Source organism: Spermophilus citellus (assembly GCF_964194105.1).
Source record: "Spermophilus citellus genome assembly, contig: SCAFFOLD_91, whole genome shotgun sequence".
Classification (NCBI taxonomy): domain Eukaryota; kingdom Metazoa; phylum Chordata; class Mammalia; order Rodentia; family Sciuridae; genus Spermophilus; species Spermophilus citellus.
Window position 1 is genome coordinate 873,828 of NW_027673011.1, and position 121,896 is coordinate 995,723.

At 33.9% G+C, this 121,896-nt stretch overlaps 1 protein-coding gene and 1 pseudogene across 2 annotated transcripts; both read right to left on the minus strand.

The window, feature by feature from the left end:
* Positions 1–1,400: 1,400 nt before the first annotated feature.
* On the minus strand, positions 1,401–3,102 carry LOC308640246 (xaa-Arg dipeptidase-like; annotated as a pseudogene). The gene has a single exon. The product of its transcript is annotated as a xaa-Arg dipeptidase-like (transcript).
* A 50,081-nt stretch (positions 3,103–53,183) lies between these two features.
* LOC308640251 (A-kinase anchor protein 9-like) lies at positions 53,184–120,328 on the minus strand (the record flags this gene model as incomplete). The annotated part of the gene is made up of 23 exons (XM_081312222.1): positions 120,099–120,328; positions 114,588–114,833; positions 114,021–114,065; positions 107,644–107,697; positions 107,094–107,267; positions 105,984–106,139; positions 105,042–105,218; positions 94,008–96,362; positions 86,249–86,363; positions 73,812–73,894; positions 72,561–72,653; positions 71,447–71,803; positions 65,531–65,683; positions 65,018–65,197; positions 63,551–64,621; positions 61,699–61,839; positions 60,737–61,222; positions 60,266–60,329; positions 60,013–60,134; positions 58,992–59,183; positions 58,582–58,770; positions 54,994–55,138; positions 53,184–53,230 (listed from the first exon to the last, which is right to left on the minus strand). Exons 1-23 carry the CDS (start codon positions 120,144–120,146, stop codon positions 53,184–53,186), a joined length of 6,693 nt encoding a protein of 2,230 aa, XP_081168348.1. The 5' UTR covers positions 120,147–120,328.
* Positions 120,329–121,896: the final 1,568 nt, after the last annotated feature.

Below are 121,896 nucleotides of genomic sequence, written 5' to 3' on the forward strand. Positions count from 1 at the left end.
CCCGACATAAACTTCTAGAAGGCCTTAAAAAATGTTCTATTATTTTTCCTAAAATTATTAAAAGGGAACCTATCCCAGGAGCTCAGACTGTTTATACAGACGGAGCAAAAGGGGGGTTTGCTGTTGTTTTTGATGGATCTCAAGTAATTCGACACCCTGTTCCTAAACTGTCTGCCCAAAGATCAGAAGTTGAGGCTCTAATTATGGCTCTTAAACTTTACAATTCCACCCCACTTAATGTGTATACTGATAGTCTCTATGTTGACAATTTAGCCTTAGTTATTGAAACAGCCCCTTATATTGGCAGGCAATCTACTATCATGGAACAATTACAAACGGTTCAGCTTCTTGTTTGGGCTAGACGAGATCCTTTATTCACTGGACATATCCGAGGACATTCAGAGCTTCCTGGACCTCTGGCGGAAGGCAATGCTAAAGCAGATGCCGCCACTCACAATATGGGACCGCTTTTCGGTCTCCTCCTTATAGTTGCTGTAGGCCCCTGCCTTGTCAAGAGAATGACACAATTTATTAAAGATCAAATTAACATTCTGACTTCTAAGCCAATACAGGTCCATTATCAACGCCTACAAACCAAGGATGATCTTGCTGAAGTTTGTCTCCGACCAATTCGAAGATGATTTTTCTACAATGATCCCTGCTTCATGCCTTCCTCCTTTTACCCCCTTTTCCTTCTTTATTTTTGTTGTTCCTCTCCTCTGACTCTATGCCTTGTCGAACCGGAACCAATTAAAAACCCAATAATGACTGGCTGAATAGATACCACTGAACGCCTTGGCAACAACGAGCTGATCTTGTAGTACCCAGAGACGGGCAACTTTCACGCTTGCACTGCAACCTAAGACAGGGGAATGGGGCCTCCCCAGAGACGGGTAAGCACTGTAAGGGCAGTGAACGACCTAAGACAGGGGCTACTTGATTCCCTTTGACGTGCAACAAACAAAAGAGGGGGAACTGCTGGCTCGGATCCCCCCTGGCCCCCGGGGCTTGGTGCTGGCCCTGGTTTCTTGTTGTGCACGTCAAAGAGGCCAGCTCCCAAGGCCTTGAAAGATTTGTGGTGTCTGTTTTCATATTCAGCCTATAATGGTCATGTGGGAACGTCCCGACCTGCTTGGGTCTGATAAGGTTCCTGGTTGAAGGCTTAGTATGAGTCGACAAGGACCACCTGCCCCCCTCCGTCCTTGCTTCCGCCTACCAGTAACTTTCCATTCTGTCTGAAAGAAATATATAAGTATGAGCTGAGATAATAAAGACAGACTCTCCCTGGATGAAGAACCTTGGTGTCCTGTGAAATCTTTTAACCCTGACGTCTCCCGCCGGACTCGGTCCATTTCTGCCGGACGCGGCAATCATGTACCATCCATCTTAAGCAGCAGTATCACCTACCAACCCCTGAAATACCACAATTCCATCAAGTACAGATTCACCCAAAAATTTCATTTTAGATATGAGTGAATATGTTTTCACCATACCCTGTTCTTACATATCAGGTAAGAAGAATTTGATTTCTTTAAGATTCAAAACAAGCATGTTCTCTTCATTAAAAAAGATTAAAGAAAAAAATCATCACTTCTTAATGATTCATAAACCACTCCTAAGTCTCCTTTTTATTCTACTGTATTTAAAAATTGTTCTTCCTGAAGTTTCAATTTAAAGTCCTCTCTGATTCTTTCCAGCAATTCTGGTTTAAAAATAACATCCAATGCAGTCATTGCTAGAGCCTTGGCTATTCGCAAAATGTAGAACTGAGCTTCTTGTGATCCTGCAGCTTTAGTGTACTCTTCAGTATGATTCAAGGCGTTGGATCCAATGTAAAAATATGGATGAATTCCAGGGACCACAAAAGAAACATTTCCCAAATCGGTAGATCCTGAAGTTTCATTCAGCATTGTATCTTCTGAAATGAACTCCATTCCCAGCTTTTCTCCATTCTCCATGTAAGCTTTCCATAGGCTCTTGTTGGGTAGAACATTGTAATAATCATGTGCTCCACCTTTAATTTCTACTGTGCACCCTGTAGCCAAAGCTGCAGATCTGAAGCAATCTTCTGCCTTTTTGGTCAAAACTTGAAGTTCTTTCAATGAGGGTGCACGGAAGTAATAAATTAATTCAGAGTAAGAGGGAATGATATTTGGTTTTACACCACCATTTTTTATTATACCATGAACTCTTCAGGTTGGTTTCATTTGCTGTCTTAACACAGACAAATTGTTGTAGGCAAGAACAGCAGCATCTAAGGCATTGACTCCTTCCCAGGGGTAAGCAGCAGCATGAGATGCTTTTCCATAGTATTTCACAGTCACATCATGTTCGGCCACATCGGGTAGATAAGCAGCATTCTCTTGGGATGGATGGGCCATGAAAACAACATCGAGGTTTTTAAAAGCTCCTGCTTCAATTAGATCAATTTTGCCACCACCATCTTCTTCTGCAGGGGTTCCCAGGACACTTATCTTCACCGACGGAGGAGGCCCAGGGAGGCTCTCTAGGGCCCCCCTCAATCCCAGAGCGGCCGCCGCCCCAACCTCGGCTCTGAGGTTGTGAACGCAGGTGTGGCCGATGCCGGGCAGCGCGTCGTACTCGCAGAGGAAGCCCAAGTGCAGCGCGCACCGCGTGGCGCTCCGTGTCTCCCATTCCGCGCGAAAGGCGGTCGGCAGCTGATAGTGCGGCTGCACCACCCAGGAGGCGGCCGGCTGCTCCTGCTCGAAGAAGCCCGTCAGCACACGGTGGGCACGGTGTTCCTCGTAGGCCAGCTCAGGCTCGCTCCAGATGGCTTGGCTCAGGGCCCCCAGCCGCTCAGCCGCCTCGTCCATACGCTCCTCCGCGCACAGTTTCAGCAGCTCCAGCTCTGAGAAGCCCCGACCGTCGGCCGCTCCCCTTCGGGTTTCATCGTGCCCAGGTCCCGAAACCCTTCAGGACTCGGCCCGGACGCTCAACTGCACCGATCGCCCCGCCGCACTTGCTCCTCCTATTCATTTCTTACTGATTACATAAGCCATCACTATTTGTTTTTGAAAAAGACTATGGGAGGGCTGGAATGGGAGATGGTGACCAGGAGTGCCTTCTTGGAGGTTGACAATAAGGTAAGCTTACAAGATAAAATATTTTCCTTGCTATAGTCTTAGTCAAAATCACTTTGAAAAACAAAATGTAGTACTTTTATTCAAATCAGATGACTTAACTTGGATAAGTAAACTTTCCATGTTGAGTAAATAATCTTTAAGTCTAATTTTAATATGTGAAAAATAGGAATGAAAATACTTGCCTTTTTCTGAGTGGATAATAATACTGTCAACCAAGATTGGGAAGGTCTTGTCATAGAATAAATGTTTGTTCTCTTAAGCCCTATAGAACACTACTAGTGCAGTCAATGCTAAATAAAACTTTAAAGAAAGTTATCCTGGAGGACACGTGTTTGTTTCATAACTGCATTGAGTATTCAATACAAAACAAAATTTTTAATGTTAAGGAACAAAAACACATAAAAACATAACCGTTTTTCAATTTACTCCTCATCCTACTTCACTTCTCATATTTTTAGTATATCTCATAATATATTCCCCTCGAAATCTATTTACTGAATTTGCACTTAAGCTTTATATAAAATCTGATTAATATATTAGCATCCATATGTAAAAATGTTACTGACTTTTGCCTAGGCCAGCGGGAAAATTATATAATTATGTAACTTACTAAAACTCATTTATATTGTGACAAGAAAAATTACAGAAGTATAAAACTAGAGACAACAATAAAATATTTTATCGGGTAGATAATTATGCCTATTATTCCCATCAATGACTCTCCACCCAAGTTAGCATCTATTATGTGTAATTTAACTTAAAATATCTCACTGTAAACAGAATTAAAAGTTAACTTTAATTTGTATTCCAGGAAAAGGTATTTAACATTTAATATTCCTGAAGAAATTGGTCCACACTAAAGAAATAACAACAGCAAGCAGGAGCATCAACGGAAATATTATCACCAAATATTTTTTTTTTCTTTGTCAAAACTTTGTGGCATTCAAGAAAATGTGATTGGAAAGAATGTATAATAAGGACTATGAACAGATTATTTCCTTTACTTAGAATGATCACTATAACTAACTTACTCATCTCATTCAAATCTTGGTTCAAAACTTATTTTCTCAACATGGAGGCTCTGAGCACGCTATCTCAAGTTCTTCTATTTCTTCCCATCAATCTTAGTCTTCCTAACATAGTTCTAATTTCTCTCTTTTTCATATTATTTGCTGTCTTTTATCACACTTTCAAGCTCAATATACTTATTGTCTGATTTTTTTCCTGCTCCTTTCACAAAGGCATACATTTTTGCCACTCTTTTTAATGCTTGCTTCCACTTCTAGGAGTACCTCTCAAAGAATAGTTAATAAATATTTTCTTGGATAAATAAATAAATACATACTTAAGTGCTGCATTACTCTCTGAACTATTACATATTTTTATACCAAAATCCATGTGTGCTGGGTATCTGTGGTTTGTGGAATTTTTACCTTACACTTTAAAATTGTCTTTTTTTTTTCTTCCTGGTGTTGGGGATAAAACCCAGGGCCTTGTGCATGTGAGGCAAGCAGTCTACCAACTGAGCTATATCCCCAGCCCTAAAATTGTCTTTTATTATCACTTTTTGATGAATTTTCCTGGCTTACAAATATGCCTGAGGTAGTAGACAGTAATTAAGCATACAAGTCTTCTATTAAATAAGATATATCAAACTTCAGTGTATTTTTTTAAAGGCAGAGAAGTCTGCTTATATTGCAGAATGTCACATCAGTAAGCCTCAGAAGGAGCCCAGTAGTCAAAATAATAATCAAACATTACAGATCATTTCCATACAAGGGTCATATGTTACAGTTTGAGAAATATTCTGAGCTGATGGAACAGTGGTTACGATGAGCCCTGACTCAGAGATGAACATTTTCACAAATCTTTAACTAGTCAAAGTATAATAAATTTGTTTGTTTTACATGGATAGAGTAAAATAATAAAGACAAGTAATTATTTCTGGTACATTTACTTATCCCTCATACAGATTTGGTGGTAAATAGCTATATAATAACTAACCAAATTATTTGTTAGATAGAAATTTTTCTTGGTTTTGACTGCTTTTTGTCAATAAGTGAACTTCACATTCTACTTCAAGAGTAAACTTTGTAATTACCCATAAATGTGAAATTTAGACATAGTAATTAAAACCTAGTCATTCATTTTCCAGACCTAAACATAATGTAAACATAATTCTATCACACTGCTTCAGCTATATTATCAATTCAGACTTTCATCTCAATATATGTAACTATTTACAAAGTTGTTATGTTCTTTTTTTTTCAGTCTAAATTCCCTTTTATTTGCACCAGTGATTATTGTGACCAAACTCCACTGGAAGTTGTCAATTAATCTTTCTGTTGCAAAAGACAATTTGTAATTTTTGATATACACAAAATCTATATATCTGTCCTAAAGTAATTTACCTACATAGAAAATTTGAACTACCAAGAAAGTTAAAGTAAAATAAAACAAAACATAAAATAAAAATAAAGCCATTGGGTTTGACACAATTCAACTATGGGCCAGATTGTTTTCTGTTATCATATCAAACTACATATTTTTAATCTCTTGACCATTAATACAATCAATCTTCTTAAGACATGAACACGATTGAATTAAAGAAACATAAAAGTAAGAAGTGAAGGAGTTATTCTTGCAAAATATATTAAAAATAAGTATGAATTTACCTTCTTCTGGTTATAAACATGAAGATGTTTTTTGACAAAGAAAAAGGAATAACTGAAGTAATTCTCTCTAAAACTAAAGCCAGGGAAAAAAATTGGCTTCAACTTAGATGTTACAAATATATTTGAACTTACAAATTTATATCAATCATGTTCCATTTCTAGGAAAGCTTAAGGGGTAAATTTGAAAGCTGAGTGGTGCTTTCTTGGAATTTTGGTTCCTGCATTTCTTATAATACTTTGTAAGTATTTAAATTACTTTTCTTCACATATCCAGGAAGATTTTTGTTTTCCAAATCTTACCATCACACTGGTTCTTATAAACAATGTTTTGTTCCCAGAGTATAGACTTACTTATCCTATATTCAGACTCAGTCATACATACTTTCCACAACATCAGGGTTTTCTCTAACCCTGAGATAATTTAATAAATATATTCTTAAGTTTTGGAAGATTGATAAGAAATAATTAACATGAAGTGGCCATTTTCCACAGACAAAAGGTACCTCAAAAATTACATAAGTTGATATAAAGAATAATATTCAAATTGACATCTTCATATTTAGGCAGCCATATAGATATATTTGCTTTTATTTGAAATTTATTTAAATTTATATAAAATTCTAAGAAATGCTTGTAAGAAAATATTTCACTGATAATAAAAGAATGCTTTGATGATATTAGTTTAATTTATGCCTAAATAAAGATGCTACAAGTTAATCATAGAATGTTACAAAGGCATATATTCATAAACAGAATTTGTTATTTTTCTATAGAGATACAAGTTAAACTTCAATGTACCTACAATGTTCTGTGGATGTTTTTGTTTTTGTTTATTTTAACATAAGTGTATACAACAGGCAATTTCATTTATACCCTTGAGGATCTCAAAGATTATTTTCAAACTCCTCATTTCTTATTCTATGGCACGATTCACCAGCTCAAAAAAGCACATTATAGTACACATTGTAATGCTTGTGATACAAATTATTTGACATCTTGGTCATATCGCTGTAGCAATGTGGATATGCTTTGTTTTAGCACATATCCTGGATGTATGGTTCCATCAAACTAACAAATGGCAGTAATATAAGAACATGTGTTGTAAATGGGGCAGTTGAGCAAATCATTTGACAATAATTTTGCTGGAAATTGCAGTAAACGGAACAAGAAGTTCACACATGCTCTTTCTTGTAAACATTTACAATGAGGTGAATAAGGATCATTTAATTTTTATGTCTGCCATTTCATCATTTGAGGAATTGTACACTAACTTTTAGCAGCAAATGATTATGGTGCAGAAGGTAATTTTTCTAAGTTAAAATGATAGCTTATTTTGGGGGGGTTGAAAATTAGATTACAGCCACTAATCTGAGGTATGTATAACAAATCAAACTTTATGTGATTTTTGTGAAAGAGCTAAATGTGCTAGAAACTGTGTAGCTTTGTTTAATATACTACGAAACAACTTTGATTACTGAGTTAAAATATGGTTCTGATAATTTTTTCCCAAGCAGCAAAAACTTTAAATATGAAACACAGAAGTAAATATTAAAAAGTACATTTTTATAACTAGTAAATTATTCACTATTTATATAAACTGTTGGGATACAAATTACAAAAGGTTGCTAACTATCAGATTTTAAAGCTTAATACGATTTTTATGTGTAGTAAGTTCTTTCCTCTTTTTGGAAACAGCAAAACTCAAAGTTAAATCCCTATGTGTATATGCTCAAAGATTAGAATGTAAGTCCTTACTAAAGTTGAAGACCAAAGTGAGTTCTCTTAAAGATTATGCTCAGTTAGAATCAGAGGTGGAAGAAGAGATCACCCAGAACAGAAGAGATGGTCCAAATCAATCAGATGGGAATTCTCATGGAAAATTTATGATGGGTATATTTGGCAAAAGTCTCAGGTTTAGGCATTAGTAATAATACACACCATTTTTGCAGAGTAAAAATCATAGGTAAATCAGGTTCCAAATCATAGTACTCAACTACAGTCAGTGGGAGTCAGTTTTTAGACATAACCCACGTATTTTTTTTTTAAGACAGAGAGAGAGAATTTTTTAATATTTCTTTTTTTCAGATTTCGGTGACATAACATCTTTATTTTATTTTTATGTGGTGCTGAGGATCGAACCCAGCACCCCGAGCATGCCAGGTGAGTGGGCTACCGCTTGAGCCACATTCCCAGCCCCAACCCCACTATTTCACTAAGAACAGAGAAAAATTTTGCCAGGGGTAAAGCACATCATTGATGGTGGAAAAATAAGTGAAATGCCTTTACCTTAGAGCTACTTCTCTGACAAGATTTGATAAACACAACCTAGGACTGGCCTATGAAGAAGATCATATCTTTGTTTACTAATATTGGTATATATAATCCAGTTTGGCTGTTGATATCTCTCTTCCAAGAGTTCTCTCTGAAGTTAGCGAACTAATGAAGTAGCCATGGACTATTTTTCCAAATGACAATGGTTGTATGAAGTTTTAATTATTCTTTGAAACCTTTAATCCAGTTCTTGAAACTTGTACTAGCATATTTTAACTTCCACTGATATTTTCTGCTCTTTCTTCAGATTCAATTCTGGAATCTGATTCTCTAGAAGAGCTGTGACCTTCTGCAGGTAGTAGTGGCTTACTACTTGACTTGCATCATTGAATAGGTTACAGACTTGACCTATTCTGTCCTTGGGTTAGCATCAGGTAGGACCATTCTCTGAGTATTTTTGTTTGTTTGTTGTTTGGGGTACTAGGGATTGAAACCAGGGGTACATTACCACTGAGATACAGGCCCCAATTTTTTTTGAGATGAGGTGGTTTCATTAAATTGATTAGGGCCTCAATAAATTGCTGAGGGTGGCCTTCAACTTCTAATCCTCATGTTTTAGTCTCCCTGGACCTGGAGTTACAGGCAGACACCACCATGCCCATCCCTCCAAGTGTTTTAACAGTTTCATCTAGAGAACTTGTAATATTTCCTCTATAGTTTTGCTTTCAATTATTTTCATACTTTGTTCTCAAATTGAATTGAAAGTTTTATATTGTAAATTTTTGTCATGGCTCATTAGTATTTGCTTCTACCACTTCATACCCTCAATTTGAGTATTTTTGATGTGTTTCTCCAAAACCTGTCCTTACCCTTTGATTCCGTACATACAGTCAAGAATTATACAACAGAGTCCCTTCTTTTATTTTTTTAATTGTTATGCATGCTTTCAAGAAAAAAAATAACAAATGTAGGATGGTAGAAAATTGAAGAACATTTAGGCTTTTTGGTGCTAAATGTATTTTTGATAAAAGTAATTTATTTAGATATATTATGAAGATTTGATTTCACATGATCTCAAACACAATATTTCTACCAATATATTTATTTCCCTTTCAGATATTTTCATTCTAAAACTGTTACTCAATTCACATGAATTTTATAATTCATAAAATTATTACTCAATTCCCTCTACTGAGTACTAGTTTTAGGAATCAATATTAGCAAATAAAGTACTTCCTTCCAAGGAAATTCCACACTGACTTTTGAGACTTTACAGAAGCATGAAAATACTGCATTTTTCCAGTTCCCTGGTGGATTCCAACTCTGTATCCACAGGTGGATTTCTAGTCCTCATAGCCCCATATGAAATTAGATCCCCAGTTGTGAATAAAGTAGAAATATGATCAGGATGAAAATCAGTGTGTGGAGATACTTGACACCCCAGAAATCCCAGAATAGAAGCACAGAAACCAGTATGGCAATAGTCTGGCCTGAAGTCTGAGCCCTAATTTTCTTAAACTCATTGATTAGTGATCAAAGAGGAACAACTAAAGAAATAATAGGTAAATCAATATGGAGTGTTGGTGTTGCAATAATCCAAAAGAAATCTGGAAATGAAAGTAACAGACAAATTTTAAAAATGTAGGGGAACAAGCAGAAAACAAAGAATAATGTGGGGGACCTAAAGTTAGATGCATTAGTAATTACTTTAAGTGAAAATTGTCCAAACACAGTGGCATGATAGCAGACACTGTCAAATTAGATAAAAAGAAAGAACAAACAATAATATGGTATAGAAAAACTCACTTCATATATAATGCAACAAGTAGACTATAAGAAAGGGGGAAATGGGCTATTAATACAATAATCAAAAAGTTGGAGTGTTATTAATAACAGACAAATTAGATTCTAGAACAAAGAAAATGACTAGGAATAAAAATATCTACTACATAATAATGAAAGGATCAGTTTACCAAGAAGACATAGCCATCTGAAGTGAATATATGCATATACATATAGCCACAGAATGCATTAAAACATTGACAGAAATAAATGCAGCAATATTATCATCCATAATTTTAGTTTAATATTTACCCATTCCTGTCTTGGAGATAGAACATTAGCAAGACAAGAAGTACTCAAACTACCATCACCTATTTGGACCTGACATCTATATAAGACTATACATGCTAAGGCAGAAAATTCCCTTCAAGTGTACAGGGAATATTCACCAAAGTAGACAATATCCTATATTGGAAAATAATCTGTGACTAATTTATAATAATTAAAATCATAGAATGTTCTCTAACCTTTATGGAAATAAATAACAAAATATCTATAGTTATTTGACAATTTAACACCACACTTCTATCAATACATGGACAATAAATGAAATCTCAAGAACTGAGAATATAACTCAGTGATAAAGTGCTCTTCAGTACAAAAAAAAAAGTCTGCAGGTAAACTAAAAATATTTTGAACTGCACAGAAACTGGCAAGGTGGCATTTTTTTTTGTCAATTAAAAATTAAATTAAAAAATCCACAGAATAAACATATGCACACCTTTAAAAATATGCAATAATTAAGTACAGTCAATTGCACAAATTCCCAATGTGTCAATTTATACAAAGTATCAAATGAAATATGAAATAAAAAATATTATTGTGAAAAAACATTGTTCAGTGTTAAAAATATACCAAGGGTCCATACTTGTATAACCAGAGATAGAAAAATAAAACAGAGATAGAAGATAAATTGTGCACTAATATGGTGAGTCTCTGGTTTTGATCATATAAAACATTTTTTCATAATTTTTTTTTGGTTTGGTGAGGAGTCAAGGTTTCAATATAGAACTAAACATTGTGGACAAGAAGACTCATGGAGTTGTATAACTAAACTGCTACATCTCCTTCTATGCTTTTGCCCCAGGCAGAACTTGTCTTCTCTAAATATGTGCTGAATGTGTTTATTACTAACTGGTTTTACAAATTGCAGAGTTACTAACATACCAATGTTTTTCCTTTTAATAGATTACTAAATCTTTTGTCTTCCTTGACCATTCTGAAGCCTTGATAGATTAACAAAATAAAATGTGAAAGAGATGTGATTGTTTAAGATAAAGTGTGAATATCAAGAGAGATTTCTTCCACAGTCGTTTCAGGCTCTGTTCTTAGGGACCTAAGATACTTCTTCTCCCTTGCCCTTAGAAACAGTCTATAGATGTGTTGTTGAAACTAAATTCCCTTCTATCTGGATAGTTACTAAATCACTTTGTGAGTTTACAGAATCACAACATGCCAAATTTGTAGGATAAAACTTGAATGCTAAGTTTAAGGAAAAATATCACTTTATCATGGCAGTAAACATAGACTTCATTTCCCAAATGTAGGAATAAACATAACATAGACATATATCTCAACAATTTTAGTTTTGAATATCCAAATGAATGATGATTATTAAAAACCTATTAATAATTCATAAATTTGAAGTATTTGTTGTCATTATACTATCACCATGCAACATCATATTTCTCATAGTCAGAAGAAAAATTCTGAGAAACATAAAAGTGTGGTCTTCTAGGGAGTTTAGAAAAAAACACCTAAATATAGAACAACTTCTCTTGGCAGTGGCTTTAGTGTGTGTGAATCAGGGTATAAGACAGCTGCCAGTGTAGTGGTTTATCTGCTGCTGGATTTAGCTAGTGAATTATAATTGCAGTGAGCACACTTTTTCTAAGCATGCAGACCCAATTTTGACTTTACATTAAAATATTCTTTTAAATTTAGTACCAGCATTATTTTCATTATAGATTTTATAGTCAGGTGGTAAAAATATAACCTGCTTTGGAGTTTTACCCATGCTGTTTCCCATAGACTCATAGTATAGAGCTAAGGTATTCGGTTCTATGATTAAAGTTCAAAATTTCCACTGGTTGAAGAATGTTCTCATCTTTCCAAATAACAGTCTATGCTCATTGTAGGACACAAATTGAGGACACAAGTCCATTAATGCTCAGAAATTTTAAGCAAAATAGCATGAGAATGACCATATTTATAGAATCCAGAATTGTGAATAATTTTTAATAAATTAATAAAAAAACATGTTATAGTTCTCAACAGTCCAGTTTTTTTTAAAAAAGTATTTCTGATTTTGGGAAACCCTGACAAAGGTTTAGAAATATAAATTAAATTGCTTGAGCGTCTCTACATGAACAATAGCTCACCACAATATAGCAGTATCTTGTTGTAATGATGAAGCATTTCAGTGACAGGCTGTTCTGTTAAAGTCACCTATAGGTAATGTTAAAAACCTACTAGTTACTAATTCATACATTTTTAACTGTTTATTGAATGTGTTAGTTCATTAAATAATCAGATATTGTTTTACATTACTTCAATAGATTCTAATTATTTTATGGGATTAATAGTAACATTCCTAATAATTCTTTGGCGGATTCATTTTTTTAGGAAAACATTTGCTGAACAAGGCATAATTCTTGGCCCCAGGTATACAACATGGAACAAGGTAGACAATAGATTCCCTTCCCTTTCTTACCATATATGGTTAAAGAGAGAAGGAAATACTGGATCATGTAATTAGGAGATTTTCCTGAAATCAGCTAACTGTTTAGGAATGAAAAAGACTACATGAAGGAAAAATAATGTCATATAGATCCAAAAAGTGCTGGACCCATGGGTAGGGCCAGAAGAGGAAAAGTATGTTCTGGGAAACACGATAAGCTAAGTTTTCATAAAAAATTTCACTGACGATCCACCCATACCAGCCTGCCTGGGACCCAGGCTCACAGAAGGCCGAGGGCCATCCCTTCACCCACAGGCACCCTCAAGAGCACAGCCTCTGGCACAGGACTGCCCCTTCAGTGCAGCAGTCTACAGAGGGAGGTCAAGCTCAGCAGCTCAAGTCCACTCACACAAACCCGTCCAGGACTAAGGCTCACAGTAGGCCCAGGTCCATCCCCTCCACCAGCAGGGTAGACACGGAGCCCAGCCTCCAGCACAGGACCACCTCTTCCCACCAGCAAACTACAGCCAGAGCCCAGGCCTGGCCCAGATCTGCCCACACGGACTTGTGCAGGACCCAGGACCAGGGTAGGTCCAAGTTTACACCTCCTCCCCTACCTGGGAGCCTAAGCCTAACCCACTTCCATCTTGGGACACTGCAGTCATCGCCATAGCCTTCCCTACCCAGTAGCCCCTAACTTTTTGACAACAGACAGGGCCTAGAAGCAGCTGCATCTCAGAGCAGGCATCCCAAAGAGATTGTGAGGCCCACCCTTTCAGCCCCATAAGACATTGCTTCCATCTTAGGGCCCCTCTACTATCATCTCGAGTTACCTTGGCGATTGCTGCCACCAACTTTAGATGCAGTAGCATACATTGAGGGACTCCAGCAGGGTGTTTAAGCCCAACATCAGAGTGAGGTACAGGTACTACAAAAATATAGAGCGAAACTGTAATATCTTAAATCCATGCTGCAAGAAAGGAAGACACATCGACAACATGAAAAAACAAAGGAAGGAAACTGCCCCAAACAAACCAGGACACTACAATAACAGAACCAATAGACAGCAAGGTTGATGAAATGTCAGAGAAGGAGTGCAGAAGGTTCATAATTAAAGTGATCTAAAGGAGCAAATACAGGCAAAAATTGATCACTGCAACAAAGAGATAAGGCAGCTAATACAGGTAGCAAAAGATTACTTCAAGAAAGAGAGAGAGACTCGGGGGGGAAAAAGTCAGAAATTCTTGAAATGAAGGATAAAATAACTTTTCCCTGGACAAGTTTACACCACCACCCCCCAAAAAAGAAAAGTTTAATTGAAGAAGAATATTCTAGTTGAGTATGTCTTCCAGCAATTTCTGGAGCATGGGCTGTGAGAGAGGTGCTGAATAACTAGAAGTAGTGTATTAATGTGTATCAATACTATATGAGAGAGAGAAAGGGCAAGCATGTTGAGCCTTTAGGTATTTACTAATTTATCACCAGTGAACATAATTCTAACTTAAGGGTGAAAAGTGTCATGCTGGGAAGCATCAATTATGGAAGATACAATAGAAAACAACAAAGTAAAAGAAAAGAAATTAGATCTCTTAGGCATCAATTTGCATTAGGTGAATCAGAGCTTCTATAGATTTTGAGCTGGGAACTTTGAAAAATAAAAGACTTGGAAAAGAAGGAAAAAAAGACTGTTTTGTAAAAGACCATATAGGGTAGTTGTTGAGCTTTTTGATTAACTTATTATTATCTTCTTTCCTTAATAATTTAAACAAAGAACTAATGAGAACTAATAAAAAGACATATCAAAATAACACTTGAAATATGACAATGTTGTTCATGTAATTTATAATATAAAGTAACCACAGAGCATTGGAATGTATTTTGCATCTTGGTGTAGAATAGGAAATCAGAATATTACACTTTGCTTAAAGTTTTCCCATACTTTATTTATACAGTTTCTCTGATTCTTTTTCTTCTTTCTGATTAAGGAATAAAAGGCTAAATATTAAATATTTCTGTTCCTTTTTAAATATTTTAAACCAAATTTATCACTGATTTATTTAATGTGAAGTTTTTGCCAAAGATAGTATGAACAACTTTGTCTTTACTCTGCCATTTTTGGGTTGACTAGAAGAAACTGTTGAAATCAAAATGATTGGGATATATTTTTATTGTAGAAAACAAGACTGCTTAAATTTTCTTAACATATTCATTGCTTTAAAAAAAAACCCTCTGGAAACAACATTCAAAACATAGTGATCTCAAAGTAATTCACTTTTCAATCATTTTCTTCTCATGCCCAAGTCTTTTAGTCATATTTGTTATTTTCAGTATTATAACAGATTGGCACTCTTGAATAATTTCAAGAGTACAGCATATGTACAATGGCCTCGCCCATACATTTTCTTGAATCTCAGCTCTATAGTCTGAGTCATTTTTCATTCTGGATGACAAAATACAGAGAAACAGAAAGTAATTATGAAGTGTTGGTATGATTTGATAGTAAGGAGTCAAAGAATCCAAGCACAAAAAGAGCTCTTTGACTCTTCATAGGCTAGCTTCCTACCACTGCTCAGGCCAATTCCTAAACCACTACAGGAGACATAGTGTGGAGCTATAACAAGAGGTGCATGTTCTCACAACTTTTGGGAATGTGAAGTCATATTACATATTCTAAATTCTTTTAGAATTCTATCACTGAAGATTACTCCAATCTTGTGGCAGCATCCTTGCATAACATTAAATATATTTTGACAGCTAAACTTTATCTGTTAACTATTTGAACCCTTATTGCTTGACATATAATAAGTATATAATAATTATTTTATTTATGGTAACAGGATGCCTCCGTGTAAATAACAACTGATGATCTCAGATATGTGAGGACTATGAAGGAGTAACCCCTGCTTCTTTCTGTGGCTTAAAGATTAAATTAAATAGTTATCCAAGTAACAGATTTTTCTTTGAATTAAAAAGGAACAATAGATCCTCATGGCATTAATTGCTTCATGAATTACTTCAGATTCTTGTTTTGTTTTCACACTAATGACTATGTTTAAAGGATAAGAAACAAACTAAGAAAAACAAGGATGCTAGGAAACACAGGCTGGGGCTGCCTGCCTTTGGCCACTGATCATTTAAAATGACACCTTTTGTGACTTTTTCTCCTGCATCATTTGGTTGCTGAGCTACATTACAAAGGAAAGAGTCCAACAATGAGTTAGTGAAACAATAGGGCATGAAAATGGTAAAAGTTATGCAGTTTAGTCTTACCTTTTGGGGGACAGATTAGGACATAAAATACTAAAACCTAATTCCTGTGACAGTGCTTGTATAAATAAAAGAAAATATTGCATCATAAATCCAGACCACTGCCACTGACTAGAGCAGAAAGGATGGTTGACAATTTAAGTTGGTTTAGTTACAAGGTTAAGAATGTAATCTTGTGACAAACAGTTTTATAATCAGGATTAAGCTTCAGTGCCCTTCAAATAAGGAGATTTGTGATAGAAAATTATACAGGCACTTTCTCAAGTAACCTTAATGTCTACAGTATTTATTTCTTTTAACAATTTGGCTGGAGAGGGGTTTAAAAGAATCTCTGAGATACAATGGATACATTTGAAAACTTACAATTTCTCATTTGCCAGAGGCTAGCATTTAAAAATATAAAGACAAAAATAATTTTTCCTGATTAAGTTTATATTTTTAGTCTTGGAACTTAACATTTTGAGAAATTATGTATCAATTTCTGCAGACTTAAGTGGGTTTATCCTAATAGTTAAGTCAGGATCGCCTAAATTAATTTGCTGCCGTGTATTTTTATATATCACCATTTTTTTAACCTCACAACTGAAGAGATTCCAAGACAAAATATATCTTATTCTCATATAGATTATCAACATAGACTCTAATTAGTTCTCTTGTCTTATATGTTTTCATTTTTTCCTAGAATCAGAGAGTTAGGTAAAACAAACTATATTTAAAAAATAAACCAGTAACCCCAAAATACTAATGAAGGACATAGTTAGATTGTTGGATTCATTTTGTTTTCATTTTAATGAACATGTTTAAAGGATAAAAAAACAACTATGGAAACCAAGATATTGATTGCTAGATATTGCCAGTTGATGTGTTTGAAATTCCTTAACTAGTTTAGTAACGTAACACCAATAAGATTATATTATATGTATTTTCTTTTTCAGACTGTGTTTTTCAAAAATGATCACACCAATATTCTGCTTCCATTTCAAATGAAATATCAAAAGAATTCAGATTTCCAGGTATCCTCAATTTCAAAAAAATGTCTCTGACAATTTACTTCAGTCACATGTTCTATGGCCACCTGGTTGGACTTCTATCATCTAAAACAGACCCATTTATGAACTACTTTGTGCAAATATCCACAACAGTTTTATTTTTCCTGTTTTGTACTCATTTCCCACTCCTTTGTCTCTTTTTTAAAAATTTTAAAGTAACAGTTTTCTACCCACTTTCCTTTGTGTCAGTCTTCCATTTTTATTTACTTCATGACCTTTGAATTCTATGACCTATCAACTCAATGACTCTCTTATAAATATTCTCAGTTGTCTAGCTCCATTATCTTTCCAGTCTAGAAAACCTCCAACACCATTTCAACTTAACTGCCAACATTCTCCAAGCCTCTATTTAATTGTTGAGTGATGCACAAATATCCCACTTTTAAGTAACAACATACTCAAATATTGTGACTTTATTTGGCCCCTCAATAATGCCAAATAATCTCTTTTGTTATGATTATTATTCTTAATCTGCTGTCTCCTGGCCCATGGACAATTTCTTAAAATTTTTTCACTTGTGAAGTCTGTCTTATCAGTTTAACTTTATTATCAGGCGATGACTTGACTTTGTAGCTTTAGAGAGGAAAAATAAAAGTTAATTTATAAGAGAAGTCTCAAATTCCTGCCAAAGAGCCTTCAAATTTACCTGAATCCCCAAATATCTGCATTACTATATATACTGTTACAATGGGAGACAAGGCCCTTTCCTTTTTTCTAAAGCTTCTCCTTCAAACTTGTTCTGATTTATCCACATTTATCTCATCATTGCTAATTCTTCATTCCCCTTTACATAATACTCTTCTTATTTCTTTTAACTATCTTCAATTCACATTATGACATCTTCAAATCTCCCTGATTTCTATCATTCTCAGTCCCTATTTTTTCTCTTTTGCTTCACAGCTAAAAGTCTTCAAAAAACATTCATTTCTACATACTCATATTTGTCTAATAAACTACAATTGGCTTTCCTATGGTCACTAAGAACCCTAAAGATGTTTGCATCCTAACTCTTAGTCTTCCCAACCATAAAAAATATTACCTAAATGACAATATGGAATTTTCTTATGTAATTTTAGTAACAGATCTTGAAATGGAGGTATTATCCTATGTTATACAGGAGGCTTAATGAAATCACAAGGCTGAGTCAGATGAAGAAAAAGGAAGAGATCAGAGTGGTGTGGTCATGAGCCTCTAGAAGCTAAAAAAAAGGAAGAATTCTGGTTGCTTCCAGAAGGAGCACAGCAGTGCCCACATGTTAGGTTTAGCTCCATAAAGCCTTTTTCAGACATCTATAATGTAAGATTGAAAAATAATATTTTTTCATGGTTTAAGCCACTAAACCTGTGGTAATGTATAATAACAGCAATAGGAAACTAATACTACTTCCTGGCTGGTAAAGGCAATAGTTGAAAACTTTTAATTTCACTATATTTCACACTCCTTCCTTCCTGAAACACCATCTCCCATTACCTTTTAGTCCATTGTGTTAAGAATTTTTCTGTTTTGTTTAGGATGAGCTTTTTTAGTTTCCTTTGATTCCTCTTCTTCCTCTTCCTGTTTCGGACATTTCAGATTCTTTGGCTGTATCTTTTCAATTTTAGACCACTTGTTTTGTCTCTAAAGAAGATGTCATCATAATCAATTTCCATTACTTTATTTACCATTCTTTAATTTCAAGATGCATACCTTAAAATTGTACTTTTATTTATTCCCAGATTTACATAAAAAATTCAAAGTTGAAGTGAAATATATTTCATGTAATGGAATACAAAATGTTTCTTGATATGTTTTAGATATATATTCTAATATTTAAGGAACAACTATTTGTTGAATTTTGGTAAACTATAAAAGAAGCATATCCATAATAATTTTAAAACATTATGAAAATTATTCTGTATTTTCCAACTACACAGCTCCATGGGGTTAGATTCTTATTAGACATTCTTTATTTTTTAAGAGAGAGAGAGAATTTTAATATTTATTTTTTAGTTTTCGGTGGACACAACATCTTTGTTTGGGTGGTGCTGAGGATTGAACCAGGCCACACACATGCCAGGCGAATGCGCTGCTGCTTGAGCCACATCCCCACAGCCTTAGACATTCTTATTACACATTCCTCATGTACCTTTTAGGTTACGGCTATTCTTACTACTTAAAGTTACCAAAATATGCCAAGGTTTCCCCTGCCTTTGAGCTTTTTTATCCAGTTCATCCTTCTTCAACTCCCCTTCTTCGCTGTCTAGATTAAACTATTCAGTATTGAGTGAAGCAGCACATCCATCTGAAATGTTATCCAACCCTTTAATTTCATGTTGGCCTGAATTGATGCCTTTTTAAGAAATCCATTAAAATCTTCTAAATTTCTCTTTTATCACTGAATATTCCTTTTTTTTAGAGAGAAAGAGAGAGAGAGAGAATTTCAATATTTATTTTTCGGTTTTTCGGTGGACACACATCTTTGTATGTGGTGCTGAGGATCGAACCCGGGCCCCACGCATGCCAGGTGAGCACGCTACCGCTTGAGCCATATCCCTAGCCCCTCCCTTTTTTTTTTAATCTTAGGTCATATGTGATTCTAGCAGTAGAGTCTTGATTTTGAGAACAGAGGCTGAGTCTTCTTCATCTTTGTGGCTCATATTTTTTTAAACACATTCCTTCTGGCACACAATAGGTACCTAATTAATATTTATTTAACACATGATATTAAGAATTTTAAAAATAAATTTTATAAAGTAAAAACTACAAGTATTGACTGATTATAAAAATTGATTTATTGTTACTCAGTTAAAATTGATTCATATTTTATATACTACATTGTAATCAAGTATCTCACAATTTATTTTGCATAATGAAATATAGACTTTAATATAATGATTAAAAGAATATGTCATTTGCTAAGTACATGTAATTATATTAGATGAATTAATTGCTCTGTATTTGATTCAATAGTTGTGAAGTGCTTGTTGACCTTTCAAATAAAATTTGTGGTATCAATTACAGTTTTATAAGAAATCATATTTTTTCTTACATATTTATTTAATTAGCTACTTTATTCATTTAAAATGTTTTATAAAATTAAAGACACACATCTAACTAGATTGTACAAAGGTCTTTCAATAGCAGTTCACTGTGAAGTAGAAGCTAAAAGAAACTATAAATTTATAATAAAAAAATAAATTATAAATCTGTAAAATATACCATATAAAATCAAGTTCTTCCATAATTCCATATCTACAGTTCTCGTGATCTTGCTGTCATTGGAAGTGAATCGAATTAAAGTTATCTATTATAAGAATTTTTACAAACTGATAAAATATATCAAATGACTTGCAAAGAAAAGAATATTTTCATAATACTTTAAAATAAATAAAACTTATTTTCAGCTTTAACTACTTGAGAAAAAATCATAATTATCTGTGACTACCTGGGGAATTCAGTCACTTCAGTCTTATACTTTCATTATATTTAAGATTTCTATAGATCAAAAATACTTCTAAGGTTTTGGGGATATGTTTAACCACTCATTTCATATATAAAAATGGGAACTCTGATTATTTGCAAGAACTACTTGTCTTCAAACATAATCTTTCCCATGTCATGTCCTAATCTAGGATCCCATCTAACCATAAGCTTTTTTAAAATTAATAAAGTAATTAATTTGTTTATTCATTGTGGTACTGGGGATGGAACCCAGGGTCTTGTGGCATGCTAGACAAGTGCTCTATCCCTGAACAATATCTCCAGTCCTAGCCATGTTCTGTATGAAAAAAAAATTGTTTTGGAAAATTAATCTATTTTTTTCTTGCACATATTATATAAGTGTTAGACCCTTGGAACTACTTCAGTCCCTCTTCACCCACATTAGACCAAATGGCATCCCAATTATCCTAGTTTCTTCCAAGGGAAGAATGTGAAAACTAAATAAAGAGGGCAAAAATAAAAGAGTATATTCTCCAATCCTTTATATTTCCATAGTGAGGACCTTTACATTTCCAAAGTGAGGGAGCATATAAGGATTTAGAAGAAAGGCAATACTCTTAGAAGCAGGAAAGACATGCTGGAAGATGAACCATGTTTCTCATCCCTGAGGCTCGAAACCAGAAGATTCTCTGAGGTGCAGAGAAGTTGAGGGAGAATTATGCAATTGGAAATCCACATGATGACTTAAATTTTCTCACCTGAATTCCAGAGGAATGGCCAAATCAATTAAAGAAAGTTCCACACCAATTAAAAAAAATTAGAGAAAAGGGAAGCAAGACCCATATATTATGCTGCTGACAGCCAGGGAAAGCAAAAAGATGTAAGAGGACTTGGTCTTAAAAAGAACTGCCCAACTTATGTCCAATATAAAACCAGGATGACTCATGTGCTCCTAGGGTTAACAAGCAAGTAGGAAGCCACCCACAGATCTAAAAAGTAATGTAGATGGGAACTAGTTATCAATCTATGTGGACAAATGCTTGAGGCCTAGATTAGACAATGTGCATCAAGATGACACTGTGGACATATGTCTCTGCAGATCCTTCAGCAACTCTTAGTCCCTTATGGTATGATATTTGGAAGTTCCTTTCTTGAATCTTAGTCATACATAAGTGGCGACAAGTCAAAAAAGACTGAGTTTATTTGCTTTACTCTGATAAAATACAGCTGTTTCAAAAATGTAAAATACTTAATACAAGAAAAAAACTGAATGAAATGATAATATATAGAATGTTACTTTCTAAATGCATCAACCACTGGATGGAATTCTTACACATTACTTGGCAAGATGTTGTTCTTGACATTTTGGTATTATGCCATGTTCTGTTTCTTCTTTCTCCCTGTCCTCATATAGACTGCAGCCTGACTATCTTACTCCATGCTATAATTTCCTCCCTTTTAACTTTACTCTCCCTGTCTACAATGCTCTGTAACCAATTAATTGGCCATGTTCTTAATATTTTATATGGAGCACCAATGCAGAGAAATAAAACCTATGAATAAGTCAATGAAAAGATGTAAGAAAGTGAACTAAGTACATTCTTTTTCATTCATATATTTAAGTGGTTATGTCTAGAAGTACAAACATATAAATATCTTTAATTCATACATATCGAGCACATATCACAGGTACAGATTTTGGAGTTGAATATATTATGAAATCATAATCTAAAAGTGCACCTTTTATACATGACTTCCTCACCCAGACTTGCAAAACCTAGCACCATCTGACCTGTGCCTCCCTTTTAGACCTAAGTGTATAGGAGTCAGTATTTTCTAAGTTCCAGGTATGTTGAACTTTATTTTTCTATCATTTCAGACATGCAAGTTAGGTATGGGCTCTGCGCAAATATTCTTCACGCCTCCCTGTGTTCTTCAAATAGATGCTTTCACACTGTCATTCAAATGTGAGTTATTGCACCATTTATTAGTCATATCACTATGACTTATGAACCTCATAGTGATTCTCTGAATGGCATTTATAATATTTTCCCATTTGACACCTAATCTTTTTGTTTTTATCAATTGGCTTTCATAGCATTTAAGCACATAAAATTTACTTTTATGGTTATTAATAGAATACTAATTTTTGTCTGTTTTGTTCAATGTTTTATTCCCCTAAAAAGATATACTCAATTAATGTTTCTTAAATGTTCATAAATAATATTGGTTTTGGTTATTATTAAACAGTTAGTTTATTAGAAACATCCTAACATTAGAACTTAAAATCTGTAGGAAGAGCTATACCTTCCACCATTCATTTCTGGCCTAGAGGATTTCATTTGACTTCCTCATCATTTAGACCCAGAGTTTATTTTACACACAGCAAACATAAAAAATACTTAATGATAATTTGTTAAATAATATCATATGACAATTTGATTGCAGTAAACAGCCTTTTTAAAAAAAAAATCAGAATTGATGCTTTCCTTACCATACTCCAAAACAAAAATATATCATAAATAGCCTGGATATATATGAGACATATAAGGTTATTTTTCTAGGTGCTTTTAAAATGCATATATAAATAACTATCAAAGATAAAATAAATGATCACATTCAGAGTTGGAAAGACATGTGGAAATGGGTACTTATGTGTATCATTAAGAAAATATAACATCACAATTTTATTGAAGGAAAATTTAAATTGTGTATTGAATTAACAATGACATTTTCCATGGCATGGTGGATATTTCAGATACCAAAATAATTTTACATCTTTTGATAGTAGAGACAGTTTCAATCAATGGCTCCACAAAAAAAAAATTGATAAGTGCTTGAGAACATAAATGTGTTTAGCTTGATTTAAACATCATGTAATGAACATACATATCAAACATCACATTGTATTACATTAATGTATATAACATTTAGGTTTTTGTGTATCAGTTAAAAATAAAATTGGCTCTTAGAACTGTAAACTCACATCTCCCACTGGATATTCACTTATTTAAATTCATGAGGCAATGAAGAATTAGAAGTGATACAATTGTTCAGATTTGAATGGTAGTATGGAGACATCTATTTGAAAATTACAGAGAGACAATAAACAACATTTGTACAAAGTCTATAACTAACTAACTTGTACATCTGAAGTGATAGAAAAATGAAGTCCAAAGTACTTGGAACACAGAAAACACTCTTGTGTATAAAAACAATTCTCAGCATTGAAAATATTATCACATGAATTGCCCTTCCTTGAAACCTGTAAAATGCTTTCTGATGTTTAAAAATATTTCCTAATTTCCTACTTTTTTTGTCCACAAAATTAAACAGCAAACAACACACTTGATATCATATGTTTAGGGGTAGTAAGTAGTCTTAAGTATTTCAATAGAATATATTTCTTAATAAAACTCAGCTCTGGTAATGTAATCATATTGAATTAGCTAAATAAAAACTAAAATAGGATCTATGGATTTTAATTATATATTTCAAAACAACTTAGATTCTAGAATAAGGCTTGGCACTTAGATTATGAGACTCGGTTATCTATATAATTTAACCACGTGGAAAGACTAATTTACTGATGGACCCTACTTAATTATTATATAAGAGTAAATAATCACTCAATCACAATCACACTAAACTCTGTTTTTTTTTTTTGAAGGAATGGCAATAATCAACCTTTGCTTATAGTCTTGTGGCATTTTAAAAATTGACTTAAGTCACACATCACCTATTCTTTGAAGTAATATTGACAAAAAAGTAAACCTACTTCATATGGGCTATTAGTTTTCTTTTTGTAGTGCTTTAAGAAGTACATTTTTATAATGCATCATTAAAAATTATTCCTGTTGTGGCTTTAATCTATAGGTTGAGCCAGGAAATAGAAACTGAAACATGCTTCATGTTGAGAGAAGATGCTGTGCTCCCTAGGAAGAGTCAAGTAAACCCCATTCTGAAGGCAACAGCCATAAAGATTTAATCATACAGAATTAAGACTGATCTCTCTCTTGCCTCAAGGCAATCCGTCATCTATTTCTTTACATTCTAAACTCTCAAAGTCTTCTAAAACTGAGAAACTATGCAATTGAAGTAATTGTCATTTATACTCCTTGTGCATCTTTGATCCTAGTAATCATTATATTATAGCTACAATAAATAATTTGAGGAAAATTGTCTTATTAAAGAGATCAAACTTAGGTAAGCATTATCTTATGGGAGAATATGAGCAGTATATTTGGTTTTTCTAAATCTACTTCTAAAAGTAGATAAAGATTTCAGCTTTCATTCTTTCTTTCTGCCATGTGAACTTTATGTGTATCATACATGTATCAGCTAGACAAGTAGATAAGTACATAGGTGGATAGGTAGATGATAGATGGATAGATCCAGTTAAATATTACTACACTTAGTTAACGCCATTTTAACTCATGGTGTCTAAGCTCCAGTGAGAAAACAGCCCCTGCCAAACACACTTCTCCTCTAGGTTTTCTAAATGATATGTTTTCTAGGTAAAGGAAGGAGCAGGAGGCAGGAGCACAGATCAGGATTATGTCTCACATACAAGAAATGCTAATTTCTGTGGCTTTTCCAGGTCTCATTATGCCCTTAGGAGACTGCAAATATTGACATAAGTTATTGTCTTCACCTTCAGGTACTAGATGGAGTTCATTTCATAACAAAAGATCCTTTCTCAGAGAGGTCTTCCTGAAGTGGACTGTTCATTTCATCTCACAGTCTCTCTTTCCCTGAATATGTACAAAACAGCCTCAGAGGACAGTGAGTTCATGAAATCACTTCAAATAGGACTTAAAACAGTGAAGGCCTCTGGATATCTAGGTTCTTTGGCTGAGTTTGACTTAGTTTCGATTGCCACTGCTGGATTTGCTCCTCTAGTTTATTTGTTTGTTTGTTTTTGTTTTTCTCCCAGGCACACTGGAGCCCATACATAGGTGTGTTAGCTATAACCTGATGCTTAAAGTGTGTGTCCCAATGTAATATATACTAACATGGAAAAGTTGTATTATTTTTAAAAGTATCTAATATCCATGTTAGTTGTACTACAAATATTATTTTGTTCTAAGAAGACTTTATTGATTAATTATTCTACATTCAAAACCTCTTTTGTTGTGAATTTTAAGAGTGTCTTTCAAATTTGGAGGGATTATGTGTGAGAAACCAACTCTTTAAAGTTGTAATCTAGTATTGTGATTATTTTTATTGTCACTTTGTTCAGTTTTCACTCTTGATCTTAAACATCTAAATGTCTTCTGTTTTCATTGATTATCATAAATGAAATCTTGTCAGATTGGCACCATCTATCTTCAGAGAAAATACATCCAAATCTTTTCTCTGTGCTCTCATAACCAGAATAGCTTCCCCGATCATAGGAAACCTTCATTGGTGTCAAGATGAGTTTCCAGAGGTGTGCTGTTTCTCTAGACCACAGTTCCCAATAGAGACAAAAATTCAGACTTCTTAATATTTCAAGAAAACTAACACTTACAGAGAGCTGTTTGCCAGTGTATTAAAAGAACAGAGAGTATTAGCATATATAATGCCCACAATGTAACTATTCCTTCTAAAGTACACACAGGTGGACCAAATTCACAGTTTATGACTGAGCCTGGATTACATCCAGGCAGTCTTATCCTATAGAACCTTTGCCCACTCTACTATTCTGCATGGACTATTATGTACTTCCAATAGTAATACTTAATACACAGATGTATATAAAATGGATTTTATTTTTTAATCAGGTTTTAGGGAAATATAATAGCTTTAAAAGTGTAAACAAGGATTTTCAGCATAAAATTAGAGATTAGGATAAAACAAGAGATTAGGATACTCAAATTTTCCAGATAGGAAAACTACCTTTTTAAAGTTTTATTTTTAATTGACATATAACAATGGCACATGTTTATGAGGTACAGTGTGATAATCTGGTACATGCAAATGATATATAATGATCAAATCAGGGTAATTAGAATTACAGCTCTTCAAATATTTATTATTTTATTGTGTTTGAAGCCTATTAACTGCATTTTTCTAGTGCCTCATAAAACACATGATAGACTATTATGAACTATAATTGCCCTACTGTGCTATAGTATACCAGGACTTACTTCTCCTATCAAATTGTATCTGGGTACCTATTATCCAACTTCCCTATCATTACCTATCACCTGTCTCCTTCTTACAATTCTTAGTCTCTAATAATAACCGTTTACTCCCTTCTTCTTGCTAAATAATATATTATTATGTCTGTGTGTGTGTATTTATATATATATATATATGTGTGTGTGTGTGTGTGTGTGTGTGTGTGTACATTTGCAATTATGTAGTTGAGTATGTATAGTCATATATGTATATGTTATATACACATATACATGCATATAAATATATATACCACATATATATATAACATATTCTTTATATGTATTTAACATTTATTTATATATATAACACTTTTTTATTGATTCATATACTGATGAACACCTCAATTGATTCCAGATTTTAACCCCTATGAATAGTGATGCAATGAATACGGAAGTGCATGTAACTCTTTGATATGCTGATTTCTAAAAAACTTTCTTAATCTTTACACTGTAGAGTACTTTTTACCCAAACCTGTCAAGGGACATCATAATCAACATGGTCATTTTATGCATCATTTTAGTCAGCAAGCATTCAGGCAACTTAAGTTCATCCATGTTAATATTCTTTACCAAAAGTTTCTAACATGAAAACTATGTTTTTAATAAAGGTCAAGACAATTTTAATAAAGACCAAGACAATTACTTGTGTTAGAAAATACGTAGGTTTGCAGAAGCGGCTCCTCTACCCTGTGCCACCGTGGCCTGGAATTCCAGCCTTGAGCCACCCTGTGCTGGGTTCCTTGTTCACCAAAGCGTGGCTCCACAGCCCAACATTAGGAAACACAGAGGCTTGAGGCTGCCATCACCACAAAACTGGGATATCAACACTTGTATCAAGAAACAACAATAAGGACCTGGTAAGACGTCACCAAGGTCCTTCTGGCCTGACTGCAACAGAGGTTTTCCTACTAGGGGTTCCTAACTGTTTTCTTGTTTCTGAGGTAACAGGGAGTCTTGCATGGGGTTGCCTATCTCCTCCTACTAAAACCAACTTCCTATGATTACCTTCTCACTAGTCATATAATCTAATATGACCATATTCTCACCTCCTACCTCATAAACATCTGAGCCAACCCCCCAGACTACCTTCCACCATCAGAAACTGTAAACCATCACACAAACCTTTTGACTATATAGTTGAAGATAACCAAACTAATCATTTCTGTATATAGTGACAAAACTGTAAATGTAAACATAGAAGCTAATTGCCATATGGCTGCATTTTGGGTGCATTGTGCGCTATAATATTGATCTGTCCCTTAAAAGTGAGGTATTGGTAACCTGTAGGTACACCATAAGACAATAGGGCAGAAGCTGTAATACTTCAAGTCTACACTGCAAGATAGGAAGACACATAGACATCATGAAAAACCAAGAGAGGAAAGTACCCCAAACAAACCAAGACACTACAATAGAATCCATAGATAGTGAAGCACATGAAATGTCAAAGAAGGAGTTCAGAATATAATAACTAAAATGATTTGGGAATTAAAGAACAACCTAAGTGAGTAGATACTGGCAAAAATTAATGACTCCAACAAAGAGATAAGAGAACAAATTTAGGTGACCATCAATCACCCCAACAAAAAGATAAAAGAGCAAAGAAAGTTTGTAAGATATTACTTCAAGAAAGAGATAGAGACACTGAAAACAAACAAACAAACAGAAATCCTGGAAATCAAAGAAACAATAAGCTAATTAACAAACTCAATAGATAGCATCAACAACAGACTAGACCACTTGGAAGACAGAACTCAGACAATGAAGACAAAATATACAATCTTGAATATAAAGTTGACCTCATAGGGAAGGTGGTAAGAAACCATGAACAGAACATCCAAGAATTATAGGATATCATCAAAAGACCAAATTAAAATTTATTGGGATACAGGAAGGTTCAGAGATTCAAACAAAAAGATGCACAATCTCTTCAATGAAATAATATCAGAAAATTTCCCAAACATGAAAAATGAATTGAAAAAGCAAATACAAGATTTTTCAAATGTACAAAATTACAACAGATCAACATCAAGACACATTATAATAAAAATGCCTAGCATACAGAATAAGGATAGAATTGTAAAGGCCATAAGAGAGAAAAATCAAAATACCTATACGGGAAGACCAATGTCGATCTTGTCAGATTTTTCAATCCAGGCTCTCAAATCTTGGAGACCCTGGAACAACATTTACTAAGCTCTAAAAGATAATGGATGCCAACCAAGAATCTCATATCGAACAAAATTAAGCTTCAAATTTAAAGATGAAATAAAACCTTCCATGATGAACAGAAGCTAAAAGAATTTACAGCAAGAAAGCATGCACTACAGAACATTCTTGGCAAAATAGTCCATGAGGAGGAAATGAAAACTAACAATGAAAATCTGTATAGGGAAGAACTACAGTAAAAGAAAAGCCAACCAAAGGAGAAACCAAAACAAACTAAACACCAAAAATAAACAAAAATGACTGGTAATACAAATCATATTTCACTTTTAGCCCTAAATGTTAATGGCCTAAAGTCACCGGTCAAAAGACATAGGCTGGTAGATTGGATTTAAAAAAAGATCCAACAATATGCTGCTTTCAAGAGACTCATCTCATAGAAAAAAAACACCCACAGACTGAAGATAAAAGTTTGGGATAAAATATACCATTCACATGACCTACATAAGTAAAGAGAGGGTTTCCATTCTCAGATCAAATAAAGTAGACATCAAGCCAAAGTTAATCAAAAGGGATAAAGATGGACATTTCATACTGCTTAATGGAACCATATATCAATAAGACATAACAGTTATAAATATATATGCCCCAAACAATGGAGCATCTATGTTCATCAATCAGACTCTTCTCATTTCAAGAGTCAAACAGATTCCAACACAATAATTCTGGGTGAGTTTAACACATCTCTTTCACCACTAGATAGATCCACCAAACAAAAGCTAAAAAAAGAAACTATAGAACTCAATAATATAGTCAATAACTTAGACTTAATTGACATATATAGAGTATATTATCCATCAATGAGGGAATACACTTTCTTCTCAGAAGCACATGGATCTTTCTTTAAAATAGACCATATGATATGCCACAAAGCAAATCTTTGTAAATATGGAAAAGTAGAGATACTACCCTGCATTCTATCAGACCACAATGAAATGAAAGTAAAAATCAATGCTAAAATAAAAAATAAAAGCTACTCCAACACCTGGAGACTAAATAATACACTATTGAATGAACAATAGGTTGCAAAAGATATCAAGAAGGAGATTAAAACCTTCTTAGGTGTAAATGAGAACACTGATATAACATATTGAAATCTCTGGGCAACTAGGAAGGCAGTGCTGAGAGAAAAGTTCATTGCATGGAGTTAATTCCTTAAAAGAATTAACAAATCAACAAATCAATGACCTAAAATTACATCTAAAAGCCATAGAAAAAGAAGAACAAACAACACCAAAAGCATTAGAAGACAGGAAATAATTAATATCAGAGCTGAAATCAATGAATTTGAAACAAAAGAAACAATTGAAAAAATTCACAAAACAGAAAGTTGGTTTTCTGAAAAAATAAAAATTGACAAACCCTTAGTCATGCTAATGAAGGGAAGGAGAGACAAAACTCAAATTACTAACACCTGTGATAAAAAAGGAAATATCACAACAGACACTATAGAAATACAGAAGATAATTAGAAATTATTTTAAAAACTAGTCTTCAATAAAATAAAAATATTGAAGGCATTGACAAATTTCTAGAGGCATATGATATGCCTAAATGAAATCAGGATGATGTACACAATTTAAACAGACAAATTTCAATCAAGGAAATAGAGGACACCATCAGAAGCCTACTAACCATGAAAAGCCCAGGATTGGATGAATACAAAGCTGAGTTACACAAGACTGTTAAAGAAGAACTAACATTAATATTTCTCAAACTATTTTATGAAATAGAAAAACAGGGAACACTTCCAAACACATTCTATGAGGCCAATATCACCCTGAATCCAAAACCAGACAAAGACACATCAAAGAAAGAAAACTTCAGACAAATATCTCTAATGAATATAGATGCAAAATTTCTCAATAACATTCTGGCAAATCAAATACAAAGATAGTGCATAATGATCAAGTAGGGTTCATCCCAGGAATGAAAGGTTGGTTCAACAATACAAAATCAAAAATCAATAAATGTAATTAATCACATCAATACACTCAAAGATAAAAAATTCTATGATCATCTTAATAGAAGCCAAGCCTTTGATAAAATACAGAATCTCTTAGTGTTCAAAATGCTAGAAAAACTAGGGATAACAGGAACATACCTCAACATTTTAAGGGCTATCTATGCTAAGCCCCAGGCCAGAATCATTCTAAATGGAGAAAAATAAAAAGCATTCCCTTTAAAAACTGGACCAAGACAGGGATGCCCTCTGTCACAACTTCTATTTAACATAGCCAGAGCAATAAGACAGATGAAAGAAATTTAATAAATACAGATAGGAAAAGAAAAATTCAAATTATCATTATTTGCAGATGATTTGATTCTATACCTAGAAGACCCAAAACATTCCACCAGAAATCTCTTAGAACTAGTAAATGAATTCAGCAAATTAGCAGGATATAATATCAACATCCATAAATCAAAGGCATTTCTGTATATAAGTGACAAATCCACTGAATGTAAAACTAGGATAACCACCCCATTTATAATAGCATCAAAAAATCACATGGGAATAAATTAAATGAAAGACCTCTACAATGAAAAGTACAACACATTAAAGAAAGAAATTAAAGAAGACCTTAGAATATGAAAAGATCTACCTTGTTCTTGGATAGGAAGAATTAATATTATCAAAATAACCATAGTACCAAAAACAGTTTACAGATTCAATGCAATACCCAATCAATGTCTTGAAAAATTATGTTCTTTTTGTGTAATATGAAATGAATTGCATTCTGCCATCATGTATAACAAGTTAGAATAAATAAATTAATTAATTTAAAAAAAGAAAATATGTAGCTTTGAAGCACACATACCCTGTGACTCAATAGTACATTAATTATGCTATTTCAATGAAATTATTCTTTTTGACTTGAGGAAGCATTTTGGAAAATAAATGGGAAATTCAAAGATACATCTACCTCAGGGCTTCTCAATGTTGATACAAGACTTTTGGTGCTGAACAATTCATTGTTGCAGAGTGCTGTCCTGTCTGCTCATTGTAAAATATTTGGCAGAATTCTTGTCCTCCATTCTCCAGATGCCAGTAGGATTTCCCTCTAAATACAGTGATTGCCAAATATTTCCTGGGGCACAAAATTAAACCAGGTAAAGAACCTCTAATCTAAATATTTACATCACTGCAAACATTCAAGTAAACATTAACTAAAATTGTCCTGTGATCTAATGAAAAATAAAAGATTCAGGGAGAAAATTCCCTTACAAATATTAGCCCTGAAGGGATGGTTAATAATAGGTGGGCATTATATGTGGTAAAATATTAATAAAATATATATAAACATGCAAAATATTTAAAACATAAAAGCAATAAAAGGATACCCTTTATTTGTCTGTATTGGTGGAATTTTCTGTCAAACACATCAATGGCTTTATTTTTTCCCCCACATAACTCAGATTTCAATTTTGCTTTGATTTTCAAATCAAGATTATATTCAGTATTTAGGCCACATACTTATAGGTAAAAATGTACCTATTTTCAAATGAACTATTAATTTAATATCAGAAAGATAAATTGTCCTATGAATATTTACACCTAATTGCATGGATTTAAATGTAAACTACCACACATAAGATGACCTTCCATCTGAAATAAGTGACTTGATAAAGATTCACTGAAAATTTGGCCATGAATATTTCAATATCCTTTTTATCTAATAATTTTCTCTCCTTTGTGTTTGATATAAATGGTACATTAGCAGCTCCCTAGTCTCTTGGACTCTCTGGTGAAAGACATTTCATTTATCTTGGTTCTTTTTATAATTCAGTTGCCCTTGACAAGAGCTTGTCCTGACCCCCACTTCAAACAATTAAGTCAATTTTTCCAAGTCATTTCATGTACTTCCTTCACTATTTACCATCCTAGCCACGTAATCTTGTCCTTTATAAGGTTGGTATTTCAAATAATGAATATACTAAATTATATCTCAGTATTTTAAGCAGATTTAACAAAACATTTTTGGAATTTGCCAAAATGAAATTCCCTCTATTAACTGCTACAAGTCATCAATAACTATGTTGTTAATTCTTTAGTGATATTATTGTCTGCCCAAAGTTTGACAATAGATCCTTACTAAATAATTTCTAAGAAGACCAGTGGATAATGGCACAGCATTTATGTTTACATACATAAACAGTGGGCACATTCTTGTCATTTATCAACTATTCAACAGATTTTTGTCAACTTGTCTTTCTTCTACTACATCATTAACTGCTTAATGCATTCAGTGATCAATAACATTCCCAGAATAACCCATATAGTATATACTACAATGCTTAATGTAGTATGTGAAAAAATCAGCAACCGATAGACACTACTTGATTGAAACAGAGTTTGAAAGCAAATAGAAGCATTTAAGAAATGACACATTTGCTTGGCATGGTAGTACACACCTGTAATCCCAGTGAGTTTGGAGGCTGAGACAGGAGGATTGCAAATTCAAAGCCAGTCTCAGCAATTTAGTAAGGCCCTAAGCAACTTAATGAGACCCTTTCTCAAAGGAAAACAAATAAAAAGGCTGGGCATGCAGTTCAGTGGTAAACTGCCTTTGGCTTAAATCCCCAGTATTTGCCCTTCCTGCCAAAAAAAAAAAAAAAAAAAAAAAAAACAAGCAATGCATTTATACATACACAGATTTTTAAAGCTATACTAGTTTATCAATCCTAGAACAAATGCTTCTATATGAAAACATGAGGTCAGGTTTCCAGAGCTCACTGCTATCTATCTAAGTAATTCTCAGCATTTAAATTATTGCCACTTACACTGAACTATTTCTTGAAATCTGTAAAATGCTTTCTGCTGCTCGAAAATATGATCATAATTCTGTTTTGAATTATTGTTATATATAATTGATGAATTATTTCCAAATTTGGGTCCTCTGACATAAGATAGCATATATTTTGTTTCAATTTTGATGGAATGGTGCCTACAGATAAAGTGATCAAACTTATAGGTAATATTTTATATAGGTTATAGGGACTACTTTGTTAATTATATTTATTTTTCAACAGCAAACATATTTCTATGATGGTGCGTTTCATCATTCATCCAGGAAATCATCTAAAAACTTTAAATTATTTAATTAGTCTATTGGGTAATAAGCTGATCCTTGTTGATGAAAAAGTATGAAGGGCAACCAATATTTAAAGCTCTGGCAGACATTTATCAGCCTAAGTGTGTGAAGTGCCTCTGTATGCATATTATTATTAGAGTTGATAAGGAAATTAGGATAATTAAAAAGGAAAATGATACACTTTTAATGTAGGCTTCTGTGGAGCACAGGCAGCAGCAAAAACTAAATTCTTTGCAATGCTGCTGCCACATTAAATGAAAAGGTTGACATGTGCAGAGCATAAGTAAAAGTCGATTCATGCCTTGAGTACTCATTTCATCAGACTTTAGCAACAAGAAGCATAAAATTAAGCTGAATTACTTCATGTTAGAGAGAAAAGAGACAAAAGCATTTCTATCACTTTTTATATTTGAAGTTGATGAGTCTTAAAGAGAGGTTAAACACACAATGTCACATTGCATCCAGCAGCCCCTGAGATAGATTCCAATGCTTGCAACTCTTGGTCAACTGATCTCTTACATGACAACATGAAAATCCTGATTAATAATGCTGACCTTCTTTATATGAACCCTAGGATGTAAGACAAAGAGTTCAAATTTTAGTATATAAATCATCACTGCTTTCTAAAAAAAACTTTATTTTAAACAAATCTCTTATGTTTTCCATTATAAAGAGTTTATACTGGAATCACAGTGACATTTGGTTTTATAGCCTACTTGATGTAATATTATGGGAGCTGCAAAAAAAATTTCTCTAATATAAGAGGAAATTATTTCCCATTTGCTAATAAACTCAATTAGAAAAGTTTTTCTTAGTGTGATTTAGGTGTGTGATATACTGGTTACCCTTTCATGCTTTGAAAGAGAATATATTTTCCACTTTATAAGTCATTTTGCCATGATATCAATATGAAGTATTATGTTCAGAATATGGGAACGGGAGTCAGGCAGATACAGGTACACTCTTGGTAGTACTTGTATTTAATGTAACACTTTGAGGAAATTTCTTAATCCTTTTCAGCTTCAATTTCTTCATTATAATGTGAATCATTAGTAATTTTTCCTGACTTGTTATAACAATTAAATGTTTCTGAGAATATTAATTCAATTAATGGTAATGATCAATGGTAAATTATACTGCCATTATCATCATTAATGTAATTTCTAATTATTTTGGGGGAAATTATTTTTAAACACAAGGTAGAGGAATATAATCTTTAAAATCTGATAAAAGCTTTTGATTTTATTGTTTCTACCTCAAATACACGTTTTTTTTTAATCAACTTTAAGTAATATTTAGATACTTAGCAAGACATTTAGTATTTGAAACTGGGTCTTGGACATTAGGCTAGGAGTCTCAGTCCAAGAGTAAGTTCTGACTGGGATTAGAATAAGAAAAACATGGAAACTTCATATAGATATTGCTAGAAGATAGAGAATGGAGTTGAAAAGTTGCCTGTAACTCTGAGGATGGGGCATACATTCATGTGTGTATGAATGAACCTGAATTTAAGATCAGATAGGTGTGGGTTCTAATGTGAATTATGTAGCAGAATGCTAACATGAACATACATTAGAAGCAATTTAGTAGTCACATTCCTGGCAGCCAACCCAGAATAACCAAATCCTGTTCCTAACCCATCACTTCTTCTCATGCAGCCTCTGGGGAGGGGGTGTGCAGATGGAAACAGAGAAAGTCTGGCCTGTTTTATTATCCAAGACTTTGCCTCAAAAGCCAGCAGTGCAATCCAGTGGGCCAGATTGGATTGGATTCCTCATGCTCCTTTATTTGTGCATGCCTGCTGCCTAGTCTTATCTTCCTAACACACAGGAAGTGGTGAGTGTTTGTCTAAATATGCTGGGGCTGGCTCTCTTTTATGATGGAGACTCAGGACTTCTTAAGTCAGGAAAAGCAACTGGACAGCATTACTTTTGTATATGGGATAGTTTTTGATTTTCATTTTTGTTGAAGTTATTAAAATTTTTACTTGCTTTGAGGAGAGAAAATTTGAGATAGATTGATTTTTGGATTTGTGTGAAAGAGGGAAGAAGTGGGATAAATATTAAATTTTGCAACATTTTTATTGTCTGTAGAATGGGCTGTACTCATTAGTTACATGAGTATTATTGCTAAAAGAATATATATAATGCATGCTGATCTTTGTAATCTTGTTTATATTCTCAATTTAAGAAGCCTAAAAATATCACTATCTTCAAATTTTACAATGTATCTTGTCCTCAGAAGGACTGTACTTTGCTTTGTATTCTGGCTCATTTCTTTGAAGAAGCAGAAAATTTGGAGGAAGAGGAGAAAGGAGGTTTGAATTCCTATTAATAGGTAAGTCTGTCAACTACTTAGTAGCTGGTTGAGATTAAGAAAACATTTTAAATTCATGCATGAAATACTGAACACACTACCTCATACAAGACGAAATGTATTACAGCATAACTTTACTAAAGGTTAATTACAAATATTGAAAAATCAATTACAAGTTTTATGCACGATATTCAGCATAACTAGATCTAGCGTTTGATACGAACTAACATAAACTACATCTTATTTTACTTTACATTTCACTCTTATGTTGATTGACTTTTTCTACATTTTTCTCCCTCTCTCCTCTTTCTCCTCCTCCTCCTCCTCCCTCTCCTCCTCCTTCTCCCTCTCCTCCTCCTCCTCCCTCTCCTCCTCCTTCTCCCTCTCCTCCTCCTCCTCCTCCTCTCTCTCCTCCTCCTACTGTGGTGCTGGGGCTTAAATACATGGCCTATAACATGCTAGGCAAATGTACCACCACTGATATAAACTACCAGGCATACATTTTTATTTATATATTTATTAATCTATTTATTTTCATTGTGGGTGATACGGATTCAACCCAGGGCTTTTCACATGCTAAGCATGTACTCTACTACTAACTTATACCACCAGACCTTTTTTACATGTTTTAAGTATGTGAACCAATTGAGAAATGGTGATGCATATATAACACTGCATACATTTCCAAATATATATATATATATATATATATATATATATACACACACAAATACACACACACACACACATATATATATATATATATATATATATATATATATATATATATATGTATAAAGTCATGCTAAAAGTTTATAAAGAAGAACCCTATTTGGCAAGTGCCTCAAATTACTGACCAGAGGTTCCATTGCACAGTCCTTTAGCGACATTATTTGTGATGGTCTTTTTCTACATGAGAGTTGAACTGAATGTGTCAATTCATTTGAGTCAAATTTTTCAGATAGTAGGAATTATAAAACTTCACAGTGCCATTCATGCTTAACAGGCAAAAATATTATGTTTAGATAGTCTCAGCTGTTCTGGAGAGCCATTTTCCCCATTAAGTAAGGTTAATGTATAATACAATTTCATTCCCAGAAGTTAATTATTGAAAATCTGTCCATGAAACTATTATAAAAATGCTTAGACATGGGTCATATAAAGGTGCTCAAAGGCCAGAGCATGTTGTATTATTGATCTTGATTATAATGTCATCAAGGAGGTCATCTCAGATATTAGAAAAGAACATCATTTTTTAAAGAAAGTGTTAACCACATCAGATGTCTTTTTTCTTAAATTCTCTGCACCAAAAAAAGAGTTCATTTCTGCTTGTATAACACAAGATCTTAACAATAATGGCCTACATAAGATATGTTTTTCTCTATGTAGAAGTCTATTAGCCATTCATATAAACATATCAGTTCCACAATTTCACCAGAAGTTCTACCTGCAGTTTGTCAGTCTGTTATCCTCAGGATTACTAGAAATAAGTGGAAGGAGAAAGTTAAATGCAAAAGGATGTACAGCTGTGGTCCTGGGCACTGTCTCTTTAGCTTCCACACAAGCCCTGACCAACAGTTTACTGTAAAATCGTGTGTGGTGAGTTTTGCCAATCAATCACAACTAAGTAATGTGTAATCTTGGAAACGGTCTGGCAGTGGTGATGCATGCTTAGAAACCCAGTGGCTCAGGAGGCTGAGGCAGGAGGATTGTGAGTTTAATGCCAGCCTCAGCAACAATGACATGCTAAGCAACTCAGTGAGACCCTGTCTCTAAATAAAAAATACAAAAATAGGGCTGGGGATGTGGCTCAGAGGCCGGGTGCCCTTGAGTTTAATCCCTGGTACCCCTCCCCCCAAAATATTACTGAAGTATTATATATTCTTATGGGTTCACTTGTGCTCCCTAAAATTTACACATTGAAGCCCTGACTCCCAGGACCTTAGAAGAAGACTTTATTTGGAAAAATAATCCTTAGAGTAGTAATTTAATTAAAGTGAAGTAATTGGTGGGAGTTCTAAATTCAGTGACCCCAGGCACACATGGAGAAGCGACCACCTGAGAGGGAGAAAAATGGCCATCTACAAGCCAGGAAGAGAAGTATGGGGAGAAATCAGTTCTAGCAATACTTTGATCTCAAACTTCTAACCTCCAGATGAGAAAACACATATTTGTCGTTACTTTATTATGGGTCTAATCAAAGTAATATATGTACTAAAATAAAAATCCACATCTAATTATTGAAAAAGTTAAAAAATTACAGTATTCCTATCATCCTGTGCCCAGTACAAAATTCAGTAAGTGTGCTATATATGTTCCCATCGGGCTCCATTGCCAAAAAATGGACAGGGGCGCCCAATGCTCCAGGGCCCAAAACCACAAATATATCAGTAATTTCACCAGGAGATAGAATAGCACAGTTACTAATAATACCCAGCCTACATGATAAATTTTCCAGTCGTACTGTAGAAAGAGGTTCCAAGGGATTAGGCTCCACAGGTGTAGATTGGGCTATGCTGTCTTTAAATTCAGATTCTCACCCCATGCTAAAACTAAATATTCAAGGACATGAATTTAATGGGCTACTGGATACAGGTGCAGACCTTAGCATCATCTCTCATCAAGAATGGCCAAAACATTGGCCATTACAACAAGCCACTCAAACGCTTTGAGGCCTAGGAGTGGCGACTAATCCCCATAGAAGTGCAATGGTATTAGATTGGAAGGATCCTCAAGGATGTGAAGGAACTATACAGCCATATGTATTGGATCATCTTCCCATAAATTTATGGGGACGAGATGTCCTAGATCAATTAGGTTTGACATTAACAAATAACATCAACCAAAATGCACCCACTATTATGACTAGACAAGATTTTAGGAAAGGAAAAAGATTAGAAAAACAAGAACAAGGTATAGCAGCACCAATACAAATAGATCAAGTAATGGACAGACATGGGTTGGATTTTCAGAAAGGGCCACTGAGACAATCAAAATTACTTGGAAATCAGAAAGACCAGTATGGGTTCCTCAGTGGCCCCTGTCTAAAGAAAAGATACAAGCAGCACATGACCTGGTCAAACAACAATTAGTGGAAGGACATATACAACCTTCTGTATCTCCCCATAATACTCCCATTTTTGTCATCAAAAAGAAATCTGGTAAATGGAGATTATTGCAAGATTTAAGAGCCATTAATAATGAGATGGTTATTATGGGACCTGCTCAATCGGGGATTCCTCAATTGTCTGCTTTGCCAAAAACCTGATATGTTTTAGTTATAGATATTAAAGATTGTTTTTTTCAATTCCAATTCATCCTGAGGATAGTCCACGTTTTGCATTTACTATCCCTGCACTGAATCATGAAGGTCCTGATCAGAGATATGAATGGAAAGTACTCCCTCAAGGGATGGCTAACAGCCCAACTATGTGTCAAATTTATGTTAACAAAGTAATCCAGCCACTTAGAAATCAAAATCCTGAACTACAAATATTTCACTATGTGGATGATGTATCATTAGCACACAAAGATAAAAACACATTGCTATAATGTTATGCCACACTTACAAACGTATTAAAAAATTATAATCTAGAGATAGCAATAGATAAAGTACAATTAAATTTTCCAATTAATTATTTAGGAGTTCTATTATCCTCAACCATGGTCCATCCACCAAAACTTCAAATACGAGTAGATCAACTCAAATCACTTAATGACTTTCAAAAGTTATTAGGATTCATAAATTGGATAAGGCCTTATCTAGGTATACCAACAGGAGAGTTGGGACCTTTATTTGATATCCTAAAAGGTCCATTAGATCCAAATTCACCCCGAATGTTAACGCCTGAAGCAAGAAAGACATTAAAAATCATTGAAACATATATGGAAAATATGCATTTGGATAGAATTGATATAAGTTTGCCTTTATTATTTATTGTACTACCAACAAAAAGTATTCCTACAGGAGTATTTTGGCAAGAAGGTCCATTATTATGGATACATTTATCTTATTCTCCTAACACTATTCTTACTAGGTATCCTGAGGCTGTAGGACAATTAATACTCAAAGGAATAAAAGCAGCAAAGGGAGTGTTTGGAATTTCTCCCAATAAAATTATTACTCCATATACTATGAATCAAATTGATGAGTTAGCTAATGAGTTAAATACTTGGGCAATAATCATGTGCAAATCTAATGTTTCATTTGATAACCACTTACCATCTAATCCTTTATTGTCTTTTTGGTCATTGCATCCTATATTTTTTTCCAAAAATGACAAGAAAAACACCTATCATGAATGCTCCAAATATATTCACTGATGGATCAAATAATGGTACAGCAGCAATAGTTACACCTGACCAAACTTTTACACTTTTAGTACCCAAACAATCAGCTCAAAAGGTAGAGCTTAATGCAGTATTACAAGCTTTTGTGATGTTTAAAGATTCTGTATGTAATTTATTTTCCAATAGTCAGTATATAGTTAATGCTATAGTATCCCTTCAAGATGCTGGTAAGATTTCCTCTTCCTCTACTGTTTTCTCTTTGTTTTCCGCTATACAAAGTCTAATCTGGGACAGAAAAGATCCATTCTTTATAGGACATATCAGGGCACATACAGGATTGCCTGGAGCCCTTAGTTTGGGCAATGATTTAGCAGATAAAACTACACATGACATACATATTTTCTCTACACTAGAAGAAGCTACAAATTTTCATAAAATGTTCCATGTCAATGCTAATACTTTACAAAAGTGTTTTAAAATAACTAAAGAACAAGCTAGACAAATAAAACAGTGTCAAAATTGTGTGACCTTTTTACCACAAGTTAATCTTGGAGTCAATCCTAGAGGACTGATACCTAACCATATTTGGCAGATGGATGTCACACATTTTCCAGAATTTGGAAAATTAAAATATTTGCATGTTACAGTTGATACATCTTCCGGATTTTTGATGGGCTCCCTTCATGCAGGAGAAAAAACTAAAGATATTATAGCTCATTGCTTACAAAATTTTGCCACTGTGGGCGTTCCAAAACAGTTAAAAACAGATAATGCCCCTGGTTATACTTCTACCTCTTTTAAACAATTTTGGTCATCATTTGGCATTACTCATAACAGGAATCCCATACAATCCACAGGGACAAGGCATAGTTGAAAGAACTCATCAAACTATTAAAATGTACTTATTAAAGCAAAGAGAGGGAATTGGGAAGGGGTATATATTCCCCAAAGATAAACTTAAAATAACCCTTTTTACTCTAAACTTTTTAAATTTGGATTCATCAGGGCTTAGAGCTGCGGAAAGGCATGTGTCCAAAAAATGTACATAAGCCCAAGGTACTTTGGAAGGATATTCTAACAGGACAATGGAAAGGTCCTGACCCAGTAATTGTCTGGAGTTGGGGGTCTGTTTGTGTGTTTCCACAGGGAGAACAGCAGCCGATTTGGATTCCAGAGAGACTAACCAAAGCGATTTCTACAGACCAAAAAGAAGATGATTTGGCTCAAATCCTTAACAGCTGATATCCAAAACTCCAGTTTGGCTATCCTTACATCTGCGACAGAACCAGGATGCTTTTTTTCAATATCTCTTTTATTATTACCCTTTCCCACATCATGAAGTTCTATTTTGTTTTTTGAGCTCATACAGACCTAGGTTAATGTTTTGCTGAAAAGTTCTATTTTTTGACTATAGAGTTTTTTAAACATTGCAATGGAGATTTCAACTGTAAAAAGTTATAAGGCCTTTACTATTATGTGTTGTATGTATTATATTATGTGTGCACACTTGTGTTTTATGTTGTATGTTTGCATGTACAAATATCCATATATCATATATGATGAGCGCTCATGAAAAAATGGATCCAAATAATTTTTTTTATTCACATGATTTAAATGGTTTAATTTAAATTGGGTAAACAGCTGTTGAAGATTGTTTTAAAATGTGAACAAAAAAGGTTAACAGATGTGTTTGTTTACTTTCACCTTTCCTTTTCATTATATTTAATAATTCTGTTGAAGATATTGTAAATTGTTAAGAAAATTGTTCTCTTTTAGTGCCTTCTGGAATGTTACATAATTTTTTCTTTAGCCATTATTGCCAGAATTCCTATCTTCATCCCAGTGCCGGTGAAGACAAAGATAAAACCAATCTACAGCTTTTCCAATAGCCATCACTGAACTGCTTGCAGAACTTCCCTGGACTATGTATCACTTGTATGCATTGTGAACTCACCTGTATGCATTGTGAACTATCTGTTGGTGCAGCGACTTGTGGTAGTGTTGGGGTATTTTTGCTGATGGTGTCATCAGTGGTACAATTTTTCCAAAAGGAAAATTAGCTTGGTGTATCTTCCTCCCTTCTGCTTGTCATGGTCATTCAGCTAAAATTTGGGGGCCAACAGAGGTGAGGCAAAGAACCTCACCACCACCCACCCCCCGCTGGTACAAAGACCTATCCACAGGTGTGGCTGTATGCTGAACTAATAGTCAATAACGGGTAAGATCCAATTGCAATGGTACCAACCTAAGACAGGAGGCTGACGCCTTGAGGTCAGCTCATCCGATTATGGGTAAAGACCATTTGTACTATTGGACAACCTAAGGCAGGCACGGTCCCTAAGCCACATGCTTGTTGTTTAAACAGAGAGGGGGAGATGTTGAGAGCCACAGCTAAGGGGCCCAGCAAACTTCCAGCTGCCAGCAAACTTCCAGCTGCCAGCTGATGATTGGCTCACAGCGGCCCCAGCAACTTCTAGCTGATTGGCTCCTCTGCAGTGATGTTCATTGGGCTGTTTCCCCGCCCTTTCAGACTACGGAGCTGCTCATTGGGGGACTTTTTTGGCTCCGCCCACACGACCCAGCCAATCGGCCTCAAGAGCAGGAGGAGTGTGGGAGGGAGAGGCTTGTGGGAAGCCAGTGGTGGCAGTTGGGCTCTGAGGGTTTTTCCTGAGGAGCTGTGTGGTGTGGTGTGTGGTTCTAAAAATAAAGTTCATTTCTTTTGACAAGTGGCTCCTGAATTGTGCCCAGCCAGACTGCGGCAAGAGTTCTTCTATTCCTCCCATGCTCCCTCTCCCTATCCCACTATGAATCAGCCTCCTTATAATAAAGAAAACATTCGACATTTGGTTTTTGGGGATTAGCTAACTTCAATTAACATTATCTTCTCTAACTCTATCCATTTACCTGCAAATGCCATGATTTTATTCTCTTATTGCTGAGTAATATTCCATTGTGATATATGCCACACTTTTTTTTTTATCCATTCATCTATTGAAGGGCATCTAGGTTGGTTCCACAGTTTAGCTATTGTGAATTGTGCTGCTATAAATATTAATGTGGCTGTGCCTCTGTAGTATGCTGTTTTTAAGGCCTTTGGGTATAGACCAAAGGAGAGGGATAGCTAGGTCAAATGTTGGTTTCATTCCCAATTTCCCAAGAAATCTCCATACTGCTTTCCATTTTGGCTGCACCAATTTGCAGTCCCACTAGCAATATATGAGTGTGCCTTTTCCCCACATCCTTGCCAACACTTATTGTTATTTGTCTTAATAATACCTGCCATTCTGACTGTAGTGAGATGAAATCTTAGAGTAGTTTTGATTTGCATTTCTCTAATTGCTAGTGATGATGAACATTTTTTCATGTATTTGTTGATTGATTGTACATCATCTTCTGAGAAGTGAATCTTCAGGTCCTTGGCCCACTTATGGATTGGGTTATTATTATTATTATTATTTTGGTATTTAGTTTTTTTGAATTCTTTATATACCCTAGAGATTAGTGCTCTATCTGATGTGTGAGGGGTAAAGATTTGCTCCCAAGATGTAGGCTCTCTATTCACCTCACAGACTGTTTCTTTTGCTGAGAAGAAACTTTTGTTTGAGTCCATCCCATTTATTGATTCTTGGTTTTAATTCTTGCACCACAGGAGTCTTATTAAGGAAGTTGGGGCCTAATCCCACATGATGGAGATTAGGGCCTACTTTTTTTTTCTATTAGACACAGGGTTCTGGTTGCATTCCTAAGTCTTTGATACATTTTGAGTTGAGTTTTGTGCATGGTGAGAGATAGGATTTTAATTTCATTTTGTTGCATATGGATTTCCAGCACCATTTGTTGAAGAGGCTATCTTTTCTCTAATGCATCTTCTTAGCACTTTTGTGTAGCATAAGATAATTGTAGTTTTGTGGGTGAGTCTCTGTGTCCTCTATTCTTTACCATTGGTCTACCAGTCTGTTTTAGTGCCAATACTATGCTGTTTTTGTTACTATTGCTCTGTAGTATAGTTTAAGGTCTGGTATAGTGATGCCACCTGCTTCATTCTTCCTGCTAAGGATTGCTTTAGCTATTCTGGGTCTCTTAGTTTTCCAGGTGAATTTCATGATTGCTTTTTCTATTTCTATGAGGAATGTCTTTGGAATTTTGATCAGAATTGCATTAAATCTGTATAGTGCTTTTGGAAGTATGGTCATTTTGATAATATTAATTCTGCCTATCCAAGAGCAAGATAGATCTTTCAATTTTCTAAGGTCTTCTTTGATTTCTTTCTTTAGGGTTTTGTAATTTTCATTATATTTATTTCATTATAAAATACTTGGAAATCACCTCTTAAGTTGATTTCCAAGTATTTTATTTTGAGGCTATTGAAAATGGGGTAGTTTTCCTCGTTTCCCTTTCTGAGGATTTTCACTGATATACAGAAATGCTTTTGATTTATGGATGTTGATTTTATATCCTGCTACTTTGCTGAATTCATTTATTAGTTCTAGAAGTTTTCTGGTAGAACTTTTAGAGTCTCCCAGGTATAGAATCATATCATCAGCAAATAGTGCAAATTTGAGTTCTTTTTTTCCTATGTGTATTCCTGTAATTTCTTTCATCTAATTGCTCTGGCCAGTGTTTCAAGAACTATGTTAAATAGAAGTGGTGAAAGAGGGCATCCCTGTCTTGTCCCAGTTTTTAGAGGGAATGCCTTCAATTTTTCTCCATTCAAAATGATGTTGGCCTGAAGCTTAGCATAGATAACCTTTATGATGTTGAGATATGTTCCTGTTATCCCTGGTTTTTCTAGTGTTTTAAACATAAAGGGGTGCTGTATTTTGTCAAATGCTTTTTCTGCATCTATTGAGATGGTCATATGTTTCTTATCTTTAAGTGTATTGATGAGATGAATTACATTTATTTATTTCTGTATGTTGAACCAACCTCGTATCCCTGGGTGAATCCCACTTGAGTATGACGCAGGATCTTTTTGATAGGTTTTTGTATTAGAATTGCCAGAATTTTATTGAGAATTTTTGCATTTATGTTCATTAGAGATATTAGTCTGTAGTTTTCTTTCTTTGATGTGTCTTTGCCTGGTTTTGGAATCAGAGTGATATTGGCCTCATAGAATGAGTTTGGAAGTGCTGCTTCTTTTTCTATTTCTTGAAATAAATTGAAGAGTATTGGTATTAGTTCTTCTTTAAAGGTCTTGTAGAACTCGGTTTTGAATCCATCCGGTTCTGGGCTTTTCTTCGTTGGTAGACTTTTGATGGTGTCTGCTATTTCGTCACTTGAAGTTGATCTGTTTAAATTGTGTATATCATCCTGATTCAATTTGGGCAAATTTTATCACTCTAGAAATTTGTAGATGCCTCCGATGTTTTCTATTGTATGGGAGTACAACTTTTCAAAATAATTTCTAATTATCCTCTGTATGTTTGTAGTGTCTGTTGTGATATTTCCTTTTTCATCATGTATGTTAGTGATTTGAGTTTTCTCTCTCTTGGTTAGCATGTTGTTTTGTTCAATTGTTTTTTGTTTCAGTTTCATTGATTTCATCTCTGCTTTTAATTATTTCCTGTCTTCTGCTGCTTTTGGTGTTGATTTGTTCTTTTTCTAGGGCTTTGAGATGTAGTGTTAAGTAATTTATCTGTTGACTTTTTCTTCTTTTAATGAACTCCATGCAATGAACTTTCCCATTAGAACTGGTTTCTTAGTGTTGCAGAGATTTTGATATGTTGTATTTGTGTTCACATTAACCTCTAAAATTTGTTTAATGCCCTCCTTGATGTCTTCTGTAACCCATTGTTCATTCAGTAGCATATTATTTAGTCTCCAAGTGTTGGAGTGGATTTCATTTCTTATTTTATCATTGATTTCTAATTTCATTCCATTATGATCTGATATAATGCAGAGTAGTATCTCTATTTTTTATATTTGCTAAGAGTTGCTTTATGGCATAGTATATGGTCTATTTCAGAGAAGGAATCCATCTGCTGCTGAGAAGAAAGTATATTCTCTCATTGAAGGTTGGAATATTCTATATATGTGAGTTAAGTCTAAATTATTGATTGTATTATTGAGTTCTGTAGTTTCTTTGTTCAGCTTTTTTTTTCTATCTAGTGATGAAAGAGGTATGTTAAAGTCACCCAAAATTATCATTGTGGTCTATTTGACTCTTGAACTTGAGAAGAGTTTGTTTGATGAATGTAGAGTCTTCATTGTTTGAGGCATATATATTTATAATTGTTAAGTCTTGTTGGTGTATGGTTTTAACAGTATGTAGTGTCCTTCTTTATTCCTTTTGATTGACTTTAGCTTGAAGTCTACTTTATTTGATATAAGGGTGGAAACCCCTTCTTGTTTCTGCAGTCCATGTGAGTGGTATGATTTTCCCAACCCTTCACCTTTTTTCTGAGACAAGGCTCTTGGACACAAGCGTATATTGTTGGGTCTTTTTTTTTTAATCCAGTCTGCCAGTCTATGTCTTTTGATTGTTGAGTTTAGGCCAGTAACATTCAGGGTTATTACTGAGACATGATTTGTATTCTCAGCCATTTTTGTTTATTTTTAGTATTTAATGTGACTTGTGGTTTCTCCTCTGATTAGATTTTCCTTTACTGTAATCCCTCCCTCTGCTAATTTTCATCATTGTTTTTAATTTCCTGTTCTTGGAATATTTTGCTGAGGATGTTCTGTAGTGCAGGTTTTCTAGTTGTAAATTCTTTTAACTTTTGTGTATCAGGGAAGGTTTTTATTTTATCATCAAATCTAAAGCTTAGGTTTGCCTGGATATAAGATTCTTGGTTGGCATCCATTTTCTTTCAGAGCTTGGTGTATGTTGTACAATCTCCTGGCTTTGAGGTCTGGGTTGAAAAATCTGCTGATATGGGTTGGTCTCCCCCTATATGTGATCTGATTCCCCTCTCTTGCAGCTTTTAAGATTCTATCCTTATTCTGTATGCTAGGCATTTTTATTATAGTATGCCTTGGTGTAGAACTGTTGTAATTTTGTACATTTGGTGTCCTGTAACCTCTTGTATTTGGTTTTCCAATTTGTTTTTCATGATTGGGAAATTTTCTGATATTATCTCATTGTAGAGATTGTGCATTCCTTTGGCTTGAAACTCTGTCCCTTCCTTTATTCCAATGACTCTTAGATTTGATCTTTTGATGCTGTCCCATAATTCTTAGATATTCTATTCATGGTTTCTTTCTTCACTGTGTGATCAATTTTATTTTCTAGATTGTATACTTTGTCTTCATTATCTGATGTTTCTTCCAAGTGATCTAGTCTGTTGGTTATGCTTTCTATTGAGTTTTTTGATTTATTGTATCCTTCATTTGAAGGATTTCTGTTTTTTCCCCCCCAGAGTGTCTCTCTCTCGGAGTAATATTTTGCTACTTGTATTTGCTCTTATTGTTGGAAGGATCAATTTTTGCTTGTATTTGCTCATTTAGGTCATTCTTTAATTCAAAGATTCTTTAATTTATTTATTTATGTTTTTTAGAGAGAGAGAGAGAGAATATCTTAATATTTATTTTTTAGTTTTCGGCAGACACAACATCTTTGTATGTGGTGCTGAGGATCAAACCTGGGCCGCACGCATGCCAGGCGAGCGCCCTACTGCTTGAGCCACATCCCCAACCCAAGATTATTTTAATTATGAATCTCTGAACTGCTTCTCTGACATTTCATCAACTTCACTGATATTATGGGTTCTGATATTATAGCATCCTGGTTTGTTTGGGGGCACTTTCTTCCCTTGTTTTTTTATGTTGTCTATATGTGTCTGCCTTTCTTGCAGTGTGGATCTGAGATGTTACAGTTTCTTTTCTATATTTTTGTCATACCTGTGCAGAATGTCTTCACCTCACCTTGATGTTGGGCTTCCAGACCCTTCTGGTGTCCTCAATAAATGCTACTACATCCTGGATCTGGGTCCTGCTTAAGTTGGAATGGGTGGGTCTGGGCCGCTGGGCTTGACCTCCTGTGGTAGTCTGCTGGTTGGAAGGGGAAGTCCTGCACCAAAGGCTAGACTCTGGTGGTGTCTGCCCTGCTTGTGAAGGAGTAAATCAGGACCACTGAGAGCAGGGATTCTGGGTAGGTTGGTGTGGGTGGATCTGGGCAGCTGGGATTATAGGTGGCTTATAGTACACTTTAATGTTTTAATATGTACTATATCACAACTTGAAAAGTTTAGTAATTATTTGTGTATAATTGGTTTTCTTTGGAATCATATGTATGTATGTATGTATATATATATATATATATATATATATATATATATATATATATATAGTCTTTAAAAGCATTCTGAAAATCAGGATTGATAGCTTTGGCAGACGGCTAAAGAGATCCATGTCAGTGCTCCTGTCAGTGGTCAGGAGCTGGGATTAACTATGTAATAAGCATGAGTTGGTGGGTCAGGGTAGAGCTCAGTGGTAGAGCACTTTGCCTAGCATGTGCGAGGCACTGGGTTTGATTCTTAGCACCTCATATAAATATGTAAAATAAAGGTCCATTGACAACTTAAAAAAAGAAAAAAGTTAAGAACCCTAGGCAAAGCTGCTCTGTTAGTGAAGTTTGATTTCAGTTTTGCTTTATGGTGTTATGGCTTGAAACTAGGGCCTTGTGTATGTTAGGGGAGCACTGCAGATTTAGTTTTTAAACTACAGACTATTGAGAACTGCTGTTGCTAAGTACTTGTCCATCTGCTCTTTTTAAAATCTTTTAAAATTTATTCTGATTTGTTATACATGATGGCAGAATGCAATTCATTTTATATTACGCATGTAGAACACATTTTTTCAAGACACTGGTTATACACAAAGTATTTTCACACCATTCATGTCTTATACATGTACTTAGGGTAATGATGTCTAACTCATTCTACCATCATTCCTATCCCTCTTGCTCCCTCCTCTCTTTTCCCCTCCCTCCCCTTATGTCCATCTGCTTTTGTCATGTGTCTACAACAAAATAGTCCTGAATGGCAATCATTTTAGCTTCTGGTTCTTACCCACAACTCTCCTCCACTTCCACTAGCTGTTTTAGGATACTTTTGCTATGTTTAGAAATCCTCATACTGAAGCCCAGCTGCTAATATTGAAACTTCCAAGAATGTACAACTCGTTACTATGCTTGTTTGTGTTGATCTAAATCATAGGACATCAAAATCCTCCAGACATCAGCAACAAATACAATTCCTGTTTTAGTGAGTTGCCATGTTATTGGAACACTCTAGATAAAGAAACAACATCTGTGACAGCTTCCCACTCTGAATTGTGTTGGACAGCAGGAATTCTGTTTCATTCTGCTGAAATCTAATTAATAAATTTAGATTATTTGAGCTAAATGATTTTTGTGTCATAGTGGGCCACAGATTGTAAAGACATACCGTTAGATACATGTAAAACCAAATGTAATTGAATAAATATGGCTTTTAAGAAATATTATCCTTAGATATAAGTTGATGGAAAGGCAGAGGGAAAACCTTCATAGAAAACCCTAATATACAATTATATGAGGACAACTTTCTGTTTGAATCCTAAGGTCTTGCGTATTTAAGATAAGTAATTTATGAGGATATGCACCAGGAACTATATGGCTCAGTTAAAAATGAAGAAGTTTCAAATACAGTGTGGTGAAAATGGTGAAGTCATTTTTATTTTCAGTGCTTTGACAAAATACCCCATAAAATTCAAAACTTCTACCATTATACAAAAATAGGTGTCTACAAGTGATATCTTCTGTCTTCATCACCAGTAGCAAATATATTAGGCAGAAACATGTAATTTCAGTAGCCTTAAATGAAAAGTGCAGGACACCACAAGCTACACATTCAGCAGTATCATATCGGCAAAAGTTTAATCTTTTCACCCATTTGATAAATACACAAGGTTTATAATTTAATCATTTAAATTAACATTCTGCAAATATACATGTAATTTAGTGATTATTGTGCATGAATACATACACAATGCTTGTATGTACAAATTCCAGTTTGTTTTCATGTGCAAGAGATCTGATACAATCATAAGCTGTGTTTGTTTTGGTCCCATTAAATATTCACAATATAAAAGCACAAAAGAATCTTCGATTTACAAAAGAGAATTTGTTTAAAATCACTTCAACTTTTGATGTTTTTAAAGTATTATCTTCTCATACCACTATGAAATGTAGTAGTTGAACCTGTAAGAGAAAAACAAGACATTTTGCATGATTTTAAATTAGATTGTTCTATATAAATTAGCTGATATAGATAACAAAAAGATTACTCTTAACTCTCCATCAGAAAAAATGTCCTTTGTTCCTTAAACGTCTTATTTATAGTTCAACTGATTTTTAAAGAGATTTTGACTATACTTATAAGTCATCAAGAGTGGTTCTAAAGCAAGGAATCAAGACTCATGCTAATATAAAGTGTTCTAAAGGTTGAAGTTCTATATATTTTTAGTATATCCTAAAAAATATTTTGGTCTTCAGATTCTGGGTCTTGTGAAATTTGGACGCTTAAAACAAAACAAACCTTTAACCAACAAACAGACTTCAACAATAATAATGAGAGTTTCCTAGTACTACAAGTTACTTGTGTTAAACACATGAATTTTTTGAATGAATGAATGAAGAGATAACTACTAACTCAATCTGATATTAGTCCACAGTTTGTGGGACTAGTAGGAAAAGAGAATCATTAATAAAAGTTAAAAAAAACCTGTAAAAGTAGACTGAATACAATTCAAACTAAAATGATTCAAAATCTCTGGATCAGAAGTGAACTAAAGGAAGACAGGGTAAAGAAGTTTTCTCATAATGAATAGAAAATCCACTTCTGTTATCAAGTATGACACTTCAGGTATGTTTTTGAGGAAAGAAAAGTAAAAGATCATTGTTAGGATTTTTTTTTTTTGGATCACTCTTAAAAGCACCAGGCAGTAGTAGGGATAATGGTTGTACTAAGTGATCAATCCTCTTCCTCACCAGTATCTGTATGCCTCACCACTTTCTACCATGCATTACCTCAGAGCACCTTCCCACATTAGTCTTCAATCATGAAAGATATTGTGTCCACCTAAAACTAAAATATATAAAAAAATAAAAAAACAATTTCTTTATTTATTAATTTTAGTTGTAGATGGACACAATACTTTTATTTATTTATTTTTATGTGGTACTGGGGATTGAACCCAGTGCCTCACACAGTTAGCCACAACCCCAGCCCTCCAAGAACTTTTGAAAATCGCACATAGTACTTGTAGGAGTCATTCATGTATCTATGACTATAATGGTTGCTTCTTTTGTTCAGCCTCTCTTTGCAGACAGTCCTTAGGAACTTTACTTTTATAATTGTTCCAGAAATGGAAGTCCAAACTCCAGTTGAGATCTTGTTTGTTTCAATAAAAACGAACCAAAACCTCCATAATACACATTTGTTACAATGAAAACAAACTCAAGAATTTAAATCTCGGCCAGGTGTGTGGTGAAAGCCTGTAATCCTAGTGGCGCAGGAGGATCATGAGTTCAAAGCCAGCCTCAGGAATGGTGAGGTGATAAGCAACTCAGTGAGACTCTGTCTTTACATAAAATATAAAAGAGGGCTCAGTGGTTGAGTTCAATCCCCGAACTAAAATCTTATACATGTTAAATAAGAACAGGTTACAAAATATGCATCAGGATCCTGTTTTTATGACAAAAAATATACTTATGTACATATGGACATTGAAAAGGTCTGTAGACATATTTACTTGGGTGTTAAATAGTCATTATTTTAGGATTTATGTGACTCAAGATGTGATTTTTACTCTCTTGTTTTTCTATCCCACCATAAATATGTAACACTACATATTTAATAAGAAAAGTTTTTACTTAATATTCTAGCAAAGTTCATCAATAGACATTACAATTAGTAAGAATGATATTACAAGAAGGACATAACATTGACTTTAGATGATAATCATGTTAATTTAGCTTTTAAAACTATTTCTTAGGGGTAGAGGTTAATAATTTACACATATAAACATGAATCTACAGAGGTAAGACTTCAATAGCATTCTATATAAACAATATTAATTACCTTTAAAACTTTTCAATTAAGCCTTTGTCTACAGGGATATGTTTAATTTAACTTATTATACCTGTTTTCTCTGAAGAATTTTACCATGATTCAGCTTTTCAATGACAAATTTTGAGCTTGTGTTGTGATTTTAAAGTCTGCAAAAGCACAGGTGTTTCTATCATCACTACATGAAACAGTTACTAATGATGCATGTGTCCTCAATAGATATGATAAGAATTTAATAACGATTTCCATTTATAGTTAAATTAAATAGACTTTTATCAGAAAGTGGGGAAAAGATCCAAGCAAGTGTATCACAAAAACAATAATCCAAATAGTTGATAATCATATGAAAAAGCACTAAGCCACTTGAATAATTAAAATCAATTAAAACTACAATTATGTACTGCACACCAAACAGATTGGAAAGTTGGCAAAGTTGTATATAACATAACTCTCACATATTGCTAGTGCATGCACAAATTGACAAAACTACTTTTTAAAAAATATTTATTTTTTAGTTGTAGTTGGGCACAATATCTTTATTTTATTTATTTTTATGTGGTGCTGAGGATCAAACCCAGGGCCTCCAATGTGCTAGGTGAGCACTCTACCTGTGAGCCACAACTGCAGCCCCTAACAAAACTACTCTTTAAAATAGTTTGGTGTTCTCTAATAAATTTAAAGATATGAATCCTATGACCCAGCAATTTCACTCCTAGAAAGACATAAGCACAACTGCATTAGAAACACTTTGCAACAGTGTCCACAACAGCATTGACTCTAATAGCTAAAAAGCAGAAACAATCCAAATCTAATCAACCACAGAATAAAATATTATATAAGTTGTAGAATATCCAAACAAGAGAATTCTATATGGTAACAAAAATGAACTATAGATAAATGCAGTAAGTTGGGATAATTCAGGAAGGTGAAAGAAGCAAGACATAAAATATACAGATAAAGTTCAAAAATAGAAAAACTAACATATATGATTTTGGAATATATAAATTAGTAATAAAACTAAAGAAAAATCAGGATAACCTCTAAGTTACTAAAGAGGGGGCGGCTTTAGGACGTGGGCAATGTTCTACTTCTTAACACAAGCAATGTCTCCTCCACAGACATTCATATAATAATGTTATACTGGGGCTGGAGTTGTGGCTCAGCAGTAGAGTGCTCGCCTAGCATGTGCGAGGCCCTGGGTTCAATCCTCAGCACCACATAAAAATAAATAAATTTAAAAAAAGGTATTAAGTCCAACTACAACTAAAAAATAAATATTAAAAAAATTTTAAAAAATAATGTCATACTGAAGAGTTGAATTGTTCACTTTTCTGTATGTTGTTATAGTTAAATTTTTAAAAAGAGGGATTAAAAAAGAAATGGCTACTTTCATTATGGATTTCCTTTTCCTTTAGGTAGTTATCCTCTAGTATGTAAAACAGCTTTCTTAATGTACAGCTTTAAGAGAGTTCAACATCTCTAGCAATTAGAGAAATGCAAATCAAAACTACTCTAAGATTTCATCTCACTCCTGTCAGAATGGCAATCAATCATCAAGAATACAGGCAACAACAAATGTTGGCGAGGATGTGGTGGAAAAGGCATACACTCATACATTGCTGGAGGGACTGCAAATTGGTGCAACCACTATGGAAAGCAGTATGGAGATTCCTCAGAAAACTGGGAATGGAACCACCCTTTGACCCAGCTACCCCATTCCTTGGTTTATATACCCAAAGGACTTAAAATCAGCACACTATAGTGGTGCAGCTGTATCAATGTTTATAGCAGCTCAATTCACAATAGCTTATCTATGGAACCAACCTAGGTGTCAATCAACAGATGAATGGATAAAGAAAATGTGGTATATATACTCAATGGAATATTACTCAGAGCTTTAAAGAAGAGCGAAATTATGGCATTTGCCAGAAAATGGTTGGAGTAGGAGAATATCATGGTAAGCAAAATAAGCCAATCCCATAAAACTAAAGGCCAAATGTTTTCTCTAATTTGTGAATGCTAATTCACAATAAGGTGGGGGTTAGTAGGAAAGAATAGGGTTACCTTAGATTAGGTAGAGGGAAGTGATGGGAGAAGAGGGGAGGAAATTTGGGGATAGGAAAGATAGTAGAATGAAACAGATATTATTACTGTATGTATATATGTGACTACATGACCAATATGATTCTTCAACATGTATACTCAGAAAAATGAGAAATTATATCCCATCTATGCATGATATATCAAAGTGCATAAATGAATTCTACTGTCATGTATAACTAATTAAAACAAACAAACAAACAAAAAGAGACCATGAAATTAATTTGTTTAACTTGGTCAAGGTAAGGCTACTGTATTTAAAATTAGATACAGTTGTTCAAAACCAATTTGACAGTCCTCTAGCCACTACAGTAATCAATATAATTAATGTTATGAAAATGAGAAATCAATACCACTAAAAGGAAATGTTTTAACTGAGTAATAATAATGTAAAGTGAAATATTTTCACCCATTTGTGTAATTATATGAGTCTGTTTTGTAACATACCTAGGTTTGGTTTATCATTTTCTTGTTCTCTTTTCAAGGTCATTTTCTTGTCATTAATTTGAGCATGTAGTACTTCAATTTCAGATAATAAGCTTCTTCTGTCTATTTTTTGGAGATATTCCATAGCTGCTTGATATTCAATACCCTTTTTGTAACAAAGGAAAAGAAAAAATCAAGTGAAGAGAGTTGTAAAGATAATAAAATTAACAACCAGAAGTCTGAAGAATAAATGAACCACACATGCTAAAGTTTTTTTCTTTTAAAAATTTCATTATTTTTCTTGTCTAAAATGTGGGAAGATTTCTTGCAGATAGATGCTTCTTTACCTCTAAATACTGTAGTGTATTTCCTAAAAATAAGAGCATTCTTTTACATAACTGCAGTATAATGATCAAAAGAGTAATTAACTTATCATATATTATCTGGTATAGAGAGTTTATTCAAATTTTGCCAAAAGTTCTTTAAGAAAAAAAAAGTGATTCATTCCTTTGTCTTTTGTGATCTTAAATTTTTTAAAGAGTACAGACAGGTTATTTTGTTACATGTCCATTAATTTAAAAAAAAACTTTTTTGGACTAATGTAAGTCAAAGTACTTGAGGGGTTCAGCCAGCTTTCCCCAATAATAGCTTATATAATCAGAGCACATTATCAAAACTAAGAAACTGACATGGATAAAATTCTATTTAAACTATAGGTTTTAATAAAATTTCATTTGTTTACATGTACTCATTTTTTCTCTTGGCATACAGTACTATGAAATTTCATCACTTGAACAGGTTCATATATATGTACCACAATAAGGGTACAAATTATTTCAATCACCACGGAGACTACTCTGTAGTCCTACCCTCTCTCCCTAATCCTAACCTCTGGCAACTACTGATATGTTCTCTATCACTATAATTTTGTCATTTTTAGAAGTTACATAACACACAGGAAGTTTAGGGTATTGATTGTTCCTTTTTTAATTGGTGAATAGTATTTCATTGTATGAATATATCACAGTTTCTCCATCCATTCACTTACTGGAAGACATCTGGGTTGTTTCAAGTATTTGATTATTACAAAGAAAATTACTGTGAACATTCATAAATAGGTTCATAAATAGACACAAGTTTTCATTTCTGTTGATTAAATATCTACAAGTGTGACTGCTAGGCTGTGTAACAGATGTACGTTTACCTTTACAAGACACTGCCAGATTTAGTTTCCAGAGTAGCAGTCCTACTTTACACTGCTTACCAGCAATGTATGTGACATGCAGTTTCTCTCCCTCTTTACCAGCACTTGGTGGAGTCACTATTTTTTATTGTGCCCAGTCTAATAGATGCATGGTGGCCTCAGTTGGTTGTGGTCTCATATTTCCCCAAGTGGATTCTGATTATGCATTTCATAGAAGTACAACAAATTAATTCCTTCGTATTAGGAAGTACTCGATGTCTTTCTTTCCTCATTACTGGTAATATTTATTCTGATCATTTGGGTGGGGTTTGCAAGGTTTCTCCAGTGTAAAGTTACTGTTTTTCCTTTTGTAGTTAAAAATGCTCTTTTAGGAATTTTACTTTTCTTATCAACTTTTTCACATTAGTTTTAGCATCCACTGTTGATTATTGCTGAATTGATCGTTACTATATTGTTGAATAAAGTATGATCTTATAATTCCTTTGTTCCTTCTACATTTAATAGCTGGCATTCAACTGTGATAATATATATCCATCTATATGAGTTCATGAATTCTTATTTTACTCTTAACTTTAAAATCTGTCACTTTAATTTTGTTTGATCTTTTAATTTTCTAACTTTGGCCAGTGAGGGAACCTTCAACAGGCTTCTGTGACCTTCTGTCATATTCCCTTATTTCTTTGAATAATTCTTTACATGCTGGCAAAATGAGGGATTCCAGGTTTACCTTATTGTCTTCCTACTCTATTCTTGGAATCACCAGATTCAAAAGGATTCCTAATTCTTTTTAATGGATAATATATTTAAAAAAAACAAGTCCTGGGTACTAAGTATTGTGAGAAGATTTAAAAAATTTTTGTTTTAGTTGTAGATGGACACAAAACCTTTAACTTTTTTTTTTAAAGAGAGAGTGAGAGAGGGGAGAGAGAGAGAGAGAGAGAAAGAATTTTTAATATTTATTTTTTAGTTCTTGGTGGACACAACATCTTTGTTTGTATGTGGTGCTGAGGATCGAACCTGGGCCGCACACATGCCAGGCGAGCGCGCTACCGCTTGAGCCACATCCCATCCCAAAAACCTTTAATTAATTAATTTATTTATATGTGGTGCTAAGGATCTAATCCATCAATGTACACTGAGTTGCAACCCCAGCCCTGTGAGAAGATTTTTAACTACTGATTTGATTCTGTTGTAGGTCTTTTCAGGTATTTTATTTCTTCCTGCATGAATTTTGATAAGTGATTTTTTAAAAATTTCACCTCAATTTTTTTATTTTTATAAATAAAATAATTTATAATATTTTGTTATTTTATTTGTTGCATGTTTAATTATGATCTCATCTTCATTTATAACATTTAAAAATCATAATGAATTCTCCAGAAAAGATTTTCTTATTAGCATTTTCAAGGAACCAATTTTTAATGTTTTATCCTCTATATTGTACTGGTTATACTTTATTATAGTTAATCCTCATTATTAATGGATCCTGTGTTTTCAGATTTGTCTACTTGATAAAAAGTTTTTGTAACCCTCAAATCAATACTTGTATTGCTTTGTCAGACATAGTTAGAGTAGTAAAAAATTTAAATTTCCTCATGCACATGTTCCTGGCTGAGTTAAACAAGGGCATACTCTACCTTTGTATTTTAGCTCTCATATTGTACACAAATGTCCTGTTTAGTAACTTGTTTTTCCATATTGTGCTTTTTATTTGTGATTTCATGGTTTTAAATGGCCCACAAGTGAAGGGCTTGGTGTTCCTAAGTGCAAGAAATCTGTGACGTGCTTTAAGGAGAAAATTGTGTTAGATAAGCTTCTGTATGATTGCTCTTTGCCGTGTTAAACATTAATGAATAATATACAACACAGAAAGTATTTTTTTTTCTTTTTTTAATGGCACTGAGTACTGAGCCCAGGGCCAAGAGTATGCTAGGCAAGCATTCTACCACTGAGATACATCTCTTCTCCCCTCCCCATATAAGATTTCTTTAAACACAACCACACAGAAAATAAGATCATGTATTGACTGGTTGATGAAAATATTGTGATTGAGGCTTGCAGTAATCTATTCCTGTATTTCCCACAGGAGCAATGACTCCTTGTAGGTTTATAAAATATAACTACTGCAAATAATGAGAAGTGACTGTATCTTATTCCTTCTCTTTTCTTTAGGTTTTACTGCTCTTTTTAACTTTCCACGTTTGAGGACTATCTCATTAATTTTAAGTTTTTCTTACTTTCTAATATAAGACAAAAGGTAATGTTCTTCTCCTTAATACTCCTAGTGGCCCCTGTTAAAAATGCTAATCTTCATACTTAAATTAAGACTCTAAAACAAATCAGCAACTGATTTTCTTATTACTATTAAAAATAGTATTCTTTAAAATAAAATTTTGTTTTGCTACCTGTTCTTGTATTCGCTGTTCCAAACACTTTAATAATCCAACTGCATCTTTAGTACCTAGAGCTGTCAGTTCAGTCTGAAATGCAGCTAGCAAAACATTGCACTCCTTTAAGAAAACATGTTGGAGAGCAAGTAGAAATTCCCCTCGCCAGTCCGGGAGGCTCTCATGAGATTGAGAATTATCATAAACCTAGCAGAGTACAAATAACAAAAGTTAGGTTTCAAATAAGCATGTTTTTAAAACATTCCACTAACCAAAATAGGTATTTAAAAGAACGTATGTATTTTCAGACTCAAAAATACATACAATAATTTATGTGAAAATTCATATAAAAAAGAATTTAATTTACAAAGTTCATTATTGTCATTAAAAATAACAATGCTACATAGAATATAATATTCTTTGGGTACCTCAGATTCCCTTTGCACTTGTATTTTGGTAATTAAATCCTTAAGAGATGAGATGATCTTAAGGTAAGCTCTTCTCTCTTCTAGCCAAAATTCTGAAACCTGTTGAATAGAATGATCTTCTCCATCACCACATGGTGACTCAGTAAGAGAAAGCACCTGCATGCCCTCATTATGAACAGCTCTCAGTAATCCCTAGAAACCAAAATCCAAAAGCCAAAGTTATGACAACTCCTCCAAATACTGAAAAAATGAGAGCTACAAAGAAAAATAAATATTAAGCAATATAGCATTATGGAGCAAAATAGATTTAGAAAAGCAACTGCAGAAAAGAAACTCCAGGCACCTTTACTAAATGCCTTCTTCCTGTGGAGAGCTAAGTCAATTGCAATAGATGGTCTATGATTTCCATAGCTTTCATCTCTTAAGTTCCTTCAGTTTAGCTAATGTACTCTTCCCAGATTTAATGATTAGCCACTGATTTGACCAAAAGAAATACTGTGAGAAAAACTTCCATTCCTTGAGACTGCTTTTATAATTTTGGCAAACAAAAACACCAATAATAAAAATTATTTTTTAAATCTTCATAACATAATTATTTAATATATTATATTTTATTATCTGTGGAATATGGGAATAAAATGAAATAGATTCTCATGGATTTTTTTTTCTTTTAAGTCATTTATTTTAGCCTGTTTTCATTTGAAGCATGAGGTGAGTGCTACTCTTTGCTTCTATTTGATGGGTAGACTGTACTAGACTTTGTTTGAGCAACCAGGGATGCTACTTCCAACATCCTTTTTCCTCAAAATCTAGTTAACAGAGAATTGACAAAAAGATCTGGTCACTCACTAATCCTGGAAGAAAGGAGGGTGTGGAGGGCAGCATATTTTCTCCCTCTCTCTCTCCCTTCCTTTAATCTTTCTTGCTATACAAGTTTTTTCAGAGATCCAGTATATAACTTTAAATAAACTACAATGTTCAACATAGAAATTATACAGGCTAAGTTTATTAAAATATATACCTTTATTTTCTTTGGAAATGATCCTGTTAAATTTTCACCTTCTTCTCCTCGTCCTTCTGATGCTGTGTCAAATCCCTGATTTTGTGTAAGATAAACTCCCTGACTCCAGTCTGATCCAGAATCTAAAATAAAGAAAACAATCATTTGTTGTTAAACAAACAAACAAACAAAAATAAAAAAAATACCCTCTCCAAACAAAAATAACACGTTTTAATCAAATACTATAAACATTCCAGAATTTTATATAACTTACCACTGGAATATATTTCTCTAGTTTGGTAAGCATTAGAATATGTTAATTCAGGTATCAAGGATCCCTAATTAGAAAAAAGAAACAACATACATAAATATTTTTGTTTTAATAAAAACAGAACCCAAGGAACTATTTTGCTGTTATAATGCTGTAAAAAGAAAAAAAAAAGGAAAGAAAAAGAAAAAAACTCAATCTAAGCATACTTGAAATGAAACTATCTATGATTTATAACAAGTCTATAATTTTTTCCTTATGGATTTTACCATAGTAAGAAGAGATAGTTATTATTTAAGGAACCATAACAAGTTGCAAATTTACATAAGAACTCTATTATCTAATACAATGGGGAAATTTAAATTCTAATAGTATAAAGAAGAGATATTTCCCAAATTTCTTTTAAAATTTTTGCTTAAAAACAGATTGTTGACAACAGTGGAAACTCCCCCCACATGACAACAACAAAATAAATACCTCTTTAGGTCTCAGACACTGTATCACTGCCTTCAATGTACCACACTCCTCTGTCAGTAACTCAACAGCAACATAATGTTCCCTCTTTAAAGTTTCAGTTTCTGAAATATGTCTGGATTCCATATCCAAAATTTCAGCGGCATGAAGTTCTTGTATGTTTTCAATTCTTTCAGTAAATTGCCTAATTATTTCAGAGACTTTTTCTGAGGAACAGCTAGTCTGTATATCAATTTGAATTCCTGCATTTTTAACAAGAATTTGTGGAGTCTGGTTGCTCATGTTGACTTTGAGTATTTGGTCCGTTTGGGATGCAGTGTTTTTACCTACTTCAATAGGAAGTGGCTCTAAGCAGATGTTTCTGTTTGTTGGTACTTCAGACTTATCCTCTTTTATTAAGAAGTGGGATAATTTCTTTTTTTCCTCATCAAGTTGATTCTTAACTTGGCTTAAATCTCTCTGAAGAGATGCCATATTTGTCTCTTTTACCTGAAACACAGATAAATTAAGTTGAAAATCTTGCACATCAAATGAAGAACTTACAGTGGAGAGGGAAAGAGTATAATTTCATTTATATGTTCACTTGCCTCAGAATAATAGGAAAAACACTTTGGAAACTGTAATACATATATACTTTCACATGTATGTATGGTCACAGGTTACTACAAAATTGAAATAATTTTATTAGCCTTTACTTTTGTTTCTCAAGGGATTTAAGTTCTCTTTAACAGCAGTTTTTTGCTTCCTTTACTAAAAGACTAGAGATTAAAAGCATTCTTCTAATATAAAGATTCCTAGCAAAACAAGCAAGGAGATGGTGAATAGATTTATAACAATGGAATTTTTCAAAAAGACTTGTAAATTTAGTTTAAGTTATGGCTCTGGACTTGTTTCTATAGGACATTTTGAAAGGGAATTAAGATGGGTAGAAATGAATGAATTAGGAGTTATGTTACTTGTCTTACCAAAAGCTCTTTTTGAAGTTTTTCTGTCATTTCTTTGAAAGTGGCAAGTTCTTCTTTGGTAGCCACCAACTCGATTCTAAGAGCCTCAAGTTCTTCAAAAAATCCACTTTCTCCACTGGCATTTATTAACTCAGTAGTTGTCTGGATAACAGTAGAAAACATAAGAAATACACCATTTAAAAAAAAAAAAGCTAAGTTCAAAGCATTTACACATTCTAATGAAGCTTTTCCAAGACTGACTGCCTAGGGGTTTTAGTGATAAATGCTCTTTCAACAAATAGTGAAACATTTTAAGAAGTATCGTTTTGTATTCTTAAGAAAATAAGAAAGATTTTCTGGGAATGAAAGACAAATCATGCCATTAATATATATATATAACATTTATAAATTATTGATAAAAGTATTCTTTGTGCCACTCAAAAGTTTCATATTTATATTACTTTCCTCAAAAGATATGAGCTCAAAGATAATTATTATAAGTTATACCTAAAAAGTTATATTAATATTTTAATAATTATTACCTACAGTAATATGCAATTCCAATGAGCTAGGAAGAAGAAGTATAGTGAATGAAATTATTATCCTTTGCCAATATAAATTAAGTAGACATAAAATCCCAATGTATCAATTAATCTTCTGGGGCAGGTAAGACTGAACTTCTGGTACTTGAAATTGTAAGTTTATTAAGTGAGGGAACTTGAAGGAAAAAAGTCTTTGTCATGTCTGTCATACACTAAGAAATAACTGCAATTTCTGATCTTGTAAGTAGACTTAGGTCAGTTACAAATTTTTCCTAAGAAGAATAAAATCTATTATGAGGCATAAAATTTGCCAAGCTAATAACTTGTTACTCATATTAATTCAATATGAATATATTTTGATATTTTTATAATTGTATCTCACCTACGTAACTTTCACAGATTTTATGCCAAAATTGTTTTTGCAAAATTGTGGTATGACCATTTTATGAAGCTCTCCCCCAACCAAAAAAAAAAATTGTGCTGGTATTAATTAAAAATCATCTATTAATAAACTGTCTTCGGTGCAAGATTAGAATGTATAGAATACTCATGAATATACATTATTGTGGTGGTGATGATTATGGGGTGCACTATGGTACTTAAAAGAGATAATGATATAACATACTTAGTAGAGGTACATTAAGGGGGAAAATATCCACAGAAATTCTAGAGGACATTTGCTAAATTTAATGTTTCCATATTTATTTGAACTATTCTAATTAATGACAACCCTGATTGAATAAAGATGTTTGAAGATCACAAAATATAATTTGGGCCCATTATTCTAGTGATAATAAAATGACCCTATAGTGTTAAATTTAATCTGGTCTCTATACCTTGAGTTTCTGTGTAAGAAATGTTACTTGTCTGCAATGTAACTTGGTAGGAAATCAAATGAACAGAGTATAATCAACTACTAAGTCTCAGCCAATGATAGTAGGCAACTATATTTCAGCCAATCATAGGCAATCAACCAATCAAATCACATCCAAACAAGGTCTAGCCATGACCAATCAAGCAATTTCTGAATTTTATTTGTGAGTTCTGCCTCTAAATACCACCCACTGTTGCACAGTGAAACTGTTTGAATCTCTTCTGGTTCTGAGTGTTGCACAATGCATGTAGCACTTTTTGCTCAAACAAATTCTTTAGTTTGTCTAAAGTTCTTTAAGAACAGTATGATTTTTTAAAATAAAATCCCATTATGTATAAATTGGTAGGTGTCAGCAGAACTGTTTGACTTAGTAAATTACCAATCAGCTTAATAAGCAAAGGAAAAAAAAAGAGTTTCTTAGGGTATTTTATGTGAAAAACTCAAATATAAAACTAACCTTGAGAACAAAATCTCCGTGAGGGCTTCTTTTCCTTTCTTTTCCTTCAAGTTTTTTCTTACTGTCCTCCAATAACTTCTGCAGTTCTATCTGCTTCTTTTCTTTTTCCAAAGCATTTTTCTCTGCAGTTTCTACTTGTTCTTTTTTTGAAATCAAAGTAGTATGCATTTCAATCACTTGTCTTTCTAAGTCTGATATTCTCAAGGTTAATGCAGACATATCTGACTCCATCTTGTTTTCTGTTATTTGATTTAAATTCTGCATATTTTCCTTTTCAAATTCTGATGAAGCTACTCCTTTATCTTGATAGAATTTCACATATTCCTGAACTGCCTCAAGTTGGACTTGACTTACAAGAGCAGCAGCTACTTTCTCCTCAAGTACTTTCTGTAGGTTTACGATCTTCTTCTGAAGCATTTCTGTTTCAGATTGGCCTTGTTCTTTTATGTCTTCTATTTGTTTATAACACTGGATAAGTTCTAAGTCCTTTGCGCTAACAGAGCTCTCAAGCTGTAGCAGTTTCGTTTCCAAATTTCTGGAAACTTTGGTGCTTTCTTCAAAAGATCTGAGATACATCTTGTTCTCAGGGTGTTTAAGAACATCTTCAATATGGATTACTTCCAGTTCCAGTTGGTCTTTGCTGATATCATCTATAGTCATGCTAACACTTTCATCTGGTATACTTTGGATTTTTTCCTTAGGGTCATGTTCTCTCTTCAAGTTGACTAATTCTTGTGTTAGCGGATCCATTTTAAAATTGGTTTCTTTAAGTACATTTTTTGTGAAGGCCATTTCTTCATTAGTGATTTCTACTTGCTGTTCCAAAGCCAGCTTTTCAGCTATAACCTTTTCTAAGTGATGTTTCAAGCTGTCCTCTTGTTCTGAGGGGGTACTGGTATCCACCAACATATTCTGTTCAATATATGACAATTCCTCCTGAAGTTTTTCAATCACTTCATTGAGCTTGTCTGTTTCTTCTTCTCTATTTTTCTTCAAACGTTCTTGATCACTCTTCAGACATTCTATTTGGGCTTCAAGATCCCTTATCAGTTCATTTTTTTCTTCAAAATCCTATTAGTTAATGAAAAAGGGAAACACAGAAAAGTATGTATTCATATTTTAAAATTTTGTTTTATTTTAGGGTAAAAACTTAAAGATGATCAGGCACAAAAGCTGTATGCTTGTCAGACACATTATGTTACAATAATAGACCAACAATATAGACCAACACCTCCCTTATCACATCAAACAAAGACCTTATTTAGAACATCATTCTGGAAGTTCTATTAAACATAAGTGGCTTATGCTTTTAGTATTTGATTCTCTATTAGGAAAATGTCAACATTAGTACATTTTATTGGAAAGGATAAAATACTGAATTAAGTCTATAACAGATGGCATCCAAAGCTAATTACTCTATTTAACTATATTAGATTTCAGATAATAACCAATTTTAAATGAGTATACCTTGTTATCTGTTGTAAGTCTAATTTGTTGATGAAAGTCTCTAATTTGCTCATTTAATCGATCAATTTCTACCTCTTTTTCCTGTATTATTTGAGCAAATTTCCCAAATAGCATATGCTGGTCATGAGTAGAGATAGCCTCAGGATCCTTCATGGCAAATCTCAATTTCTCCATTTCATCCTAGTGACAAAAATAACCATCATAGTTGGATGTATTCATGACATGGCATTTTTCACAACATTGTTTCAATTAAGTCTTATAAAAAATACATTTCCCACAATGTACAAGTAAAAAAAAAATTAGACACAATGTAGATCAATAATTCTTGAAATATTTTCATAAAAGATCTCAAAAATTTAATTATGAACAGAAAATAAGTTCCATGCAAATCTATTTGCTTGCTAGTGTTCTTCGAGTATTATTTAGATCTGGACTTAGTAAATGTTTATTATAACTACATAGGAGCAAAACTTATTATCTCTTTATAGAAAAAAAATTTTCTAAAATAGTTACCTTGAATAATTTATTTTCTTGTTCAAGTTCCTGTAGACGGGTAGTGGATTCCTTTTTCTGTATTTCCAATTGCATATGTAGTTGCTGAACTTCTTCATTTTTATTTTCAAGCTCATCTCTAAATTGCTCTAGTTGTTCTTCTAAGTTTTTTATCTTTAATATCAAAATTATGAAAAGTAAAGAAACAAAACTTTACACAGATGTTTGTCAAGATAGAATTAAGAATGTTGGGGCTGGGGCTGTAGCTCAGTGGTAGAGCGCCTGCTGTGCACATGTGAGGCACTGGGTTTGATCCTCAGTACCACATAAAAATAAAGATATTGTGTCCAACTACAACTAAAAAAATTAAAAAAAAAGAATGTTGTATTTGCTTTACAAAGTACATATGCTTAATTCATAAGAATAAAGGAAAGTGGTTTTCTAAGCCAGCCATACCTGTATGGTTCCTAGACATGCTCACACTGCACATTCTTTTTTTTTGTTTTTTGGTTTGTTTATTTTGTTTTTGTTTTGTCACTGGGGACTGAACCCAAGGGAGCTTTATCATGGAACCACATCCCCAGCCCTTTTTTTCATTTTATAGTTTTTAGATAGAGTCATGCTAAGTAAGTTGCTTAGGGTCTTGCTAAGTTGCTGAGGCTGGCCTCAAACTTGCAATCTTCCTGCCTCAGACTTCTGAGTTGTGGGATTATAGGTGTGTGCCACCGTGCCTGTCACACTGCACATTCTTAAACCATCTTGCCCAATTAGAAGACACCTTAAAGAAGGACACCAGGAAACATTTTCTACCATAAGCAGAAAGAGTCACAGAAAGGAGCAGTCCACATGCTAACTCTTATGTTAAATTCAGTTAAAATTAAGTTAGTTGCTATTGAAAAGCTTAGAAAAATTGTAGAATTAATTCAGTTATTCTAGTATCAAATAAAACTAACTTAATATAGTCCCACAAATATCTAATTATAATCCATTGAATGCCCTGGCTGCTTTGTGGTTTGATTAAGCAGATGGAAGCAGAGATACACAATAAGGTCAAGAGATCCTTAGGTCTGAATTGCAGAGTAAGTTAACAAAATAATTTTAGTAGAAAATCAGAGAGCTCTTACTTATAGGAAAACAGAAATTTAATTTTGGAAGATAGATTATTAGTAATAAAAGTAAAACAATCCTCTTTGATGGTTATACAAAAAAAAAAGAACCTGATGACGAATATTAAGAGCTAATTATTGCTCTATTTTAAAAAAAATGGGTTTGAGGACATTAGCAGTCACTTTAGCTCACTGCTTCACAGCTACTTAATATTTAATAAATGAATTTATAAACATATTTACTTGATGATCAAAAATGTTGCATTAACAGCAACCTAAGATGCAGAAGCAGTGTTTAGTAGTAACTGGCTCAGAGCCAACTTTAAATCATTTAGTGCCTTAAAGTTGAAAAGGGGCATATATTGCTTATATACTGATACATCACATAATTAGAATCATTCTAGCACAGGCAAGGCAAGGCCTTAAAAATCAGCCTAAAAAAAGAAATCAGCAAGGAAAAAAAAATCAGCCTAATATTTCTTAAACAGAAATGGTATCAATACTAAATAATGGCTATTATTTATAGAGAATTACTGCTAGGCATAGGTACAAAGTACTTTATATATTGTTATTTTTTAAAAAGCCTGTAACAACCTTAGGAGCTCTATTCTATGATTAACCCCATTTCAGAACTGAGGAAGGGAGTTACAGCAAGGAGTAACTTGTCCTGAGGTCACATGTCTACTATGTGGTGAAACCACCTTTTGAACCTGGGGAGTTCCAGTCCTAAACTATAATTTATCCTGTTTCTAATAACTAATGTCTAAGACCTCTACTTAAATTTTTTTTGTAACACTGATATTGAACTCTGTAGACACTAAAATACATTTAGTGGTTGTACATATATAATTTCCAGGTTAGTTTATTGAAAATTGTGATGACTGTATCTTCTTCAAAGTTATCTGACAGTATTTACACCTATTCTCTTCTATAACAAATTTTAATGACAAGGTATTATAAAATCAACATACACATAGTTATTTAAGTAAAATTGCTGCCCCACCTCACATGACCTTTTTTTTTTCCTTGTAATATCACTTAATAGTCAAATTCTTAGCTCTATGTCTTAAAAGCCCTGCTACTCAAAGTGTAGTCTCTGGAGCAGCAGAATAGGCATCATGTGAGAGCACGTTTGATGCACAGAATCTTGTGCTGCACTCAAGATCTGCATTTTGGAAGCTGAGGTTGTGGCTCAGTGGTAGAGCGCTTGCCTAGCATGCGTGAGGCACAGGGTTTGATCTTCAGCTATCAGCACCACATTTTAAAAAAAAAAGGTATTTAGTTTCTCTACAACTAAAAATTAAAAAAAAAAAAAGATTAAAAAAAAAAGACCTGCACTTTAACAAGATCCCCAGCTGATTCATATGCAGAGAAGGACTGGTTTAAAGTACTAACATTTTTTTATTTTAAGTAGCTGAACTTTAGACATCACATCAGACTTTAGTTTCTCCAAATGACACTATGGAACATTCTTGTTATTCAAGCAGACTCTAGTTTCAGGCTGTCTTATAACAACACCCAAACCAGAACATTAGAAAGGTTTAAACTTGTTTTACTTATCTACCAATTGATATCTAGACGATTTGGATGACACTGATTTGTACCTATTTGAGTCTTATTTTATTTTTTAAGTGTTTTTTCTCTTAAAAAAAAAGTATAGGGGCTGGGGTTGTGGCTCAGTGGTAGAGCATTTGCCTGGCATGTGTGAGCCACTGTGTTCGATTCTCAGCACCACATATAATCAAAAAATAAAATAAAGGTCCATCAACAACTTAAAAAAATGTTAAAAAACTTATATATGTTCCACTAATTAGATAGCATATTCCTTGAAGTCTGGTGTTGATTTCACAACTGAACAAAAGTGCTCTACATTCAGAAACAGCTTAATAATAAATGTTGAATGACACTCTTTAACATTTTTCACTAACAAGCAAAATATATTCAGTGTTCTGGCATCATAGCATCATAGGGTTCCAGAATCAGTTCTTTCTGTCTGTACTAAGTACTAACCTCTCTTAAGGATCAGGTCACACACTGGCAAATTAGGAGATTTTAGAACAGAATCTATTCCCAGGGAGAGTGTTAAGGGTTAATGGGACAAGGCATTTAATATACTTTCTAGCCCTCAGCCCTCAGCAAAGTTAACTATTATTTACTATTGCTATCTGTAAACTAGAGCTCATTAGTTCTACAGAGAGCTAAAACTTACTGATCCTTTTCCCAAAATAACTATTGTCTCCACAATATTTCCTTCTCCTATAAGAAGCTGTTTTCTTCTTTTTATTCATCCCACATTTCTAAATAGTCTAATGAACTTTCAAAAAATGTTTTATACAAATCTAGGTTTTAGGAGTATTTGAACGTCTCAACTATAATGATACATAAAGATATCTTTATGTTTATACTCAATAGGATATCTGAAAACATTTGCCTAGTTTTCAGGATAGAATGCTTAAGTTATTTTCATTAAAAGACATATGCTTTAATTCTACATTCATACCTCTCATTATTCAGTTATAGGTAAGGGAGTGAGTTCTGATAGAATACTCATTATAGTTATTTAAAGCAAGTAAATGAAGGTCAGCTGTTATTTTAATTTGTATATATTCACTCAACATCTTTGGCTCTGGGTCTCTATCTGCAAAAACTGAAAGTCAGTTAACAGATGCTCTCTATGGTTTCTTATAGTTCTGTACTACTAGTACTATGATCCTGAGTAAAAGGTAGATGTTTATTAGAAACTTAATTCAGGAAATTAAGGTGTTAGTAGATATATATTACATTCAAATGATAATAAAAATAATAGGGCATGGTGGCACATGAATGTAGTTACAGCTACTCAGGAAGCTGATGTGAGAGGATTGCTTGAACCCTGTAATTTGGAGTTTATAGTCAGCCTGGCACCATACTTAATGGCTTCCATCTCAAAATACAAAAACAAAAACAAAAAAAACCTGTGTGTGTGTGTGTGTGTGTGTGTGTGTGTGTGTGTGTATGTATAGAATTAGGGCTAAGGAAATAACTCAGTGATGGAATGCTTGTGTGAGGCCCTTTGAGCCCCAGAACACACACACAAATGAAGAGAAACAACTAGTAAGCTACATCAAGTATCCTTAATCAACTACCACTACTTTTAGATCCAGTTGTGAAGGTTCATTTTTTGGGGGAGGAGATTATTCAGTATTTAAGATAAATCATTAAGTATTAATTCCTTTCAAATATACAGAAATAGTTACACACACAAAAAGTGTGCTCACTGCTTCCATGAAAACTCCAAACTTAATAAACAAGAACTTCTCAGATGTTACATAAAAATGGGAAAACGATCCTTCTCATGGATCATTTCAACTATAGTAATTTCTATGGATTCCTTTTTTCTTCTTTGAACTACAAATTCACTGAACCGTCATTTTAGCTGATGTCTAAATTAGTTTTGTAAACAGATTTCCAAGTACTTATTACCAAATACTTCTACGATATTTAAGCAAAATAAGTAATTATTAAAATAAATTTAAATGTTCTGAGAAAAATTCTATGGAAAGAGACAAAAACATAATTAAAAACATTTTAAACATTTAAAATTATTTATTACTATACAATGTTGAGTATTATATGTTTTAGGAAAACTACTAGTAGACAAAGAAAGTTAAAATTACTATAGCTCTAAAGGTAAATTTTCTTTTCTTGTTCTCACAGGGGTATTATTATGTTGCCTGGGCTGACCTTAACCTCCTTGGCTCAAGTGATTCATTCTCCTGCCTCAGAGTCCTGAGAAGCAGGGACTACAGGCATGCACCACCATGCCTAATTGGATCCTTCTCTTTAAGAAGGAGGGAGAAGGGCAACACAGGATAACTTTATAGTTACTTTCTTGTTATTATTATTTTGTGGTGCTGCAGATTCAAACCCACATTGAGCTAAATTCCCATTCCTAGTTCATTATTAATCTTTTAAGCACAAGCTTCATATGTTGTAAAACAATACTATCAATTCTCAGGGAAAAGTTTAAAAAGAAAAAGGAAAGCAAGCAAACCCAAATTCACAGTAGAGAGGAGCAAAAACTCAATGCCCATAGCACGAACAGGAGAAAATAGATGCTGCCTTTTGTCCTAACTACTACATTTCTCCACTGTCCTCTTCATTCAGCCCGTACCTGCTAAATTATCCTTTCTCCCTCTCTAAATTTCTTCTTGCTTCAAAGTGCTCACACTAGTTATCCTCTCAACCTGGAATAAACTTCCTTCATAAGCTTATCAGTTCACATGTTTATTGTCTTGAAGATCAATTTAGGCACTGAATTGAGAAAGTCTATACTTTGGTTTTAGACCACAAACTTCATTTTGTTCAAATAATATTTTCAAGGTAACCGATTTTAAAATAACTCAAAACATATTTTGTCATTTAAAAATAAAGTGGTAGAGCGCTTGCCTAGTATGTGTGAGGCACTGGGTTCAATCCTCAGAACCATGTAAGTAAATAAAACAAAAGATATTTGCCCATCTACATCTAATACACACACACACACACACACACACACGAAAGAAAAAAAAAAGTCCTTACCTCTTTCTCTTTTCTGTCAGGTATAATTTACAATGAGAACTTAACATGTACTATGTCCATAAGACAACCAAGAATACTATGACCTGACTTATTTTATACTTCACACCAATATTGTTTCACTTAATCAAATACCTTATAATTAATAAAACACATTAAAGTCAAGACTGGACTTCATACTTTCATTCTCTATTAATCAGCATTATTGCTACTGTTTTAAACTGAAGATATTTTTATAAGTTTTTCTTTTTTATATTCAAAGAAGCATACTTACAGATTCGCTAACTATAAATGTTTTGTCTTTGGAAAACATTTCTTCTGAAATAGTTAGTTGGTGGACCTCTGATTCTACTATATCATCAAGATGATCACTGTTTGGTAACAGAACTTCTCCATCTTCTCCTAACTCTTTACTAAGTGGCTTAAATTCTTCTTTAAATTTCATGTCCAATGCATCAGAGGTCTGAAGATCAATTTGATCCTGAGATAATTTCATTTCATTAAAATAATGTTTTTCATTTTGCTGACAGAAAGTAAGTGCTTGTTTTGATGACATAGTATTTTCTTTTCCCTTTGATAGTCTAGATAGTTCAGTTTGGTGAGCAAATGCAATGCTCATTGACACAATGACCTAAAGAAATCAATCAATCAAACAAAAAGGATTAGATTTATAAATACCAGCTGGATTTAAAAAGTGGGTCATTATTCAAAATTATATGAATTAGAAAAAAGCCTAGCCTCATAGTTTTAAAAACAAAAATAAATCCTCTGATAAAGTGATACAGAGATAGGCTATTTTTCAATAAATTTAACATCAAAGTGTTTTACTGCCTGACTTTAAAAATAAAACAAGCAAAATTTTTCTAACTATAACATCAATAAATGCTCAGTACAAAAATAAAAAAAAATAAAAGTCTTTATATTTCTTCCTTCCAAAAAAATTCACTTGGCCATGAGTGATAATGTTCCGTGACAATCCTCCATCAGTATCTGTAGTTATTATCTAACATTACAATAATTTATCAGGGTAATACAACCACTTTTTCTCTTCATAACTTTTCCCTCATTTTTAGAATGCCAAACTCCTTCACAAGGTAACTATTTACAATGTAACACATATATAAAAACTTGTGGCATTCTGAAAAATTGTAATTACTATTCTATATCAAGAAAAAAATGTTCTTCTCAATGAAAAGCACCGCAAAACATTCTATGAAGCAGCAATTATAGTTGATGCTGTTATACAACTGTTTGGTGGACTATATATGAAACTTACAAATAAAAACAAAGTACATACCATCAATAAAATCTATGCTTTTTTTTTGACAGTTCAAAGATCAAGAAAATCTATAAACCAAGAAAATCTTCCAGATAAACTATAAACTTACCTTAGCTATTTCTTCTTCTAATCTTTCTTGGTATTGTTTTTCCAACAATTTAACCATATTTGTTTCTTGTTTCATTCCACATTCATTAGAAAACTAAATTAAAGGGTGAAATATGACAATTTACACTGATTTTATACCATTAATTTTAAGGATGTACTCATTATTCCAAAAATATCACTATTTTTGGACACTTTCAAATAAAAATAAATTTCAGTTATCTTTAACTAAAAATATTAATCTAATAATCCTACGAAATAATTACACTTATTATAAACTTAAAGATGCAAAGAGAGAAATATATTTACATATCTGTAATTATTAGCATAAATTCTAGGGTGGGTTAAGGATACTTAAATATAATTAATAAGACATATATATATATATATATATATAAATGTATATTTATTTTAAGTAAAATGTTAACAAGTGGCTATGTTTGATAATGAAATTATGAGCAAATTTTCTTCTTGGTATTTATTAAAAGAACACAATTTTCCACATACAAATTATTTTTTATTAAAAAAATAAATCTTCTTTTAGAAATGTAGATATACTGTCAACATGAAAGTATTTGTTTATTTACAAATTATTTGAATTTCATCCAACAGACATTTAATAAGGGATCAGTGTGGCTCATATCTCTTCTTAATATCCAGAATGAGAAAGGGCAATAGGCAGTGATTTTAATTTTTACTAGAATTTAGAATTATTGAGTGAAGATGAAGATGCAGTTGGGGGTTTGAAAAAAGTTTTGAATAATACAATGTTGAGGAGAGGCAGAGAGTGGTTCAGTGGCAAGCACAGTAAAAAAAAAGGGCTTTTCTATCATTACTTCTGTTGGAAGATGGCCTGATCCATTATTCCAGCCCTAGCACCTTGGATTTTAGGGAATCCTATACACCATTCTGAAGATACCCTCTGCTTCCATAAGGGGAAGAAAAGACTATGTTGGCCATGGTACTGAAGCTGATTTATTACACAGTTCATAAAGAAATGTTACAAAGAAAAAATTTAAACTGTAACAAGGAAGGAAAATTCTCAAATTTAACTTTCTCTGTGTTTTTCCTATGCTATGAAAATATTTCTATAGACATTCTGAATCTTTTACATAAGGTATTATCCTCATGCTTTATGCTTAATCTTAGCCAAATATTTACTACATAATTACAAAACTGAAGACATAAAACTAATAGTAAGAAAAAAGTATCAGTGTACATAACTGTTTAAAAATGAAGATTAAAAATAACATACCTCTATTGCATGATCAATATTCTTTTTTAGACAACTTCCAGGATGTACTACTGATTTCTGTACATCAGATTCTTTAATTACCACTGATTCAACAGAGAAGCTAAATATAAATGAAAAAGTATAAAAAAAATTAGTGTTATGTGTTTTATCCAAAGTTTCTACCATGCATAATGTGTACTGAGGCAGTGGGGAGACAAAAATGATAGTTCCCCCAGGGTTACAAGTATTGTAACTTAAAACATTTTTGACTAAGTTTTCCATTTAAAAGTAACAATGAATATTATGTCATTTAATGAATTTCAGTATAAATGTATGATAAAAAATTTATTATGTAAAAAAACATTTTAATAAGTCTTTTAAAAATAATATCTTAGATATGCTTATATAGCAACAGTGTACATAATATAATATACTATATACACTGATACTACACACTACTTATATACCTAAGATATATGATACATATTATTCATATTACATGGATATCTAAATTACACAGACACAAAACATATAATAATACAGAATAGATTATATTGGATTAAATATATTAAAAGAGCCAGGTACAGTGGTGCGTGCTTGCAACTCCAGAAATTTGGGAGGTTGAGGCAGGAGGATCAAAAATTCAGGACGAGCCTTAGCAATTTAGTGAGACTCTCTTTCAAAATTAAAAAAAAAAGGGTTGGAAATGCAGGAAGATGGCTGAATAAAGTATTTGCTTCCCTGACAGATCTGTGGAGTGAACCAAGGAAAGCAGAAAGGCCACTTTTCAACAAGATGGGTAGGTGAATAGTCCAGAACTAGGAAGGACTTAACTGGAATTTAATACTGGATACTCAAAACAGATCATGGACTCAAGAGATCTTGTATAATAAAATAAGGGGGAAAGATCCCCAGCTCCACAGCTGTAAAATAGCTGGAAGTACAAACCAGAATAATCCCTATGTGAATGTAGTAAAGCAATAAAGGAACTAAAGGAACCCCCATTCCTAGGAAAACGGAGGTGTTTTGTGGTATGGAGAGCTTAAGAGCTCAGAGATACTGCTCAAAAAACAAAAAACAAACAAACAAACAAACAAACTAAAAACCTCAGTAAGCTGTGCTGCACAGCATCTGTGTACAGGAGGGAAGCCACCAGCTTTCTTGGCGGCATGCATGAAGGACAGCAGAAAGAACCATTGCGAAGCAGTGGCTGGGGGGCCTGCAGCTAGGTGAGTCAATTATTGGCAGACCAAAGTCTGGCCCCCAAAATGTGCAAGGCAAACCTATGCTGTGTGATACAGAGTGTTCCAAAGTGAGAAAATCAAGCATGGAGGGATATTTACACAGGAGAATACTGATCAAGGAAACCCACCTGGCTTTCCCCTCCCCATCCAATCAGCTGCTTGCAGTACTGGATGGAAGAGAAGTGCCTGACTGTGAATTTGATAGGACAGGCAAAGGAGAGATCAAGTTTGGAGACCAAATGACGACCAGGGTTCATGGGGTCTGCAGGCAAAGTAGTGGGTTAAGAACAGATTCCTACATCACATGTGTAGAATCTAAAGGAGGTTCCCAAGGTGCGGTCTTCCAATGTGGACAGACAATTGCTGAGCCTTGGAGGTGTGATGACTTAAAATCTTCAGACCAATAGGCACGCAGTGAAGAGATTGGAACGTACCTAAGCCTACACCTTGGCTCTAGTAGTTCCGCTTCCAGGACTAACCCTCTCACCCTAGCAACCCTAACTACCCTGAGGGTGGAGCTAGCATCAAACTCCAGACAACATACCTAACTGCTCAGAAGAGAAGCTGAGAAACTTTTGAACTGCAATGGAAAAAAGTGTTCAACTTTTCATCCAGATTCCTTTTTTTTCTTCTCTCACATGTCTACCATTTTTGAAACCAAGTATTTTTCATGGATCAGTTTACTGAGGACTGGGATATCTGAATACTACATTATAGTTTTGTTGTTTATTATTTTCTTTTAAAAAATTTTTTACTATATATATATATATATATATATATATATATATATATATATATATATATTTATTTTTCCCTCTCATTTATCTGTCTCCTTGGATTCTCTTTCTCACTTTTCTCTTGCTAACACCCAACCTCTATTAAGTCCTCCCTTCATTCTTCCTATAATTTTTTAACTTCTATCTTTTCTGATCCTTCCTCATAAACATCACACCCTACATGACTTTTGTTCTCTCTTTGTCCACCAATGGAAACTGTAAACTTTTTTGCAAACTTACTGTTTATGTTGCAGACAATAATTGAACACATCATTTCAGTTTAATGGAACAAAACTGTGGATGCCTTAATAGGAGCTATTTGGTTTAAGGCTGTATATTGTTTGTATTGGGTGCAGTTATTATTTGTCTCTTCCTTAAAGGCGAGGTATTAGAAATCTTCAGGGACACTATGAATCTACAGGGTAGAAACTGTACTGCCTGAAATCCACACTGCTAGAAGGGCAGACATAAGAACAACATGAGAAAACAATGGAACAAAGTGGCCCAAACAAACCAAGATGATCCAATAATTAAACCCATAGACAACACAGTAAAAGAAATGTAGAAAAGGAGTTTAGAAAGTACATATTAGACTGACCTGGTACATAAAGAACAATATAGGGAATAAAATCAGAGATAAATTTGAGGAGGTAAAAGATCATTGCAGAGGCAGAGATTCTCAGAAAATGACAACAACAACAACAACAACCCCAGAAATCTTCAAAATGAAAAATCAATAAACCAATTAAAAATTCAATGGAAAGTATTATCAATAGACTACACCATTTGGAAGATAGAACCTCGGGCAATGAAGACAAAATATATAATTTTGAAAATAAAGTTGACTACACAGGGAAGATGGTAAGAAACCATGAACAGACCTTCCAAGAATGATGAAATAACAAGAAAAGACCAAATTAAGATTTATCGGGATAGGTGAAGGCATAGAGATACAAACCAAAGGAATGCCCAATTTTTCAATGAAATAATATGAATAAATTTCCAAAATCTGAAGAATGAAATGGAAAATCAAATACAAGAGGACCTCAAATGTACAAGATCACAACAGACCCACATCAAGACACATCATAAAGAAAAAGGTCAATTATAGAAAATAAGGATTGAATTTTAACAGCTATGAGAGAAAAAATATCAGATTATATAGAGAGGGAAACTAATTAGGATCTCAGGTGATTTTTCAACCCAGACCCTCAAAGCCAGGAGGTCCTAGAATAATATATACCTAGTTCTGCAAGAAGATGGATGCCAACCAAGAATTCTATATCTAACAAAATAAAACTTCAGATTTAAAGATGAAATAAAAACCTTCCATAATAAACAAAAGTTAAAACAATTCACAACTAGAAAATCTGTGCTATAAAACATTATCAACAAAGTATTCCATGAAGATGGAAAAAAAAGTCAAAATCAGCAAAGGAAGGAGCCATACAAAAGGAATAATCAATCAAAGGAGAAATTAATTCAAAGTAAAAAGTAGAAATAAACTAAAATGACTGGGAACACAAATCATATCTCAAAAATAACCTTGAATGTTAATGGTCTAAACTAATAAACCCAAAAGACATAGATTGGCAGATTGGATTAAAAAAACAAAACCCCAAAATCTGTTGTCTCCCAGAGACTCACCTCATAAGCAAAGACATCCACAGAGTGAAAATGAAAGGACGGGAAAAAACGTATCACTCACATGGATTGAGTAAACAAGCAGGGGTTTCTATCCCCATTTCAGATAAAGTGTACTTCAAGCCAAAAGTTAATCAGAAGGGACAAAGAAGACATTTCATACTGCTTAAGGGAATTATACATCAACAAGACATAATACGTTAAATATTTATGCCCCAAACAATGGAGCATCTACATATATCAAACAAACCCTCCCTCAATTTCAAGAATTAAATAGTCCATAATACAATAATACTGAGTGACTTTAACAAACCTTTCTCACTACTGGATAGATAGTCAAACAAAAACTAAACAAAAAAAAACTATAGAACTTAATAATATAATCAATAATTTATACTTAACAGACATATAAAGAGTATTACATCCATCAACGAATACATGTTCTTCTCAGCAGCACACAGACCCTTCTCTAAAATAGATGATATATCTTATGCCACAAAGCAACAATTATGAAATAAAAAAAGAGATAATACCCTGCATTCTATCAGATCATAATGGAATGAAATTAGAAATCATTGATACAATAAAAAATAAAAACTACTCCAACACCTAGAGACTAAATAATACGCTATTGACTAACCAATGGATAGAAGAAGAAATCAGGGATGAAATTTTTAAAATACTTACCAGAGATAAATGAGAACTGATACAACTTATCAAAATCTCTGGGACACTATTTAAGCTAAATTCATTAAAAGAATGGAAACTCAATGAGCAAATGACCTAACATAAGATCTCAAAGCCCTAGAAAAGAAAAACAAATCAACACCAAAAGCAGTAGAAGACAGGAAATAATTAAAATCAGAGCTGAAATAAATGAAATTGAAATAAATGGAACAATTAAAAAATTAACAAAACAAAAAGTTGGCTCTTTGAAAAAATAAATAAAATTGATAAACTCAATTGTGCTAATGAAGACAGAAAACTCAAATCACTAAAATTCATAGTCACAAAAAATATTACAACAGATACTGTTGAAATACAGTAGAGAATCAGAAGCTATTTTGAAAATTTATACTCCAATAAAAATGAAAATTTTAAAGACATCAACAAATTTCTAGAGACAAATGAGCTACCCAAATGGAATTAGGAGGACATACACAATTTAAACAGATCAATTTCAAGCAATAAAATAGAAGAAGCCATCAAAAGCCAACCATTTAAGTAATGCCCAGGACGAAACAGATTCTTAACCAGTTCTACAAGACCTTTGATGAATTAACACCAATAAGCCTCAAACTATTTCATGAAACAGAAAAGGAGGGAACTCTTCCAAACTCATTCTATGAAGCTAGTATCACCTGATATCAAAATCAGACAAAAACACATTAAGGAAAGATAACTTCAGACCAATATCCCTAATGAACATAGATGCAAAAATTCTGTATACAATTCTGGCAACTCGCATATAAAAACATTAAAAATATAGTTGTTATGGTTTGGTTGTGAGGTATCCCCCAAAAGTTCACATAAGACAATGCAAGAAGATTCAGAGGAGAAATGACTAACCCAATCAGTGAATTAATCCCCTGATAGGAATTAAATGAAGTGGTAGGGTATGGCTGGAGGAGATGGGAATTGGGGGGATGGCTATGGAGTATACATTTTTTATCTGGAGAGTGGAGTCTCTGTATGGAGTATATATTTTGTATCTGGAGAGTGGAGTCGTCTCTGTCTCTCTGTTTCCTGATCACTATGTGAGCTCCTTCCCTCTGCCACACTCTCCTTCCAGATGTTCTGCCTTACCTCAAAGCCCAAGGGATGGAGCTGGCCTTCTATGGACTAAGGTGTCTAAACACCATGAGCCCTCAAATAACACCATGAGCCCTTTTCCTCTCCTAAAATTGTTCTGGTCAGATCCTTTAGTAACAGAAATAAAAAAGCTGACTAAAACAATAGTGCGCCATATTCAAGTGGGATTCAAGGTTGGTTCAACATACAGAAATAAATAAATGTAATTCACCACATTAATAGACTTCAAGAAGAATCATATGATCATTTCAATAGGAGCACAAAAAGCATTTGACAAAATAAAGCACCCTTTCATGTTTAAAACACTAGAAAAACTAGGGATAATAGAAACATATCTCAACACTGTAAAAGCTACACATGCTAAACCCAAGACCAAAATCATTCTAAATGGAGAAAAACTGAAGGCATTCCATCTAAGAACTGTAGTAAGACAAGAAAACCCTCTTTTTACCACTTTTATTCAATATAATCCTGGAAACTAGCCAGGGCAAGTAGACAGAAGAAAGAAATTAAAGGGATACGAATAGAAAAAGAACTCAAATTATTACTATTTGCCGACAATATGATTCTATATTTAGAAGACCTAAAAAATCCACCAGAAAACTTCTAGAATTAATGAATGAAATTCAGCAAAGCAGCAGGACATAAAATTAACAACCATACATCAAATGCATGATACAACAAATCAGTGATAAAGCCACTGAAAAAGAAACTAGGAAAACTACCCCATTCACACTATAGTCAAAAAATAAAACAGAATATTTGGAATCAATCTAACAAGAGGTGAAAGACCTCTACAGTGAAAACCACAGAACACTAAAGAAAAAAATTGAAGACCTTAGAAGATGAAAATATCTCCCATGTTCTTGGATAGGCAGAATTAACATTGTCAAAATGGCCATACTACCAAAAGCATTATATAGATTTAATGAAATTCCTATTAAAATTCCAATGACATTCTTTGTAGAACTAGAAAAAGCAATCATGAAATTCATTTGGAAAAAAGAGACCCAGAATAGCCAAAGCAATCCTTAGCAAGAAAAGTGAAGCAAGAGGCATCATGATACCAGAACTTAAATTATACTACAGAGCCATAACAACAACAACAACAAAAAAAAAATGGGATGACACTGGCACCAAAACTGACACATAGACCAATGATACAGAATAGAAGACACAGAGGCAAACCCATATAAATACAGTTATCTCATACTAGACAAAGGTGCCAAAAATACTCACTGGAGAAAAGATAGCCTAAAAAATGGTGCTGGGAAAACTGAAAATCCACATGAAGCAAAATGAAATTAAACCTCTATCTCTAATCTTGCACAAAACTCAATTCAAAGTGGATCAAAGATTTAGGCACTAGAACAGAGACCATGCACTTAACAGAAGAAAAAGTAGGTCCAAACTCTACCATCTCAGCTTAGGAACTGACTTCCTTAACAAGACTTCTAGAGCACAAAAACTATAAGCAAGAATCAATAAAAAGATTCAAACTAAAATGGTTCTTCACATCAAACAATCAATAACATGAAGAGAGAGCCTACAGAATGGGAGAAAACCTTTACCACATACACCCCAGAGCATTAATCTCCAGGATATATAAAAAAACTCAAGAAACTTAACACCAGGGGCTAGGGTTGTGGTTCAGTGGTACAGCGCTTGCCTGGCATGTGCGAGGGACCTAGGGTTTGATTCTCAGCACCACATATAAATAAATTTAAAAAATAAAGGTTCGACAACTAAAAAAAAAATTGAAAAACAATAAAAACACCAGAAAAACAAACCAATCAATAAATGGGCTAAGGAACTGAACAGACACTTCACAGAAGACATACAATCGATCAACAAATATGTGAAAATACGTTCAACATCTCTAGCAATTAGAGAAATGCAAATCAAAACTACAATGAGATTCCATCTCACTCCAGTTAGAATGGCAACTATCAAGAATATGAGCAACAGGCCTAGGGACATAGCTCAGTTGGTAGAGTGCTTGCCTCGAATGCACAAGGCCCTAGTTCAATACTCAGCACCACAAAAAAAAAAAAAGAAAGAAAGAAAAAATATGCAACAATAAATGTTGGCAAGCATGTGGGGGTAAAGATACACTCATACATTGCTGGTGGGACTGCAAATTGGTGCAACTACTATAGAAAGCAGCATGGAGATTCCTAAGAAAACTTGGGATGGAACCACCATTTGACCCAGTTATCCCACTCCTAGGTTTATACTCAAAGGACTTTAAATCAGCATAATACAGTGATGCAGCCACATCATGTTTATAGCAGCTAAATTAACAATAGCTAAACTAGGGAACCAACCCAGGTGTCCTTCAACAGATGAATGGATAAAGAAAGTGTGATATATATCTCCCCAATGGAGTATTACTCAGCCTTAAAGAAGAATGAAATTATGGCATTTGGTGGCAAATGGATGGACCTGGAGAATATCATGCTAAGCTAAATAAGCCAATCCCAAAGAACCAAAGGCTGAATATTTTGTCTGATATGTGGATATTAATTCACAATGGGGTGGGGGGGATAGGGAAGAATAAACATACTTTGGATTAGACAACAGGCAATGAGGGGAGGGGAAGGGTTATGAGGGAAGAAAGGATAGTAGAATGAATCAGATATTATTACCCTAGGTGCATATATGATTACATCACATATTCTACATCATGTACAACCAAAGAATGAGAAGTTATACTTCATTTATGTATGATGTCAAAATGCATCCTACTGTCTTAGATAACTAGTTAGAAAAAAAAAAATTGCTAGAACTAAAAAAAATAATTAGTTATTGAAACTACATATATAGAAATAATAGTTCATTAAATTTGATTTGTCTAACATTACCCAACTGGTATGTGGTAGATCTGAACATGAGTTATTTTAAATAAAAACAGTAGTTCTGAAAAAAAAGAAGAGGGGTGAGGATGTGGCTTGGTGATTAAGAGCCCCTGAATTCAATCCCTGATACAATACACACACACACACACACACACACACACACACGTGTGTGTGTGCGCGCGCACATGTATGTATGTATATAAAGATATATCTAAGATATATTACTGAGTTTAAAAAAAGTTTGTAAATTCTCACTTGAATTAAAAACCTGTTTTAACATATATGTCTATATAAATAGGAAAATGTCTGAAAGAATACATATCAAAAGTAAGAGTGATTGTTTATATTGGAAATGAAGTGTGGCAATAGTAAAGAGAAGATTCTTAACTTACAGTTAGTTTAATTTTAACTTACAATTAGTTTAATTTTAATTTTATCTACCCACATATCTTTTGGTATGTATGTCTGAATTCTGTATTGTTATATAAGCATTCAATACTTTGTAAAAATGTTTTCTTAAAATGTCTAATCTTATACAATAAGGTAAGATTAGTATTTAGGAATCATGTGGATTTAGAATATATCAGTGACTTAAATAGACAAAGATAAGCTTAAATTCCTAGGCTGGGGTTGCGGCTCAGTGGTAAAGTACTTGCCTAGCGTGTATGAGGCACTGGGTTCAATTCTTAGCACTGCATGTAAATAAATAAATAAAATGACAACTAATAAAAATATTTTTTAAAAAGGCTTAAATTCCTTAATTGAAGACAAACAAAATGAAACAATACTTCCTCTAAATTTATATACATTTGGATATATAAAGTGCATACATACATTATTTATATATACACATACATGCACACACACAGTGATTATAATGTATGTGTACATATAAAACAAATAATTTTAAGAAAAAATGAAGTAGAAAAGTAAGACACAGACTCTTTGGGGACAATTTCAATTTATGTAAGAACATGACATCTAAGTAAAGATCCAAAAGGAGATGAGGGTGTGGGCATACAAATACCTGGAGAATAATCATTCTAGGTAGAAGAAAAAGCCAATGAATCCCTAAAGCAGAAGCGTACTGATATGTGATATATTTGAGGATCACAGTGGGGTTGTATGAGGTTTTTTTTAATCTTTTAAAATTGTTTTTAGTTGTCAATGGACCTTTACTTTGTTTATTTATATGTGGTGCTGAGAATCAAACCCAGGGCCTCACACAAGCCAGGCAAGGGCTTTACCGCTGAGCTCCAACCCCAACCCCATGGGATTATATGGTTTGAGAATAGTAAGTGATAAGAAAGACAGTAGGAAATGAAAGTCAAAGATGTCATGGTCCTCAGGACCTAGTGAGACTGTAAAGAGCAGAAGAGGATTAGAGTAACATGATGTAACTGAAATTATAAAAGCAAAGGTTCTGGCGCTTGTGTTGACTATATAGAGAACAGACTGTAAACAGAAGTTGAGTAATCCAGGTGAAACACACAACAATGGCAGGGACCAGTGGAGCAGTAAGGAGTGGCACAGTTTTGATGTACTTTGAAGGTTAAAAAAAAAAGATTTTTTCATAGAATGGCAGAGAGTTATGACAGAAAGGAGTCATGATGGATGAAGATGGCTACAGAAGGAGCAAATTTTAGAAGATCCTGATCCAAGAAAACATAAATAGTGGTAATTCAAAATCATTTCTTCTCTCCTCATAGATCAGGGTTCTATTTGGGACATGATGAATTTGAGCAATTAGACAATCAAATGGAGTATGTTCAAGTCATAGTGGAATGATCATACTTAGATTATTTAAGTATTCACCACATCAACATATCAAAGCCTAGGCATAGAATAAACAAGTAAATGTCTACTACCTGACTTATTTTAATTCAGAAAATAGATTAATAATAACATCTTTATAAGAGTATAAGTAAAATTCCTATAATAAAATGTCTTTGGTTTATACCAACATTTATTTCACACATTTCAAAGATACAGAATTATCTCCTGCTCTTATTTCTCAAAAATGTTACATCCTATCTCTTTGTTAAAGTTATATTTTATTCTTAAAATAACCATTCCAGATGATACTATCATTGTTACTAAGCTACAAATACCGCTGAATGAAGTTTTAAGTAAATAGATACCTTGGGTCCACCCTGGCCTCACTAATGGCTTGAAGCTTCTCCTGTAGAGAATAAATTTCTGCCCTATGATTTTCTTTAGTTTCTTTCAATTGTTGGCGCAAAAAGCATATGAAGTTTTCTAATTCTTGAATTTGTTCTTCAAGTTGTTTAATTTTTTTGGTATCTTACAGAGAAGATAACAGGAAGAGAAGACAATACACATTTCAATACAAACTTCTCAGTGAAATAACAATCATTTTATTTCAATGTATAAAAATATTTATTCTTTGAAAAATGTTTTGAGTGAAACTCAGGTTTTAATTTGACTCATTCTGACTGATGAAAACAAGAAAACAGTGTGATTCAATATCATTTCTCCTATCCTTATGGTATAGTATCTCTAAATTCAACAATTTTATATCATTAAAACAATTCAGAAACATGAAACAAAAGAGGTGTTGAAAAGGGACCAGAGGAGAGTAGTTCATACCTTTCACTTTCCTCTTTTATTTTTATTTCTAAAAAATGCTGATAGTTAATCACTAAACTAACTTTTTTGCCAATTAAATGAACCATTAGTTAACATGAAATTTGGGAAATAGTGGACAGACTACCTCAAGAAGATATCAATTAAAAAAAATACAAACTTAAAATATTACTATATTCAAAGAACCCCTGAAGTGAAAAAGCATGGTATTATCTGATATGCTTGAAACTCTATTCTGTTCACCAAAGCAATTCCAATAATAAAACTCATTCCTAAAAGCAAAAGTAAAGGCCTAGAGATACCTTGAACACAAGAAGTCTAGTTAACTAGCCAAATATTCATGAAAGAAAAACATTAACTGTGACTAATTGTTTATGGTTCATTGTATGGTCCCTTAACATTGTTGCTTTCCATTATGCCATCTTGGTCTTTTAACTCACTCTCTAGTTTCCCAGGATAACTCATTCTTGTCCTTGACCTCTTGTCCTTGACATTCATGCTGATTATAAATCTTTGCCTCATACTTAAAATTTTTCTCCCAGGTTTCAGACTTCTATTTTCAACTAACTCCTATATATTTTTTCAAAGTCAGTAAGTATTCTATTCTTAACTCAATATATTTAAAACTGAATTTATTATTTTTTTCACAAATTGGTTCCTTTTTATGACTAGAACCATACTCTAGTTTCTTAAGCTAGAAACTTGGGTATCATCCTTAATTTCTGCTAACATTAACGACAAACTAAAACCTAACTCTAAGTGTTGAACTTAACTTTCTATCATACTCAATTCAATCTGGCTGGTCTTCCCATCAATAATTTCATCCTTTCCAACTGATCCTAATGGTATCACCTTAAAATAAAAATCTTATTGTTACTCCCACTATTTAAAATCCTGCTGTAGGTCTTATCACCAATAGCATAAAACATAAACATGTTTCATCAGGGTACATAAAACCTTTCCTGATCAAGCTCCTTCCAATCTCTCCAGTTTTTTCTAGCTAACACGACCTGAACTCCCAGTTCTCCCAAATGGATGCAATCTTAGATAGAGCTCAATGCTTAAGACTCCATAGCCTTCCCCAAATTTCCAACCTAATTACTCTTGTCCATACCCTCATCCTACTCATCTCCCCAGGAAAGACAAGACTCTTTTTTCTCCCTCCATTCATTATATTTCAGAAATTTTCAGTTTATTTTATATATGCTTTCCCAATAGATTATGATTTCCTATGGGAAAATGACTCAGCAATTTTAGTTTTCTCTAGCACTTGAATGAATATCCAATGATTATATGAACAAATAAGACTAGGGCTTAGATACACAAGTCACCTTCCCCTGTGAGTTCTAAGGACAGAATTATGAAATGGTGGACTCTAAGTGATGCTTCATGGTAATTATAAGTCAGAAATTATTTACCTGTTTCTTGTGTTTTTACATTCTGTAGTTCTAACTGGTATATTTTCTGAAGTTCGTTGATCTTTTCCTCTTGAGTAGAAATAAGCTCCTCTTTAAGACTGCAAACAGCTTCATCTTCTTCATTTTCCATATATTCACGAACCTGATCCACGTGAGCTGAATAAACCAGTGGAAGGCATATGCGCTGAGCTTCCATCTGTAGCCTTAAATCATTCTGAAAGTGAATATATATTAGAAAAATTTAAAATAATTTACTATAAAATAATTTACTTTTTGCATATACTAAAACAAGAGGAGAAATAAATTATAGTTTAAAACTTCATAAGAGAACCAATGACATTTTTTTCTTCATTCTTCATTCAGTTATACTGAGCTACTTCTTTTTTCAAGGAGAGTAGTATCATTACCTCAATTTTATAGCAAATTTTGATATTTGGTATAGCTTATAATTTGTCCATATTGGAGAGTCTTTATTCTGACTGTCTGGGACTGCTCCCTACAGGAACAAGTTGTCTCTGCAGGAAACAGCCTAGAGCCTCAACATTTTAGGATATTTAAAGGCGAAAACCACATCCAGATTGACTTGGCAACCAGCAAGCAAGCAAGCAAGAAGTAGTACAGAAGCTGAATAAAGCCATTAGCGAAACAATGCAATGTCTTAATCAAATTTTCATCTCATTCATTTCTCCTGGGATTTTTTCATAATCATAATCAAAAGAGAAATGGATCAAAGTGACCCTAGTTGAATACAAATTAAAGAATGGCTACTAACATCTAATCAATTATTCCCCAATAAGGTACACTGCCCAAGGAAAATGGGAACCAAAGAGAACAATTTTACATTGTGTAAGAACTGCTATTCTGTATTGCAAATAGGCTATGCTAGGCAATTAGTAATGTGGTACAGTGATGGGGCTTTCCTATGGGAGAAGCACTTCTTATGTAATATGGAGTCTCAGGGTAAAATGAAATCTGTTTGGTCATTGCTTATATAGCCTGGCCTATAACATTCCCCACTGGTTTTATGGAACTAGTCAAATCATTAATTAATCATCATTGGTTTACAGCTACTGTAGTGAGTATGGAGGACCATCAGTTTTACAGAATGTATTTTTTGTTTTATACATCTTATTAAATAAACAGTTAAAGATGCAGGGTCCAATTAAAAACCCTAAGAGGACTATCAGCAATGGATCGGCTACAGCTGTGTAAGAGTAGTTAGCCAAGGAGACCAGGAGAACAAATTTTCATACCAATTTCTCTCATGTTGTCTTGATTCTTCCTTATCTTTCATTTTTATTTTCAAATAACATTTTATTTTCATGGCACTGGGAATTGAACCCAGGGGTGCTCTCTACCAGTGAGGTACATTTCCAGCCCTTTTTTTTTCAATATTTTCATTTTTATGTGGTGCTGAGGATCGAACCCAGTGCTTCACATATGTGAGGCAAGCGCTCTGCCACTGATCCACAATCCCAACTCCAGCCCTTTTTGAGGCAAGGTCTCAATAAGTTGCAAAGGTTGGTCTTGAACTTAGAATCCTCCTCTGCCTTAGCCTCCCAAACACCTGGAATTACAGGCATGCACCACCATGCCTGGATTTAAAATACTATTTTAAATATGGAAAAAATGCAAGCAATAAACTCAAAACACAAATTAACAAGTACTATAATATTTTGTCTATTTTTTTCATTCCCTATACTCCCTATACACTTCTATGTTCTCATCACTCCTTCCTCACAGCAACCATAATCATAATTTGCTACAAATCCAGTCCAATTCTTACATTATCACTTCTCATTACAATACATTTTGCATTCTCAATGCACTGCATATTTTGTATTTTTATGGACTTACACAAATAATATTAATTTTACAAATTTATTTTCTTATTCAATATGTCTCTGGTATTATTCCATGTAGGTAACAGGGGGTTTAATGTCCAGTACCACAAACAAACAAACAAACAAACAAAAAGTTAGCAGCATGTAGGCAACAGGTTAATTCATTTTAACTGTGGTATTATGACTATACCAAAATTTGTCCATTTCCTTTCAAGAGATAAATTGGTTTATTCCTAATTTTTGGATATTTAAAAAAATACTGCTGTTAAATTCTTACACATGCCCTTAGATAAATGCGCTAATTTCTTTCTAATTAGTGGTTCTCAAATGTAACATGCATCAGAATCACTTGGAATGCTTATTAAAACAGGTTACTTTAGGAACCTATCCCCATCCGCACGGTTTCTGATTCAGGAGAGGTCAAAGAGCTTTGAATTCTAACCCGTTACCAAGTAATGCTGTGCTTCTGGTCAGGAACCACACTTTGAGAACTACTTAGAAATATAGTGCATTTTTAACTGTGCTAGATTTGATCAAATTATTTTTATATGACAGTACTAATTTACAATGCTTCCAGAAGGTTGAGTACTTATATACTCACATCCTTACCATTCTTTATATCAGACTAACTTCACCAACCTAATGGGTATAAAATGTTATTTTATTTTTACACTGAATAGTAAGGTTGAAAGAATATTTTCATGTTTATTAGATACTTTGATTTCCTATTCAGGCACATGTCTTTCACATCTTTTGCACATTATTATTTTATTTTTGGACCTCTTGTTACATTAATTGTTCTTTCTATATTCTTGATAGCTTTTGTTTGCAACTTACATACATGGCAAATATCTAGTCCCAGTCCTCAAATCTGTTTTACATTATTGTTTTTAAAAGATACAATAAAAATTTTAAATCTTTTCCCATGCTTTGTCTTTATTAAAAGTCTTTCCCTATCTTAAGATTCTATTTTCTTCTTATGTGTACATTTTTAACCAACCTGATTTTTTTTCCCTAAAGCAACAAGGATCTAATTCCCTAACTTCTAACCTCTAGTATCAAAAGTCAATTGTGCTCAAACAATTTTGTTTTTTTTTCCTCCCAAACAATTTTGAATACTCTAAGCTTCTTCTGCTAATTTGATTTATTTTTTGATTTCCTTTGTCTCTGCTCAAATATTATCTCACCAAAGTAGTCTTCCTTGACCTACCCTATGCAAAAAAAGCCCTACACTTAGGGATCTTATTCTTCTTATCATACTGTAATTTTATTCATAGCACTTAAGACCACCAGAAATATTTGTCTGTATTTTCTAATGTTCATCTAAACCCTAAAAAGTAAACTTTATTCTTCCTTGACCATTTTTATTCACTGTTAAATTATGAATGACTTGAACAGTGCCTGGAATGTAGTAGAGATTCACTAAGTGATTCATTGATTTGTAGGGCCTTCTTGCCACATACTAAATTTTTACAAGATACAGATCTGTTCTGGGCTTTTCATTATATTCCACTGATCTACTTAACCATCCTGGCATCAAACCATATTGTTTATAATGATTTTGTAATAAGTTTTGATAACAAATACATACTTTTAGGATTGTCTTGAGTATTCTTGGCTATTTACTCTTCTATATCAATTTTAGAATCAGTGGTCCACATTCATTAAGAAACCTTATTGTAATTTTGACTAGAACTATTAATTAGGAGAGAACTGATATTTTTCTTTGTATCTTTCCATTATGGATATGATATGTATTAGCACACAGTCAGGTCTTTGTGTCCTTCAATATTTTATAATTTTCTTAACAAAAACTCAAAACATCTTATCTTGGGTTTAAAGTTTTGCCTGATCTGTTCATATTTTTTCTCATTTCCTATTCTTGTCATATTGCAAGAACTGGAGAAGCATTCACTAAGAACTACAAAACCATGTTGCAATAGTAATGTTGACAATGGGTATGTATCCTAGTCCTATGCTTGATTCTAATGGAAATGCTTCTAAATTTCACCATCAGAAATATAATCTGTCAACATTTTGATGAAAATCAGCATCATGACTAGAAAATTTCCCTGCTATTCCTGATTTCCTAAAGCTTTTTTTTTAACTTATAAATGGGTTGTCAAATTTTTTATGAATTTTTTTCTGATTATGTACTAAAATAATCATGGATTTTGTCTTGCTACATAAAAATGTAGAGATTACAGTCACAGATTTTTTTTTCAAATGTTTAACTATTTGTCCACTCTTAATATAACTTGTTAATATTTTATTTGGAATTTCTGCAACCACACTTACAAGTTAGATTACTCTACAATTTTATTTTCTTTACAATTTCTATCAGGACTTCATATTAAGATTGGCCTTCTAAGGTGAACCGGGTGGTTTTTCTTTCTTCAGTTTTTCTTCTTTCCTTTCTTCTTCCATTCTCTCTTTAATCCTATTTTAGTGGACAATTACACTTTTGTTCTTGGAGAGTTAATAAGAATCACTTGTAAAATGGTCTTAAGTCTAGAATTTTGGTTTGAGATGAGGCAAAAGGGAAAATTTCTGACCACTACTTCAAACTCTTTAATGATTCCTGACTTATTCATTTCTATTTAATGGTCATTTGAACTTATTCATTTCTATTTGCATTAGTTCTGGTAATTTATATTCTTCCAGAACACCATCTAGAGTTTGCTTATATTTTCAAATCTATTGGCAGAGATTATTTGTAGCATTATTTATGACTTTTAAAATTTCTTGTGGTACCTGTACTTATATCCTTATTTCATTCTCGATTTTGTTTATGTGTTTTCCCCTTGGTCATATTTTTGGAGATCTAATACCTGTAAATAATCTTTTCAAATAATAAACCTCCAAAATTCTTGAAAAATTTTCCCACTTGTTTATTACAAGTTCCCTTATTTTTGCTCTTTATTTCCTTCCTTCTATTTCCTTTGAATGTAGATATTCTTGACACTTTTCTATGCTGTTGAATACTTAACTCATTTCAATATCTCATTTATTAAATTGATAATATTTAAACCTAAAAATTATTTTTCACATATCATGTTACATACATTCTACTTTAAAAAAAAATATTCATGGCTCTACTTGTGCATTTACTCTTCCAGCTGAACTATAAACCAATTAAGTCAAATTTCCGTAACTTTTTAAGTTTGATAAATCTAGAGATAACTGATATTCTATAATATAAAAAATTGCCCACTCAGAAATGAGACTTTTCATTTATTCAAATATTTTTCATTAAAGTATTCTAATTTTATTTGTATTGGTCTTACATATTTTTGGCTAATTTTGACATTTATTTCACATTAGGTTTTTTGGTTTATTTGCTTAGATTTTTTTTCTCAATTTCTTAATTACACCTGTGAATTATCTATTTCTATTTATGCCATGTATCTTTTTATCTTTGGAATGGTTAGGGCTTATAGAACAATGCTAAATAGCAAGCGACAAAAGCTATTCTGATTTTCATTCTAACATGAAGGCCTATCCTGATTCACTGCTGATTCTTGATAAAACGGCTTTATTTCCCCTATTCACCCCTCATCTGTCCATTCGTAAAACATTATTAACTGCTGATCATGTGCAAAACATTATTCTAGGTACTAGGGATATAGCAGCTGTCTATATAGCCTATATAGTAGTGTCTCTTCACTCACAGAACTGATATTATGGTTCCTCTTGAGGTTTCTAAGCTCCAGTATATGTTTCTAAGCTCTAGTATCTCTTCCAATACCAATGATTACCTCCAATTTTAAACACACACACTTGAATTTATGGCTTCTCTCAGCATCAATAATTAGCCAATATCTATAATGTTCCTGCCACTCCTTATTTCTTGCACCCCAATGTTGAAAAGATTCTCTGATAATCTGGAATTATACTCCAAAACTATTCATTTCTTTCTTTTCAGTTAAAAAATTATTTTTTTCTTTTTCTTTTTTGGTACCGGGATTGAACTCAGGGCACTTGATCACTGAACCACATCTCATCCTTATTTTGTATTTTATTTAGAGAGAGGGTCTCACTTAGTTGCTTACCGCCTCACTGTTGCTGAGGCTGGCTTTGAACTCACTAGCCTCCTGCCTCAGCCTCCCTCAGCTGGGATTACAGGCGTTTGCCACTGCAGCTGGCCAGTTAAAAATTCTTAACAGCCACATTTATTTTGGTTTCAGTGAGATATATCTGCTCTAATTACTAAGTTTAATACTGAGAGTAGGAGTATTTTGTTGCCTCTGCAGTATTTCAGACAAGTAAACAGTATCACTATGTAAGTCACCGCTCAATTTCTTCTGTGAGCTTCCCTCCACCTGCATACATACCTTACTCCCCTCTGTATCAATGATGGAGTTTATTTTAGTAATGATAAATGGGAGCAATTTACAGACTTGCTTTTCTTCACTTTGTTTAGTTAATTTCAAGGAGAGAGTATCTAAATACCATTGCAAGTATCTTCAATACAGAAACAAAATTCCTATTAAGAAAATTTCACCAATTTGACAAATGTGCTTCAAATTCAGGTCTTCTTTGAATAATGCTTTTTAATAAAATTTAAATTATGTCTGACATTTTTTAGGAGTAATCACCACCATTTATAGTTTTAAAAACAATTTGCAATATTTATCATAGCAATAGTAGTTAAGCAATTTGAATTTCTTGGCTCTATTCAAGTTATTAAAAACGTAAAGTATGACCACATTTGATAAGATCATCAACATAAACATGTCAGTAGAAATAAAAACAGAAAACTTTCCGATGACTTCCTATTGTACTTAGGGATAAAAATCTAAACTTACAAAGTCTATAAGGCTCCCTATGATTGAGTTTCTTCCTTCTTCAAACTCTTCTCAAACTCAACTACATAGGCCTTCAATTCGGTTCCTCAAACTTACTCATGGTACAACTACTCTAATTTCCATAATGCAGCCTCCTCCCTCTCATTCGAATCTCAGTTCAATGTTAATTCCTCCAAGCTCCAGACCACCACCCACCTCCACCCATCATTCTCAATTTCTTTTGTGAGCTTCCCTGTTTTATTTTATCACAATACCCTATTTTATTTCTTCATAGACTGTAACAATATTTCTGTCTTATTTTCTAATTTATTACCTGTCTTCCTCACTGAAATATATACTCCTTAACTTCTTCTCTGTTTCAACACTAAACTCTTATATCTGCAAAAGATATTTATTACCTAAGTTTTAGAAACACATAAGTTTATTTAGCAGGCTACAGTTGTGGCTCAGTGGTAGAGAGCTTGCCTAGCATGTGTGAAGCACTGGGTTAAATCCTCAGCACCATATTATAAATAAATAAAATAAAGGTAAAATGTCCATCTATAGCTAAAAGATGTTTTTAATTATAAAAAGTTTATTTAGCATTATCATACTGAAGATACACATCAGACTTTTCTGTTATTTCTAATATCAATAGCTGACATAAAAGGAAATAACCTATTATTTTATGTGTTCTATTTCTTTAGCTGTACAGAGAATTAATACTATTTTTACTCCTCAGGTATAAGACTCAAAAAACTCTAGGACTTAAGTGTTTTTCTTGCACAAAGGAAAAAGAATTTGTAACTATTGAACAACTGCATAAGGTTCTAAAACACTCAAGAGTTTGTTTACAATTGTGGAACCTTGAAAAAGACCAGTATGAAATAAAAACTCTAAAAGTCTTTGAAATTGCAACAAAATACTAAGTTATAAAATCAATAACTTTTGTAAAGTTGAGATTCTAAACAATATTATTTAAAGTATTGTCTTTACAAAGAAAATATTGCTTTACTTCCTGAGCAGAATATGTAATAGATTAGCTAAAAGAAAAACAGTGTTTAAGAAAAAATAGGAAAATTAAATGATAAATGATAGATCCAAATGAGAATTACATGATTCACTTTCATTCTGTTTTATGAATTTGTTTTAAGAAGGTGAAAACTCTTTTTAGCACGAAATGTACATTTTCACTGTGCTATACCATATGTAAATAAGTAAACATACCTGTTCTGATATAAGTACATAAAGTTCCTGAAGGAGTTTATCGTTTTCACTTGATTGATCTGTCCCAGGTGAGGATTCATTTGTTACTGATGGTGAAAATAACTGTTCTTGCTTGCTTTCTCTTCTAATAGCCACATTTTCAAAAGAAATTTTCTCTTCCACTACTGTTTTTGTTTCTTCTCCAAAATATTCACCTACATTAGATAATGATCCTTGAGAATCCTTGCTTATAATAGTTACTATTCCATCTTGTAAAGAGCTTAAATGAACATCACACATGTTTACATTTTCTGCTCTATGATGGTTAATTAGGAGTTCTAGCTCTTGGCATCTCAATAGAATTTTCTCTTTTTCTTGCTTTAAAGATTTGACTTCTTCACTGAGAAAATTAACCTCACCATGTTTCTGTTTTAATTGTCCAGAGAGATCAGACAGTTTTTCTGACAATTCTAGCTTTTCTCCCTTGGTTACCTCAAGTTTTTCCATAAGTTCTGTTGTATCTTTCTCAGCAACTTCACAGATTTCTAATGGCTCTGCGACAAAAGTTTTGTCAGTATCAAGCATGGCACTTTTCAATTTGATTATAGCTGGATTTATTCTTTGTAAATGAAGCTCTTCATTTAGTGCTTTAAGTTTACTTTTATACTCTAATTCTTGTTTGTTTTTACTATCTTCTAAATCATCTTTTACCTTGAGAAGGCAAATATACTCCTCCTGTAACTCTTGATAGTTAACTTCAAAATTTTTTTCAGCAAATGAAAATGTACTTCTTTGCTTCTCAATTTCTTCATTTAGCTGAATGCACTGTTGCTTGAGGGCCTCATTCTCTTTTGTAAGCATTTCCATTTCTTTTTGCCAGCTACAATCTTTGGATATGGACTTGCTGGAGTCAATGAAAATCAATTTTTCTTCTTGTTCAGCAGGAACATAAATTTTCAACATGTCCTCAATAGCTTTTTTCTCATTTTTAAGAATGTTATTTTCTGTTTCAAGTTGTGAAAACTTTTCTTTAAGGTCATCCTCTTTTTCCTTTATTTGTTTCTCCAATAATTCAATTTTAAGTTGTAATTCCTGAACTTCTTGTTCAAGTGTAACTTTTTCTTTTTTTTCTCGTCTTAATATTTCGATTTCCTCTTGGAGTTCATGCATTTGAAGGGTCATTTCTTCTGATTTTGAATCCATGATGGACTTCTGTAAATCTTTCAGTTTTGAAATTTCCAAAACCAACTGATTCTGCTTAGTTATCAAATTATCTTTTTCAAATTGCATTGTTTCTATCTTTTGTCTCATTTCATTTTGTAAGCCATCTATCTGCTGTTTATAGTGAATGCCTAAGCTATCTTTAAGTTTTTCAATATTTATTCGATGTTCAACTTCTAAATCTTCTTTTAGTTTCGAAAGTTCTTCTTCATGACTAAATAGGAGCTGTGTTCTCAGCCTCTCTAATTCAGCTTCTTGTGATTCAGCCATTCTGTCTAATACAGCATTTTTTTCTTTTTCCAACATTTCAAGTTTTATCTTGTAATTTGTAACTTCTGCTTCATGTTTTAACTCTAGTTCTTTCCTAGATTCAGATGCCAGAACAATCTCAGCTTTTAAAGCTTCCACTGTACTAAGGGACTTATGTGCTTCATTCAGTTGACTTTCTTGTTCAGCTATTATCATTCTAGCTCTCTGAATTTGGTCCCTTAAAAAGTTCAATTCTTCCAAAAGGTCATCAAGTTGTCTCTGCAGAGTAGATTTTTCTCCTGAAACTATTCCTAGTTCTTCTTGGAGTTTTTCCTTTTGAGCGTTAGTATCTTGTAATTTCATATTCAGTTCATTTATTGCCACGTTCATTAACTTTATTTGATCTTCATTAATTGTAATATTTAAATGTGATTTTAAAACACTCTCAATTTCTTCCTTATGTTGTGCTTTAAGTTCCTCTATCTGTGACATGTGTTGCTTTATTAACTCTTGTTTCATCTGTACTATCTGTTGCCCATACATTTCATCCATCTCTGCTCGGAGTTGTTCTAATCTTTTCTGCATTTCTTGTTCCACCATTCTCTGTACCACAGCAGATTCAAACTGGCATTCTGAGTAATGATATCTTTTCTGAAGGTCTTCAGCTGTACCCTGTTTTATTTCTTCAGAACACTGTCTTTCTTTTTGCTTAGAATTAGCCAGCTCTAATTTCATACTTGCAATTTGTTCTTGTAATTCTCTTATTAATTTTTCAGTGGCTGTGACTTGATCTTTTGGCTCAAGATTCTTTTTTTCTTCTTCTATTAGTCTTATATTTAATGCCTGGATGATTGCCTCCTTTTCCTGTAATTCTTTTTTATTTGACTTTTCTACTTCATCTTGTTCCTTTAGAAAGAAAAGAAAATGAAAATATAAGAATGACATTTTTAGCTTCTGGCAACTTCTTATGGGTGTCTCCTTTTTATATAATTCTATAAAAAGCAACTGTTGGGCCTGCCCCCCCATTTTTCCCAGTACAAGGAGACCTAGGACTTATCTACCTGACAGTACATATGAGCAAACAATATAACAGTTTTACCCTTCTTGGGAAGAAATTTCTCTTATATTGTGCTGTGATTAAATATTTAAATTTAAAAATGCAATCTAATTTGCCTAGCATGTGTAAGGCCTTGGGTTTGATCTCTAGCACCACGAAAAAAGCAAAACAAAACAAAAACCAGTCTGACTAAAATATCTATATAAACCATCACATTTTCATTTTTCTTATTAACTGGTCAACATTCTAAATATTAAGTATTTCTGATGGCTAGTTATAGTACTACATACTCTCTAGACACTCTCAGAAGACACAAAAAAATAAAAACCAGTCCTCCCCTGGATTCTCAGAAGAAACAAAAAATAAATAAATAAATACCGGTCCTCCCCTGGATTCTAATGATTTGAAGGTATTTCATGGACAAGTGCTATAAAATGAGAAAAACAACAAGAACTAAAGTGGATTCCTTTAAGTCTTCCTTAACTTCATTCCTGGGGTTTTAAGTGAATCAGAAATTTAGGGATATGCAATGCTTAAGTGACTAAACATCAAGTGACACCTAAGACCACTACTGTATATTTACGGCATACCAACTTGGGCTTAGACTCACAGTTCAAACAGAAATATAAAAGACCATCAGATAATTTTCCCCAGTTCCTATCTGGGGACTCAATTTTGGAACTGGAGATTAGGCTAAGACAAGACATATTAACGCATATTCATTCAACAGTTAAGAGCTGTATTCCCAAAGCCAAGGAAATAAGTGAAATCTATATAACTGATGAAAATATGGGTAAGGAAGTAAAGTTATCTTAAGAAGACATGAGTCCTTGCCAAACAGGACTTCTAGGCGCCTTGAATGAATGTACTAAGAAAATGTAGGCATTGATCAATTGAGTATAGTTCTTGGAAGAAGACCAACGCACTGTCAACCTTTGAGAAGTCTGATCCCTCTCGAAAAGCCATACTTAATGTAGAAAACAATGTTGGGAGGTACAGCAAGGAGCATTTAAGAAGTTTAGTCTACAGACATGAACATTACAACTCTGAGATGGATGTAACAGGTTATCTCAACCTCCTGCCACTGAAGATCTGATTCCTCCAACACCCTTTCATCTAATACTTAATAAACAACTTTTTAAATTATTACCTGGCTTTTAAAATTAATCTGTCCATAGAAAGAAAATAAAATCCAATGAGCTTAAAATCTGAAGTTTGTGATAATTATTTCTCATTGTAAATTCACAGTCTTATATTTAGACTTAAACATTAACCTCTTGAACTAATTCACCTCTGATATAGCTCAAGAAAAAAAAAAAGACTTCTGAGCCTAACAAATAAAGGCCAAATTTTGCACTACATAAACCAAGGTTATCTTGTGCAGCCTCTTGAGTGAGACTATGAGCTGTTGTCTTAGTGTCACATATTCCTTTTACAATTACATCATATGTTATTACCAAGTGCTGAGCCTTCTTAATTTCTACACTAGAATGCAACATTAGTAAATTAGTTTAATCTGTTAATCCTGGTATTTCTATCTGTACAATAAAGATAAACTTCCTCTATTTCCCAGAATGTGTTTGAGGCTAAAATAAAATAATTAAGGTATTTTATTTTTACTGAACTTTATACAAATATATTCATATACTAGAAATAAATTTATAAATCATTTGGAACCTATATAAAATGTAAAATCAGGACTGGGGCTGGGTCACAGAGGTAGAGTGTTTGCCTTACACGCGTGAGGCACTGGGTTCAATTCTCAGCACCACATAAAAATAAATGAATACATAAAGATATCGTGTCCATCTACAACTAAAAAAATTTTTTAAAAAGTAAAATCAGTTCATGATGGTCAATTTTAGCTAAACTGTTAAATAATAACTAGTTTTGAAAAATGTTAACACTGATATAAAAATCTGCTATAATTTTATTTCCTGATTTTCTATAAGATAAAAGGAACACTCCTCATAAAAGAAAATAACTTAATTCAACACTGTCCAACACCTAATATGATTAATAAATAACTAACCATAATTCTTCATTCAACTATTAAACACCACAAGTTCACAGTTTTCTTTGTTTAGCTTTTTTCAAATTACATGGTTTTAAATGACTTGTTCTATGTTACAAAACTGACAGCCCTTCAGTCAAGGATGCAATCCTCTATTTTTAGAACTACACCTGAAAGAGTGGGGAATAATATACTTCCTGTTTGTGACTATTATAACACAGGAGGTTTGGAGAATTAGGATAATGAGCCTTTGACCATCAATATAGTTACTTCATCTGCTCTGACAGAACTACTTGTCAAAGGGATTCAATTTTTTGAAAACTGAGAAATTAAAATATAATAAGAAGAACAATAAAAGTATTGTTGCTAACATTCAAATAAACAGTTTATTTTCATTACTAAAATGAATTACATAAATTTTAGATAATATGAAATTATACTGCCTAGTGACAATAAGAGATAATAAAATCCTAGATCCGGGCACTTTCAACCTAGGCCTCGATTATCTTTCTACTCTTACCCTCCAGAAAGACACTTCCAAAGCCTACTGCTTTCTAAGTAAATTATTTTTTGCTCCCTATACATTTTCAACATTTCAGCCTGGGTCTTTATGCCCACTCCACACCCCACAAAGAATATCCTGCCTACCTCTATTTGTTATGAATTCATAAACAATTATCTTGATTACCAAATAGGTATTGAATAGCTATTATGTTCCATATATTATACCAATTTATGGGTAAACAAAATATAAATACCACTTTATTCCAATTTATAGATCTATCTCAAATATTACCTCCCTGCTGATGTCTACCCTGAATCTTTTCCTCATAAAGCAGACCTAGTCAAAACAATCATAACACTTGTTACCTGCACTTATTTTTTATTTTGTGGTAACTTGTGTACATGCCACACCTCTCCATGGGTTCAGTGAAGAAAGGGGACATCTTAAGGTTCATCATATATCTTTTGCAAGGGTTACTACAGAATAGATATTCTGTAAACACTTGCATAATCTTTAAATTATCTTAGTTGAAAAGCATGCCCTTCTCATAATTTTAATGTGTACATTTCCTATTTTTCAAAGAGGAGTCTCTGGAGTCAGATAACTGAGCTTTGAAATCTGGCTCTATCAATACATCACTTCTGCACCTGGATTATTTCCTTCATCTTGCGTTGTCTTGGTACCATCATTTGTAAAATGTAAATGATAAAGGTACCCTTATCTCATAGGGTTGTAGTGATGATTCAATGCATTAATATGTGTAAGAGGCTTTGAATACTGCCTGTTATAGAGTAAGTACTTAATAAGTGCTAGTTAATGCTTTTGTTATCCAAACAATATTCTTGCCTTGGTAATTTCTCAACTTTCTGTAGAATCTTCTATGTTTATAAAATATGCAGTATTATACGTATTCTGCATCTTCATTATTCACAGATTCTGTATTTGCCTACTTGCTCAAATTTATTTGAAACCCACAAATCCATAACAATGGTGCTTTCATAGACATTTGTAGACACGCACAGAGTGATGGCAAGAAATTTGAGTTACTGTAAAATGATGTTCAGCTATATTCAAATGATATGATCACACTATATGATCACACTGCCTTGTTTCAACTCTCATAGAGAAAAAAAGAGGACAGAGATGGCAAGGATCAGAATGCAGTGTAGTGCAAGGAGCTCAAAATCTCAACTCTGGCACCTGTTAATGGGGCAGCTTCAGGCAAATCACATCTAAACTTCAACTTCTCAAAAAAACAAACAAACAAAAAAATAGAATCTACTAGCATGAATTGTTTTTAAGATTAAAGATTACAACATGGCGGCGGGCACGGAGACATCAAGTCTCTGACCTCTTCAGCTGCGTGGGCATAGGGAGTCGTAAACCATCTAAATGCTGTTTGCTCAGGATCACTAGGCAATGCTGAGCTGATGTGGATCTGGGGCGAACAGTCTGGGCCTCTCAGAACACACACTGAGCCTGGATCGCCTGTGTCTCTCAGACAAACAACTGTGACTCAGCACTAAATGATCCCGCTGAAACAACTGGTCGGCCCTTCTGAACCTGCGGAGGTTAATACCAACCGAGCCTTCATAGGCAGTGGCCACAGGATTGAGACGGGGCTTGGGAGAGCCAGTCAGGACCCACCTGTTGCATTGGTCACCCGGCAAAGGGAACGAACAGTCGGCATTTGCATGGGATACCACCATGGCAGAGAACTGACGTCACCAGAATGCGGTGGAGGAGATAACTCCATTGAAACCGGCGGCTACAGGTGTGTAACCCCCAGCCCACACTCTCCACACAGTGGGGAAACCTTAAGGGCCCCTCCCAGCTCTCCCGTGAGCACGATAGTCAGACCAAGGGAATCAAGAGTGGCGCAGGACCCAGGGCAAGGAACCCCCGGCTACCGCTCCCACCAGTGCTGACAACTGAGGTCTCTTGCACCAGCTACCGGGGAAATCAATGATAAAAGAAGGAAGGAAAAATCCTACATCACATGGAAAATGAACAAAATGTTACTGAATGATCAATGGGTTACAGAAGACATAAAGGAGGAAATCAAAAAATCCTTAAAGATAAATGAAAATACAGACACAACATATCGGAATCTATGGGACACAATGAAAGCAGTTTTAAGAGGGAAATTCATCGCCTGGTGGTCATTCCTCAAAAAAAAAAAAAAAAAAAAAAAGGAAAAACCAACAAATAAATGAGCTCACACTTCATCTCAAAGCCCTAGAAAAGGAAGAGTAAAACAACAGCAAATGTAGCAGAAGGCAAGAAATAATTAAAATCGGAGCGGAAATCAACGATATTGAAACAAAAGAAACTATTGAAAAACTGACAAAACTAAAAGTTGGTTCTTCGAAAAAATAAATAAGATCAACAGACCCTTAGCCATCCTAATGAAGAAAAGAATAGAGAGAACTCAAATTACTAACATACGGGATGAGAAAGGCAATATCACAACAGACACTACAGAAATACAGAAGATAATTAGGAATTATTTTGAAAACCTATATTCCAATAAAATAGAAGATAGTGAAGACATCGATAAATTTCTTAAGTCATATGATTTGCCCAGACTGAGCCAGGAGGATACACACAATTTGAACAGACCAATATCAATGGAAGAAATAGAAGAAGCAATCAAAAGACTACCAACCAAGAAAAGCCCAGGACCGGATGGGTATACAGCGGAGTTTTATAAAAACCTTTAAAGAAGAATTAATACCAATATTTTTCAAGTTATTTCAGGAAATAGAAAAAGAGGGAGCTCTTCCAAACTCATTCAATGAGGCCAACATCACCCTGATTCCGAAACCAAAGACACCTCAAAGAAAGAAAACTACAGACCAATATCTCTAATGAACCTAGATGCAAAAATCCTCAATAAAATTCTGGCGAATCGGATACAAAAACACATCAAAAAAATTGTGCACCATGATCAAGTAGGATTCATCCCTGGGATGAATGGTTTAATATACGGAAATCAATAAATATTATTCACCACATCAATAGACTTAAAGATAAGAACCATATGATCATCTCAATAGACGCAGAAAAAGCATTCGACAAAGTACAGCATCCCATTATGTTCAAAACATTAGAAAAACTAGGGATGATAACAGGAACTTACCTCAACATTGTAAAAGCTATCTATGCTAAGCCTCAGGCTAGCATCATTCTGAATGGAGAAAAATTGAAGGCATTCCCTCTAAAATCTGGAACAAGACAGGGATGCCCTCTATCACCACTTCTATTCAATATAGTTCTCGAAACACTGGCCAGAGCAATTAGACGAAAGAAACTAAAGGCATAAAAACAGGAAAAGAAGAACTTAAATTATCACTATTTGCAGATGACATGATTCTATACCTGGAAGACCCAAAAAGGTCTACAAAAAAACTACTAGAACTAATAAATGAATTCAGCAAAGTGGCAGGATATAAAATCAACACGCATAAATCAAAGGCATTTCTGTATATCAGCGACAAAACTTCTGAAATGGAAATAAGGAAAAACACCCCATTCACAATATCCTCAAAAAAAAAATAAAATACTTGCGAATCAACCTAACAAAAGAGGTGAAAGATTTATACAATGAAAACTATAGAACCCTAAAGAGAGAAATAGAAGAAGATCTTAGAAGATGGAAAAATATACCCTGTTCATGGATAGGCAGAACTAACATCATCAAAATGGCGATATTACCAAAAGTTTTCTATAGGTTTAATGCAATGCCAATCAAAATCCCAATGACATTTCTTGTAGAAATAGATAAAGCAATCATGAAATTCATATGGAAAAATAAAAGACCCAGAATAGCAAAAGCAACTCTAAGCAGGAAGTGTGAATCAGGTGGCATAGCGATACCAGATTTCAAACTATACTACAGAGCAATAGTAACAAAAACAGCACGGTACTGGTACCAAAACAGGCGGGTGGACCAATGGTACAGAATAGAGGACACAGAGACTAATCCACAAAGTTACAACTATCTTATATTTGATAAAGGGGCTAAAAGCATGCAATGGAGGAAGGATAGCATCTTCAACAAATGGTGCTGGGAAAACTGGAAATCCATATGCAACAAAATGAAACTGAATCCCCTTCTCTCACCATGCACAAAAGTTAACTCAAAATGGATCAAGGAGTTTGATATCAAATCAGAGACTCTGCGTATGATAGAAGAAAAATTTGGCTCCGATCTACATATTGTGGGGTCGGGCTCAAAATTCCTTAATAGGACGCCCATAGCACAAGAGTTAATAACAAGAATCAACAAATGGGACTTACTTAAACTAAAAAGTTTTTTTTCTCAGCAAGAGAAACAATAAGAGAGGTAAATAGGGAGCCTACATCTTGGGAACAAATTTTTACTCCTCACACTTCAGATAGAGCCCTAATATCCAGAGTATACAAAGAACTCAAAAAATTAAACAGTAAGATAACAAATAACCCAATCAACAAATGGGCCAAGGACCTGAACTTCTCAGAGGAGGACATACAATCAATCAACAAGTACATGAAAAAATGCTCACCATCGCTAGCAGTCAGAGAAATGCAAATCAAAACCACCCTAAGATACCATCTCACTCCAGTAAGATTGGCAGCCATTATGAAGTCAAACAACAACAAGTGCTGGCAAGGATGTGGGGAAAGGGTACTCTTGTACATTGCTGGTGCGACTGCAAATTGGTGTGGCCAATTTGGAAAGCAGTATGGAGATTCCTGGGAAAGCTGGGAATGGAACCACCATTTGACCCAGCTATTGCCCTTCTCGGACTATTCCCTGAAGACCTTAAAAGAGCGTACTACAGGGATACTGCCACATAGATGTTCATAGTAGCACAATTCACAATAGCAAGACTGTGGAACCAACCCAGATGCCCTTCAATAGATGAATGGATAAAAAAATGTGGCATTTATACACAATGGAGTATTACTCAGCACTAAAAAATGACAAAATCATGGAATTTGCAGGGAAATGGATGGCATTAGAGCAGATTATACTAAGTGAAGCTAGCCAATCCCTAAAAAACAAATGCCAACTGTCTTCTTTGATATAATGAGAGCAACTAAGAACAGAGCAGGGAGGAAGAGCAGGAGGAAAAGATTAACATTAAACAGAGACATGAGGTGGGAGGGAAAGGGAGAGAAAAGGGAAATTGCATGGAAATGGAAGGAGACCCTCATTGTTGTACAAAATTACATATAAGAGGTTGTGAGGGGAATGGGAAAAAAAACAAGGAGAGAAATGAATTACAGTAGATGGGGTAGAGAGAGAAGATGGGAAGGGAGGGGAGCGGGGATAGTAGAGGATAGGAAAGGTAGCAGAATACAACAGTTACTAATATGGCATTATGTAAAAATGTGGATGTGTAACCGATGTGATTCTGCAATCTGTATACGGGGTTAAAATGGGAGTTCATAACCCACTTGAATCTAATGTATGAAATGATATGTCAAGAGCTTTGTAATGTTTTGAACAACCAATAAAAAAAATAATTGAAAAAAAAAAGATTAAAGATTACAATCCATGTGATACATTTCCTACCAGGAGCTCTTATTGACTAAATAATTTCCCCAAACTGGAATATAACTCAAGTGAATAAAAAGAATCAACCACATTTTTTTGTAGTTTAAATTTACAAAATTTCTTTTTCAGAATTTTATAATCATGGCTAAAGTAAGAAGAAATACATTTAGTTGGGGGAAAAAGGATAGAAATCCTAGTTATAAAAATAGATTCTCCTGACTTCAGTTTAACATAGGCAGATCACTTTTAAGGAGCAGAGTAATGAGTAGTATCATATTTAAAACTATTACTACAAAATTCTCAATGCTTTTGAAATATATTATTTTATGTACTCAAAGAGTTTGTCTCAATTATAAAATTTTGTGGTGCATATACATAAAAAAAAGATAAACACCTCCATTAAAAACTTTAAAGTTAATTACAAAGCTGCTACAAGTAGGTTGACTTCCTTAAGATACACATACCATTTCATATACTTTAATTTTCTCTTGTAAGAAATTAATTTGCATTTTGAAGTCTTCCTTCTTTTTTTGATAATCTTCTAATAGATGGTCTTGTTCTTCAAGCTGTTGTTTGGCTTGCAGTAAATCTGCAGCTGTGTTACTGTGAGTGCTGTTTCGTAGAGTTTCACTAGCCTGTAACTTAAAAATAGAAACCTCAAAATATTAAATTTTAAGTGACACTTTATCGTACCCTCAGCCCACAGGGGTTCTCTGGAAAGTATGCTCACTTCATAGGCTTACAATCTCAGTCAACATGTTTCCATGCTGTCAACATGCTGATAGGTAATGTGCACTTTGGGTAATGAGCCAAAGAATTTACCTTTCACATTATAAAGCTGAGAAAATAGGAGAAATAAGACAGGCAGACAGGCAGAGAAAAATGAGGACTGAAAGTTCTTCCTGGATTCCTGATGACTTTTCAAACTCTAGTTCCAATTTCTCTCAGAGTTCCGATTGTATTTCTGCCCTTAAGTTCTATAAACAAGCCTGTATTCTTACCTTAAATTCCTCCCTTTTGTTTAATGCAATTAGATTATAGTTCCAACTAAAGATTAATGGAATATATCCAGTTGTCAGTCTAGTTATAATTGAGAACCTAATTAACATAAAACCATACCAGGGTTGGAAAAAGTAGGGTGTAACTGCAGGTTAATTTCTGCAAAAATACACCTGATAAGACTTTGTAGAATTTTTAAATAGAGACAGGGAAAAGTACAAAGAAAATAACAGCAAGAAACTACCCAAGAAGTATAAATTAAATTCTTGATTAACATAACACTTATTCACTAGTTTTTCCAGTACGAATAAACAAATGGCTTTATAACAGATTTGTTCTAGAAAGTGAAAAAATTTAAAAATTCGTTATAAAAATCGAGTAAGTCTTGTTCTACTTGTAATACTTACTTGTTGGAATTGAATCTGCAATTTTTGACTTTGCTCCGTCAACGCTAAAAATTCTCTCACCGTTTCATCCCTTTCCCTTCTTGCCTGTTGTATATTGGCGGTGAGCTGTGTGATAATAGCATCTCTTTGTTTAACTGCTGCTTCAAATTCTTGTAACTAAAGGAAATCAGAGAAAAGAATTACATTCTAGGCTTATATTTTACATAAAACTGATTATCATTATTACAAGCAACTTTTTAAAAAAATATGAGATTCAAAGCACATTAGTGGAATTCTTACAATTTATATGCTATCTCCCACATTTGAAAGCTATGAGCTTTAAGAAATTTGTTTTACTTCCAAATCAATCTCAAAGAAATTAATGTGCACATGCAAAAAATTTTCACTTGTTCTGGCTTTTCTATATATCTAATTCTAGAAGCAAATGCCTTTATATTGGGGAGCTCCCCCAATCTGTTACCAGGCAACACCACAAACTTGTTTTTGGAGAGGATGAAACTGAAATCTATTATGTCATCCTCATTAATGTCCCATTTTCATCTTGAGTTCATAACTGATTACTTAATACAAGAGATGTCACTCTAACTGCAGAGAATATTTACAGGGACTTGCTGATATTCTTAATGGGTTTAAGTCATCATTTTTTAAAAAAAAATGTGATTTATACCACTATTTTCTTTCAGGCTCATTAGAAAAACATCTATCCTGAAATCACTAAAGTTATTTTACTCTATCTTATTAAGTTAAATAAACAAAGTAACATACATGTTACCCCTATTAGTTGAATTCTAGTTGTAAAATGGGATTCTTAATACTATGCGCAAGAACCCCATTTTTCTCATGAATGAGATAATCTTAAGTTAACACCTGTAATTCTCATTAAATACATAAACTATCATTAAAATTTCCTGGAGGGCTGGGAATGTGGCTCAAGTGGTAGTGCCTTGCCTAGCATGCGTGAGGCACTGGGTTCGATTCTCAGCACCACATAAATGTAAAATAAAGATATTGTGTCTACCTAAAAAAAAAACTAAAAAATAAATATTTAAAAAAAAATTTCCTTTTTTGTTTTTGTGAGTAGCAAACAAAGGCCACAGAAGGTAAATGTACCTGATGCAATCCTTCAGTCCCATAGGTGGCCCTCATTTCTTCCAGTTCTCTGTTCAGTTCTTCGGGCTCATGTTCAGGTTTCCCAACTAATTCGTTTTCTATCAACTCTAGGCGAGTCTCACTATAGTGTGTGCCTTGTTCAGAATAAGAATCAACGACACCAAATTCTTCTTCCTAAATCAACCCAATATTTTTAATAATTCAGTACTAGCAACATTCCTGAGAGAGGAATTCGAATATTGAATTCCATAGCAAAATCCACTTTAAAACATCACTCTTCACTTTGAAGTTCACTTCTATAGCAATCTGGTTTGCTATTAATGTGATATTACCTTAAAAGCACCTAAACAGCATATCTGCAAATTTTGTTCCAATTCCATGTTATAATGAAAATGAGGTAACTTTGTTTTGTTAAGCAGTAAAGAAGATCTAGTAACTTTTAGAAATCACATACAGAAAGAATTACATACAGGAGAAAGCTTGGTTAGTAAGTCAAATGGTTTTAAATAATAAAAAACATTAGTATCATGAGTAGTTTTATATACTATACCATTAATAAATTGGTAGGCTTTTCTGTTTTCACCACATTACAGCAATCATTTACCTGTATAAAAAAATTTCCTGATATATTATGATAGACCAAATTTTATTTACCTAACAATAATATTTCTACTAACTGTATCTTTTACATCTAGGGAAAATGCCTTAATAGCAAAACAAATATGGTGATTATATTTAACTGAAGTATCTAAGAGGCATATCAAATGTCAATCATTCCTCAAACATCTAAGTTCTTACAATGCAAAAGACACTTTCATTTAAGTAACTGAAGTTCTAAGTGCAGTTCCTATTTAGTCTTCAGAAAGATAACTAAAAGCTTCAAGTTACTAGATCTTCTTTTACAAAATGCTTCCTTAAAATTAGCTAAATATATTTTTAAAATTAAGCCCTATATATTTTCAAATAAAACCATTTACTGGTATAAATTTAATTAAAGGCTAGTAAGCAAACCAAGGGAAATAAAGAGGTAAAGAACACTCCCCTAAGAACTTTCCTCTGGGGACAGTACTACTGCTAGTCACTTACATGAATACTTACATCAACAGAAAAAACTTGTTCATGTTTAAGCGTTTCTTCATTGTTTAGAGTTCTCATTATTGTGGATTCAGGCATCACGGCCGATCCAACACCCTGAGAACTATTTATGAACATCTCCTCACTCTTTGATTGATCAATATTCAAGCCATGAACATCATTTTTATTGCTTGAGGTTTTCTTCTTTTTTGGCTTCTTATGAGGGTTTTGTCCATCCAATCGAGCTCTTCTTTCTCGAAACTCGGCAAGCTACAGGAAAAAGTATCATTAACATCAATGATAATTTTTCTTTGGGATCACTTTCTTTAAAAGATCAAACTATCACCAAATTAAAATGATGATAATAATATAGATGACTTCACAGTTTCAGAATAACTATTGGATTGAATATTCGGGTTGTAAAGTTTGTAACACTAGGTACTTGTGAATGAACTTATTAAATATTGAGGGGTAAGAAATGAGCATGAACATGTCACTGCCTCCCACCTCTGGCCCGGCTGTCCCCTGCTCTCCTACCTTCTTTCTACCAGCTTCTATCATTCTCCTTCTCTCTTCGTCCTCCATGGCTTCTGCCTAAAGAAGAGGAAATTAGCTGAGTTAGGGGAATAACTATTCTATAACTAGAATAGGGGAATAGAGGGACTCTCATTCACAGTATAATCTCTGGATTTAAGATTATATGAAAATACACACAAAAACAAGGAGCTCCAAACACACTTGTTCTGTTCTACTACTTTATACAAAAGATATCATCTATAATTATCTTTTATACAAAAAAGATAATTAGCCTATTAGCTATACAAATGCTCACTGCAGCCATATTTATAGTGGGAAAAACTTACAAGTAACTTAAAATTTTAAACAGCAGTGTTTTATCATTTGTCTGTCATCATCAGAATTTGTACCAAACCCTAGTCATCGATACGTTATCATTTACTTAATATATTTTAAACAGTGTATTTTCTTTAAATTGGAAGTTAATATCACTTGTTATTTCTTTTAAGAGATAAATTGAAAATAAAAGAAATGATAAATCTATTATTGAAATTTTAGTTAGAGGTTGCTGAAGGCTATGAAAAAAATGGACAAAATTAAAGACTGTTAAAGACAGACAAGCATCAAACAGATTTTCGTTATCATAAGCAGAAAGAAAACTGAAAACGGTAAAAACTTTCTTACAATACTATCCAAAGTTTTTTAAGACCTAAAATATTTTCTTACCACCTAAAATCAGAAGTACACATTATATACCAGGTAACACTAGACTAATTATGGTGAACTTATATTAAAAATACCAATGCAAGCAATTGCTATTAAAGACTTTGTGATATAATAGCAGGTATAAAGTAGTATTGTAGCATATCTATTTCTTTTCATGAAAGGAAAATTATACTTCATTTTTAAAAAGATAAGGCAAGTCTCAGGCTCATAGCTTTCAATGATTATATCCAGTATGAATTTAAATATCATTATATTCATAGGCATAGATAAATTCTGGAAAACTACAACCTTAACAACTTTTGTTTACATTTGGAGTTCAGATTACAGGTATTTTTCCTATTGCTCACTTACATTTTATTTATTTATTCTTATGAATTTTTTTTGATGGACACAATACCTTTATTTTATTTATTTTTATGTAGTACTGAGGATCAAACCCACAGCCTTGTACGTGCTAGGCAAAGGATCTATTGCTGAGCTATTACTGTATTTTTTTAAATAGAGTTAAGTTTTCTGATTTTTATATAAAGCAACTACTGACAAAGACTTCTTAAATTTAATTTGAGCTCCTGAATCACTCTTAAGAGGAGAAAAAAGAAGACCACATGTAAGTTCCTTTCTGCCTTAAAAAGAGGAAATATGTGCTTAGAATTACCATAACTATTAACCAGACCAATTACAAAGACAGCAAATAAATTTCTTATATCTAAAGTATTAAAGCAATCTTGCTAATGTTACTATCAAAATATGTGGCAAATATATTATTTATAAATAACATTTTATACTTAAATTATCTGCTGTAGATGAAGAAAAGCATATAAACATGTCCTATTCCCTTAATGAAGATATTTAATTCATAAGTCAAAAATAGCTCATGATTGTACTTACAAAGTATAAAAATATTTCACATTTAACATTTTTCCCAGTTATTTAGTAACTACCCAGTGCGTTGAGGAACAGGTGCAAGACCAGTTGCCTCTATTTGCACATTATTAAGCTGCTGGAATGTACTTGAACTACTTGAAGCATAGCAGATCATTCTTAAAAATAAACTAAATAGAATATTAGCAAATACTTTATCTATAAATAGAATCAAAAATCCAGGAGCATTATTTTAAAACATCCCTTAGAGAGAATGCAATGCCAAAAAATAAATACTAATAATGAGATTTCTAATATACTCAATTTCAGAAACTTCTTGAAATATCATGTTTCTGCGTTAGAATATATTTAGTCAGCAAAATTTATCAAGGCAAAGATGAAGATTTTGCTTAAAATTCCAAGTGTCAGATTATATCAATAATTTATATCTAATATGTATTCAAATGTCAAATATATAACAAAGGAAAAAATTATTAACTTTGCATTATAGAAAGAATGACTTAGGTCTGGGGATGTGGCTCAGTGGTAGAGTGCTTGCCTAGCATGCACACAGGGCCCAGGTTAAACCGTCAGCACAAAATGAAAGATAAATAAATAAAGAATGGAAAGTTTGATTTAAACAACAACAACAACAACAAAAACCCTCCAAAATAAGAATATCTGTTACTAAATGCAAAAAGTAGCACACAGATATGGAATAAAAAGTAGAAGTAGTTCCATTATAGTATTTAGAATGAATCACTTCTACAGACATAATTAAAAAGATAATGTTCTAGGCCTATATTACTCATTATATGAGTTATATTATTTTTTCAGAAAAATTAACCAGAAGGTAAACCCCATGAGGGCAAGGACTTTTTTTCCTCCCTACTTCTATATATTAAAAGCCTAGAGCAATATTAAATAAAAGTATGTTGAATTTTTTATCTATTTTTTTAAAAGAGAGAGAGAGAGAGAGAGAGAGAGAGAGAGAGAGAGAGAGAGAATATTTTAATATTTATTTTTTAGTTATCGGCAGACACAACATCTTTGTTTGTATGTGGTGTTGAGGATCGAACCCGGGCCGCACACATGCCAGGCAAGCACGCTACGGCTTGAGCCACATCCCCAGCCCCTATGTTGAATTTTTTAAAAGGAAAAGGGACAGGAGGGAGGGGAGGAAACCCAGACCCTGCAGCACCTCCCTCGGAGCGCAGCGCACCCGGCTGCCGCAAACTCGTTCCCCAGGCCTCCTCCCACCCTTTCCAGGCCACCGCCTCCCACCTCTGGCCCGGCGGTCCCCTGCTCTCCTACCTTCTTTCTACCAGCTTCTATCTTTCTCCTTCTTTCTTCGTCCTCTGTGGCTTCTGCAGGGTAGGCAGGGAAATAAAGCTAAAGGGAAGGCAAAAAACCAACTTTTGTTAACACATTATTGCAATTGGTGAAAAACCACAAGAATGTAGGAATACTAATTCTAGATATAAAGTCACTTGTGATAATTTTCAAATTATAATACTTCTAAATTTCAATTAGTTTTTCATGACTCAGAAATGACACATTCTGATTTTAGTACACACTAAAATTTCTATTTTGAAGTAACAGTGCAATAAAATGAATATTTGTAAATATCCATCAAAGATCATGTCAAATATCATGTTATCAGTATTACATAAATTATTTATCCAGTATAATAATTATATCTAATACCTCTATAGCAAATATTCAGTTAGTTCTCCTCTAATTCAGTTTAAACATATTTATAATGCCCCACAATGAGTTGGTTAGGATCTATCTCCAAGTACTTTCTGGTCATCATGTTGCCCACTGTAGAGTTGTCTTGAAGTGCCTGGACTGTTATGATCTGCTCTGAGTTCGCTGTTCAGCCCTGAGTACTAGTCACAATGCAGCAGGTTGAAGACAGCCTACTGGAGGATTGTCACAACCTTCATAACTAAGATTCTCAACTTCTTATCTAAGATTTCTTTCATAAGTTTGCAGAAGAGTTCTCAAACTTCACCTCACTCCCCTCCATTTCATTCTTCTCATCCTCATCTTTAGTTAGTTGCAGGCCTTCCCACCAAATTCCCCAAGCTACAGCATGCAATACTCACCAATACACAACCTGAAAGCCCTGTTTCTCCACTCCACAAAAGCAGAGTTGCTATCTGATCTTTGCTCTCTTCAGTGATGAGACCTGAGTCTCCTTCAGGCAACAGACATTTTTGACAGAAAAGTGATCTCACCTCCAGACTGGGAGGTATGATAGTCAAGCAGCTCAGAAAGGCATCAGTAGTTATTGGGAGTCCTCAGAGCTTCCAGGTTTTAGAGAGTTTTAGAGAATGCCTCTGACATTTTTTTTTCCCTGTAGTTTTCTTTATTTTGTGCCAGCTCAGAAAAAAGCTCAAGGCAAATTTTAACAATGTCTTTGTGAATGACTTTCAAGATTTTGCTCTGCTGGAGCATTTTCTTGGGAGATGTTCAAAGGCAGATCCTCAGAGTCAACCACACCATGGATAAAGTTGAGATAATTCTGGTTTGCAAGTACAAGGCTAGCCTGAGCAACTTAGCAAGTCAGTTTCAGATAAAAACAGCTGGGAATGTAGCTCAGTGGTAGAGCATCCCTGGGTTTAATCCCCAGTAACAAACATACACCCACACCCAAACAACAAAAATAAAAACTGTAATATGTTAATTTAAGAACATAGTTTTTCGAGCTGGGATTGTGGCTCAGTGGTAGAGCGCTCGCCTAGCATGGGCGGGACCTGGGTTTGATTCTCAGCACCACATTAAAAAAAAATAAAATAAAATAAAGGCATCGTGTTGTGTCCATCTACAAAAAAGGTTCATATTCATTCTCTCTCTCTCTCTTAAAAAAAGAACCTAGTTTTTCTATTAGAAGCCTACAATAAATTCAGACTTATGAAATATACTAAGTTGCTTAAACATTCAGAGTAAATAATAATTTTCCATGTACTCTAAATTTGGGAGCAAAGAAATGACAATCATATCTAAAAAGAATAAGATAACAAAGTGATACTTATTGCAAACATATAAAGAAGGCAGGTATTTCTTAAGAGACCAATGCCTATTTTACAGTTTATCACCTAAAATAAAAATCATCATTGTCAGGCATGGTGATGCACACCATGCATCAGGAGGATCACAAGTTCAAAGATAGCCTGGGCAACTTAGTGAGAATCTATCTTAAAATGAAACTGAAAAAGGGCTGGGAATGTAGCTTGGTGACAAAGTGCTTTCCTAGCATGTACAAGGCCCCGAGTTCAATGCCCAGTAACACACACGTACACACATGCACACATACACAACACTACAGCAACATTAATTCCAATAAACACATTTTATTAAACTAGTATTCAAACATTTGTAAAAAGCATTACTATAAAAATCATACTAAATTATAAAATTTTTACTGTGCTAAATGGCTATCTTAAAATGGTCATGGGTCCTAGAAATGCAGACTCACTTTCCTAAAAACCAAAATAGGGCTGCTATATAATTAAGGATTAAGCAATTCAAACAGTTAAGACTTTAGCTAACCACTGGAAAAAGATACAGCAGTAAAATATAATTTTCAGTTTTTCAATCCATTTATATTATATTATGTTAAGTTATATTAAATATATACAGAAGCATATAAATTTATAAGAAATAAAGTACCAACAATCAATAATTTCAAAAAAAATATCAATTTTATCTATGACATTTTTAATTGGGATATGTTAGTCTTACCTCCGAAGTGTAATCATCTGCTGTGGTTGAAATCTCACTTTCCAGCTAAAACAAAAGTAAAACATGATTACAATTATGACATTTTTCCCCTGCTAAATATCATACTTTACAAAAAAAAAAAAATCCTGCTTTACTAAGACATTGCTGTTAGTAACAATGATAGAAAATTCACAAAAATACTATTAAAAAACTAGTAAAAATTATCCAAATCTTTAAAAATTTCATTTCATTATGAATTACAATGACTTATAATAATGCATATAAAATTTATCACAAGGCATTGTTATAAATACAAAAGTACCAAGAACTTTTACATATATAGTAGATGTCATCTGTAAGCCAAAAGCATCAAAGACACCATTCCTCTAATTTATGTAACTCTTTTAAATAAAACTAAATCCTTAACATGCCATCAGAAAAATTCAAGTTCTTTAAAGAATTATCAGTTCTTGATGCTAAAAAGCCAATGACTTTGTCAAGCTTCCCTCAGGTGGATGCTAATGACTTTTCACTGCCACTACTTTCTAGTTAGAGGTAGAATGTTTTAAAATCTGGATGAAAACTTACATCAACAGAAAAAACTTGTTCATGTTTAAGCGTTTCTTCATTGTTTAGAGTTCTCATTATTGTGGATTCAGGCATCACGGCCGATCCAACACCCTGAGAACTATTTATGAACATCTCCTCACTCTTTGATTGATCAATATTCAAGCCATGAACATCATTTTTATTGCTTGAGGTTTTCTTCTTTTTTGGCTTCTTATGAGGGTTTTGTCCATCCAATCGAGCTCTTCTTTCTCGAAACTCGGCAAGCTACAGGAAAAAGTATCATTAACATCAATGATAATTTTTCTTTGGGATCACTTTCTTTAAAAGATCAAACTATCACCAAATTAAAATGATGATAATAATATAGATGACTTCACAGTTTCAGAATAACTATTGGATTGAATATTCGGGTTGTAAAGTTTGTAACACTAGGTACTTGTGAATGAACTTATTAAATATTGAGGGGTAAGAAATGAGCATGAACATGTCACTGCCTCCCACCTCTGGCCCGGCGGTCCCCTGCTCTCCTACCTTCTTTCTACCAGCTTCTATCATTCTCCTTCTCTCTTCGTCCTCCATGGCTTCTGCCTAAAGAAGAGGAAATTAGCTGAGTTAGGGGAATAACTATTCTATAACTAGAATAGGGGAATAGAGGGACTCTCATTCACAGTATAATCTCTGGATTTAAGATTATATGAAAATACACACAAAAACAAGGAGCTCCAAACACACTTGTTCTGTTCTACTACTTTATACAAAAGATATCATCTATAATTATCTTTTATACAAAAAAGATAATTAGCCTATTAGCTATACAAATGCTCACTGCAGCCATATTTATAGTGGGAAAAACTTACAAGTAACTTAAAATTTTAAACAGCAGTGTTTTATCATTTGTCTGTCATCATCAGAATTTGTACCAAACCCTAGTCATCGATACGTTATCATTTACTTAATATATTTTAAACAGTGTATTTTCTTTAAATTGGAAGTTAATATCACTTGTTATTTCTTTTAAGAGATAAATTGAAAATAAAAGAAATGATAAATCTATTATTGAAATTTTAGTTAGAGGTTGCTGAAGGCTATGAAAAAAATGGACAAAATTAAAGACTGTTAAAGACAGACAAGCATCAAACAGATTTTCGTTATCATAAGCAGAAAGAAAACTGAAAACGGTAAAAACTTTCTTACAATACTATCCAAAGTTTTTTAAGACCTAAAATATTTTCTTACCACCTAAAATCAGAAGTACACATTATATACCAGGTAACACTAGACTAATTATGGTGAACTTATATTAAAAATACCAATGCAAGCAATTGCTATTAAAGACTTTGTGATATAATAGCAGGTATAAAGTAGTATTGTAGCATATCTATTTCTTTTCATGAAAGGAAAATTATACTTCATTTTTAAAAAGATAAGGCAAGTCTCAGGCTCATAGCTTTCAATGATTATATCCAGTATGAATTTAAATATCATTATATTCATAGGCATAGATAAATTCTGGAAAACTACAACCTTAACAACTTTTGTTTACATTTGGAGTTCAGATTACAGGTATTTTTCCTATTGCTCACTTACATTTTATTTATTTATTCTCATGAATTTTTTTTGATGGACACAATACCTTTATTTTATTTATTTTTATGTAGTACTGAGGATCAAACCCACAGCCTTGTACGTGCTAGGCAAAGGATCTATTGCTGAGCTATTACTGTATTTTTTTAAATAGAGTTAAGTTTTCTGATTTTTATATAAAGCAACTACTGACAAAGACTTCTTAAATTTAATTTGAGCTCCTGAATCACTCTTAAGAGGAGAAAAAAGAAGACCACATGTAAGTTCCTTTCTGCCTTAAAAAGAGGAAATATGTGCTTAGAATTACCATAACTATTAACCAGACCAATTACAAAGACAGCAAATAAATTTCTTATTATCTAAAGTATTAAAGCAATCTTGCTAATGTTACTATCAAAATATGTGGCAAATATATTATTTATAAATAACATTTTATACTTAAATTATCTGCTGTAGATGAAGAAAAGCATATAAACATGTCCTATTCCCTTAATGAAGATATTTAATTCATAAGTCAAAAATAGCTCATGATTGTACTTACAAAGTATAAAAATATTTCACATTTAACATTTTTCCCAGTTATTTAGTAACTACCCAGTGCGTTGAGGAACAGGTGCAAGACCAGTTGCCTCTATTTGCACATTATTAAGCTGCTGGAATGTACTTGAACTACTTGAAGCATAGCAGATCATTCTTAAAAATAAACTAAATAGAATATTAGCAAATACTTTATCTATAAATAGAATCAAAAATCCAGGAGCATTATTTTAAAACATCCCTTAGAGAGAATGCAATGCCAAAAAATAAATACTAATAATGAGATTTCTAATATACTCAATTTCAGAAACTTCTTGAAATATCATGTTTCTGCGTTAGAATATATTTAGTCAGCAAAATTTATCAAGGCAAAGATGAAGATTTTGCTTAAAATTCCAAGTGTCAGATTATATCAATAATTTATATCTAATATGTATTCAAATGTCAAATATATAACAAAGGAAAAAATTATTAACTTTGCATTATAGAAAGAATGACTTAGGTCTGGGGATGTGGCTCAGTGGTAGAGTGCTTGCCTAGCATGCACACAGGGCCCAGGTTAAACCGTCAGCACAAAATGAAAGATAAATAAATAAAGAATGGAAAGTTTGATTTAAACAACAACAACAACAACAAAAACCCTCCAAAATAAGAATATCTGTTACTAAATGCAAAAAGTAGCACACAGATATGGAATAAAAAGTAGAAGTAGTTCCATTATAGTATTTAGAATGAATCACTTCTACAGACATAATTAAAAAGATAATGTTCTAGGCCTATATTACTCATTATATGAGTTATATTATTTTTTCAGAAAAATTAACCAGAAGGTAAACCCCATGAGGGCAAGGACTTTTTTTTCCTCCCTACTTCTATATATTAAAAGCCTAGAGCAATATTAAATAAATGTATGTTGAAATTTTTATCTATTTTTTTAAAAGAGAGAGAGACAGAGAGAGAGAGAGAGAGAGAGAGAGAGAGAATATTTTAATATTTATTTTTTAGTTATCGGCAGACACAACATTTTTGTTTGTATGTGGTTTTGAGGATCGAACCCGGGCCGCACGCATGCCAGGCAAGCACGCTACGGCTTGAGCCACATCCCCAGCCCCTATGTTGAATTTTTTAAAAGGATAATTTATCTTTTATTAAAAAGTCACCACACTAAGCAAGATCATATAAAAGGCATATCTAATTCTACTTTATTAAAATGTTCCATGGTTTCAAAATTAAAATGAACAATTTTCAAATTACTTTAATCACTCTTAAAAGGTGAAAGATAAAAGAATGAGACTAAGTAAATTTCTTTGTTCCTTAAAAAGAGGAAATATATGATTGGAATTACTGTAACTATTAAATAGACCAAATACAAAAATGGCTAATAAATGAATAAGAACATAAAAAGAATCCTTCTCACTATAACCTCCCTCCCTCCACCAAGAAAACCAAAACAGAACAAAAAGTTTCTCATAAAAATAATATCCACAATAGCTTTCTGGCAAGACTACTGTTTTATAAAAATGTGAAAGGAATAAGATCGTATCACATATTCAATTATTTATAGCTATTTAGTTTTATTTTAAATTTGAAAAATGGCAAGCTAGCAGATAAGCAAAAAAATCTGAATCAATTAGATAACCATCTGATACTGAAATGATGCACTTTAAATTACTGAGAAAACATTTATTCTAAAACATGCTGAAAATTCAGACTACAGCCATCTGTGTTTGTCATTTGGAAGCCAATTATAAAAGTGTTAACATATGTAGTCACAGAAATAGTTGCAAGACTTACTGGAAAGATATTATGTTCACATATTTATCTTTCAAAAGTATACCAGATCACAAGTAAATGTCTTATCTTGACCAGAACATGAATACACAACTGAATATAAATATATTGAGTTCCTTAAACTCAATATTTATAATTTTATAAATGATCATTCTCAATAAAACAATACATTTTCAAAATGTTATATATAAAAACATGCCAAGTTTTTATAATGTTCCTTCAAAAATAAATGACTAATTGAAGTCTGTTTTTGTGTATTTTTGTGTGTCCATTGACTATTTACTACATGCCAGGCACTGTGCTGGACATCAATGAAACACATGGTCTCAAAAGTAGAACTTCACAGTACAATGCCAAACTATTATTAAATGGAGTGAGAAATAAGGGTTAAAGCACAATTTCTTAAGCCTGACAGTCATTCATATATACATATATGGACAGCGAGAAGAGAGAGAAGAGGTGTATTGTGTTATAGGAAACTGTATTGTCCTGATTTTCTTTAAAAAGGCCTTCCGAAATAGATGTGTTGTAGTTTTATGCCTGGAAAGCATAAAAATTGGATTTATGTCAGGTTGTAAGTATATAGTTCAGTTATTTAACAAATACTTATTGACTGCCTATCATGAGCTATGACAGGGCATGCGGTGATAAATAACACATATGAACTCTCATGAATTGTAATCCAGTAAGAAAGATAATATTAAACAAATAAAGAAATATGTACATTCAAGTTATAAAAAGTGCTTTGAAGAGAAAGTATATGCATTAAAGACAGCATACAATGGAAATTCAATTTGTGGGACTGTGGGGAGAGGTCAGAAAACATCTTACTGAGACAAAAATGTAGAAGCTGATATATAAAAATCAATTTGTTAGGGGCTGGGGTTGTGGTTCAGCGGTAAAGCGCTCGCCTAGCACATGCGAGGCCCTCAGCACCACATAAAAGTAAATAAACAAAATAAATGTATTGTGTAGAAATAAAAAAAATATTTTAAAAATGAATGTTACCTGATCAATATCATAATCAGTGGCAAAACAAAACAGAACTAGAGTATCTGACTCCAAATCCAACCTTTCATTATACTAATTTGCTTTCTATGTATTTTTAGGTCCTTTTTCATAGTATTTCACAATCCTAGAACATTAATTTTAAAGACATGAACAAATGAAATCGCCAAACTGACAAGTGTTTTTTGACGAGTGGAAAAACAAACGTGAAAATGCACGTACCTCAAAGAGAATGTTACAAAAATATGTAATCTGGTAATCTCTATAGTATTTAAAAATAACTATAAAAAGTGATTTTTATGTTTTTCCTGTAGAAAATGGAAGAAATCCCAAATAATTCTAATTATGGTGACTATTTGTTCTTTTCAGGGCTGTCATTAAGCCTTTCAATATTCCTTCATGGATGATAAACAAGAAGCTATATAAAGTGTGACAGAAAAACTTTGGTGGCCTAACCATGGAAACAAAAAGATTATAACCCAGACCCTGCAGCACCTCCCTCCAAGCGCAGCGGCACCCGGCTGCTGCAAACTAGTTCCCCAGGCCTCCTCCCACCCTTTCCCGGCCACCGCCTCCCACCTCTGGCCCGGCAGTCCCCTGCTCTCCTACCTTCTTTCTACCAGCTTCTATCTTTCTCCTTCTTTCTTCGTCCTCCATGGCTTCTCCGGGGTAGGCAGGGAAAGAACAGGGAGGGGGTCGGGGTAGAAAGGAAAAACCGGTTCAGACCGAGGTGGGACGGCTAGCTCCGCGATCCAGGCAGCAGAGCCCAGCCGGGAGCTGCCTCCCCGCCAGAACAAAACCAGTCAGTGGCTGCAATCACTGGCGAGTCGTCCTGGTCCACACCAGTACAGCAGAAGTCACCGCCATCTCCGTCTCCAAGTAAACACAGAGTGAGGCGGGAGTCAAGACACGTCACAGTGTGCAGGCGCCTCGAATCCCGCGTTGCCTGGCAGGTGTGCCCGCGGCCCCTCCCCGCTGGCCTCGAGGGGCCCAACATTCTAACCCAGGCTGGGGTCCACGGGGCAGCCGGGAGGTCGCTGCAGCTTCATTCTGGCCGCCTGGTGAGGCATTGGGGCTGCGGTCTGCGTGGGGGGCAGCCGGGGCGTGGCGGTGGCAACTTCCTTCCCACCGCAATCTAAGGCATCCGGGCTTGGGGGGGGGCAGCCTGGGAGGCGACTGCAGCTTCATTCTGGCCACCTGGTGAGGCATCCGGGCTGGGGTCCCCGTGGGGGGCAGCCGAGGCGGCGGCTGCAGCTTCATTTTGGCCGCCTGGTGAGGCATCTGGGCTGGGGTCCCCGTGGGGGCAGCCGGGGCGTGGCGGTGGCAACTTCCTTCCCACCGCAATGTAAGGCGGCAGGGCTGGGGTCCGCGTGGGGGCAGTGGAGGGGGACGGCGGCGGTTTTCTTCAGGCGGCGAGGGAGGAGCCACTAACCTGGGTGTCTGGGGGAGCTCCCTTGTGCACCCACCACAGAGGGGCACTCCCCACTCTACTCCTAACCTTAACCCTCCTGGGGGAGACCTCTGGAAGCTGGGTGTTGGAGTAGGGGGTTGAGCGCCCCCTCCACCCCTCACCCAGGGCAGAGGGCACTCCCCCCTACGCAGGGGAAGCTTCACCAACCTGGGTGTCAGGGTGGGGGGTGGAGCTCCTGCCCCCACTCCGCACCTAGGGGAGAGGGCACTACACCCTAGGGGGGGAGGCCCCTCCGACCTGGGTGTGAGGGGGGTGGGAGCTCCCCCCTCCGCATCCTGGGGAGAGGGCACTACCCCCTGGGGGGGTGAGGCCTCTCCATGCTGGGTGTTGGGGTGGGAGGGAGGAGCTCCCGCCCCTAACCCCTCACCTAGGGGAGAGGGCACTCCCCAGTCTGGTAGAGGTAGAGGACATTCCCCCCTCTGGGGTGGATGCCCCACTAACCTGGGTGTGGGTGGGGGAGCTCCCCCTCCGCACCCAGGGGAGAGGGCTCTCCCGACTCCAGGGGAAGGCCCCTCTAACTTGGGAGTTGGAGGGGAGCCCCCCCCTCCACACCCAGGGGAGAGGGCAGTCCCCCCTCCAGGGGCCAGTCCCCTCTAACCTGGGTGTCTGGGGGAGTTCCCCAGTGCACCCAGGGCACAGGGGAACTCCCCTCTCCAGGGGGGAGGAGCCTCTAACCTGGGTGGCTGGGGGAGCTCCCTTGTGCACCCACCACAGAGGTGCACTCCCCACTCTAACCCTAACCTTAACCCTCCTGGGGGAGGCCTCTGGAAGCTGGGTGTTGGAGTAGGGGGTTGAGCTCTCCCTCCACCCCTCACCCAGGGCAGAGGGCACTCCCGTTCCCAGGGGAGGCTTCAACAACCTGGGTGTCAGGGTGGGGGGTGGAGCTCCCGCCCCCACTCAGGACCTATGGGAGAGGGCACTCCACCCTAGGGGGGA